The 127248-nt window shown below is 47.1% G+C and overlaps 2 protein-coding genes across 3 annotated transcripts; both read left to right on the top strand.

The window, feature by feature from the left end:
* Positions 1–20191: 20191 nt before the first annotated feature.
* LOC122486661 (zinc finger protein 555-like) lies at positions 20192–56576 on the top strand. 2 transcript variants are annotated; one of them, XM_043586088.1, is made up of 7 exons: positions 20192–20290; positions 28493–28565; positions 30860–30986; positions 33069–33260; positions 34285–35373; positions 46788–46792; positions 55206–56576. In XM_043586088.1, the coding sequence occupies exons 2-7, from the start codon at positions 28533–28535 to the stop codon at positions 56412–56414; spliced, it is 2655 nt and encodes an 884-aa protein (XP_043442023.1). In that variant the 5' UTR covers positions 20192–20290; positions 28493–28532; the 3' UTR covers positions 56415–56576. The 2 variants fall into 2 exon arrangements, with proteins under 2 accessions (XP_043442023.1, XP_043442022.1); XM_043586087.1 differs by lacking the exons at positions 20192–20290; positions 28493–28565; positions 30860–30986; ... (1 more) ...; positions 34285–35373; positions 46788–46792 and adding exons at positions 43495–43662; positions 53277–53403; positions 53837–54020 and having other exon boundaries at positions 54869–56576.
* Positions 56577–75225: 18649 nt separating this feature from the next.
* On the top strand, positions 75226–93314 carry ZNF556 (zinc finger protein 556). The gene is made up of 5 exons (XM_043586089.1): positions 75226–75898; positions 89919–90045; positions 90837–91020; positions 91453–92883; positions 93118–93314. The coding sequence occupies exons 1-4, from the start codon at positions 75464–75466 to the stop codon at positions 92369–92371; spliced, it is 1665 nt and encodes a 554-aa protein (XP_043442024.1). The 5' UTR covers positions 75226–75463; the 3' UTR covers positions 92372–92883; positions 93118–93314.
* Positions 93315–127248: the final 33934 nt, after the last annotated feature.

Genomic DNA, 127248 nt, shown 5'->3' on the forward strand with positions numbered 1-127248 from the left:
TGCGGGGACAGGCCTGCGGAGGAGACCCGCGGCACGGGTGTGGCCATACCGCCCTCCAGGCTGCTGCCGGCTGCCCCCTTTCCTGTGCAGCCCACGTAGGAGCAGGCTCAGCCCTTCCTCGAAGCCGCAAGGCCAAGACCGCCCGCCCGCCTGTGCCCATGCAGGGGGGTGGCTGGAGCATGCAGCGATCCGCGGCCCGCCCTCCGGCCCCTGAGCCAGCCTACTGGGCAGAGCTCCTGTCCCCACCCCTTGGACACACTCAGGGATTTGTGATGTGACGGTTTCTGATTAGCGGGCACAGTTGCTGGAAGCCAGGCTGTGACCTTCTGGTCCCTGTGACCTTGAGTAAGGCATATGTGTGGCCCTCTTGGCCCAGCCCCGTCTGGCTGGTGGCAACGCAGCCAAGTCTCGGTAATGGTGGGGGGCCTTCCTGGGGCCTCTGGTAATTTTTCAGGACGCCTTAGGTCATGCTTTCTGGTGGCAGTGGGAATTCGGAAGGGGTTCTTGAGCAGGACGGGTACGTATCCCGCCTTCACTTGGTCTGGGCCATCCCGTGTTTGCTTCCCTGGTCTCTGAGCTCCGTGGGAGCCCTGCCGCTTGCTCCTGAATGGTCCCCACCAGTTCTTTGCCCCTTGCAGAGGGAACGGTCAGGGGAGTGGGGAACCAGGCGGCTGTGTCTGTGGGGCCCCCTTGCCCGCCCATCCTCAGCAGGCCCGGGCTGGGCGGCTGTGGCCTGGACTGTGGCATCCGCCCTTATGCACACCCAGCTCGCTTCCTGCTCCCACCTCTGTGCGGGGACGAGGGCCCGAAGCTCGTGTGCCCCTGGCATGTGAGGGCTTTACTAGGAGGGAGGGGGTGAGACCCATGTGAGGCTGCTGCTGCTTACTCTTAAACCATCTGGGGCCCAAGGAGGCGCAAAGACACCAACACAGATGAGCAGGGCTTGCTTGAGGGGCCTCTGGCCAGTGGTAGTCACGTTGGGGGCTGTGGCTCTCTTTCCTGCACAGAGACCTGGTCCCTGTGCAAAGTCCAGGTGGGGCGCCGGCACCCCAGCGGCGTGCTGGGCAGTCGGGGGCCGGGGAGGGAGGATGCCCAGGCCTCGGGGGTCCCCGGGTGGGCAGATGAAGGGTTGGCACACGAGGCCCGCTCGGTGCTGCCTGCCGCCCGCTGGCTGAGGGCCGCTGGCTTTGTGCGCCCGCACCTGCTCTCGAGGTCCGTTCGGGACGCTGGGGAGAGAGAGCCGTTGGATCCTTCTGGTTGGTGGGCTGGAGCAGCCACCTTGACTCGCCCTCCCCTGGGGGCTGTTGCAGGTGGGGCGTCTCAGGACCGGGGTCGGGGTCCACACCTTCCTGGGCATCCCCATCCAGCAGCACCAGCCGGAGCCAGCAGCCCGGCGAGAGATGGCCCGGTGCGGCCTCGCTGGTGAGCACGGCTTGCTTGTCTGGGAACCCACAGGTGGATCCCGGGCTGGATCTCGGGGCTGCACTGTTGCATGAGTGGGGCCCCAGGTGCACTTGGGGCACAGGCTGGGCCAGGTGGGAGCCCGTGTGACCTGGGAAAGCAAGCTGACCTTGGCTGCTCACACACTCCGAACTTCCCGTGAGCTTTCCTGCCGGCCCCGCAGCATGTGAGACGGGGTGGGGCTCTGCTTATTCCCAGAGGGGCCCACGGGCGCCAGGTTAGGGTAAGGCACTGCCCAGCCCTCGGGCCAGAGTGCAGTTCACCGTGACAAATAGCATCACTGGGCCGGTGCTGGCGCCCTCCTGACTTCTGTTGAAACCGGGAGGAGAAATTCTGTGTCCCCCGCCCCAGACTTGAGACTGGGGTCACAGGCTGTGGGCCGCATGGAGCCGCTGGACGAGTGAGGCCGGGAGGCCCCGGGGGAGACCACAGCCTGCTCCACACGCTGCCTGGGTGCCTGCTCCAGCTTCGCGCTGAGCCAGTGAGTTCCCTTTCCTGCGTCAGCCAGTTTGAGCAGCCCTCTGTCACCCGTAACCCAGAGTTCTGCCCTTGACCCCGTCCCCGCCGACCCTGCCCTTCCCTCGCCCCAGGTATGTGGCCGCTGAAGCAGGGCTGGCCAGAACAGACCGGCCTCTCAGCCTCCGAGGACTGTCCAGGGGCCCCCCTCTGACTTGGGGTGTTGCGGTAATCCGGGCGGGCGGGTGCGGGGCGGGTGGCTATTTGGAGGGGCGTCCATGCGTTGTGTTCCCTTCTGTGGGTGCGTCCGCGTGTTCATCTGGTTTGCTCTGGGGTTGGCCCCAGCTTGGGGCTGTTCATAAAACTGCCGAGGACATTTGTGTGCCGCCTTCACGTGGACGTCTGGTTGCGGGTTTACTTTGCTCTTTCTTGCCTCCTGATGAGCGAGTGGCTCTCCACACGTGTGTCTGCCATCTCCCTGGTGAGGCGTCCGGGTCTCTTACCTGTCTCTGTCTACTGGCGGTTAAGTAGTTGGGACCAGAAATAGTCGCATGTTTGAAAGATGGTTATTGATAATAGCGTCGAAAACATTACGCACCTGGGAAAAAGCCGGACAAAGACGTACGGCTGCGCTACAAAGAACCGGCGAGGGAGGGACACGTAGCGCGTTCACGGAGCGGAGAGGCTGGGAAGGCGCCGCTTCTTCCCCCGGCTGATCGACAGATGCGATGCATTCCCAGCTAAAATTCCAGCAGCCTTTTTTTTTTTTTTTTTTTTTCGGTAGAAACTGACTTGAGGGGCGCCTGGGTGGCTCAGTCGGTTGAGCGTCCGACTTGAGCTCAGGTCACGATCTCACGGTCTGTGAGTTCGAGCCCCGCGTCGGGCTCTGGGCTGATGGCTCAGAGCCTGGAGCCTGCTTCCGATTCTGTGTCTCCCTCTCTCTCTGCCCCTCCCCCGTTCATGCTCTGTCTTTCTCTGTCTCAAAAATAAAATAAACGTTAAAAAAAAAAAAAAAAAAAGAAACTGACTTGATGATTCTAGAATTTATATGACAACGCAAAGAAGCTAGGACAGCCGAGGCAGCCTTGAGCAGAAATGTGGGGGACAAGCAGTTAGTCGCCAAGACTTAGAAAGCTGCAGTCATGAAGCAAGGGTGGCTTGGGCACAGGGATGGACAAATTCACTGGTGGGGCAAAAGACACAGAAGTCCGGAAACAGACCCACACACAGGAGACACCTGCATTCGCACCCCAGATGTCACTACGCGTCACTGGGGGAAGGACTCCCCTTTTCAGCCAGTGGACCTGCAGGTAGAAAACCCCGGACCTTGATCCCCCCGCTTATGCCCCGCACAAAAACAGAACTAAATGGATCGTAAAGCTGGATGCCGAAGGGCAGCAAATATTTCAGATCTCTTCTCCCACCCCATGTATGGCCTTACGTGGTGCTGCACAGCGTCAACCCATCGGAGTGGTGGGTATTTGCAGAATTAATGAACCCGGCAGGCGGGCTGCAGTATGGGCTGTGTCCACAGGGTGGCAGGGCCGTGCCCCATGCAGCCATTCAAGGCTCACACCTCAGAGAACGCTCTAGAAGGTCCCTGGATGGAAGTCTTTCTAAGGTGGAGGACAGGTGTCTCGATCTCCCAGACAAGTCCAAAAAAAAAACAAAAAAACCCAACAGTATTTAAATCTAGTAGTCAAACAAACAGAACAGGCGAAGTTAATATTTTACTTAATGCAACGTATCCAAAATACCATTTCAATGTGTTATTGATAGAAAACGCTGTCAGAGAAACATTTCTGGAGGGAACAGAACCTTCAGAATCCAGCATCTTGTTTCATAACACGGCTCATCTCAGCACGGACTGGCCAGGTTTCAAGGCTCAGTAGCCACCCAGGGCTGATGCCTCTTGATGGTACGGTGCGTGACCTGGCCAGAAGACACCAGACGGGACCCTGCGTGGGAAGGCTGTCACTCCCGTTGACGCCCTCTGTGCCCTGCTCCTCCTGTAACGTGTGTTTCCTGATCACGCCTGTGCCTCCAACCCGGCGTCAGAGAGGACCTTCCACACTTGGCCCGTGTTGTGGGCCTCCCACGTGTGACCTCAGCAAGCCACCGAGGTGGAAGACGGACGTGATGAGCTTGCCTCGCAGAGGAGGCTGACGAGTGCTTGATACAGCTGACCCTGGGACTAGGACTTCTTCCCTATTTTCTGTGAAAACAGAACTTCCTCTTTACAAGGCTAGTTTGAATTGCATATTCTGTTACTTGTAGCTGCAAACGAAAATCAAACAATACTGAATATTTTATCGATGACCTAAAGGAATTGGCCTGGAATGATGCATCCAGAGACACTTAGAAGAAATCAGCGTCCTGGGGTGCCTGGGTGGCTCCGTTGGTTAAGCGTCTGACTCTTAATTTCAGCTCAGGTCATGATCCCAGGGTCGTGGGATCGAGCCCCGTGTTGGGCTCCATGCTGAGTGTGGAGCCTGCTTGAGATCCTCTCCCTCTCTCTCTCTGTCTCTCTCTCTCTCTCTCTGTCTCTCTCTGTCTCTCTCTCTCTTTCCCCACCCCCCACCTGTCTCTCCCCACCCCCTGCCTCTCTCCCCCATTTGCATGCTCTCTCTCTCTCAAAAGTGAAAAGAAACCAGGGCTCCCCCCCCGCCTTTTTAATTAATGTTTATTCTTGAGAGAGAAAGAGAGCGTGCATAAGGAGGGGGAGGGGCAGAGTGAGAGAGAGAGACAGAATCCGAAGCAGGCTCCGGGCTCTGAGCTGTCAGCACAGCGCCCGATGCGGGGCTCAAACCCAAAAGCTGTGAGATCATGACCTGACCCAAAGTTGAATGCTTAAACCAACTGAGCCACCCAGGCGCCCCGAATAAACACTCTTGGTATTAATTACAACATTTTAGAACTCTAAGACCAGTTTTCTTAAGTGGGCCCAACCAGATAGGGCCCAAGGATTGTGCTGTTGAACACCTGCGTCACTCCCATCCATACAGATTTAGGATCCCTCCTTTTGAGCGTCAGTTACCAGTAGATTGTGGGGAAGCTGTCCCAGGGTTATGGGTGGTAGTGTCCAGTGGAGATTAAGGAAGAAAACTCTTTTAACAGCCCCAGGAGATTCTGTTGTTTGGCCACAAAGTAGGTCTTTCAGATTTCCAACATGTAAAGTCTTGCAGTAAGTCTTGTTGAAAGTGACAGAAATGTATGTGTGAACCCCCTTGCAAACGATGAGAGCTTATGCAAATAATGTATCTCCGTCTTGTTGGTACTGACTGGGAAAGCCAGACCGGGGAAGATCAGGGTCCCTCTGCTTGAGAGTTCCAGTCCCTGGGGTGGCGTTCTAGAGTCCCAGGACTAGAGAGGTTTCCTGCGCAGGGGAGGCAGGGACGTGGAATACCCAAAGGGTATTCTGTGCAAGTATGTGGGGCAAGACCAGGAATAGTTTCTGCCGCAATGTGTTTTAGAACCGGAGGCTGGTGACGGTGTCTGTTGTCCATCAACCCCTGTGAAGGAGAGCAGAGTCTGGAACCTTCCAGAAAAACCACCTGGCCTGGTGAAGGCAGTTAGCTCATATCAGCCGCATGGAGCTCTGAGACCTCTCCATCAGCTGCGGCTGGGGTCTGTCTGTCTGGGTGGTCTGCCCTGGAGCTTATGTTGTGACCTAATTGCTAGGGAACTTGAATGCCAAATGCAATAAATACCCAGGCCTGGTGGGGCAGCAGTGAGTGGTGGCAGAAAAGATTTGCGCAAAGACCTTGAAGCCTGGGATGGTGCGCATCCCACATGAACAGCAGGGAGACCGGAGTTGGGTGGTCCTGAGAAACACACGGACGAATGGGCACTGGCCTCAGCTTCCCTCATCCAGTCAAAGTGGAGCAGGATAAGGTCCCCAAATCCGGAGTGTCTGGGGTCAGACGTGGAAGGCGGCCAGTTGAGTGGCCGTAGAGCCTACATACAGCAGGGCAGAGCCACCGTGTCATTGTGAGTGAGCAGGCCCTGGAATGCTTGGGCCCGGGAGAAGAGCCTGTGCTTTGGAAAGCATTGCGGCTCGGGTGGCACCAGGGAAAGCCTCCGTGGTCCCTGGAAGTCTGGGGTGGGGAGAGGACTACGTCTTGTACCTGGCCATGAGCATGTCTGCAAGGAGAACAGACTCTTCGTGTCCTGGAGTAGGTCGAGGGAGGAATGGTCAACCTTGGTCGTTCTCTAGAGGATGCCCTTGGATCCTGGCTGGGCTAAGAGACAGGATTGGGCTCCCTCGAAGGCTGGAGAAGCATCACCTCTCCCCTCGTGATGCCCCGCCCTGTACCCCATTCTCCCATCCCAGTGAAGGGCCCCTCGAGGAGCTGATGGGAATAGCGATAGGAATGACAAGGGGGGCGCGGGGGGCAAAGGCCGTGGACCTCCATCCTTGGTCCACCCCAGGGGCCACGGCGTGATGCTTCCACTCTTCCTATAAGTGAAGCTGACTTAGGGTTGGTGGGGACCAGCGACATCCACTCTTTGGTTAAAACGCCACAAATACCTCAGGAAGCATTGAGATAAGATTTCAGTGCTGACACTTTCAAGATGAAGACATTCGAGGGTTCAGGGACACAGGGTGTAAGAGGCAGGAGGAGTGACGATTGCGTTAGGAGGACAAACGTCGCCTTGGCTAACGACGTGCATCCATCCCAGCAAGACCACAACCGACCCAGCGGAGAGAGAGCGTTCTGAGCTTGAGTCCGCTCTGGCTTGAGGGGTTTTAAGTAGGGAATGCCCCCACCCTGTCCTTTCTGCCGCAGGTATCTGGGACGCTGGCTTTCCAGGTCTTTGGTGAAACACCTTTATCCTGTTGCTTGAGTTGGCTGTTGATGCATAACCTTATCCCCCAGCCGAAACAACAGTAAATACTATCTTACGCTTTCTTTGGGTCAGGAACTTAGAAGCCACTCAGCTGGGGCTTCTGGCTTGGGGTCTCTCATGAGGTTAACATCATCCGAACACCATCCCGGGGCTGCAGGATCTGAGGGTGGGGAGCTTTGAGGGGTGGCGAGCGTCCGCACGATATGGTGGCTGCCTTTTCCCAGTTGAGTCACCCAACAGTGAGCAAGGCAGAGCCTCAGTGTCTCGCGACCTGGCCTCGGAAGTCACACTCTGTCACGTTCCCAACGCCCTGCCGGTTACCAGTCTCCAGGAGGTGCAGGTGGGAGCCACACGGGGCGTGAATAACAGGTGCGGGTCACTGGAGGCCTGTCTCCCGACGTTCTCCATGCTCACAACACATTCTCTTTGTTCTTTCTAAAAGGAAAACATACAAAAGAAGACAGAGTAACAGTTTGCAGCGGCCATTTGGTTCCTAGGCTAGAGAGGTGATTGGAAACACGGATGGAGAATGAGAACAGGGGCTCCTGGGTGGCTCGGTCGGTTAAGCGGGTGACTTCGGCTCGGGTCATGATCTCACGGTCTGTGGGTCCGAGCCCCACGTCAGGCTCTGTGCTAACAGCTCGGAGCCCGGAGCCTGCTTTGGATTCTGTGTCTCCCCTCTCTGCCCATCTGCTGTTCGCGCTCTGTCTCCCTCTCTCTCTCTCTCTCGAAAATAAACATTAAAAAAAAATTTTTAAATTTTTTTAATGTTTATTTTCGAGAGAAAGAGTGAGACAGAGTGTGGAGAGGGCCAGAGAGAGGGAGACACAGAGTCGGAAGCAGGCTCCAGGCTCCGAGCCGTCAGCACAGAGCCTGACACGGGGCTCGGACCCACAGACCGCGAGATCATGACCCGAGCCGAAGTCGGACACTTAACCCACTGAGCCGCCCAGGTGCCCCTAAAAAATTTTTTTTTTTTTTAAAGAAAATGAGAACAGTGAGTCATGGCATACATAATGAGGGGTGGCAGTGAGCCACCAGAATTCAAAAGTAGATTCAAGGGAACAGTTTCCCTTAACATTCAGGCAGTCACTTTTTAATTGGGTAAGTACATTTCATGTTTTGCTCAACAAAACTTTTTTTCCGAAGTTTATTTTGAGAGAGAGAGAGAGCAAGCACGCATGTGCGCTAGGGTCAGAGAGACCAGGAGAGAGGAAGAGAGAATCTCAAGCAAGCCCTGCACTGTCAGCACGGAGCCTGATGCAGGGCTTGAACCCATGAACTGTGAGATCACAACCTAAACCGAAATCAAGAGTCGGCTGCTTAACAGACTGAGCCCCCCAGGGACCCTGCTTGATAAGACTTTGTGAAAAAGTATGATTTGTTGGTTAAGTGTTAGCCTTTTATCTTGCAGGCTAATTGTCCCCCAAACCTTATTCCATAACCCCTCTTGGGGTGTTCTGGCCAGGCCGCAGGGAGGATAACGTAGCCCCTGGGGGCAAAGACGCAGCCTTGAAGCCCCTCGCCGGAGGCGGGATGGAGACATCTCCCCGGCCTCCATGACCTTGCCCTTGGTCGGGGAGGAGGGTGTCCTGGATGCCACAGAATGCCAGGATGTCAGGAACTTGGCTTTGCTGGAGGTGTCAGGAAAGCCACCGTGAAGCTGCCCGGGGCCCGGGAGCCGAGGCATTTCAGGACACAGAAGAGGGCAGTGACCGAGCTGGGGGCCCAAAGCCGAGGCATCCCAGGACACAGCAGAGGGCAGTGACAGAGCCCTTGCTGCACAGGAGGAGGACATACCCAGGCTCGGGCTGTGTCTGTGTCAGGGAACGGGATGAGGTTCCCAGCCGGAGCCCACAGGGAGCTGGGGCTCAGGGAGCCGCCCTCTCTTCCCTGGTGCAGTGACCCTGAAGACCAAGGCCACAGTGATGGTTTGGGCCGTAACAGTGGAAACAGCCACAATAAAAACCGCTCCAAATGCGGTTTGCTGGAGCATGTGGGTGGCTGTGTAGGGACGGCCGATGAACTGTAAGGTGGGGGAGTTGAGCAGGACGTAGCCGAGGGCCCTGTTACTGGCTTTGAGTGGGAGAGTGCCTCGGTGCTTCCTGAAGACCCCAGGACCACAGCCCGGAGGACAGGGAGGCGCATAGTCGTGCAGGCCTGAGCCGCTCCCGGGGGGGTCTTTACAAGCTAGGAAGCACGCCCCCTTCCGGACACGGCCATCCGTGCGGACCGGCGGGCTGCACCCTTCACACATTTCTCTACATCCGATGAACGAAGCAGAAACCATCCCTTCCGTTCAGCATTTCTTACCGATTCCCGTGATAAAAATAGACACACTGTCTACCCAGTGGGGCCATGTCTACACTGCCCCCTGGCATGTGGTTTTATGGACAAAATATTTCCTCTAGCGTTTCACTGTGGAAGGTAGCCATTTCATTGTCCCTCGTTTGGAAATAATTTTGAAATTATAATAGACTCTTAGACCTTACATATTACCTCTCTAGGTCACATACCATATATACAGCCTTACCTGACCGGGATTGTTATTTTTTTCCCCGTAAGAACACAGGAAACTAGATCCAGAAAAAGACACCATACTTGTGGTGATACCATGGGCTGGGGAGGGGGGAGGGGAAACGGCGGAAGAAGTAGGTGGGGCCGGTCAAGTGCCCCTTTGGAGGCATGATCTACGGCAGGACCAGAGTGGACACCGCTGTGCGGTCCGTGTGGAAGTCGCTAAGGGCGTGGATCCTAAGAGTTCACATCCCTTACGAGACAGTGGATGTTAACTAACTGGGAATCCTCGCACAGTGTATGTGGGTCGTCATGCTGTATACCCTAAACTTACACGCTGCCATATGTCAATTTTAGAGTGGTAAAATTGGAAAAAGAAAATTCTCATCCCCAGAAAAAAATTGTACCTATGTGGGGTGGTGAATATGTTAACTAGTCTTACTGTGGTGATCATTTATATATATGTATTTGGGTATATATTTGTGTATATATATCACTATGGGTATGTACATATCATATACATATATCACTACACATATGTACTCTATGCACATACAGAGTGATGCATATGTAACACACATTTAGTGACACGTATGTGGCGGGATATGTGTATACATCTATACATATAAAATTACTATGTTGTACACCTGAAATTTATACTATGTTCTATGTCAATTGTATCTCAGGCTGGGAAAAAACATACTAATAATCTATTCGACATCAGGGAATTATTGTTAATTTTTTAAAAGATTTTGTAACGTTTATTTCTGAGAGAGAGAGATGGATTGTGAGAAGGGGAGGGGCAGAGAGAGAGCCCCAAGCAGGCTCCATGCACAGCACAGAGCCCGACGTGGGGTTCGATCCCACGAACTGCAAGATCATGACCTGAGTCAAAATTAAGAGTCAGACGCTTGACTGACGGAGCCACTCAGGTGCCCCAAATTATTGTTAATGTCTAAGGGTGATCATGATATTAAAACGGCATTGCCATTTAATGATGGTGATATCATTAAAACCACTTTTGAGAGTTAGATGCTGAAGCATTTAAAGGTGAGATATTATTAAGTCTATAAACTATTTTAAAATGCATCAGAGGGGCGCCTAGGTGGCTTGGTCGGTTAAGCATCCGACTTTGGCTCAGGCCATGATCTCACGGTCTGTGAGTTCGAGCCCCGTGTCGGGCTTTGTGTTGACAGCTCGGAGCCTGGAGCCTGTTTCCGATTCTGTGTCTCCCTCTCTCTCTGCTCCTCCCCTGTTCCTGCTCTGTCTCTCTCTGTCTCAAAAATAAATAAACGTTAAAAAAATTTTTAAGTGCATCAGAAATACAAAAATAAAATAGGTATGGAAAAGTGTTGAGAGTTACTGGCCTGGTTCAGAGGAGTAATATCCGTCAAGAGTTATTAAAATCAGTAAGAATATAACAATACTGTAATAAAAACAGGCTATGAAGAGGTAGTTTGGGGAATATAGATAGCGAAGACATCTAGGAAAAGGTCTTCACCCTTAAGGAAAATCTAGGGATGTGCAGTAAAATGATGTTTACAATTGCAAAATCCAGTTTTTAAACAAATTTTTTAATGTTTATTTTTGAGAGAGAGAGAGAGAGACAGAGGGTGAGCGGGAGAGGGGCAGAGAGAAAGGGAGACACAGAATCCAAAGCAGGCTCCAGGCTCCGAGCTGTCAGCAAAGAGCCTGACGCGGGGCTCGAGCTCACAGACCGCGAGATCGTGACCTGAGCCGAAGTCGGACGCTCAACCGACTGGGCCACCCAGGTGGCCTGCAAAATCTAGTTTTAAAGGGATAAAGGGATGAGGTTTTTGGTAGATAGGTACAAGAATTTGAAAGAGCAGTGTGGTCAAATGTGCCAAAGAGGCTTAAGGTCACAAGCATATGTGCATACGGACAGGTCAGTACCACACCTCCAGGCATCCGTCCTACAGAAACCCCAGCCACTTGTGCAAAAACACACAAGGATATTCACTGTGCCACTTCCTTTTGCTTGCAGTGGATTTCCAGGTGGTACCCACCTCCGGGTCTAATCCCCTCCGACAAGAGCACCACTAATGAAGTGACTGCTTAAGCATGTAAATCTGATCATGAGTCTGTTTAAAACTGATCACGTGTGCTCTGGGTGAAGTCTACACTCGTTAGCCTAGCAGGAAAGGCACTCTTATAACTTGAAATTCCACAGGTGCCCCAAGGCCTTTCACTTCTCTGTGCCCTTGCACATATTCTCTGACCTGAAGATCCCTCTCTGTTGGTAAAGGTGTTGTAGAAAGTGGGTGGCACCCTCTAGGGGATGATGGAAGAAAAGTTGAATGAGAAGAGTGTCTGTGAACGTGCGGGTATGTTTGAAGAGAGCCAACAGAGACCCTGCAGCATTCTGCAAGAGTGGGAGCTGTTACCACCTCTGATCCGAAGGGAAAGGCAGAAGAACTGATCCCAGAACCCAGCACAAAGGGACCATACCTTTCACTAGGCAATCAGCCATGGACAAACCATGACCCAGCATGGACGGAGCCAGCAAGACTGCTCCAGCTTGGCCAAACCCAAATAGAAGGCAGAAGGCGGAGCTCCGTTGATATAATCCATAGAAGTCCGTTTCCCAGCACAGAGGGCGGGACAGAAACAGGTGTATGGGGGGTCAGGAGGGACAAAAACTCAGCTCAAGCATCATTTCCTTTGGCAACCATTCCCAGATCTTTCAAGACTGTCGTGTTCATTCCCTGTGTCCTGGTCCAGCTCCCAATACAAGCTGCTCATACAGCCTTTCACAAAATGGTGAAGGACTCCGTTGATTTGCAACCCTTCACTCACTGGACTGTGACACTCCAGGGTGGTTACTGAAAGAGAAGACAATTCCGAATCCATAGGTTCAGAGTCAAATCTTGGCCCTGCGGCTTACAAAGGCGTTTACTTTTCCACACGTTTTCAATTCTTTTAGTAAAATCATGGTCATGATAATACCCTATGGGGTTGCCGTGTGGGTTGAAAGCAAAAGTTTCCTCAAAATAACTCCCGCAAGAGAAGAGACTCGGCGTGTGATTGTGTACTAGATGTGTTCTCTTGATGGCTGGGCTTGATTTCGGGATTAACCTTCCTACGTGTGGAGAAAGTTACATCTCATGAATACTCTACCTCCGAGGTAGGACTCAGAGCCCACATTAGAGCTCTCCGCTGCAGCAAGGGTGCAGGCACCTGACCTTGGTCCCCTGGACCAGAGTACTCACCTGAAGGCTTCTCTTTGGAACCGAGCACTTGGAGGCGTCACGTGGTTCTTCCTTCCTGGCGTAAGTGGAGGCAACAGTGATTTCCTTTAGAATTTCTTGGGGTGGCGACAGTGGCAACGGCTTTTCTTTTCGTGTCTGCTCTGCAGTGTGTCTGGCTTAGATCGCTAACGGTTTTCTGATCTATGCTGTGTCCATTTAGAGCACAGGTACAGTTTATTGCAACGTAAGACGATTCTTAATTGGCGCCTGTCTCACTCCGTATCTTGTTTCAGCACCTGGACAGCTCACCTCCGGCCAGTTGCTGAACTCTTCCTTTTCCTGAAGCTTGAGCGTTTGGCTTCTTAAACGTAGCTGCTGAGTTGCATTAGGGCTCAATGACCTTTCAAGGGTAGAGAGTTTCTGATTAGGCCCTAGGTAGGATTCTAGGCAGTGGCGAGGGCATTCCAAACGAGTGAAAGTGTCCTAACAGTTATTATGACGGGTTGACAGAATGTACTTCCTGAACGAGTGGTGTAAGAATAAAGGCACGAGACACGGCCAGTCCAGTGGGCTGAGAAGGAAGGCTTGGGGGGTGTTCAGAGAAGATGCTTCTGCGGGTGCCCACCTGTCTGACTGCAACCCTCCCCATGTGGACAAGGGCGTTGCGAGCAGTAGGCAGGCATCCTCTCCTGAGGGTTTTTCGTAAACCCGGGACCACAGCCCTCGCCGCGCACAGAGAAGGGAGTCTGAAAACGAGTTCTGCCAACAGACACGTGTCTTACTAGCAGCAGGGGGAGTGCCAGTGGTTCACAAAGATAATGATAGTGTTTTCACATGGACAAAAATTGCTGTGTTGCAGACCCGACAATGACCATACATATGATCAGGGAAATAACAGGTAAGTGAAAATAGGTCCATGGTTTTAGGGGTGGGGGGGCTGGCGCCTGGGTGGCGCAGTCGGTTAAGCGTCCGACTTCAGCCAGGTCACCATCTCGCGGTCCGGGAGTTCGAGCCCCGCGTCGGGCTCTGGGCTGATGGCTCGGAGCCTGGAGCCTGTTTCCGATTCTGTGTCTCCCTCTCTCTCTGCCCCTCCCCCATTCATGCTCTGTCTCTCTCTGTCCCAAAAATAAATAAAAAAAAAAAACATGGAAAAAAAAATTTTAGGGGTGGGGGGGAGAAGGTATACCAATCCATATTGCAAAGCTGAATGGAAGCCATATGGGCCAAATAACAATTAAATTCGCACTTCCAAAACACAGGAGATGTGGGTAGCACTAAAATATCTAATTAGATCACGCAATAAGGCACCCAGCAGATTGGAAGCATTTTTAAAAATGTGATAATATCAGGATTGGGATAAGGAATGAACTGACAAAGCCTTACGGGGGGTAATTTGATATTATCTATTAAAATTTAAGATGTAAATACACTCCACCCCAACATCCCATATCTAGGGGTCTGATGAAGTACACACACATTTGGTCAAGCTGTACGTAAAATGTTCATTGTAGCATTATTTGTAATAACGGAAAGTTCAAAACAACTCAAATGCCACCAATAAAGAAACAGTTAAATCAGAACAAAATATGTAGTTTATTTTTTTTAAATTTTTTTTCAACATTTATTTATTTTTTGGGGGGACAGAGAGAGACAGAGCATGAACAGGGGAGGGGCAGAGAGAGAGGGAGACACAGAATCGGAAGCAGCCTCCAGGCTCTGAGCCATCAGTCCAGAGCCCGACGCGGGGCTCGAACTCGCGGACTGTGAGATCGTGACCTGAGCTGAAGTCGGACGCTTAACCGACTGAGCCACCCAGGCGCCCCTGTTGTCATCTTTCAAAGAAAGAGACACAGACACAGAATCCAAAGCAGGCTCCAGCCTCTGAGGGGTCAGCACAGAGCCTGACGCGGGGCTCGAACCCACAAGCCATGAGATCATGACTTGAGCAGAAGTCGGACACCCAACCGACTGAGCCACCCAGGCGCCCCGCATCTGGTAACTTTTTTGTGTTTATTTATTTTTGAGAGAGACAGAGAGAGAGAGAGTGCGCGCGAATCGGGGGGGGGGGGGGGGACACAGAATCTGAAACAGGCTCTGGGCTCTGAGAGGTCAGCACGGAGCCCGACTCGGGGCTCCAACCCACTAACCGTGAGATCACGACCTGAGCCGAAGTTAGACGCTTAACCGACTGAGGTGCTCCATCTATGCATCTGATAGGGATTCAGAAAATTCTGGGTTCAAATCCAGACTACTCTAGGACCTGGGAGCTGGTGTGTTAACCTTGCCTTTTATTTCTGGTGCTCTGATCTCTGAGACCTCCCTGATCCCGGAGGGGACAGCCCCTCCCGGGGCTAATTCCAAAGATCGGTAACAACTCAACCTGCAGTGTCCCTTTCATATGCAAACCCATCAATTCCAGGTCGACGCCCCATCACCTCCTACGTGGGGCTCTCACAATCTGGGTCACTCTCCCCCTGCCCTAACCATTCCAGGGCCAGTTTCCAGACGACTAGGGACAACACATACGCTCCCCAGCCCGCTGAGATTCTTCACATCAGTGAATCCTAAACCTGCTGTGTCTGATCGCCTCACTTGTTTCTTCCCACGGAAACCACAATGAAGGTCCCCGCCCGTGTTCCCCACACCCCTGCCTCCTGATGGATCCTGGTGCTTCCTGGAGTGCTCCCCACCAGTGGCATGCTCCCTCCATTTGGGAAGTGTCAGCAACGAACTGTCTTTTCCACGGCAGCTCTCTCCTGATCTGTTGGCCCCGCCATACCTAGATAATAAAACCTACATTTTAGGGGCACCTGGTGGGCTCAGTTGGCTAAGCGTCCGACTCTTGACTTCGGCTCAGGTCATGATCACTCAGTTCGTGGGTTCAGGACCCACATCAGGCTCTCCATTGACGATGCAGAGCCTGCTTGGAATTCTCTCTCTCTCTTCCTCTCTCTCTGCCCCTCTCCCGCTCTCTCTCTCAGTCTCTCAAAATAAATGAGTAAACTTAAAAAAAAAAAAAAACTTACATTTTAAAGCTCCTGGGTAGTTGACCCTTTAAGAACCAATGTCTTCATTTGTAAAAAAGGAGAGAGCAAAAGCTTTCCCTTAAAGTGCTCATGGAATTAAATTAAAAAATGGATAAACTCTTCTTCAGAGCAGTTGCACGAAGGGGGCCTTGGTTCGTTTCTCACCATCCTTACAAGACATCATGGCTGGGAAATCCATCCCACTGACCAAAGCAGATCTGACTGGTTATGAAGATTCTCCGGGCAGCAAAGGATAGATACTGAGTTCTGCTTTATGAAATCTCCTGCACCCAGAGGCACACCGTCTACTTCAGGGCCATTTCCAGCTCAGGCGCTCTTTGTCCTTGCCTAGAAAATGCAACCACAGATATCCCCACAACTCTTGAGGAAAACACCAGTTCATTAAAACCGAGCCCCTTTGGCCTTCTGAGGGCATATTGTCGCCGGCAGGCATTCTCGATGGACTGCGGTTTCTGAGGCTCCAAACGCAGCGGTGGCAGTGGTCACACTTGGGGCACCGTCGGACCCTTCGAGTTGCCCCCGGACCCCGTTTCTGGACGGGCGAAGAGCGTCTCGTGGAGGGCATGGGAGCCACACGGGACTCTGTCAAAGAAGTGCGGGCGCGTGTCCTCCAAAGACGCATCCTGTGGGCATCGCTCCAAAACGTTGCAGGCGGATCCTGGCGATGACCACCTGAAATAAAATCGCCAGCGTTCCCTAGGGATGACGTCTTGTGGGTATTCAGGAGGGTTAACCACCTGTATCAAACGTGAGAAACCAGGAATTTCAGGACTCTGGTGTGAAAAGGCAAGAGTCCTGTGGAAAGCGTCAAGCGTGGAGTCTCTCCCACCGGCGGTGAAGTCCCGCGGGGTGGCCTGGCCCACGCCTTCTGTGTGGTGACGGTGCTCATCCCACCTACGCGGAAGCTGATCGGAGAACTGGTGTCCCCACAAACGATAGTCACGTTGGCTGTTCAATCGTTGACTCTGGGAATCCAGTCTGAGAGAGGTTGGAATCGCCCTGTGGCGGGAATCCCCTCCGTACAAGGCTGTGCAAGATACCTTTCCTGACCGGTTCCTCTTCAAATCCCAGAGGAACTGCTCCCCTTTCTATCATTCGAGACACACGGCCCCACCCAGGTCCGGCCACCATGCGGCAACACATCCCCCACGTCTGGGACCAGAACGGCATCCCTGGAGGCCATCTGATGCACAGCTGGAAACTGAGCTTTGCCATTCAAGGGCAGATCCAAAGGCCCTTCAGGGATCTGAAGGGGAAGAGAAGAGTGGGGTCCAGTTTTCCCTCACTGGAAGCAGCGTGAGGGAGCCCAGTACTGTGTTAACACACATTAGCCAATCACACTTATTCTGTAGGACTTGAATCCTTTTGAATGTATCGAAGACAATTTGACGGCCTCGAATATAATCTGTCTTTGCATCCGTTTTGTGCACTTTCGGGAAGGATGTGTGTTTGGCTCTTGTTGGCTAGAGTGTCTCATACATGGCAGTCCCGTCAAGTTTGTCGATAATTGTTTGGTCAAACATCGGTCTAGATGTTGCTGCGGAGGTCGAATCTTTAGATGTGATTAAATTTATTTGTTTTTAATGGCTTTTTTTTTTTAATTTTTTGAGAGAGAGAGCAAGAGTAAAAGTGGGAGAGGGGCAAAGAGAAGAGGGAGGGGCAGAGAATCGGAATCGGGCCCTGCGCTGACAGCAGTGAGCCCGAATTGGGACTTGAACTCACGAACTGTGAGATCATGACTCGAGCCAAAGTTGGGTGCTCAACGGACTGAGCCACCTGGGAGCCCCAGGTGTGAGTACCATTTAAATCAGCCCGCTTTGAGTGAAGCGATTACCCTCCGTCATGTCAGGGGGCCTCATCCGATCAGTTGGAAGCCTCAAGGAGGAAAGGCTGGGGTCCAGCGAGGAAGAAGGAATCCCGCCACAGGACGACGACGGCCTTTGGTCTTGGGCTACAACGGCTACTCTTCCCTGGTCTCCAGCCTGCCCTGTGGATGTTGTACTTGTCAGCCCCCGTAATCACATAACGCAGTTCCTAAAAGTTAACCGCCCTGTTTGCCTCCAGGAACTCTGATTGATATGAGGAATATTGAAATCATCTCCAACGGTAAGTGTGCCCTTACCCATTTCTCCTTGCATTTCTGCTTTGTGTATTTTGTTTGTATTTATTTACTTAAAAATTCTAAAAAGTCTTTATTTTTGAGGGAGAGAGACAGAGCACGAGCAAGGGAGGGGCAGAGAGAGAGGGAGACACAGAATCTGAAACAGACTCCAGGCTCCGAGCTGTCAGCACAGAGCCCGGCGCGGGGCTCGAACCCACGAACCGTGAGATGGTGACCTGAGCCGAAGTCGGACGCCCAACCGACTGAGCCCCCCGGGTGCCCCGCTTTGTGTATTTTGAAACTCTGTTAATAGACGCATAAATATCTTGGATCGTTATGTCCTTTTGATTTATTTTCTTACCATTTTATATGACAATCTATGACTTTTAATTTAGGTATTTAAACCAGTAACAATTAAAGTGACTTTTTAAGAGGAGATAGAAGTTTATTGAATAGACCACAAAGGAGTGGTCAGTAGAGGAGTAGGCTGTCTGCAAAGGGATCTTTTTTTTTTTTTTTGAGAGAGACAGAGAATTGGTGCAGGAGGGAGAGGGAGAGAGAGAGAAGGGGCTCACCCGATGTGGGGCTTAAACTCACACTTAAACTCACTCCCTCACCCGATGTGGGGCTTAAACTTCAGATCATGGCCTGAGCTGAAACATCAAGAGTCAGACGCTGAACCGACTGAGCCACCCCGGGGAACCACTGCTATTACTTTTTATTAATCAAGGCTGAAAGCCCAGGACTGCCAGCAGCAGTGTGGAGGGGCACGAGGAGGAACAGGTCCTCCAGTCCTAAACAGGCAGTCTGGACAGCGTATCTTCTGCATCACGGGCTAAGACTGGAAACACCGACTGAAAAAGTGGGGTTGGGAAATTATTCAACACCTTGAGTCTGTTCAGGCTGGTATAATAAAGGGTCCTGGCCCAGGTAGGGGAGAACCCCCTTCCAGGCTGCAGAGAGCCGACCTCTTCCTTGTGTCCTCACATGGCAGAAGGGACGAGGGAGCTCTCTTGGGTCTCTTCCATAAGGGCACTGATCCCATCCGTGATGACTCCACCTCTCAAAGGCCCCCACCTCCTAATATCATCACACTGGCCACCAGGTGTCAACCTAAGAATCTGGGGGTGGGTTGGGGTGGGGAACACATTCAGGTATAACACACATAACGTGCATTGTTGCGTTGGCTTGGGCCATCTGTTACACAAATTCATCCAACCCTTGGGACCTTCACCTGATGTTTATCCTACTTAAATCAAAGCCACTCGAAGACTAGATTCCCAGTCTAGGCTTGAAACAAGTAAGATGCAACTCTGGAGAAAAGATCCTAATCTGTTCTGCCCCAGTGCCTGTAGATCGGATGACAAAGTCACAAGCATGATGTTTATAATTATGTGTCACGTGACACACCATCTCGGGTGCCAGTAAAGCATCAGTTGTAATGGAGGAAACACTGCCAACTTCTCTCCACTTCAGGGGACCCCATTTCTTCTCTAAGGAAAACACGCAGCTCAGGGCTTGGGCATTGCATAGAGAGAAAGAGTGAGAAGGGCAATAGGGGTGCCTGGGTGGCTCTGTTGGTTGGTTGAGCGTCCGAGTTCGGTTCAGGTCATGGTCTCGAGGTTCGTGAGTTCAAGCCCCACGTCGGGCTCTGTGCCGACAGCTAGGAGCCTGGAGCCTGCTTCGGATCCTGTGTCTCCCTCTCTCTGCCCCTCCCCGGCTTGTGCAGTCTCTCTCTCTCTCTCTCTCAACAATAAACATTAAAAAAAGAGAAATAATATTCAGAAATACATATAATACATATCACGATTTGGGCCAATAATAAGAATTCTTTAAATGTAGAATTTATCACATATTTATGTAATTTATTACCGTCTTATTACTAGATGGTTACATTTTTTTAAATATTTATTTTTCAGAGACAGAGCCAGTGGGGAGGGGCAGAGAGGGAAGAGAAAGAGAGAATCTCAAGAAGGCTTCCCGCTGCCGGCGCAGAGCCCCTGGCGGGGCTCAGACCCAATCAGTGATATCGTGACCTGAGCTGAAACCAAGAGTGGACAGAGCCACCCAGACGCCCCTAGAAGGTTGGTTACATTTACTGTACTATACAGAATATTATAGTTAATTACAACATTAGATATTACTAAACTCCAATACATTAATACGTTAATTATGGTAGTTTTATTGTTGCAACATATTATTGATAACACAAATCAACATATTGGTATTAGTAAGAAATAGTATCATTAAAACAATTTTACCAAGCAAAAAACGGATTATACGTTTCCATGATTTGTTAACCAATAGGCAAATCTGTATGTCTCTGGCACCGCGCCAAATGGAAGGCTGGCAATTTGCCCCTCATTTAAGGCCTGGCGGAGCCCGCCGCGCACCTGCCCGACGGCGCGGGCGCGCGTTTGCGGCCGGCGGCTGTGCGCAGCTGCAGGAAGCTTCTCAGTCCTGCGGAGACACCTCCCGCCCGCAGATGGCGCTGTGACTCGACTCGTTGCCCCAGAGGGACGAGGGCCGCCCAGCTCCACCCCCGAGCCTCCTGGGACTTGTAGTTCGCGGCTTCGTGGTGCGCAGGCGCACTGCGGAGACCGTCCTGGTTGCGCTCGTCGGGGAGGCGGCGGCAGCGGCGGCGCGGCGTGAGTTAACGGGGCGCAGGGAGGGGGCGGGGGCGCGGGCTCCGGGGGGCGGAGGGAGGTGGCGTCCGGGACTGGCCGCGGCGGGTCCGGGCGGGAGCCGGTGGCGCCCGAGCGTTGCGCCCCGGTTGGCACCTGCGCCCACCCCGGGGTCACCGCGCCTGAAGACGGGTGTTCGGGGCCCTGGGCGGGGGTCCGGCGGGAGGGGCGGCCGAGGCGTTCCCGTGGGCGTTTGCCCTGTCTGTCACTCGAGGCGACGGAGGCCGCCCAGCGCCCAGAATGGCACATCTGACCCTTGCCCGGCGGGGGGACCCCAGCGTGAGACCCAGGGGGCGCGCTCTGCTGTGAGGGAGGGGCCGCACTTGAAAGGGAAATGGAATAAACCTATTTGCTCTTAAAGGCCGACAGGGGTCGGAACGTTCAGACCTGGGAATGTGAATTCACTAGGGCTCCTTGGCTGACCCGGGGTCTCCCCCAGACTATTCTGCCTGCCCCATCCCCCAGGAGACACTTGGCAGTGCTTGGGGTCGTTGGTGGTTGTCATGACGGGGCGGGGGGGGGGGGGCGGCAGTGCATCGAGTGGGTGGGGCTCAGGGATGCTGCTCAGCCCCCTGCAGTGCCCAGGACGGCCCCACCCCAGAGAATGGTCCGGCCCCAGTGTCCACAGGGTTGAGGCGGAGACACCCTATGTTAATTATCTGGAAAACCAGTTGAGTCCGATCCCTGCTCACTAGAAACCAGAATAAATCCCCAAAGGGTCAGACAGTAGGAACCAGAGTGACCCCCCCCCCCGGTGTGTATTTAATTGTGTGCAGCCTCCTGGGACCTCCGTAGAGCGGATAATGATGGCACACAAAGTGTCTTGGGGGTGGGTAGACTCCCCTAAGCCAGGGAGATCTCACCGGGGAGTGCCTCTGTCCCTAAGGGACTGTGGTGGTATCTAGGAACATCTGAGGTTGTCACCCTGCTGAGCCCTGGGGTGGAGTAGGTGAGGCCAGGGACGCTGCTCAACTCCTCCCAGTGCCCAGAAGAGCACCCCCCGCCCCGCCCGGCGAGAACGACCCGAACCGCCGTTCACAATGCTGAGGGGGGAGATCCCGACTTACACTTTATCCTTAGAGGAGTTCCTCATTGGCCTCATCAGGCCCTTCCTGGGGAGAAATGATGAGTTTCTGTGGTTTGAACGTTGAAAGGGAAGGTCCCAAGCCATGTGGCACAGGTCTAGGTGAAGGAGGGGGCTGAAGGGACCGCGGGCATCTGCCACGAGGTAGGAGGGTCTTCGAACCATCAGACGATGGGAGGGAATTGTTCTGCAAGACCTAGGAAGGGGCTGGGGGACCTGGACCCATTGCCCTGAGCTGCGGCTTCAAGTCCCAAGAGCCGGGGCGCCTGGGGGGCTCAGTGGGTTAAGCCTCTGACCTCCGCTCAGGTCATGATCTCACAGTTCGTGAGTGTGAGCCCCACGTCGGGCTCTGTGCTGACGGCTCGGAGCCTGGAGCCTGTTTCGGATTCTGTCTCCCTCGCTCTCTGCCCCTCCCCCGGCTCATGCTCTGTCTGGTTCTGTCTCTCAGACATTAACAAAAATATTTATAAAGTCCCAAGAGCAAAGACGGAAGTTCACGCGGCGTGGGAGGCAGTGGTAGATGCCTTCAGGTGCTCGCACAGAATCCCCTGCGTGAGGTTCCCTGGCAGCAAGGCTAGGGGGTTGGGGGGGCGGCAAGGAACGCTGCCCCTCTGTTTGCCTTCGGTGTTTGTGAGCGTCCCGGGGCAGACTGGGTGGCTGAAACGCCAGAAGCTTCCTCTTGCACACTCTGGAGGCCAGAAGTCTGAAATCCAGGGTCAGCAGGCCTCCAGGGGAGGACCCTTCCTGCCTCTTCCAGCTCCCTGTGGTGCCTCTCTACGCTTGGGGTCCCTCGGCTTACAGCCGTGTCACTCCAGCCTCTACGTCCATTGTCACATGGCCTTCTTCCTGTGTGTCTGCGTCTCTTTTGAGGACACCAGCCCGTCAGGGTGAAGCATGCGTGTCCTTGTAAAGACACGTCTGATGCCCTGGGGGCATGGCCGGGCACAGCCTGCTCCCCTTTGTAGCTGAAGCTACAGGCGCAGAGCAAGGCGGGGCCGGCTCTCCGCGAGGACTCTGCATCACTCCGGCTCATCTTCTAGATTTTCAGACTTTTGTTCTACTTTATCTGTTTCATTTCATGAGTGGTTTGTAAAAGAAGTTGCCCTTACAGATCACGTCTTCCTTGGTAATTTATTTTTTTTTATTAAAAAAAAATTTTAATGTTTATTTTTGAGAGCGAGAGAGGGAGAGAGAGAGAGAGAGAGAGAGAGAGTATGCGTGAGCCAGCGGGGGAGGGGCAGAGAGAGAGAGAGAGAGAGAGAGAGAGAGAGATACAGAATCCGAAGCAGGCTCCAGGCTCCAGCACAGAGCCCGACACGGGGCTCGAACCCACGAGCTGTGAGATCATGACCTGAGCCAAAGTCGGACACTTAACCGACTGAGCCACCCAGGCGCCCCTTCCTTGATAATTTAAACAGTTACGGGGCGCCTGGGTGGCTCAGTCGGTTAAGTGTCTTACTTTGGCTCAGGTCATGATCTCAGGGTTTGTGAGTTCAAGCCCCAGATCAGATTCTGTGCTGACGGCTCGAAGCCTGGAGCCTGCTTTGGATTCTGTGTCTCCCTCTCTCTTTGCCCCTCCCCCGCTCATGCTCTGTCTCTCTCTCTCTCTCTTAAAAAAGTAAACATTAAAAAAAAATTTTTTTTAAACAGTTACATGTCCAAAAAAGAAAAAAAAAAAAAAAACCAGTTACACATGCTTACTGGAGTTAGCCATGGTATTTTTTTCCAGGTTTGTTAGGTTTATTTTTGGCTAACAGCTTTATTTAGATATAGTCCACAAACCAATTCATTCATTTCAGGTATGCAGTTCAGTGATTTCTCGTGTATTCACACAGTTTTGCAGGCATCATGTCTGTCTAGTTCTGGAACATTCCATCACCCCAGAAGAAACCCTGTCTCCATCAGCAGTCACCCTCTTTCCCCTAGTCCCCACGAGCCCCCTGCCTGTCCCTGGATGATCCCGTTCTGGACGTTTCACACGCCCCGTGTGGCCTCTCGTGTCTTGTTCCCTCCCTGAGCGTCATGTGTTCAGGTCTGACCGCGGGGCAGCGGGTGTGGGCGCCTCGCTCCTCTCGTGGCTGAGTGATATTCCACTTTACGGCCGGACCACCTTGTGCTTACTCGTTCATCCGTTGATGGGCACTGGGGTTGTTTCCACTCTTCGGCCACCGCGAGTCGTGCCGCCACGAACATTCGTGGACAGGTTTTGGTGTGGACGTGTGTTTTCGTGTCTCTCAGGCAGACGGTAGGAGAGGCATCCCTGGTCCAGTGGAAACTGTGTTTAACCATTTGAGGAACCGCCAGACCGTCTTCCAGGACAGCGACCCACCTCCCACCCCCGCCGGCCTTGCTCCAGGGTGGCCATTCCCCCCCCCATCCTCACCGACACCTGTTCCTGTCCTGTGGCCTCCAGTTATCCTGCTGGGCGGGAGGGGCCTCCTCACTGTGGGTCTGATTTCCGTGATGACTCATGAGATCGATCATCCTTTCCATGCGGCTTGGTCGTTCGCGTGTCGCCTTTGGACAAGTGCCTGTTCTTTACGGGAGCTCTTTGTTAGGAAGTGAGTCGCCGTCGCTGGGAGAGGCGTGCGCGGGGGCCCTGAGTGCCTCGCCACCGCTCCTCGTGCGTGCTCTCCGCCGGCTTCCTCCTTCAGCCTCACCCCAAGGAACCTTGTTCCCTGATCCCCCCTTCCTGGTGGGGAGGCGGCTGTTTTCTTAAACGTTCAGCTTTGACTTAATTATAGACTCATACAATGTCGCAAAAACGGGGTGGAGTCCCACCCACCCATCACCCAGCTCGCCCCCTTGGCCTGTCTCCTGACAATAGCGGGAGGATCAAAGCCGCACGTGGGTATTGACCCCCCCCCCCGCCATGAAAAAATTTTAATGTTTGTTTTTTTGAGAGAGAGCGCGTGTGAACAGGGGAAGGGCAGAGAGATTGAGAGAACCCAAGTAGACCACGCTGTCAGCGCAGAGCTCAAGAGTCGGCGGCTTAACCAACTGAGCCACCCGGGTGCCCCGCCCCCGCCATGGAAATTTCCTAGCAGAGATGCGTCTGGGTGCTGGGGCTGCACGGCTCCCACAACAGACTTGTCTTCTCCACGTGTCTGTGTCCTAATCCTCTCTTCTTGTAAGGACACTGGTTTTACTGGATCCGGGCGCATTCCTAACGACCTCATTTTGACTTCATACCTCTTTAAAGGCCCTATCTTGAAATACAGTTACCGGCTGAGGTCCTGGGGTTGGGACTGGAAGGTATGAATTTGGAGGGGACACAGATTAACCTGTGACAACAGATATATGTGTACAGACATACGTTGGAGATATTGCGGGTTCGGTTCCGGACGACCGCAGCGAAACAAGTCAAATGAATTGTTTGGTTTCCCAGTGCACGTAAAAGTTATGTTTTCACCGTGCTTGTGCAATAGCACTGTATCTAAAAGAACAATGTAGGGGCGCCTGGGTGGCTCAGTCGGTTAAGCCTCCGACTTTGGCTCAGGTCATGATCTCGCGGTTCGTGGGTTCGAGCCCCACATCAGGCTCCGTGGTAACAGCTCAGAACCTGGAGCCTGTTTCCAATTCTGTGTCTCCCTCTTTCTCTGCCCCTCTCCCACTCTCTCTCTCTCTCTCTCTCTCTCTCTCAAATAAACGTTAAAAAAATCTCCACTACTTTTTCAAAAATATAAATAAAAGAACAATGTAAATATCTTAATTGGAAAGTACTTTAACTGCTACAAGATGCTAATCATCATGTGAACTGTCAGCCAGTCATATCACTGGTCACAGATCACCGTAACAACTATAAGAATAATGAATGCAGACCCGCCTGGTGGGCTCGGTCAGCGAAGCATCCGACTCTTGGTTTTGGCTCAGGTCGTGATCTCGCAGTTTGTGAGATCAAGCCCCACGCCGGGCTCTGTACTGACAGCATGGAGTCTGCTTGGGATTCTCTGTCTCCCTCTCTCTCTCTGCCCCTTTTCCTGCACGTGTGCTCTCTCTCTCTCTCTCTCTCTCTCTCTCAAAATAAATAAAGTTAAAAAAAGATAATGAGTTCGTGAGAATCACCAACGCATGACCCAGGAACACGCAGTGAGCAAATGCTGTTGGAAAAATGGCGCCAACGGGGTGACGCAGGGTTGTCACAGACCTTCAGTCTTAACGCGGTGGCCGTGAAGCGCAATGAAATGAGACATGCCCGTATCTGCCTCTGTTCTGCATGCGTGTAAAAGAATACTTTCAACATTCTCCCCTCCCTGTCCCAAGAACCGATTTGTGCTACCTCAGGGTTAACATCGCCGTAGTGGGAACGCTTCGCCTGATGTTGACGTCTCACTGTGGGACATTTATCACAGCCAAGACGTGACCCCCGAGTGGTGCCGCCAGGGGCCGAGGGAGGGGGCTGGGCAACATTAAGTCTCAGTTACGGAAGATGAGCACGTGCAAGAGGGCCACCGGACGATGTCGTACCTACGGTCAGCAACGGCGCCTTCTACGCTTAAAATTTGTTAAGATGAATCTCATGTTAAGCGTTCTTACCACAGACCGTTTTTAAAAACATCAACCCACTGGGGCTCCTGAGCGGATCAGTCGGTTAAGCGTCCGACTCTTGATTTCAGCTCAGGTCGTGATCTCGCACTTTGTGAGGTCGAGCCCCATGTCGGGCTCTGTACTGACAGCGTGGAGTCCGCTTGGGATTCTCTCTCTCCCTCTCTCTCTGCCCCTCCCCTGCTCGCTCGCTCTCACTCTCTCTCTCTCAAAATAAATAAACTTAAAAAAAGCCACATCAACCCACTAAGACATCAACCTTGGTTCAGAATACTAACCAGACTGCAAACTTCATTTAGATTTCACCAGGTTTTCCACTAGCCCAGGACCTTCATTCTGGCCCAGGACCGCATCCGGGGTCCCACATGACATCTCGCCATCTCGCCTTGTTTTCTGGGGCTCCTCCAGTGTGACCTTTCCTCAAACTTTCCTGGTTTTGCGTGGCCTCGACGCTTTTGAAGAGCAGTGGCCAGGTGCTTTGTAGAAGGTCCCTTGGACTGAGTTCTTCTGATGTTTTCTCATGATTACACTGAGGTTACCTTACACTGAAGGTGGCCCAGAGGTGTCCTGTCACATCAGGGGACATCACAGCAGGCGTCCTGTCCTCATCACAGTGACACTGATCTTCATCACTTGGCTAGGGCGGGGTCCGCCAGGTTTCTCCAGGAATAAAGTTCCCCTTCTTCACTCTATCCGCACTATTTGCTGGAAGCAAGTCACTGAGTGAACTCACGTGGATGGCGCGGGGGAGGGGAGGCTCCGTGTCCTGGAGGGAGGACCATGGAAGAATTTACAGATGCGTTAACACCATGGCGGTAATTAACAAGTATTTTGGAGGTGTGACTTTTCCGCTACCCGATGTCCCGCCTCTCCTTGGAGTGTCCCCGATAATGACGTGTGCATCCGTGGGCCTTGTCTGCGGGGATGATCACCGGGGTGTTCCCATGAAAATCCCATGGTGATTTTCTATTAACGGGGCTGGGTGGTGATTTTTGAAGTTTTCATCCAGGAATCCAGATCACGCCCGTCGTAAGTATCCAGTAACTGGCCTCTATTCATTCCTCATGAGTCTGCATGAGAATTTGCGTTTACAAGAGACTTCACGCCTACGACATCACCCAGAGCAGGCCGGTGGCTCACGTGTAGGGAGTGGGGACAGAGCAGGACTGCTCCAGGATGTTGTTAACAGAGGGCCACAGCCAGACAGTCCTTGGAGCACGAGAACCCGTTCAGGACCTGTTGCAGTGGGGAAAGACCTCTGGTGCACCTGGGCCCCATCCCCGATGCAGTGTGGACAAGTGGGGGTTTATAACAAGGGAGTAGGTGGGGGTCAGCAGACGGGCACTTGCCGTGAGGACGCATCACAGGGGATTCTGGCTGAACAGACCTGATAGGATTGCTGCTGCAGGCATTCTGGGTGATCCCCACCCCCCTCAACCCCCCGCCACCTGGGTGGGGCAGGAAGAAATTGGCCGGATATCCAGGGTGATCAGACACGGGGCGGGGGCTTCAAGCTGAAGTGACTTAGCAGGGCTCTGGCTAAAACAGAGCATCTGAGCTGAACTCAGAAGCCCAGAGGTCAAGGCCTAGTTGGACGGAGGGCTCAGAGAGGCGAGAGAGGGTCCTTGGTGCCACCAGGCAGCACCAGAATCAGCCTGGAAGGGAAGGGAGCCTCCCGGGAGTGTGCAGGGCTCACAGTCCGGCCTGTGCCTTCCGGGTGGGACAGGTGCATCTGGATCCTTCCTGCTGCAGAGCTGGGGTGGTCTGGTAGGAGAGTCCAGGACAAAGGAGGGGGCCCGGGAGAGGGGCCCCAGGGAGCCGGCTGGGCTGTGAGAAGGCAGAGATGAGTCTGGGAGGCGCCAAGGGTGGGGGCCTGTGGGCTTCGAGGCTGGGAGGTCCTGCTGGGTTGAATGGGGTTCCCCACAAAATTCGTGTCCACCCAGAACCTTGGAATGTGCGCTTATCTGGAAATGGGGTCTTTGCAGATGTAATTAGTTAAGATGAGGTCATATGGGAATGGGTGAGTCTAATCCAACGACTGGCGTCCTTATAAGAAGAGAGACACAGAGTCAGAAGACAGTCACGTGACCACCGAGGCAGAAGCTGGAGGGATGTGACCACAAGCCCAGGGGAAGCTGGAGTCCCCGAACCTGGAAGAGGCAGGAAGGACCCTGTTCTGGGGCTTTGGCCCTGAGACCTTGATCCAACTTCTGGCCTCCTGAACGTGAGAGAATAAATCTCTGCTGTCTTAAGCCCCCAGCGTGTGGTCGTTTATTTCAGTGGCCCCAGGACACTTGCACAGACTCCTCCGTGATAGAATTGGTATACTTTGTAAGCTTCTAAGACCTTCAGTATTTTGGTCCATGCATGGGTTAAGGGGCCATTCAGGCCTGTGGCCTCTGTCCTGGCTTCTGTTGACCACACTGTGTGTGTGGGGGGGGGGCGCACCTGGATTGTGCCAGAGGTGTCCAGGTCCAGGATTTGGGGATCAGGGACAAGCCTGGGCCTGGGCTTCACGGTCCCTTCTCCTCCCGCAGCTCTGCCTGCCCCGGATCCTGCTTTTCCCAAGAGAAGAGGATGGCTGCTGGGTACGTGTCCCCCGGGCCCCAGGTGAGTGGGACCTGAGTACGTGTCCCCCGGGCCCCAGGTGAGCGGGACCTTCCTCTTCCCCTGAAAGTGTCCAGTGTGCCCAGAGGATGCACTCCTACAAGAAGTGCATTCCCAGATAGGGAAGGGAACCCCATTGCTGTGTGGGAGCTCAGGGAGCCTTCCCCGTGAGCGTCTGGGTCCGAGAACCTCTGCTTGTAAGCAGAAGCAGAGGTGTGCCGTTCAGTCTGTCTTTCCCCGCAAGACAGCTGAGCTTCTGTCCTCGGCAGGGAGCACTTCCCCCACCGCGGCGGGGGCCGCCTGGGAAGCACCGTCTCGTTACTTCGGTTGTGGTAAAAGATTCACCATCGTAACCTTCTCTAAGCACACAGCTCAGCGGCACCAAGCGCACTCACGGTGTCGTGCAGCCGCCCCCATCATCCGTCTCCAGAACTTGGCATCTCCCCAGACTGAGACCCTGTCCCCATGAAGCACCAACGCCCCACCCCCTGCCCCACCCCTGGCTCCCACCATCCGCTCTCTTGTCTCTGTGGATGGAACTCCTCTGGGGAGCCCCTGTGAGTGGGGTCACGCGGGACGTGTCCGTCTGTGTCTGGCTCCTGTCACTGTGCACAGTGGCCTCCGGGTCCGTCCACGTGGTGGCAGGCGGCAGGACGTCCTTCTTTCCCGAGGCTGGGTCAGTCTTTGTAAGCCTGGAAGAGCTGTGTTTAACGTGAAGCTGCCTTACAGGCCATGAGCATCAGGACAGCAGAGGCCACCATCCACTGGGACAACACATCTGTGGGGACTGGTAGATGGGGTCCCTGTCCCTTAGCTCTCGGCTTCGGATGGCAGCCACAAGTCTGAGAAAGTGATCAGTGTCTGCGCCAGAAATACAGGGCCGACTGAGAGCTCAGGTTCAGGTGGTCCCTGGGAGAACAGGCCCTTTCCTGTGGACATTTGCAGGCGATCCCAAGGGTCCAGTCAGTGTCCTGGATGTTGTCCTTGTTGGGGCCCCCTGGAGAGGGGTACTTGATCTGCTCTGGCCCCTGCATGGAAGTCCTGGTCATCGCAGGCACACCCACTTTCAGGCCAGCCTGGTGCTCGCTGAGGCTGGCACAGCTCCCGGGGACACTGTCAGGTTTCAGCTTGGAGCCCACCCGCCCCCGGGACCTGTGGGGTCAGGGTTCCAAACAAACCTGTGGCTTGTCCCTCGGCAGCGGGAGAGCTGAGATGCCACGAGTCCAGGCAGGGTCCCTTCTTATCTGTCTTCGTGTTAAGTAAACGGAGCCACCCAGACCTAGGCGGTCAGGCCGGAGGGTCATCGCCTGTCCAGGCCATGCAGGATTTCACGGGAGCCCCTTAGCAACCCAGGCCTGCATCTTTATTTATTTATTTATTAAAAATTTTTTTTTTTTTTAATGTTTGCTTATTTTTGAGAGAGAGAAATACAGAGCATGAGCAGGGGAGGGGCGGAGAGAGAGGGAGACACAGAATCCAAAGCAGGCTCCAGGCTCCGAGCTGTCAGCACAGAGCCCAATGTTGGGCTCGAACCCACGAACTATGAGATCATGACCTGAGCTGAAGTTGGACGCTCAACCGACTGAGCCACCCGGGCGCCTCAGGACTGTGCTTTTTAAAAACGAAACCAAAAACCACCTTAACTTCAGCCAGAATGGCCCAAACCAGCCAGCGGGTCCAGCAGGCCTGCTCGCCTGGGGTGGGAGCCATCGCTTTCAAAGTCCATAGGTAACTTTTCCCCTCACGACAGACAGCAGCCCAGCTGCTGGTTCCAGCCAGGACGGCTGCAGTAGCCAGCCAGGCGCCGCACGTTCGCCATCCCCCCTCCACGTGCCCTTCCTTTGCCCATCAGCGCTCGTGCGGATCGGCAGGTGTGGCTTCTGGGTTCTCTGACCGTGTCGCTAGCAGATGCCCCGACCGGCGTGAACTACTCAGCCTCACTGCACCCCGTGAAGCGGAAAGAGTTTCTTCCATCTTCCTTCCGTTGCGCAGATGAGGAGGCCACGTCCTGGAAAGTCAGTAATACACGTCCGATCCCACAAGCTGCCTCTTTCTGGAATAAGCAGGGGGAGGTTCTCAAGTGGGAATGTTGTGCTCACAGATCCAAAAGCGGGACTCACCAGTTCAGTAGGAAACGGGCCATGTGTTCCCGCGAGATCTGCGCGCTGGCAGAATCTGACCTCCGGGCTTCGCTCCCTGCTCCCCGCGGATCTCCTGTTGGCCACGGCCTTCGGCCCTCTTGTAAAAAGGTGGGGCGGGGGGTGGCTTTCTTGAGCAGAATCGATGTGATATTTTAGGAGTTAGTGACCTTCGAGGATGTGGCCGTGGCCTTCTCCCGGGAGGAGTGGGCCTTGCTGGACCCTGCTCAGAAGCGGCTGTACAGAGAGGTGATGCTGGAGACCTACAGGAACCTGGCCGCACTGGGTAAGACCAGCGCCGCGCACGCACCTGCCCATCGGTTCACACGCACGTAGCCTCCGCGGTGTGTCCAGAGCCGTGTTAGGAAGTGGGGGGTTGTTGGTGAGAAAGGCAGCTGTGTGGCCCCTGCCCTTGTGGGGTGCGTGGTCCACTGGTTTCTTCAACACTGCAAGTGACCCGATTTCTCCCAGAGCTGCTGCCGAGCCGCACATCTCACCTGAGGCTTAGATAACGTCCCCGAGTCCCCTCGGGTACAGAGTCATCATGAAACATGTTTTTGTATGTGTGGTAAAACATGTATAACATAAAATCTGCCTTTTAAACCATTTTTGGGTATACAATTCAGTGGCAGTAATTACATTCAAAATGTGCAGTCACCCCCACCATCTGTTTCTAGAACTTTCCATCTCCCCAGACTGAGACCCTGCCCCCACGAAGCACTGACACCCCGCCCCCTGCCCCAGCCCTGGCTCCCACAATCTACTCTCTGTCTCTGTGGACGGGACTCCTCTAGGGACCTCCTGTGAGTGGGGTCACGCGGGACGTGTCCTTCTGTGTCTGGCTCCTGTCACTGCACACAGTGTCCTCCGGGTCTGTCCACGTGGTGGCAGGTGGGAGGATGTCCTTCCTGTTTATTTTTTATTTATTTATTTAATTTTTAAAGAATGTTTATTTGAGGGGGGGAAGGGCAGAGAGAGAGAGAGAGAGGGGAACGGAGGATCCGAAGTGAGCTCTCTGCTGACAGCAGACAACCCGACGCAGGGTGGAACTCATGAACCACGAGATCATGATCTGAGCTGAGGTCAGACGTTTAACCAGCTGAGCCACTGAGGCGCCCCTGCCCTTGTTTGTTTGTTTGTTTGTTTGTTTAAATGTTTATTTTTGAGACAATGCAAGAGACAGAGCATGAGCGGCAGAGGGGCAGAGAGAGAGGGAGTCACAGAATCCGAAGCAGGCTCCAGGCTCCGAGCTGTCGGCCCAGAGCCCGACGCGGGGCTCGAACCCACGAACTGTGAGATCACGACCCGAGCCGAAGTCGGATGCTCAACCGACTGAGCCACCCAGGCGCCCCTGCCCTTGGTTTTGAAAGCCGAGTAATATTTCAGTGTGTGGATGGGCCCCATTTTATTTATCTACACATCCATGGGTGGACGCTTTGTGGCTGCTGAGAATCATGCTCCCGTGAACACAGATGTGCAAATAGCACTTTGAGCTCCTGCTTTCTTCTTTCTCGGGTGCACACCTAGGGGCGGACTTGCTAGGTCCTATGGAGACTCTGTGCTTCCCTTTGTGAGAAACCACCAGACTGTGTTTCACCATCTTACTGGCCACACACAAGGATTCCGATTGGCCCACATCCTCTCTAATCCTTATTGTCTGTTTTTGCTTAAAAAAAAAAAAAAAATTACAGGCACCTGGGTGGCTCAGTCGGTTGAGCGTCTGACTTCAGCTCACGTCATGATCTCGCGGCTCATGAGTTCGAGCCCCGCGCCAGCCTTTGTGCTGATAGTGCAGAGCCTGATTGGGATTCTCTGTCTCCCTTTCTCTCTGCCTTTCCCCTCCTCACACGTGTGTGTGTGTGTGTGTGTGTGTGTGTGTGTGTGAAAAATAAATGAACATTAAAAAAATAATAGCTCTCCTAGTAAGTGTGAAATGGTGTTTCACTGTGGTTTTGATTTGCGTTTCCCTGATGCCTAATGATGTTGAGCATCTTTTCGTGTGCTTGTTGGCCATTTGTAGATCTCCTTGGGGAAATGTGAGAGCCACAAGGTTTCTTTAATTAATATTTTTTTAACGTTTGCTTAGTTTTGAGAGAGAGAGAGAGACAGCATGAGCAGGGGAGGGGCAGGGAGAGAGGGTGACACAGAATCCCATGCAGGCTCCAGGCTCCGAGCTGTCAGCCCAGAGCCCGACGCGGGGCTCGATCCCACGAACCGTGAGATCGTGACCTGAGCCGAGATCAAGAGTTGGGTGTTTAACTGACTGAGCCCCCCAGGTGCCCCGAGGTCCTCAAGTTTTTAATTAGGAACGTAAAATCTTCAGCTTGGTCAACACGCCATGTCTCCAGTGTGCTCTTGTCTCTTCCAGAACCCTTGAAGACCCGAAGTGCTGATGCAGGCATTGAGTTCGGTGCACTGTCTGCAACCCAAGCCTCTCAGGCCGCCGGTTCTTCCCCGTGGGTGGGGGGTTCACTCTTTCTACCAGTGGTGCCTTTCCAGCTGGAGCAAGGAGCAGCTGTGTGGTTGGGGGGGGAAGGAACTCCCCGAACCTCCTGTTCAGGTGAGAGCCAGGCAGATACGAGCCACTGAATGGGGGCGGCGTCTTGGGGACTGCAGGTCACGGGTCTCTCCACAGACGCCCTCTCGCATAAGGAGAAGGTTGAGGTCTTTGGTTGCAGTTTCTCAGATACCTTCATTCATTCTCCAGCAGGCTTGTCCTGTGCGCTGACTTCTACCAGCCTTTGGGTGCAGAGGAAATATATCTCATTTCTTTCTTCTTTTTTTAAATTTTTTTAATGTTTATTTGAGGGAGGGAGACAGAGAGAGAGAGCGAACATGAGTGGGGGAGGGGCAGAGAGAGGGGGAGACACAGAATGCGAAACAGGCTCCAGGCTCTGAGCTGTCAGCACAGAGCCCGACGCGGGGCTCAAATCCACGAACTGTGAGATCGTGACCTGAGCCGAAGTCGGACGCTCAACCGACTGAGCCCCCCGGGCGCCCCTCATTTCCAGAAGGAAGCTATTCTACCTGTGTTTCTTGTTACCTATCTTCCCTCTCTGCCTTCTTTTTTTATTTTAAAAAAATTTTTTTTTTCTTTCAACGTTTTTATTTATTTTTGGGACAGAGAGAGACAGAGCATGAACGGGGGAGGGGCAGAGAGAGAGGGAGACACAGACTCGGAAACAGGCTCCAGGCTCCGAGCCATCAGCCCAGAGCCCGACGCGGGGCTCGAACTCACAGACCGCAAGATCGTGACCTGGCTGAAGTCGGACGCTTAACCGACTGCGCCACCCAGGCGCCCCTTCCCTCTCTGCCTTCTTGATAATTCTTTCTCTTTGCCATTCTCATCCCCCCTCCTTTGTAGGGCCATTTCTTCTACATTTACATTCCCCCCTGTTTTCCGTCATCGGCAAACTTCTTACACTGCGTCCTGGCCTCGGGAGCTTTTCCTGTTTTCTCCTGCATTGAGCGCTGCTACTTGAACGCGGATTCACATGCACCTCATGCATGTTGGAAGTACTTTTGTGCCGCCATTATTAAGTTACAAGTTTCTTCTCTCCCCCCCTTTTCTCAATGTATTTCAGATTTGGCTGCTATACTGAAAAGCCAAGAGTCATCTTGTAAGAAGGTGGTTTGGGGGGAAGAACCACCCCGTGGTATGACTATAGTAAAGCTTCCCAAAGGAGACTGGGGCTGTGGTCAACTTGAGGAGAATCGTGAAGCCCTGCACGGGCTTTTGAGGCAGCTGGCGTACCACCAGGCGGAGGTGTTTGCTCAAAGGGAGACCACTGCCTGGCATGAGTTTGGGGAAGCCTGTAGTTTGAGCTCAGACCTTGCTTTACCTCAAGGAGGTTCTATAGAAGAACATTCCCACGACTGTGGTCTAGATATTGAGAGTTTGGTAGCTGATCCATTCTTAAACCATCATCAGATGGCATATACAGATCAGAGACCCTGTGAAGGGAACGAATGTGGAAAAGACGCCAGCCACAATAGTGCCTTCAGTCAGCGCAACAGAGCGGCCGAAAGCGGGGAACCATTTCCTCACGGTATGGCTCTCACAACACACAACACGGTGAATACAGCGGGGAAACCCTACGAATGTCACCACTGCGGGAAAGTGTTTAACCGGAGGCATTCCCTGAGTGAACACCAGAGAATCCACACAGGAGAGAGACCATATGAATGCCAGGAATGTGGGCGAGCCTTTACGCACAGCTCAACCCTCACACGACACTTGAGGACTCATACTGGGGAGAAACCCTATGCGTGCGGCGAATGTGGGAAAGCCTTCAACAGGATTTCGTCTCTCACCCAGCATCAGAGGATTCACACAGGGGAAAAGCCCTACAAATGCAAAGACTGCGGAAAGTCCTTCTGCCAGAGTTCTTACCTGGTCTTGCACAAGAGAACGCATACGGGCGAGAAGCCCTATGAATGTAACGAGTGTGGAAAGGCCTTCAGTGATCGTTCCTCGCTCAACCAACACGAGCGGACTCACACCGGTGAGAACCCCTATGAATGTAATCAGTGTGGAAGAGCCTTCAGTCAGAGGTCTTCCCTCGTGAGGCACGAGCGGACTCACACCGGAGAGAAACCGTACGGCTGTAGCGAATGTGGGAAAGCGTTCAGCCAGAGCTCGTCCCTTATCACACATCAGAAGACTCACACCAGTCAGAAAACCTATAAAATAATTGATTGTGGGAAAGCTTTCTATCAGAGCAGCAACCTCATTGGGTTTTAGAGACCACTTGCTGCCTGTAAGGTACCTTTTAGCTCTCTGCTACAGAAGTATGGTTAGATTTTGCCCTTCTGATGGGACTGTTTGAAAAGAAGTAGGCTTCTGCACGTTCTTTTTTAAAAAAAATTTTAACGTTTATTTATTTTTGAGACAGAGAGAGACAGAGCGTGAGCAGGGGAGGGGCAGAGAGAGAGGGAGACACAGAATCGGAAACAGGCTCCAGGCTCGGAGCGGTCAGCACAGAGCCTGACGCGGGGCTCGAACTCACAGACCGTGAGATCACGACCTGAGCTGAAGTCGGACGCTTGACCGACTGAGCCACCCAGGTGCCCCGTGCACGTTCTTGAACAAAAGCTCCGAGGTCTAGATCTGAGAAGGGACCTTTTAGTGGGGGAAATTGCCATTGAGCTATGCCGAGTGGGGCGTGTCCTTTTGGAAAAGACTGATAAATGTGAACAGCAATGTGGAAAGGGATTTTGCTGAGAATTGTCATACTAATTTAGTTGTTGAAACAGAATACCTTTTGTTTCAAAATTCAGTATTAAAAAATGTTTATTATGGGAAGAGATTATGCTAGCAAGAGAGGGGCAGAGAAAGATGGGGAGAGAGAGAGAGACAGAGACAGAGACAGAGAATGAGAATCCCAAGCAGGCTCCGTGCTGTCATTGCAGAGCCTGACATGGGACTCGATTCCACAAACCCTGAGATCATGACCTGAGCTGAAATCAAGAGTCAGATATTCAACCAACAAAGCCACCCAGGTGCCCCATCAAAATTCAGTATTTTTTTAATGTTTATTTTTGAAAGAGAGAGAGAGAGAGACAGAGCATGAGTGGGGGGAGGGGCAGAGAGAGAGGGAGACAGAGTCAGAAGCAGGCTCCAGGCTCCAGGCTCTGAGCCATCAGCACAGAGCCCGACGCAGGGCTCGAGCCCACCAACCACGAGATCACGACCTGAGCCGAAGTTGGACGCTTAACTGACTAAGCCCCCCAGGTGCCCCCAAATTCAGTACTTTTGTTTCAATAGTCTGTTTCAGTATTTTACTTAGTCATCCTGCCCCTGTCGGTCCCTTAGCTAGGTGCTAACTTGTTTCGTGCCCGGCTGTGTCAACACAGAACGTGTGCTCACACGGAAAGAGCTTTGGGTGCACAGTGAAAAATAAAGCGTGCAAAATGGTATGTGTGACTCCGTCCAGTGCATTCTGAATATGTACATAAACGGACAAAGGCTGGGCAGAGATGTGGAGGAACTGGACAGAGTTTGTTTGTCAGAGTTATCCGATGATGTGTGGTTTCCTGCCTTTTGTCATTTTGTCTGGCGTTGCTATAATCGTTTTGACGGTAGGTAGAAATCAAACGACCCCAAGGAATATCAGGTTTCTTTGATCAGGATTGCCGATGCCATGGTGGGGAGGGTAGAGTGCAGTCGGTCTCAGGACAGGGGGGAGTGGAGCAGCCTTTGACAGCTTGGGAGAAATCCCACCCGCGAGGCGGACTTGCCTGAGTGGAGACCGAGAGCTCTGATGTGTACCGTCACCAGCACAAGCGTCACCTGTTGGTTGCTTGCTCTGTTTCCAGCACTTCTGTGTGGCTCATCATTGACTCTCACCAAGCCCAAGAGATAGTAGCTGTTCACCTGCCGACACTACAAAAGGGCAAACAGAAATAAGGGAGCTTGTCCAGAGTCAGATGACTAGACGGTGCTGGACCCAGGATTTGAACCTGAACGACCTGTACAAGGGCCCATGCCACATTTGGATGCAGGGGGACTGTGCTTTCTAAATTCTCCCTTGGAAGTCATTTGACCTTTGTCTAGATCTTCCCCTTTCTCTGTGGCTGATGAGGAAGGTTGCCTGTCGGGTCTCCTGTCACCTAAGTGGTACCTGATCACGTCGTTTGTTGCTGCCTTTCTCTCAAGTAGGGATCCCTCATCTGGGGTCTGTGTAGACCCTACTGGGCTGACGGATACGTTTCTTTAAGGGCTCCACGAACAGTCTTGTGCTCGATGCAGGATGTATGTTGGGGCATAGCGTGTCATCTGGGGAAGCATCTGTAGCTTTCATCCAGTTCTGAGGGCTGGCTGACGTCGGGGTGTCACAAGCGCACTGTTTTCCGGTCTCTATCCCTTGCTCCCTCCAACAGTTGTGGGGAACTCCTTGTGCTAGGTGGCTGTGCGTAAGGTGGATGAGGTGTCTGCCCTCCCTGCACATATATTCGAGGAGTGGGGAAGCAGGACGGCCTCATCAGTTGTGATGTGTGCAGTCACCCAAGTGTGTCTCACAAAGGTCCTGTGATTGGTTAAATACTCTAGTGTATCCATATTGATATTCTTTTTTTTTTTATGTTTATTTTTGAGAGAGACAGAGCATGAGCTGAGCAGGGGCAGAGAGAGATGGAGACACAGAATCCAAAGCAGGCTCCAGGCTCTGAGCTGTCAGCACAGAGCTTGATGCAGGGCTCGAACCCACGAACCATGAGATCATGACCTGAGCCGAAGTCTGGTGCTTAACCGACTGAGCCACCCAGGTGCCCATTAAAATATATATATATTTTAATGTTTATTTTTGAGAGACAGAGCACAAGCAGGATACAGGCAGAGAGAGGGAGAGAGAATCCCAGGCAGGCTCTGTGCCATCAGCATAGAGCCCGACAAACAGGGCTTGATCCCACAAATCATGAGATCATGACCTGAGCCAAAATCAAGAGTTGGACGATTAACCGACTGAGCCACCCAGGTGCCCCCCATCTTGATATTCAGAGGATCCCCCTGCTATGTTTTCATTTTGCAGTGAACTCTGCTCATTGTATAGCCAGATCCATGATGGAGTGAGGGGCAGGGACAGATGTGAAATAGCTAACCAAATACTTTAATTAAATAATTGCAGATTTTGGTAGTGCTCTTGGGGACGTAAACAGGATGATGTCGTGATAGATAAAAAGAGAGTGACTAACCTCAGGGCCTTTCTGACAACCTGATATTTAATTTGAAATGTGAGTCACTGGAGCTTCCAAGGTGAGGACTTTAACCAGAGGAAAGCTTTCATTTAGCTTTGTTTTCACATATTTCAAAACTATTTAGAGGGGCACCTGGCTGGCTCAGTTAGTAGAGTGTGTGACTCTTGATCTCAAGGTTGTGAGATTATGGACACGGAGCCCATTAAGAAAAATATTTACAACTTTTTTTTTTATTTATCTCAAAGTATTTTGAGAGAGAATGTATATATATATATATATATATATATATATATATATATATATATATTTTTTTTTTTTTTTTCAATTTCTTGGTGTTTAAATGCCCATCTCCCTCTCTTTAAAAACAAATTCTTTTTCTTGTCTGATTGCAATGGCTCAATCCTTTAGTACAATATTGAACAGGAGTGTTGAGAACACACCTCCTAGCTTTATTCCAGATCTTAAGGAAAAGCATTCAGTCCTTCACCATGGAGTATGATGTTTTCTGTGGGCTTTCTGTAGTTTCCCATTATCTTTATTATCTTGTTAAGTTTCTGCTTTATTGTGCTGTGGTCTGCGAATGTGTCTACTGTCCTGAATCTTTGAAATGTGTTGAGTTTCATTGTGTGGTGTACCCTGTGATCAAGTTTTAAAACGTTCTCTAGATCTTGGGGAGAAGCTGTGTTCTTTGTTTTTATGCTTTGGAATCTGGCTTGCCTGCTGCATCAACCTTTTTAATCATTGGCTGTCAAATTTCACGTCAGGATGTTCAGATTTAACAAGTAAGAGTTGGTGCCCAGTAATGTGCATTAAAAATTTTTTAAAAAATGTTTATTTATTTTTGAGAGAAAGACAGAGTGCTAACAGCAGATGGGCAGAGAGAGGGGGAGACACAGAATCCGAAGCAGGCTCCAGGCTCTGAGCTGTCAGCACAGAGCCCGACGTGGGGCTTGAACCCACGAACCGTGAGATCATGACCCGAGCCCAAGTAGGATGCTTAACCGACTGAGCCACCCAGGCACCCCACCTCTGCTTTTTAAACAAAACTAGCCTTTAATTTTGGAATAATTTTTCACCTCCTGTGAATTTCAACCTTTAAAATTCCTTGCATCTCTCATTTTTAGTACATAATTGAATTTTGCTTTAGGATTCAAAGCAGAAAATCCATTTGTTTTTAAAGGACACATTTATGCCAATTATTGCTTTGATAAATGTTGTTGGCTTTAATTCTGATGTATTTTATGTCGTTTTTCTTATTTTTGAAGCTTTTATTTTCTGTCTTCTACTGTTGTTTGTATTGGTGGAGTGTATTTCTTTGCTGGTGTTTTTGGAAGGTGTATTTCCTGCTTCGGTTTCTTTTGGCATTTTGTTACATTAAACCCTATAATGAAACCTGTAGTGATCATCAATATTAAGCAGCTTTTGTAGGGTAAAAAGGTCGAGTCACAGAGTGTGTATAGTATATAAGGGCACTTTAAAATTGAAAGTCGAGGGGCGCCTGGGTGGCGCAGTCGGTTAAGCGTCCGACTTCAGCCAGGTCACGATCTCGCGGTCAGTGAGTTCGAGCCCCGCGTCGGGCTCTGGGCTGATGGCTCAGAGCCTGGAGCCTGTTTCCGATTCTGTGTCTCCCTCTCTCTCTGCCCCTCCCCCGTTCATGCTCTGTCTCTCTCTGTCCCAAAAATAAAAATTAAAAAAAAAAAAAACGTTGAAAAAAAAAATTTTTTCAGGGGCACCTGGGTGGCGCAGTCGGTTAAGCGTCCGACTTCAGCCAGGTCACGATCTCGCGGTCCGTGAGTTCGAGCCCCGCGTCGGGCTCTGGGCTGATGGCTCAGAGCCTGGAGCCTGTTTCCGATTCTGTGTCTCCCTCTCTCTCTGCCCCTCCCCCGTTCATGCTCTGTCTCTCTCTGTCCCAAAAATAAATAAAAAACGTTGAAAAAAAAATTAAAAAAAAAAAAAAAAAAAGAAAGTCGGGAAAATGTTATATGTAGTTTGTGGATCCAAATGTATGTCATGGCAATAATACGCACTAAATTTGTGATTATGGTTTCCTCTGGGAGGACGTGGAAGGGATCTTGGGATTCTGGAGGGGATACACAGGGCGTTTCAACTCTATCTGTGATGTTTTCTTTCTATTTTATCTTATTTATTTTTTATGTTTATTTATTTTTAAGAAAGAGAGAGAGAGAGAGAGAGAGACAGTGTGAGCGGGCAAGGGGCAGAGAGAGAGGGAGACACAGAATCTGAAGCAGGCTCTAGGCTTCGAGCGGTCAGCACAGAGCCTGACACGGGGCTCGAACCCATGAACTGTGAGATCATGACCCGAGCCGAAGTCGGATGCTCAACCCACTGAGCCACCCAGGCGCCCCTGTAAAGTATCAGATTTCTTTCAAGAAATCTGATAGAGGATGGTAAGCCGATAGGATTTCATACATCTTGGCAGTAGATACATGAGTATTGAAAATGTTGCGGCATGTTCTGTATGGTTGAAATGTGGGGGGACGGGTTGAAAGTGCTCCCCTTCTCCCCTTGTTGTGGTTATCATTAGGAGATACTTCTTTGAGGAATGCAAAAACCAGCCCTCCCAACGCCTTACGAATGGATGCTTACGGTTTGGATAAAATCTCTAGTCAGAATATCATCTATCTGAAAAGTGCTACCTTTCAAACACAAAGATGCAAAGACATTGTTCTCTAAAAAACGGTCAGATCACCCCAAGATGCGCCGCTGTGGGAGCAGAGTCATGTTGAAGGAGCCCGTGGGAAGTTCAAAGTCGTCCCACAGAAAATCAGGCTGGGAAGAGGCGTTCTTTGTGCCCCATACCGAGGCATTTTCCTCTGCTTCACAGCCATCTTGTGAACTTCCTGTCACTGCTGTAACGAATTCCTGCATACTTAGTGACTTAACCAATTTCTTACAACAGTTCTGGAGGTCAGAAGTCTAAAATCAAGGTGTTGGCAAGGCCGTCTTTTTTTTTTTGACGTTTATTTATTTTTGAGACAGAGAGAGACAGAGCATGAACGGGGGAGGGGCAGAGAGAGAGAGGGAGACACAGAATCGGAAACAGGCTCCAGGCTCCGAGCCATCAGCCCAGAGCCCGATGCGGGGCTCGAACTCACGGACTGTGAGATCGTGACCTGAGCTGAAGTCGGACGCTTAAGCGACTGAGCCACCCAGGCGCCCCCTAAAATCAAGGTGTTGGCAAGGCCGTCTTCTTTTTGGAAACCCTAAGAGAGAATCTCTTCCCTCACCTTTATCTGGCTTCTAGAAGCCACCCAAACTCCTTGGCCTGAGATCCCTCCGACATCCTCACAGCCAGCAGCTGGGGGTCTGACCATCTCTCTGACTCCTACCCCCTGCCTTTGTCTCCTGAGGACCTCCTGAGGACGCTGGGCTGGCTGCCTGGGAACCCAGGGTCACCCCCGCCTCAGGGCCCTTAATCCCTTCTGCAAAGTCCCTCTTGCCATGTCCGGGGCCATGTTCACAGGTTCTGGTCATCACCACGTGTGCACCTTTATTCTGCCGGCCACATCTTTCATACTTGGCTTTATGATGTGGGGTTGGAGTGGGCTGAACATGCAGGAAACCACATTTCTACTTCGCCAGCGGCTCCCCGAATACTAGAACCTTCTAACCGCAGGGTGGATGGAGGGCGCAGGAGGGAGAAGGGGTCTGCGCCTTCCTGTCCTGTCACTCTGTGCGTTTGAGAATGCCTTTGTTACCTCCACACATGAATCACATCTCAGATAACTTGACTCGCACTTCTTTCCCCTCAGGCTGCTACAGTTTTACTTTGTTCTCTGTGCAATGAATGTTTTGGGAAGAATCCCGAGATCAGCCTCATTTTTCACCTTAATGAATGAAATGACATGTCCTTTATGAGTGATGCTTACAGGGTAGTTATCTGAACACACTATGGCAGGCAGACGGTGCTGGAGGTTCGTGCCCGAACCCAGTCTTAAGGCAGACTTCTAAATCTCATGCTGATTTATTGAAATTTGGCTTTCATTATTAATCCATATTAAGCGAAAACGTATATAATCATACTTTAAATAGCTTATGAATCCAACAAGTCATTTATTTTTAACTCAAAGCTTTTTATGTATTAATTTTCTAAACACTCATTCTTATGACAGCGTATAAAACCTTTTTGCAAACTCCCCCGAATTTTTTTTTTTTTTTAATTCTGTTTGTAAATCAAGTAAGTGGTACCAAGCGTTTGGACGTCCAGACCCAGCCTAGGCACAGTTTTCTTAAGCGGGTAGGCCTTATTAGATACCTTGGGTGTTAAGCCCCCGTTATTAAGTGTTTTCAGGTCCGTCCCAAAGCCTTACAGAAGCTTTCCTGTTGTTTCAAATCAGTTAAGACAGGAACTCCATTGCCTCGGGGACATCACGCTGTCTGCAGAATTCCCTGGGGACACAACAGAACCCTGATTCGAAATACATCTCTCTGCGGCGTAAAACGCACACCTGCGGGTTTCAAAAGCTGCCCGCACTGGGGCGGGGCGCCAGGTCCCGATCCCCCGCGATCAGCGGACCTCCAGGACCGGGACGGGGCCGGAGCCTCAGATGTCAAAAGTCACTCCTGAACCCCGAGCCCGACCCGGCCTTCCGTGCGGTGACGTCACTGCGTAGGGTCTTTGTTCTTGAACAAAGATTACTCGTCCACGGTCACCTCGCCTCCGGGCCTTGCGGCCCTGTCTTCTCGGTCCCGGCTCCGGGCAGAGGACGCTCCGCGGGGAAACCGAGTCAGGAGGTCAGGTCCTGCCACGCCGCGCCACCAGGAGGCTCAACTCCCGGCGCACATCCGGAGCGAGCGGGTCAGCCACGTGTGTCGGGACGGCCTGTCGCTCAGGTGCAGGGGTGTGGTCACGGAGAACCGTCCAATCAGGACGACAAGGGCGTTTCCCGAAACACAATCAGAGGCCCCGGGGCGGTGCTTGGAGAACTAGCCAATCAGGAGCTTGGGTGAGGAGCACTGTCCAATCAAGGGCACCAGAGGTGGGTCTCGGAAAAGTATCCAATCAGGAGCCCTGGGAGAGGGAGGACCCCGAGCACCATCCAATCAGGGCGCGGGGGCCTGAAACACCGTCCAATCAGGCGCGGGGGCGGGCGCGCTTGCGGCCGCGTGGACGTGGCTCCGGGCAGGTCCCGGGGGCTCCTGCGCACCTGCCCGCGCGGACCCAGGTGTCCTCCTCTCACCTGCCCGGCCCTCGGGCCCGGGGGAAGACGTCTTCCCCGGAGAGCTCGGAGCCGAGCCCCGACATGGTGAGTGCGCGCGGCCCGGGCCGAGACCGGGAGTAGCTGGTTCCATCCGGCCGGAACCCGCTCCCTGCGGCCGCGGCCCGGGTGTCCCCGTCCCCGGGGCTCCAGACCCGAGTCTCCGCCTTCGGGCGAGGGAGGGGGGGGATGTTGGGGACTCGCAGTCCCGGGTTGCCCCCCACCTCGGGGGGCGGGCGAGGAGTGTGGGGGCACCTGTCTGGGGCCCTGGGCTCGGGGTGGGGGGACCCCCTGACAGATCATTGGCCCCAGGTAACCGCTTCTGGAAGGGACGTGGCAGACAGCCGACTGGATCTGGGGCTGAGGGGAGAGGCGGTTCCGGCGCCTGGGTTCCCCTGCGGGGGGCTGGTGCGGCCTCCTGCGAAGCGTCATGCCCTCCCCTCAACACCTGCAGCGGGCCCGGGGTCGGCGCCCTTTGTTCGGGGGTGCAGTGCGGGGGCCCTGCACCGCGCCTGCCTGGTTCATCCCCCCCCCCCCCCCCCCAGCAGATGTATTCACTTACCGGAACCTCGGTGTTTTAGCAGATGTCAAACCGGTTTAGTTAATAGCGCGAAGGCGAGCATGAAATGTTTTCAAAGGAGTGGATTTCAGAAAAATAAGAAAATGTCTTACGTTCCATTTGTCAAACGTTCTCTGGAAGTCCGTCCCCGTGTGTAGTAAGTTTCTCAGGTCTGTGCCTTTGGGTGATGACAGGTGGAATCCCGGGCCTCCCCGGGAAAGCCTTTCTGGGGAAAAGAGTGTCCGAGGAATAGAGAACATCTCCCTTCCCGCGGGCTGCGGGGGAACGAATACCCTTCCGCAAAGCGTGGTAGGTCAGTTGGTAAATTAGAAGGATAAACCAGTCTGTGAGATTGGTTGGCCAATCTCGTTGAGTTGGCCGCGTGGAGCGTTTGTGACGGTACCGTTTCCTTTCATTGCTGATGCACTTTGCTGTAATGTGCAACCAATTCGTGTCCATGGAAGGGGTAGGATTGCAAGCATCTTTGTTATTTAGAAGTCAGTCTGTCACTGTCTCATGAATTAAAGTGTTCATCATTTCTGCCTCCGCTCTTCAGGGGCTGTCCCGCCGTGAATCGAGTTTCCCCGTAGGCCTGGACCCGTTTCCCATTGATCCGGCCGTCTTCCAGCATGTCGGAGTGCTGTTGCCTTAAAATCCCGAGTGTCGGCAGGCCCTGCCTTGTTCTTTAGAACACTTTGCCTGCCCTTGGACGTTTGTTCTTCTTGTTAGATTTGCAGAATTACCCTTTGTCTAGTCCCCCCCCAAAAAACCACACTTGGGCTTGTGGGTTTTAATAGAATATTACGAAGACTGTAGGTCTGTCTTGGGAGGGTTGGTATCTTAGTAACAGTGAGATCTTGTCTCTGTGCTTTCTTTCCATTTATTTCTTTTTGGGCATTAACCCTTAATGGTTTCAGATTTTTCCATTTGGCTCTTTCTATAGCTTTCATTTTACTTTTTTATTTTTTTATTTTTTTTTTCAACGTTTATTTATTTTTGGGACAGAGAGAGACAGAGCATGAGCGGGGGAGGGGCAGAGAGAGAGGGAGACACAGAATCGGAAACAGGCTCCAGGCTCCGAGCCATCCGCCCAGAGCCCGACGCGGGGCTCGAACCCACGGACCGCGAGATCGTGACCTGGCTGAAGTCGGACGCTTCACCGACTGCGCCACCCAGGCGCCCCTGTGTCATCTTTTTTAAATGAATTTTTGACTTGCTGTTAATGAAATTTGGTTTCATGTTGAATTTTTATCCTGGAATCTTGTTAAAAATCTTATTTTGTGACTGTCATTTTTGTTACGTCGGTGTCCCGTATATAGTTTAAAAAAAAAATTTTTTTTAACGTTTATTTATTTTTGAGACAGAGAGAGACAGAGCATGAACGGGGGAGGGTCAGAGAGAGGGAGACACAGAATCGGAAACAGGCTCCAGGCTCTGAGCTGCCAGCACAGAGCCCGACGCGGGGCTCAAACTCACGGCCCGTGAGATCATGACCTGAGCTGAAGTCGGACGCTTAACCAACCGAGCCACCCAGGCGCCCCCCGTATATACAGTTTTTAAGCTTAGGCACGAAGACCAGTGTTTGTTTTCTAGTATTGACCTGTGTTTATTTTCTGGTGGTACCGGATCAGATCTCTAGTATAATGTTGATTAAATCGAGAGGGAGGTGCCAGGCATACCTGATTTGTACCCAATTGTTTTGGAGGAAACAGTGAGCTTCATACTGTTTTATATGGTCTTTGTTCTGTTTAGAACCTTCTTTCATTGGTTCTCCTTGACCAGGTTGGGCATGTTACCATCGTTTCCCAGTGGTAAGATTTTTTACGTATGGTTGCTGAATATTATAAAATGGCTTTTGACGTCTCTTGGGAGCATTACACGTAAATCACACGAATTGGTTTTAGCATACTCTGTTGTGTAATATAGCACTAATGCAGGAAAATGCATTTGACAGATGCATTTATCATTGACAGATGACAATGCAGGAAAATGCATTGACAGACGCATTGTTCAGTTGACAGATACCTTAGAAAAGAACCCTCCGTGCAGTGAAATTCAGCCGTAAATGTACAACAAGGCTTCACACGAGAAGCCCCACTCGAAGTGAACCCCGGGCAGGCCCTCTCCCTCTCCAGGGGTAACGAATCCGTAGAAGTATATGAAGACTTGTATGTGTATATTTGTGGTTCTGCCCATAGAGTTCCGTACATGCGTATCGTTACATGTGTGTATGTAACATGTACACGTGTGTATGTTTTTTAGCGATTTAGGTATCCATCTGCAGTATAATCTGAAATGATTAATTTTCCTGCTCTCCTCTCCTCTGCCCTGCAGCCAGTCATTCATATGTATCTATGTCAATAGCCACACAGAGATCAATGACACACAAACACACACGTCAACATATATACGTTCTTCCGAACCCGCTTGTGTGGCACATTTCCCGTAGTACGGCAACTTGATTTTCTCATTTATCGTTTTCCTCCCAAGAGAATTTAAAAGCCACGTGGTTCAGAATTCTTGTTTTGTTCAGTGCTGCAGCCCCGGTGCCCGCAGGTTCTAGGACCCAAGTAACCGCGACCTGAATACAGTTCGCTCCGCGAAAGAGCCAGAGGTGAGGTCCTCAGCCAGAGCGGTCCTGCGGGGACACAGGGCTCTGCCACGAGCAGGAGCGTGAGGGCATGAGGGCAATAGGAGAGGTTCCTGTTGCCTACTCGCCTTAGTGCCCGGCAGAAGTCAGTGCATTCTTCTCACCACACTGGGAAACAGCAGTCACAACAGAGAAACCACCACACGGTGTGTACGGGTGCAGGCGTTGGAGGAGTTTCGGGGAGGTTACCGACCGTCCTGCGTTTCCTCCGCCGTGAGCCAGTTTTAGTAATACCTGCTCTGCGGAGTTTTTAAGAATATCCGAGCTGATGCATACGAGGCTTTGGCAGAATCTTTTGCATATACTGGGTTCTGCATGGCGCTTAAAAAATTAACTTCATAAAGGTGGTGGATTTGAGCCAGGTGTGTTGGGAGTCCCTGTCTCCATCTGCTGGGGCTGCTGTAACAAAAGTGCCATAGACCAGGGGCGCCCGGGTGGCTCAGTCGGTTGAACGTCCAACTTCGGCTCAGGTCATGATCTCACGGTTTGTGAGTCCGAGCCCCGCATCGGGCTCCGTGCTGAGAGCTCAGGGCCTGGAGCCTGCTTCCGATTCTGTGTCTCCCTCTCTCTCTGCCCCTCCCCCACTCATGGTGTCTTTCTTTCTAAAAAATAAATAAACATTAAAATATGCCACAGACCAGGCGCTTATAAACAATACACATTTGTCTCTCACAGTTCTGGAGACCGAGAAGTCCAAGGTCAAGGTGTCTTGATGTCAGATTTGGCAGATTTCTGGCAGCATTCGTGTCTGGTGAGGACCTTCTTCCTGGCTCACAGACAGTGGTCTCCTCACTGTGTGCTCACATGGAGGGACGAGGGAGCTCTCTCGGGCCTCTTATAAGGGCACTCACCCCACCTATGAGGGCTGAAGCCTCCTGGCCTAATCCCCTCCCCAGGGCCCCACCTCTCAGTACCCTCACACTAAAGTTAGGATTGAACCTGAATTTTGGAGGGCACAAAAACATTTCAGTCCGTAGCAGTCCCCAAGACCACCCTTAAGTTCAGAGGTCCATTAGGAGGACTCCCAGGACTCAGCACGTAGTTCCGCTCACGGCCCTGATTTATTACAGTGCGAGAGAATATAGCACCAGGTCAGCAGAGGGGAGATGTGCCTGGGGCCAAGTCCCGAGGACACCAGCCACAGGGTTCCAGGTGTCCCCTCCGGGGACATCATGCAGGATATGCTCAGTCCCTCCAGCAGCCCGGAGTGAGGACACATGTAAATGGTGTCTACCAGGGAAGCTAACGAGAGACTCTGGTACCGGGTCATGGAGACACCCTATGCCTAGCACGTACCAACATTCTAGACTCCCAGAAGGAAAGCTGGTCTTCAGCACAAGACATTACTAGCATAACAAGACATAAGGAGCCTCTCCTAACAGGGTGGTGGGAAGCCTTCCCAAATCCAAGTTCCTGTGAACCAGCCAAGGGCCAACCTTGGGAGCAGGACTCAGGCCTATTAAGTTAACACTTCTGAACAGCCCATTCCGGGGCACCTTGGGTGGCTCAGTCGGTTGGGTGTCCGACTTCAGCTCAGGCCGTGATCTCACAGCTCGTGGGTTCGAGCCCCGCGTTGGGCTCTGTGCCGACAACTCGGGAGCCTGGAGCCTGCTTCGGATTCTGTGTCTCCCTCTCTCTCCGCCCCTCCCCTGCTCATGCTCTGTCTCTCTCTGTCTCAAAAATAAATAAAAACATCAAAAACAAATTTTTTTGAACAGTCCGTTCCTTTGGCCCTTGGACAAGACATCTTTACAGCAAAATTATTATCAGTGGTACCCTGTGTAGCCGAGTGAGACCAGTCTGCAGTATTGGTTTTGGTTATGCCCTTTATGGGTCCTGACTTGTCCAGTTCAAGCAAATCCCGTTGCTCATAAAGGTAAAGGTCTTAGAACATTAGGAGGCTTCATCCTCAAAATTTCTGTATTGTTTTATTTTCACCTGGCCTCAGGTGTCCATTCTGGCATGGCACAACTCTGGCTGACTCAAGTGTCTTTCAGGGATAAGATAGTGCCCTGATGGGATATGCATTAGGCAGCCAGGCCAGCGGGTCCCCACTGTGGACTCTGGGGTGGGGGGGCTTGCCCTGGAGTTTTCAGTGCAGCCTATTTATTATTGTTTTAAAAAATATTTTTATTTATTTTTGAGAGAGAGGGAGACAGGGTGTGAGTGAGGGAGGGGCAAAGAGGGAGGGAGCTAGAATATGAAGAGGCTCCAGGCTCTGAGCTGTCAGTACAGAGCCCGGTGTGGGGCTGGAACTCACCAACCGCGAGATCATGACCGCATCCGACTTTGGCTCAGGTCATGAGTCCGACGCTTAACCGACTGAGCCACCCAGGCGCCCCAGCCTATTTTTTTAACTTTATTTATTTTGAGAGGCCGAGAGAGAAGGGGCGGGGGGGGAGGTGAATGGGGGAGGGGCAGGGGGAGACAGAATCCCAAGCAGTCCCCACGCGGTCAGCACAAAGCCCAACGTGGCGCTCGAACTGACGAATCACGAGATCATGACCTGAGCCGAAGTCGGACGCTTAGCCGACTGAGCCCCCCGGGCGCCCTCAGTGCAGCCTATTTGAAGTAACGCAGTCTGGTCCTTGTTAGCAGGGATGCCTGCGGTGGTCACCTTCAGACACTTTTGTGACCCACAACACTAGTTCGTCCACCTCACCGGTGGGGACGGCACCTGGGGGTGGTCTGTGCGGAAAGTAACGGAAACGAACAGCTTGATTTCAGATTGTCTCATTGGAGAACAAGGCCTTCATCACCGGCAACCGCGAGTGACCCAGATGGACCACCTGCAGGTTTTCGTGGGTTAGGACCTCAGACAAGTGTCCTAAGTTTGCAGGGTTCCCGGTCAGAGTCCTGTTCCTGGAGCTTGCACCTGCTTTCAGAGCAGCCCAGCGTGCAGTGAGGCTGAAACAGCCATCGCGGACACCGCGGGCCGTTAGCTTGCAGTCAAGTTCAGGCGGTTCACAATTCCCCAAATCACCAGGGGCCTTTTAGCAGCAGCAGAGCTGAGACGCTGCAGGGTCAGAACTGTGTGTTCCAAGCTGCACGTGTGGTCCCTGCTCTCATCGGAGTCCACGTGACACACTGCCGGACCGTCGTCTGCGTCTAGCGGCCATCAGAAATGGGTTTTGGTGGGGCGCCTCGGTGGTGGTTCAGTCAGTTGAGCATTTGACTTCAGTTCAGGTCATGATCTTGCAGTTTGTGGGTTCGAGCCCCACGTGGGGGTCTGTGCTGACAGCTCAAAGCCTGGAGCTGCTTTGGATTCTGTATCCCTCTCTGCCCGTCCCCTGCTCACGCCCTGTCTCTCACCCTCTCAAAAATAATAAACTTTAAAAAAAAAAAAAAAAAAGAAAGAAAAAGAAGTAGGTTTTTGTAAGAGCTCTTCGGCAAGCTGAAAACTTGTACTTAAAATTCCCAAAGCATCTCTCCATTTAGAGATTGCCTGCTTCACTGTTTCCCTCTGGTTGTGAACCTCCGGTAGGTAAAAACTCAGTAAAAAACCTAAACTTGTTCTACCACTTAGGAGTTTAAATTCCACCCCACGCACCAGTGGCAACAAGCAAGGGGGTCGTGTCCTGTCCACACTGTTTCCCTGCACTGATTGGGATGATTCCTTTAGCATTTATTACATTACAGGCATGTGGGTCCATTTTTATCTTACTTGCAGATGCAGTAGCCACAAAACAAAACCGATTTAAGTAAAAAAACCCACAAAACAACCTTTTCCCTTTTTCCTCATCACAAACTTATTTGAAGCCGTTTGAGTTCTGTAGTGTTGCCGTAACAAGTGACCATAAACTGGGTGGCTCCAGAACTTACTCTCTCAGATTCTGGAGGCTGGAAGCCCAAGATCAAGATGGCGGAGGGTTGTGCTTCTGTGTCATCCTGGTGTCTTACGGCCTCGGGCAGCCCCGGGTGTTCTTTTGTTGGTGACAGCATAATTCCAATCTCTGCACCCCATCTTCACGTGGCTGCCGTCCCTGCGTGTCCTTGACTTTGCATTGGCATTCCCCCTTCAGGATGCCACCAGCCAGATTGGATTCGGGCCCATCCTACCGACCTTGTCTTAACTGGGTTACATTTGCAAAGATCTTATTTCCAGGGAAGGTCACATTCATAGATACCAAGGGTTAGGATTTCAGCGTACCTTTTTGGGAGACAGCGTAACCCACGACGAGGCCCTCGTAGTGAGTCCGGCATTTACTGGGTAACACCACAGCTGCCAGGGACGATCCCGGCTGCCGTGTGAGGGGTGGGCCGGGAGGCTGCGGCAGCCCAGCAGCAACCAGGCAGAAGGATGGGGAGAGGGTCCCTGCCCCTGTTCCCTTGGTTTATCTGAAGTTCTGCTCCAGTCCTGGAAACTGATTTAACTAATTTTTTTCTCCCAGCGCAATGCAAACTTTTCATATATTTTGCCCATCCATAGTTTACCCTTGGGAACCTGGGGGCCCTTTCTCCTCCTGCCTGGAAGAGAGAACAAAAATCCGAGACCTCACCAAAGCTGTGTTTTGTTGAAGTCTTCTCGCTCAGATAGCATGGCCCAAAGTGGCGGTATACCCAGCACGCCAGCCCCCCTGGGGATGGACCTCTGTCACCTTTACCTCTGTCAACTCTTGATTCATGACAGACTGCAGCTCAGCTGTCTCTCCACACCTTCTCTCCATACACATACATGGCTTCTGCTATGTTTCAGTGAGCCAGGGGTGTTCTAGCAGATTCCACTTCCGATGCCAACTCTGTCTGGTGTCCCCCAAGACCATCCTTGTGTCCTGCGAGTAGGACCCTCGTGACTTAGCATATAGTTTTACTCATGACTGTGATCTGTTACAACAAATGGAGACACAGCAGAGCTAGCACAGGGAACAGGCACGTGGGGAAAAGTGTTCTTTCCCGGTGGAGTCACACGGAGTGCGCCCAGCAGTGAGTCTTGACGACTCGGGAGGTACTGTCACGCAGGGAGTCTTGGTAGAGACCCAGCGCCCGGCATTTTGACTCCAGACTCCCAGAAGGAAGGCAGGTGTTGCGTATTAATGTGTCTCGTGCACAGCAGTTTAGACACTGTGGGTGAGATCAGTCAGGCTGGTGTGAAACCTGAAACCCAGGTTCCCAGACACCAGCCTTGCCAGGAGTTGTGTCTACGAATAAAGTTAAGGCCCCTGATGGCACGTTTCCTGCACACTAGGAGTGGAGATTCACTGGAAGAAGCACTACAGATAACTAAGAACAGTGCAGCTGACTCAGGGACCGGTTGTTCCCTGTGCCCATCACGGGGATTTTCCCATTCAGCTGCTACCCTGTTGAATAGGTAAATTCTGGCAGCAGAACTGCCGACTGAGAGTATTTTCTCCTGCTCATAGATGTCAGTGGGCCGATGAACTTTTTAAAAGACCAGGGTTCAAGGGAGGCATGCAGCTCAGTGGGTCCTGTGCTCTCAGGGCTTGGCCTGACATGCTCACGTGCCCAGCAGGGGAGGGACAGGGGGAGGAGAGAAATTGAGAGCATGGCCTCTGGGATGATGTATGGAGGGGGGAGCTTTTACCTGCAACTTGATAGGTGGGAGGGTTTCCTTTGTAGGAAGGCACTGCCTAACCCGATCTGTTTTCATCATCAAGGGCAAATTCACTGATGGGTGTTTTTGACTTCAGTTAACCCCCTGGTGGGATGGGACTCAACCTTATCCTCAGTACTTTTCCATGTTTCTGGTGGAAAGAGCTGCTTGTCACCAGATAACATTTGTCTGGTGGGGGTCCGGCGGGCAGTCGCACTGAGACTCGGGAGTGTGGGGAGTGAATGGATGCAGGTCTGAGTTCTCATGCCTGTTTCCTCTTCCCTGAGCTCTGACTTCTCAACAACTTTCTATCCTATTCCTGTATGACACAAATACATAAACAGTACTTCCTCAAGAGAATTTTGTCATTTAGCCAGTAGGACCTGTCTACTTAGGGCCTGGAGTTAAGATGTTGTGGTCAGTTGGCCCCTGCTGCAAGTTGGATTCCACCAAGTCTCTCAGGAAGGAAGAGTCCCCAATCCTTGAGTGTGTTCTTATTTCATAAAACCTCACCCACGTTTGACCTGGGGCTTGACATGGTGCGCAACAGGGAAGGAGCGAAAGTAGTTTGTATCACAAAGGACCGATGGGTCTTAAAATGCAGATATTTGATTCATTTGGAGACCTGTTCTGTGAATTCTCCATTGTGGTCCGAACCCTTTGGTTAAAGGAGAATGAGATTTGATGCGGTTGCAATAAGAGTGTAAAGATAAGTTCAGTAGGGTGAGTGGTACTGTTAAACTTGTGAGGAGGATGCAAGTGTGGACAGAGTGAGAGGTCTGATGATTGAGTCATAGAGTGGATGCTGGGTGACCACAGGGTCTTGTCTGAATGTCCCGTGAATTGAACTGACTTGCTCTAGAGTCTCAACTTTCCTTCGGCACATATGTTGGGTGTTTTAGGACTCAGTGGTCTTTGAGGATGTGGCTGTGGACTTTACCCTGGAGGAGTGGGCTTTGCTGGATTCTGCTCAGAGGAAGCTCTACAGAGATGTGATGCTGGAAAACTTGAAAAACCTGGCCGCAGTGGGTAAGAATGACCTCATTCCTTCACGTGGTTGTTTGGAGAACAAGCATTTCTTACACATCAAGCCTGTTTCAAGATTTTAAGTGTGGAAAGGGAATGCTTATTAATTAGTAAGCCAGGGTCACAACCATCGGAGAGCTAGAATCTTATAATGTCTGCATGAGAATGAGAATCTTTGTATTAAACTGATTTTTTTTTCTTTCTATAAAGCAAGCTCCCTTTGTGTCATCAGAAAATACCGATTTCATGGGTCATTAAGGAGCCCAATGAAGTTTATGTAATCGTATGAGAATTCAACTGCCTTCGTTCAATTGCTTACCGTTTTGAGCCCTCGTACTTGTATCGGTGAAGTCCCGATACAGCTAAAGTCCTCAGTGTCATTTCAACTAACAGGTACCTTCTTCCTTTAAAACTTTTGTTCCGTTTTTGCTTTCAGATGATGAGACTCAATTGAAGGCCAGTGGGTCTGTTTCTCAGCAGGATGCTTATGGGAATAAAATATCCAAGGGAAACAAATTGGCAAAGTTCACCAGAAATGAATCCTGGGCCTCTGTTTTAGGGAAAATTTGGGAAGAACTCAGCACGGAAGATCAGCCCACAAACCAGGGGAGACATCTGAGGTGAGCTGCACTCACAAGAGAAAGCAGTATTCCAGGAGAGAATCCTAGTATGTCACGAAATTTAAAAACCAAAGAAAACAAGTCACCCACAGGAGCCTAGATCGAATTTGTTTACTCAGTGAGAAATTTTACAAAAAAAATTTCCTTAAATATGATGTTGATGTTGAGTGTTAGAAACATAATTCAGTTGGAAACAATTAGGAGGAAAAGCCCATGTTTAAGAAATTGTTTTCAGGGAGCCTGGGGGCTCAGTCTGTTGAGCACCCGCCTTTGGCTCAGGTCATGATCTCATGGTTTGTGGGTTCAAGCCCCGTTTTGGGCTGTGTGCTGACATCTCAGAGCCTGCTTCAGATTCTGTGTCTCCCTCTCTGCCCCTCCCTCCCTCACGCTCTGTTTGTGTGTCTCTCTCTCAGAAATAAGTAAACATTAAAAAAAAAAAAAAAAAGAAACTGTTTTCATCATGCCTATGGTTCAATCTCCTCATGATATTGTTTACTCTGCTTTATCAGATAGCCTACACATTCACTGAAATTGATGAAAATGTAATCCTTTTTTTTTTTAACGTTTATTTATTTTTGAGAGACAGAGAGAGACAGAGCATGAGCAGGGGAGGAGTAGAGAGAGAGAGGGAGACACAGAATCCAAAGCAGGATCCAGGCTCTGAGCTGTCAGCACAGAGCCCAACACGGGGCTTGAACTCACAAACCATGAGATCATGACCTGAGCCAAAGTTGGACGCCTAACCGACTGAGCCATCCACGCGCCCCTAAGAATGTAATGCTGATACTTATTAGTAAATATTAAATCATTAGTCAAACTGTTGATAACATGCTTCTTCTTCTTAACAGAAATCCTGTGGTGGAGAGACTCTCTGAAAGTAATGGTCAGTTCAGGGAAGGCTCCAGTCAGATTCCAAATCTTAATCTGTATGAGAAAACTCTTTGCGGAGTTAAAGAGGATGAATGCAGTGAGTATGAGAAAGTCTTCGGGCGTCACATCGCCATGCACGCTGGACACAAAGCGTATCAGTGTCAGGAGTGTGGGCGGGCCTATTCCTGTCGTGCACACCTAAGAATGCATGTGAGAACCCACAACAGAGAGAGAACCCACACGTGTAAATTATGTGGAAAAACCTTTCCTCGTACCTCTTCCCTCAACCGGCACGTAAGGATTCACACTGCTGAGAAAACCTATGAGTGTCAGCAATGTGGGAAAGCCTTCATTGATTTCTCAAGTCTTACTAGTCATGTCAGAACTCACACTGGAGAGAAGCCATATAAGTGCAAGGAATGTGGGAAAGCCTTCAGTTATTCCTCAACTTTCCGGAGACACATGATAACGCACACTGGAGAGAAGCCCTACAAATGTAAGGAATGTGGGGAAGCCTTCAGTTATTCCTCAACTTTTCGGAGGCATATGATCTCACACACTGGGGAGACACCACATAAATGTAAGGAATGTGGAGAAGCCTTCAGCTACTCCTCAGCTTTTCGGAGGCACATGATCTCACACACTGGAGAGAAGCCCTATGAATGTAAACAGTGTGGGAAAACCTTCATTTACCTGCAGTCCTTCCGGAGACACGAAAGGATTCACACTGGAGAGAAACCCTATGAATGCAAACAGTGTGGGAAAACCTTCATTTATCCCCAGTCCTTTCGAAGACACGAAAGGACTCATGGTGGACAGAAGCCCTATGAGTGCAGCCAGTGTGGGAAAGCCTTCAGCCATCCCTCGTCCTTTCGAGGGCATATGAGAGTGCACACTGGGGAGAAACCTTATGAATGCAGTCAGTGTGGCAAAACTTTCAACTGGCCCATCTCCTTACGAAGACATATGCGGACACACACCAGAGAGAAACCCTACGAGTGCAAACAGTGTGGGAAAGCCTTCAATTTGTCTGCTTGCTTTCGAGAACATGTGTGGATGCATCCAGGAGACAAGTCCTATCAATGCAAGCTATGCGGGAAAGCGTTCTATTGCCACATATCCTTACAGAAACACATGAGAAGGCACACCGCAGAGAAACTCTATGAATGCAAGCAGTGCGGGAAAGCTTTCAGTTGGCCTGAACTCCTGCAGCAGCACGTGAGAACACATACCGCGGAGAAACCCTATGAATGTAAGGAATGCGGGAAGGTCTTCAAATGGCCGTCATCCTTGCCGATACATATGAGAGTGCACACTGGAGAGAAACCCTATGAATGTAAGGAGTGTGGGAAGGCCTTTAGTTGTTCCTCATCCTTAAGAAGACATGTAAGGATACACACTACCGAGAGACACTACTTATGCACTGCGGGAAATTCTGCAGATGAATTCATGCCCCACGCTTCAGAAAATCCACACCAGGAGAGAAATCTGATAAAAGTTGTAAATATGGTACTGCCTTTGTGAGAACCCCATCAAAGCGGACCCATGGGGTGTGCATTTCCAGTTCTTTTACAGATAAAAACTTGGGTGCAGAATAGCTCTCCAAGTACTCTTAGCTTTCATACGAAAGTTTGCAAATACTATGTTTTCCCCTACATTTCAGTAAATAAACCTATCTTTACAGTTTGTTGGACTCCTGGTGATTTGAAGTGTGTTTTTAATATGTAAGTAGTTTTAGTTTTTTAGTTCTTTAAATTCTTTAAGGGGTTTTTGGAACAATGACACTTTGGCATTTCTTGGGATTTTCTTACTAGCTTGGTGTGGCAGATCCTGGGTATCACCTGTTACGTATTTTCTGCCATACCGAGAATCTATTTATTTAATTTGCCCAGAGGAGCCTTACTGCATTTGCTTTACAAATAGTTTGCAGAAATTGATAATTATGCAGAGTTCTTCAAACCATAGTCTCATGTGAATTGTCACTTTCAACTTTTTCCCTTTGCTCCTTGCCCTTGAGTGTGATTGGAAATTGGACAGTAGGCTTTTACTTGAGAGATACTTTGCAACCATGAGATATAAGATACAGAGTTGGAGGTGGTTCTTCCAGATTGTATTATGTCAACGTGGGCAGTGTTGGGAACTACATTTCCCAGAAACCCTTCCCTTTACGTTCAGATTTACCAATAGCCTAACTTGGCACGAGATTTGGAAGATGGAAGTGAAGAAGCCATTTCTGTTTGGAGCCATGTTAAAGTGTGATAGATGCAAAGGAGGTTTTTCCCCTGATTTTGGCCCTGCCAATCAAGAGTATCATGCAAAAGAAATGCCATGTGCTTGTGGGGGCGCCTGGGTGGCGCAGTCGGTTAAGCGTCTGACTTCAGCCAGGTCACGATCTCACGGTCCGTGAGTTCGAGCCCTGCGTCAGGCTCTGGGCTGATGGCTCAGAGCCTGGAGCCTGTTTCCGATTCTGTGTCTCCCTCTCTCTCTGCCCCTCCCCCGTTCATGCTCTGTCTCTTTCTGTCCCAAAAATAAATAAACGTTGAAAAAAAAAATTCTTAAAAAAAAAAAAAAAAAGAAATGCCATGTGCTTGATTCCCATTTTTCTCAGAGTTGCAGGCTTCCATGAATATCTTCCTGAGCTACGTATAAAGGATCCATTTGTGTGGTCTTGCACTCACAGTTTGGATATTCTTACAAACTCTGATGTGTCCTCTAGACCACTGTTTCAGACTCATGGTTAGTGATCTTTTCTGATACTATGATTTCACTCTTCTCTAGATCTTCACATATGTGTATAAGGTCTAATTTGTATAGTGAACACCTTATTTTCAATACTTCTAGTGACTCCGTGATCCTGATTCTGCCACAAAAGCTACAGTGTTGCTACAAAGCAAAATAACACATGGGACTTAGTTAACCTATCACATCTTATGGTGTGCTGAGTCAATCCTTCAACGTGAGAAAAAAACACCTCCGTATACTAGATTTTGGGAGAGCCAAGTGCTGTTTCTTGCTAAGGGTTTAACTGTTACGTTTGATTATGTGTCATTAAAAACAGTATGTATTTTGTCAAGGGAAATCTTTTGTAGATATTTCCTAGAAATACACAACTTACAGTGTTTTTATATCATCTGTGCACTTACTGCATTACTTTTCTGGGGCTGCTGTAACAAAGTACCACAGTCGGGTGGCTTAGGACAACAAAAATTTTGGTCTGATGGTTCTGAAGGTAGAAGTCTAAGTTCAAAGTATTGGCCAGACCATGCTTCCTCTGAAGGTGCTAAGGAAGGGTCTGCTCCAGCCCTCTCCTAGCTTTTAGTAGTTCATTGGCTTGTGGCGATATAACTGATCTTTACTCTGCATTCTGCCCACATGCGTGTTTATCTCTTCATCTGGCGTTCTTTTTATAAGGACCACACATATCAAGTTAGGGCTCATCCTATTCCAGTATCACCTCCTCTAATTATATTGGTGGGAACTCTGTTTCTAAATAAGATCACATTCTGAGGTGCTGGGGATAGGACTTTGGTGGACAATTCAACCCGTAATTCTACCAAATGCTATACTCTTTTTCATTTCCTGAGAGAACACATTAAAATATCCCATGGCAATTATGCATTCCAGATCAACCGTAATTTTGGTAAGCATTATACATTCTAAGTCAGTATTTCCAGGTGCATACAACTTAAGACATTTTTGTCGTGTAACTTTTTTTATTGTTGCGTAAGAATTTCCTATTAAACTGATTTCTTACTCATTGCTAATAAAACCTTAAATAATTGTTTTGTCAAAGCTTTCTAACTCAAACCACTGGGAATACACTGGTAGTCAATGAAAATTGGGTGCATTGAATTCAAGCAATTTGAGTGAACACATGGACAGTGGGATGTATCAGCCAGAGGGTGTTTGAAAGGATGTATTTTCAGATTTTGGCTTGTGTTTGGTGATTGTAGAAGGCAGAAATAACTGAATTTAGCTAACTAAAATTGGTAGAGCAGTCATTGAGAAGAAGGGTTGTTTTTTTAAAAAAAAATTTTAATTTTAATTCCAGTTAACATAGTGCTATGTTAGTTTCAGGTCTACAATATAGTGATTCAACATTTCATACAGCACATGGTGCTCGTCACAAGTACATTATCCCCATCACCTATTCAACTCATCCCCCTACTCCGTCCCTTCTGGGAACCAGCAGTTCTCCATAATTTAGAATCTATTTCTTGATTTGTCTCTTTTTTCCCCACTTTTGCTGGTTTTGTTTCTTAAATTCCACATATGGGTGAAACCATATGGTATTTGTCTTTCTCTGACTGATTTCACTTAGCATAATACTCCAGCTCCATCCTTGTTGCAAATGGCAAGATTCCTTCTTTTTTATGGCTGAATGATCCATTGTGTGTGCATCTTCACATCTTTATCCATTGATCTATCAGTGGACACTTGGGCTGCTTCCATATCTGGGTTATTGTAAATAATGCTTCTGTAAACATCGGGCTGCACGTATCCCTTTGAATTAGTGTGCTTACATTCTTCAGGTAAATACCCAGTAATGCGACTGCTGGATCATAAGGTAGTTCTATTTTGAAGTTTTTGAGAAACTTCTATATTGTTTTCCACAGTGGCTGCACCAGCTTGTATTCCCAGTAACCATGCACGAGTGTTCCTTTTTCTCCACATGCTTGCCAACACTTGTTTTTTCTTGTGTTATTGATTGTAGCAATTCTGACAGGTGTGAGATGATACCTCATTGTGATTTTGATTTGCACTTCCCTGATGATGAGTGATGATGAGCATCTTTTCATATGTCTGTTGGCCATCTGTAGGTCTTCTTTGGAGAAATGTCTGTTCATGTCTTCTGCCCATTTTTTAATTGGATTTTTTGTTTTTTGGGTGTTTGAGTTTTATATATTCTTTATATATTTTAGATACTAATCCTTTATTGAATATGTTGCCTTTTAGTTCTTAAAAAGTTTTTTTTTCTGTTTATTTTTTAGAGAGAGAGAGACAGAGTATGAGCCAGCAAGAGGTAGAGAGAGCAAGAATACACCATCACTCTCGAACAGAGGTGCCCATTTGTTTTCAAATCCCCCAAACCTAGTCAGTGATCTTAGTTCCCTGTCTTTGTCATGTCTCACAAAAGGAATGCCTGTATATAGTCTTAGAAGTCTGTAAAACTTGATGCCATTAGGACGTCACGGCAGCCCCACCGGGCTGAGAGCACGTGCCCCATGGCCACAGCAGCCCCTATTCCCGCAGGAGCCCCTGCTCATCGCTCCCCACCTTGGCCGTGTGAACAGTCTCAAACCCTCAGTGAAGTCACTAATGGATGTTTGGTCAGGGCCCTCAGGTAGGTGCATGCACACTCAACACCTGTTGTCCCTCATTCACCTGCCCAGCGTTCTGGAATCTTCTGGCCTGAGGACTGAGGCTGCGGCACAAGCCCTGTCGGCGCCGGGACTCCTCACCACAGCTCATACCTACCCGCCGCCCATCCGGGACTACAACGCCACCTCACCAGTGCACATGCGCATTTCTACCAACGCCCGTGCTCTGCGTTCCGGTTCCGCGTAGTCTCAGCCCTGCTGCCTGTGAGAAGTGGAGGTCTCGGGCAGAGACTCCACAGAGGCCCAGAGCTCCACCCTTCAGACTCCTCCCAGCATGCCGTGCGCGCCGTGAGGAAGTACTCCTCAGAGCCACCTGGGATTGAGGCCCACGCGGAAGTACGCAAGCGCGTGTGGGCGGGGCAGACGCGGACGCGCACGCGCGGAAGACACTACACCAGCGAAGAGGGAAGTGGAGTCCCCGCCCCTGGGCTTCAGTTCCCGTCGCTGCCTGGCTTCTGCTATGGGTGGCTCAGTGGCTGGGAGACGTGTGTGGGACGAGCACCTGAGTGCCCAAGGTGTCCACCCGCGGAGTCTTGGGAGGCGGTTGGGGCCGCCCAGGGTGGGTGGAGCAAGGTGTGTGGGCACATGAGACCAGGAGAGGGGAGGACTGCCAGGAAGACCGCAGTGTAGGAGACGGTGGCTGCCGGTCCACGAGATGGGCACCGTTATTGCCTTCACCGAGCTTCCAGTTGGAAAGCAGTGACAAGAGGTCAAAGTAGTGATGAGTGCATTTCTCAAAGAATCCTAAAAGCAGCGTGTGGGGCTGAAACACCATAGCCCCAGCCATATAGGGTCCCTTCCACTTCTTCCTCGGATTCCTGTGTAGGGGTTCTTATCGAGAGAGGTTTTTCCCTACTTCACACAGATTCAGAAAGTGTGAAGTCCCCGTTCCAGGAGGAGAGACAGCAGTAAAACATGTAGTGTAGCTACTGCGGATTAGTCTGGAGTAGAGAGCTGTTGGGTGGGTGGTTTTCCGAGGGCCTAGCTGTGTATCCCTGGGAGTGAATTAGTTTTCTCTGGAGACATCATCTTTGCCAATGTGTCTGAGTTTCTGTGACTATCTGGGTATGTCCACATGTGTGTCGGTCCCAGTGACCGTTTTTGTGATTTTGTCGCTGTAGCGTGTGTATATGTCAGAGAGTTCAGGTGTGTGAGTGGTGGTTCCTGTGCTGGCAGGAGTGTCTGTTATCGTCCGCGTATCTTACTGCATGGCTGTAGTGTTTTCCCTGGGTTTTTGCGCAGTTGTGTGTATGGAAACCCAAATACACAGTAAAAACAGATGGTTACAAGTCACTTGTGTTTAACTTTTAAGAGTCAAATATTTGCTGTAATAAATTCTAACGAAATATTTAAAAAGAGAAAGCTTCACAATTATTTTTAGTAGGTTTTCATGAGCTCCAACATTCTACAGAGTGCTTAGTCCTAGATTAACAGCGTAGCACCTGCTGGCAGTAATTTGGACTTCTCTAGAATTTCTCACACCTAAGTTTCTTTCCTTATCTGTTGATTTTTCACTTCAAGTTTCTAACACCAACGGTGGTTCAGATAAACTCTTGAATGATAATTGTCATGTGATGAAGTATTTTAGATTGTGATCATTCTTAAAGTAAATGAACAGGTGACACGGAAATGGATCTCCAAAGGGCAAATAAGGAATATGGTTGACACAATGCCATCTTGTTATTTGGTTTTTCCTGTAGATCACTACATAGAAGAGAAACTTCTATGTGGCAAGAGGATAATAGTTTGCACTTCAGTTTGAACTTAATCTTAGAAAAAATTAAATTCTGTATCATTTCAATAACATTTTGTTTCCAAATATTTAAAATTCATATCATCTGATTCCACAAAATGGGGAAATGCAAGCACTCACTAACCATTCCTGCATGAAGACTTTCTTGGTTCTTTGTCAGTTGTATAAATTTCTTTTCCTTCTCTGACCTTCCAGAGCACATCATTTCTATTTATAAATAGCATATTTTGTCCAACATCTTGCTAATTGTGCAAATCTTGTCATTAATGGCAATTGTGCAAATAACCATTAGTCAGATTTTGCTTATTACATGCTGCAGTAAGCATTTATTTTCATGTTCATAGGTCTGACTTTGGGTGGGTTGTGACAAGTGGTGGGTTTTCAGGAAGCTGTATTGGCTCTGATCTGAGATGTCCATTCTGGGGCTGAAAGTGAATGGATAGCACCAGCTCAGGGAAACTTCTTCAAGATGAGGCACTAGAGGAACAGAGGAAAGCCAAAAGCACATTTTAGGGTTTCTGCCATAACATTTGCTCACATAGCACTGGCTTAAGTGAGTCACATGGTTCAAAATGGAGGAAAAATTACTATTGTGCTATCATGAGGACATTGCTAGATTGTTTCACAGGGGATTGGAAAATCTACCACACAATCTGAATATCCTTTTAAGAAAGGGGTTACATGAGCATAATTATAGAGACCATACCAAAACTTCCTTTTATAAATAGTTTTTCTTTCTTTCCTTCTTCCTTTCTTCCTTCCTTCCTCTTTCTCTTTCTTTCTTTCTTTCTTTCTTTCTTTCTTTCTTTCTTTCTTTCTTTCTTTCTTTCTTTCTTTCTTTCTTTCTTTCTTTCTTTCTTTCTTTCTTTCTTTCTTTCTTTCTTTCTTTCTTTCTTTCTTGTCTATTTATTTTGAGACAAAGCTGAGAGAGTGAGTAGGGGAGAGATCCATAGAGAGAGAGAGGGAGAGAGAGAATCCCAAGCAGGGTTTTGAACTCACAAACCATGAGATCATGACCCAAGCTGAAACCAAATTAACTGAGCCACCCAGGTGCACCTTAATCATTTATTTTATTTTTTTAATGTTTATTTATTTTTGAGAGAGAGAGAGAGAGAGAAAGAGAGAGAGAGGAGGGGCAGAGAGAGAGAGGGAAACACAGAATCCGAAGCAGGCTCCAGGCTCTGAGCTGTCAGCACAGAGCCCGACGTAGGGCTCAAACTCATGACCTGAGCCGAAGTCGGTTAAGCAACTGACTCTTGCTTTTGGCTTGGGTTATGATCTCATGGTTCATGGGTTCGAGTCCCGCATCAGGCTCCGTGATGACAGTGCCAATCCTGCTTGTGATTCTGTCTCATTCCCTTTCTCTCTGCCCCTCCTGCTCACTCGCTCGCTCTCTCTCAGAATGAATAACTTAACAAAATTTTATTTTGTAAAAATTCAAACTCTGTAAATGTAGAGGGAATGGTTTAGGAAAATCTGTTATACCTGTTACCTACCTTCAACAATTTCCATCAGTTTTCTTTACAACACTTGGCTTCCTCTGGATAATTTTGAAGCAGTTCTCAGTATATCATTTCAATCTTAAAATTTTTGGAATGAACAATTATCCTTAATATATTCAAATAAATAGGCAGTGGTCAATTTTCCTAGTTTTTTACATAATTTTAAAATTTTGCTGTTGGATTGTTTGCATTGGGATCTAATGAGACCCATACATTACAACTTAATATCTCCTTTGTATCTAATCTATAGTTCCCTTAGCATGTATTTCTTTGTAATGTAATTGTTGAATAAATCATGTAGAAATTTTCATAGAATGGGTCTTCTAATTATATCTCCATGCTGTTTTTTTTTTTTTAATTAAAAAAAATTTTTTTTTTTTTTAACGTTTATTTATTTTTGGGACAGAGAGAGACAGAGCATGAACGGGGGAGGGGCAGAGAGAGAGGGAGACACAGAATCGGAAACAGGCTCCAGGCTCTGAGCCATCAGCCCAGAGCCCGACGCGGGGCTCGAACTCACGGACCGCGAGATCGTGACCTGGCTGAAGTCGGACGCTTAACCGACTGCGCCACCCAGGCGCCCCTCCATGCTGTTTTTTAACGTCTTCTGTTCTTTATATTTGCAAGTAATTGCAAGTTAGATCTACAGGTGTGACCGTATTCAGGTCTGATATTTTGACGAGTATAATTTAGATATTATTTGAGTATTTCTAGCTGGAGGCACATAGAATCTGGAGGTTCTGTATACATGAGACAAAGATGGCCTCTGTATATTGTCCCTCCGTGGTTTATTTCTTCATTGTAAACCAGTGGTTCAAAAGCCCAGTGGTGCCAAACTCAATTTTTTACTTATCTGTTTTAAACATAGCTCAAATAAGTGCATTTTTAGCTATTTAGAGCCTGCTTGCTTTTCATGCCTACCCCATGAAACTTTGCCCAACAGCTGCTAGCCATAAATAGGGTAATCCCTGTAGCTATGAAAGACCCAGGCTGCTGCTGCCCTTTGGAACTCTCCGATCCAAAGACTTCCATCTGGGCTGCAGAGCGACCTCACCCAACCATGTAAGTCTCTGATACCCTTCTTCCCTGGTAGTTCTCTTGCGCACCTCCCTTTCTGGGTAGTAGCTCCCTTGCCATTGCCTCTGGACGGCCTCACGCTGTGAGGGACTTTCCCTACAGGCAAACCTGACAGAGTATTGCCTGAATAGAGCTCATGTGTGCTACTGCATTCTGGGCTCACATCCTTTTCATGGATCACCCTCAAAATGTCAAAAAGGAAGGGATTTATCTTTTTGTGATGGAAGCCAGCTTTGATGACCATTACCTGGAGCAGTTAAAACTCTTGTGAAGGATTACGTGAAAAAGAAGGCATTCATTTCCAGAATGTAGGGCAGACCATCCAAGCAGGTGGCTTAAATTTATTCTCACAGTTTTGGAGACTAGATGCCTGAAATCATTGTCAGCAGGGCCATGCTTCTTCTGTGACTGTGTATAGAATCATTCCTTGTCACTTCCTAGCCTCTGGTGCAAGCCCTCAATCCTAGACATTCTTTGCCTTGATCTGCGTCACTCCAACCTCTACCTCTGTTATCACATGACATTTTCCCTGTGTGTCTTTCTTTTGTATGTTTTATCCTTGCCTTACGAGGACACAATTCATGTTGGATTAGGACACACTCTAATGACTTCTTAACTTGATTACATCTGAAGACCCTATTTCTAAATAAGGTCACACTTTTCATTGATGTGTTTGTAATTGCTTTGCCAGAATTCATGTGTTCTGGACACATATGTTTTATCAGCGATGTGATTTGAGAATTTTGCTATCTGTGGCTTACTGTTCTCAGTGGTGTCTTTGGGAAAGTAGCTTAATTTGGATAAATTCTAATTCATTAATTTTGTTGAACCTTGTTTTTGGTGTCATCTCTTAAAAATGTTTGCCTAGCTGAGGTCACGGTGAAATTCCTGCTTTTGTTTCATCTAGAAGTTTTATTGTTTGTATCTTGCATTTAGGTCTATTATAAGTTTTGAGTTTTTTTGTAAACAGCATGAGTTTTTTGTTTTGTTTTTTTACATGTGGATATCTGATTGATCCAGCACCATTTGTTGAAAAGACTACACTTTCTTTATTGAATTACTTCAACACTTTTGTAAAAAAAAAAAAATCAGTTGACTTTAAGTATATGTGTTTATTTCCAGACCCTGTATCCTTTTTCATTGATTTACAAAAGTATTGGAGTACAATTAATTTTTGCCTTTTGATCTTGTATCCTGCAACCTTGCTGAAGTTGTTTATCAGTCCTAATTAGTGTACAAGATTTTCTACTGACAAAAATCATGCCATCTGCAAATAGACTTAGCTTTAATTCTTCCTTTCTTATCTGGATGCCCTTTATTTTCTTGCCTGTCTTCTCTGGATAGAGCCTTCATTACAATGGTGAAGAGAGGTGGCAAGAGCAGACATATTTATAATCTTGTTTCTGTTATTAGGGGGAAATCATTTGGTCGTTCAGTATTTATTAGGTATGATGTTAGTTTGGGATTTTTAAAAATCAGGTTAGGAAATTTCCCTTCTCATCTTAGATTACTGAGTTTACTTAGTTCACTGAGTGCTTTTATCATAAAGGGGTATTAGATTTTACCGAAGTGCTTTTCCATGTCTATTGAGATTATCATGTGGTTTTTAACTTTTATGATGTTCATATGGTGTATTATCTTTTCTTAAAAAATTTTTAATGTTTATTTATTTTTGAGAGAGAGAGAGAGAGAGAGAGAGAGAGAGAGAGAGAGAGAGAGAGAATGAGTTGGAGAGGGGCAGAGAGAGAGGGAGACACAGAAGCTGAAGCAGGCTCCAGGCTCTGAGCTGTCAGCACAGAGCTCGACGTGGGGGTTGAACCTATGAACTGTGAGATCATGACCTGAACTGAAGTTGGATGCTTAACTGACTGAGCCATCCAGGTGCCCTAACTTAATTTTCAATGTTAAGCCAATCTTGCATTCCTGGGGTAAATACCATTTGGTAATGGTGTATAATCATTTTAAGATGTTGGTAGATTTATTTTGCTGGCCTTTTTTTTTGGTGAAGATTTTTGTAACTTTGTCAAATTGAACATTATAAATTCTTAGTCAATATTGCCAGATGCATACAAGTTTAGGCATTTTTCTTTCAGATAAACTTTATTTTTATATACTTCAAGTTTTTGTCATTAAGATAACTTCTTATTAATAACAGTGAAACATTAATGGTTTGTTGGTGTCCTCTAGAGAAAGACCACCACGATCACACCTGTGGTAAAAGATGTTGGGTGTACTGAGTTCTAGAAACACACCATTAATGATTATGGGTTAAACCAGTGTTTAAAAAAGACTTATCATAGGACTTCTGCTTGTATTAGTTGATTCGGGTTATGTTCAAGGAAGCTGAGATTTGCTCTCTATTGGATGCTATCAGGAGTTGAATGTAATTTCATCATTGGGAATTTTAAGTTTCAATCCAGAAGGCAAGAAGAATGGAGTGGTGATAACACTAATTGTTAAAGAAGCAGCAGTTTTATTAACAAGAAGAGGGGAGTTTGGGGACTTTTTTTTTTTTTTTTTTTTTTTTTTTTTACTTTTTACAGACTTATTTAGAGTGCATTTGTTTTTGTTTTTGTCTTGATCCAGTTTGGTCACCAAATGGTGTTGTCTAATGATGGTGTTGTGTGAGATTCTTTATTTTGCCAGGCCAACTCTGGGTTGTCTGGGCTGCTTCTGTATACACTGCAATCTGCATCGGATGCTTTTTAGTATTTTTCATTGAGTAACTCATTTTACATATAGAAATTCAGTTACTCCTCAGCAAACTCTGTGAGACAGGGAATATACTATGCCCTTTTATGAGTTAACTGAGAAATACAAGTTTGCATAAATTACCAGAGATCTCAAAGATAGCAGGAGACAGAGACATAATCAGGTTTCAAGCTCTTACTACTCAGAGACCATACTATTTACTTGATGCTAATGTTGAGCATCCATATATGCCATGTGCTGTAGGCTCAGTATTTAAACAGCTATAGTCAAAAGTAACCAATGTACTCTATGTTGTTTTATGTTGAATGGAGAGGCAGGAAACACACACGGTTGTTGCAGTCTTAGTGTTTATCTTTTTATGGAAAAAAAGTAGTGGCTAACAAGTGGTAAAACTTAGGCTCATAAGAAGTTTGGGAAGGAAACAAAGACAAGGGAGCTAATAGAGAATGCAGGGATTCCAGTGTGTAGTTTTTTGTGGGGGATGAGAAACTCATTGAGTGAAGATTTCATCATTAATTTATTTATCTTTCCATCATCTAATAGGTCTTTAATAAGCACTGTTTCAAATATTCACTGTTTGTAAATAGTGGAGAATGATATGGACAGTCGTGCATTCATGTAGTTAACCATAATAATTCTCCATAAAAATAAAGGTATAGGTCTGGTTCAGCTTAATGTTTGTAATGGTTAATGTTTTAAAGAATGTGATATGTTTCCATGAATTTGGACATGGGTATTTGGGGCCAGATTCTTCCCAGTTATGCAGAGTATAGGGTGTGGGTGTTTAATACTCTTATGGGGGAAAAAAGGTAAGTTGTATTATATACTTGAAATATTTTTGCTGCTACTGTAGACTGACTCACACAATTTGTACCCCAGAAAAGCATAGGTTGCACTTAATTTGATTAAGCATTATGGTCAACTGCACAGTTCTACCCCATCATGGTCTTATGAGTATAGTGAATTAACACAAGTCGATTGTAACCTTCTTTCAGAAGCAAGGTAAGTTATGAGTAGGGGGACAGTTATCTATGAAAAACTGAGATGATCTGCAGTTGGTACCATTTTGAATAATACTCCAATTTAGTAAAAAAAGGTATACTTGATATTCTCAAGCAGGGAAAAATTTAATGCTTTTTATAGAAGGTGGAAGGTTTTTGTTTTAATGATCCACAAAGTCCAAAAGCCCCATTCTACTTTTCACAGGTATAAGTTCTATATGGATATATTTCTAGCACATTAGGGAAGAGAAAAAAATGTGACAGCATTTTGCTTGATTAAAGAACAAATAAAATCTAATCTGTCCATTTCTCCATGTTAACTTATATTTTCACAGTGCCGCAGAAACTAATGTGATTTGGGGGTTGGGTATCCAACTCTTGATTGTAGCTTGGGTCATGATCCCAGGGTCATGGGATGGAGCCCTGCATGCTTAGCATGGAGCCTGCTTAAGATTTTCTCTCTCTCTCTCTCTCTCTCTCTCTCTCTCTCTCTCTCTCTCTCCCTCCCTCCCTCCCTCTCCCTCTCCCTCTCCCTCTCCCTCTCCCTCTCTCTCTCCCTCCCTCTGCCTCTCCCCTGCTTGTGTGCACATGCGCACTCTCTCTCTCAAACAAAAACCTCTTAAAATAAGGAATTAGTGTGATTTGATAATCATTAGTATCTCATTTGACCCCCACCCACCTCACATCATCCCTATCTTCATACATATGAAAAAAGTGGAGCAACGGAGCACAGTCTTTTCTGATCTCACATGGTTCATAATAATAATGAAATCTGTCACTTTGAATGTATAATATAGGCCACCACCATGATGGGTATTGTTCAAAAACTTAAAACTCAGAATACCTCTGTAAAGTAAGTATACATAATTTTACAAATATGACATCACAACTTACACATAGGACTGAAAAGGCAACATAGTGTTCCATTTATGTGCCCTTCTTTGGGAAAAGGCAAAGGTATAGAGATTTGGAACAGATGAGGGGTTAAGGGTGGGGGTGCTGACTACAAATGGGCACCATGAGTTTTTTGGGTGGTGATCAAGCGTTCTGTATCTTGATTGTTGCAGTGCAAGTGTACATTTTGGAAAACGGATAGAACTACACTTAAAATAATGAATTTTGATATAGGTGTATTAAAACTGAATTACTAGAAAATGAACAGCCACCAAAGCAAAACAAAACAAACCAAAAAACAAAACTGCTTTCATATGCTTAGAGGAAATTTAAAACTCTCCTCAACCTTGATACATAGGTGTACAACAAGACATTTCCATCACGTTGGTATCTTGGGAAGAACTTCATAATGTGGAAAGGACTTGTCAGGCCCTTTTGGGAAGCCAGACAGTAGTTAGAAAACACTGTCTAGGGCCCTCGCCTCACACACATACCTGGAGGGAAGTAAGACCTCGTCTGGAATCCATCTTTGATCTGACACCAGGCTCTTTGGATCAGACCTTCAGCAACGCTCTGGTTCTGAAACCTGAAGGTGGACCTCTCGGTTGTTCCCCAAGGAGGACCCTACCTGGGGGCGTCCTAACCCTTGGGCACCAGCATCGTGACTCTCCGGGGCCTGTCTTGAATTCTTAGGCATCAGCATCACGCCTCTCCAGCTCTAAACCTGCCATCAAGCGAGTCCCCCGCCTTCTTGCTGGGAAACACCAGTATTCATCCCGACATCCCTTGGGACCACTGCAGCAGCCCCACGTGGCGGCGAGCCGAGAGGGAAAAAGAAGCGGTGGCAGAACACACGCTGTGGGTACAAAACGACTCCCAGCCATTGCAACTCCCGCAGCCCCATACACATCTCATCACCCGCAAGTACAATCACACCTCTCAGGGTCTCAAGACTGCTTGTCACACCCACTCCCCCGCAGTCACCGAAGGGACTTCTCCGCTTGCTCAGGTCTGACACTCTGCGCCCGCAAGACGCCCACCACGCACCACCGCGCGTCCCTCATCCTCAGGCTCCAGGGCAGGTCTTCTGGGCCTCCCAGAAGCCACGGCGCACGCGCACTTCTTCTCGAGTGGCGCCTCCACGGCACAGGACGCAGCCCATTGGCCTGTGGGAAACGTAGTTCCGAAAGGAGGCCCCTCGGATGCTGGGAGTCCAGCCACTCAGGTTTTTCCCAGCATGCAGCGCTGGCCTGCGTGGAAAGCCCTGTGCCCTGGAGACTCCTGGGAGTGCGTCTTCGCCGAACTGCGCAGGCGCACCCACTGGAGGTGGCGACCCGCGAAGGGGGTCAAGGCGGGTGTGGTAACGGAAGCGGTGGGAGTCCCGCCCCCTCTCCCCCAACCCCGGCTTCTGGTGGGCCGGGAGTTAGTGGCGGTTGGCCCGGTGGCCCTAGCTCCTGAGGCCTCCGTCCGCTCGCATCCCCCTGTGCTCGGACGGCGCTGACTGTCGGGGAAGGCCCCTGAAGTCCGACGGAGTCCTCGCGACGGGTGCAGGAGGACGCTGCAGCCGAGCTGATGGCGTCAGAGGTGACGGCCGTGGAGGGCCTGTGGCTGAACGAGGGGACAGACGCGAGCGAAGAAGGGCCTGCTTCTGGAAGGATCGCAGCTCTCTGGGAGGGCCTGGGGCATCGTTGTCGCAGTCGTGTCTGACCACTGAGCCTCAGGGGCTCAGCGTCCCCGTTCGTCAGTTCTTAGGTGGCCAGTGATGGCTCAGGAACGCCCCTCTGCACCAGGCTGGTTGAAGCACCTGCGTTTGGGTGTGGGGGCCTCTGCCGCGCGGGCTGGGCGCGAAAACCAGGTCACTTCCGGAAGTTGCAGTGGGCGGAGCTCGACGACGACGGCGGTGCGCCACCACCTGCGTTCTTGCGTCTGTTGGGCCCGGACAGCCCATGGGTGTTTCTTGATTTTTCCCGTGTAACCGATCGTAGTGTAGGTTCCGTCGTGAACAGCACAGGCAAAATATCACAATCCCCTTGAAGCGGACGTTCTAGGATACAGAAAATACAAAGGATGTGAGTAACCTACGCACTGTGCGGATGGTGGTGATTCCTCAAAAGAAGAAACAAAGCGAGGGGAGGGGTGTGCTGAGGGCCTGAGCTGTGTGTGCCTCTGGGAGAGTCTTACTTCCTCTGGGACCGTTATCTCTGAGGGTGTGCCTAGGGTGTGTGCTTGGGGGTGCCATCGGTATTTCCAGTGATGAAGGCTGGGTGATTCTGTATATTTGTCTGCAGGGCCACATGTGTCTGTCCCATAGGTTCCATGTGTTCCATCATCCTGGTGATGATAGCCCCTGTGTCCAGGCAGGAGTGTCAGTGCCTGTCTCACTGCATGCTGTAGTGGTTTTTTTGTGCCTATGTATGGGCTCCCCAGTCTGTGTGTCATGAAATATAAAGGCCTGTCAGGTGCAGATTTACAAGCGGGTTCTACTTAACTTCTAAGAGGCACATAATTATCGTGTATTAAATTCCTACATGTGAAAAAACTGGAAACCTTTACGATTATTTTTAGTAAGTTTGTGCAAGCTCCATACTGCATGAAATGGAAAGGTTGGGATCAAGCCAACTTTTTAGGTTTATTCAGTAATCAGTGAAATGAAATAAAATTCAGATATATATGTAAGTTTTAAAGTTTCTTTATTTTGAGAGAAGTGTGGGGGCAGGGCAGAGAGAGAATCCCAAGCAGACTCTGCTGTCAGCACAGAGCCTGATGTGGGGCTCGATCTCCTGAATCAGGAGATCATGGACCTGAGCTGAAATCAAGAGTTGGATGCTTAATGACCGAGCCACCCAGGCTCTCCTTATGCATAAATGCTTTGATACATATACGTGTCCATGAAACCACAACTGTGATCATAATAAACTAGAAAACTCAGTTTTGAATGAGGACTGAGTTACAAATGGGATATTGGACAGTATAAATTCTCAATTTATTAGATACCTACCAAAAACTGGAGCTCGTTGCAGGGATAAAAATGTTCCCATGTTATAAAATACAAATATTATCATATTTCACCAAGAAGACGAAGCAGGCATTGCTGCCCAGTGGTAAAAATTATGGACACGTGAACACATGGACAGTAACAAAGGATTATTTAAAAGGGAGTCATCTGTCAACTCCATGTATGATAATCAACTTACTGAAGATTTACGTGAAGGAGGAAGCTAGAACACTCTTAGAAGTTACGGCAAGTTTTTGTGACTTTGGAATATGGGGACTTTTCTTACATAAGAAAAAATAGTAAGCTACAAAGGAAGAGAATGAGAAATTAAACTATTAAAACTAATTACAGACTACTGAAATGTAGAATAAAGGGGGTACAAAGATAAACCACAGTCTGGGAGACAATATTTGCAATACGTACAAATGAAAAAGATTCATATCCAGAGTATATGAAGAAATCAGAAGAAACCAATAAACATACAGATGAATTAAAAGTAAGAAAATGATAAAGATTCCACAGACAAAAGACATACCAAGTGCTCAATATCATTGGTAATTAGTAAAAAGCAAGACACACGAGGCAATCCTGTTTCACATGGACTATATGGGCAAATATTCAACAGTTGCAGTGTGGTCAATCATCTTATGCAAGAATAGTGGGAGTGTTGATTCACACATCCCATTGGCATTTCCTATACATTTGAAATTATCCATAGTCTCCAATTCAGTAGTTTTTCTCCAATGTGTAGAGGATTTGTTATGAACTGTCACTTGGAAATCGAGACAAGAAATGATAGGAGCAGCAATTTCCACGCCAGGAAAACATACACATGAAAGAGCCCCGAAACTATAAGCACTGGAAAGGATGAGTAAATGGGGTCACCCCCAGCCACAGATGCCTGCATGCGTGAAACAGACTGAGGCAAGGAAATCAGTGACGACCATGTTCCAGGTAAGTCTATTCCTATCTTTTCACGAAAAGCTCAAAAAAGGCAGAGACAAAACACTACTTAGTGATGAGTCATAGTAAAGCTCTGAAGAATAACTATAAAATTCCAAATACTGGTCACATCTGGGAGTAGGAGGGACATGAAGGGTGGACACACTGGGGTCTAATATCTGCCCAAAGTCTATCGATGATTGTTCCAAACTACAGAGTTTATATAATATTAATATTTATTGTTTTAATTTTAGAGAGCATGTGTGCAAGTAGGGGAGGAACAAAGGGGGGCGGTGGGGAGAGAGAGAGAGAGAGAGAGAGAGAGAGAGAGAGAGAGAGAGAGAAATCTCAAGCAGGCTCCATGCTCAGTGCAGAGCCCCATGCGGGGCTGGATCCCAGGTCCCTGGGATCACGACCTGAGCCAAAATCAAGAGTTGGGCCATCAACCAACTGAGTCACCCAGGCACCCCTACAATATTAATATTTAAACTTAAGATAACATTGGGGCACCTGTGTGGCTCAGTTGGTTAAGCAACTGACTCTTGATTTCGGTTCAGGTCATGATCTCTTGGTTGTGAGATTGAGCCCCAAGCTGGACTCCATGCTGAGCTTGGGATTCTCTCTCTTCCTCTCTTCTTGCCCCTCCCTCTCCCTCTCTCTCTCCCTCTCTCTCTCTCAAAATAAATAAGTAAACTTAAAAAAACAAACTTAAGATAAAATGTTTTATGCAATGTTTGCAAAGTATGAGACACGCTACACAAATTTAAAGAATTGTTTACATGTGAAAAGTACAATTTAAAGATATTTGTTTTACTGTATTATCTGACCACCTACCTCGTTTTGGTTTCAGTCTGTTTGGAAGGTACTCACAAGTCTTTTAACTGAGCCCATTTAACTTGCCCTTATATTCATTTGAGTAGCAACAGATTAAGTATGAGCCCAGTGTCTAGAGAGAACTGGTTACACGAATTTATACCATTGTATGCACCCTGATATGAAATGAGCTGCAGGAATTTATTTCTAATTGAATAAAGTTGAAGCATATACCAGTGTGTAACCATGTTACCTTAATATATCTAAGAGGAGAAAAAACGTAGCTGAAATTGCTTCTCTTTACATAAAGAAACACTGGTCATATGTACAAAAACTAATAAAATTGGAATTTGGAGGGGGCAAATGGACACGAATCCTGGAGGGTATGCTAGGTGAGAGTTTTAAGGCAGATCTCTAAACCTCGTGCTGATTATTTAAAACTTGGTGTTCATTTATAAACAATAAACGAGTATATTAACCATATCTTATTTTTAATACTTTATAAATCAAATGAGAAATATATTTTTAATGAGAAGCCTCTTCTACATGCTACTTCTCTGAGCTCTAATTTTTATGAAAGCGGACAATACTTTTTGCAAACCATAGTAGAGTGTCCTTCCACTAGCTCTTAAACTGGGAGGTATTTTCAGAAAAGGGAAGCATATTAAATGCACTAGGAATTTTGACTCAATCTGTTCAGCATATTAAACTTCTGGGCCCATTCCAAATTTATATAAGCTTTTGCTATTTTCTTCTGTCAGCTAAATGGCCTGAGGGATAGCATAACCGTTCACATTTCAAAGTTCTCTAGGGATATACTAAAAAATGGACCTGCAAATAATTTCCTTTTAGTGTAGAATGTGAAGCTGAGGATTTTAATGAACATGTTCGGTAACTTGTGGTCCTTCTGAGAAAAGATCTTGAGCCCAGTTTCAGGCTGTGGGGTTCAAATTCCTCGCTAGCACCTGGCACTTGCAGGCTGCAGTTTCCTGATCTAAAGCAGCAGATGAGGGGGGGGTGGGGAAGCATGGGTGAGGCCACGACGGTGTCAAGGGCCAAGTATCAAAATGTATCCAGACCCTGCACTGCACGTGGTGAAGTCACGATCAAATGTATGTGTGTTAAAAAAATTTTTTTTTCTTTATGGTTTTTTTTTTTTTTTTTTTTTTTTTTTTTTTTTAAGAGAGAGACCCAGAATCCGAGGCTCCAGAGAACCCAGGCTCCAGGCTCTGGGCTGTCAGCACAGAGCCTGATGTGGGGCTCGAACTCAAAAGCGGTGAGATCATAACCTGAGGCCAAGTCAGACGCTCAACCGGCTGAGCCACGCAGGTGCCCCCAAATGTCTGTGTTCTTAAAGAGCCCAGACCCAAGGGTGACCTTGCAGTCCCAAGCCAACCTCTGACCCCTGGAGGACACCAGGGCCTCCTGTCCTGCCTTGTCCCAGCCCAGCCGGGATTGGGCACCCCTCCTTCTCTGGACAGAGAGGTATTGTTCGGTGGGGAAATGGGAGTCTGGAAACAGGAGGTGCCACAGACCTGCGGGGAGACGCCGAAGTCCTTGGGGGAACTAGAGCTGGTTCTACTTGTACCCAAGTGTCCCTACTGTGACCAGCCGGAAGGGGCCAGCCACTCGCGTTGCAGTCGTGCTGAATCGTCCCGTCGGGGGCCCTGGGGCGAGGGTGGTGGATTATCTGGTTGGGAGGGCTGGGGCGGGGTCTGCAAGCCCTGTCCAATCAGGGTCCGCGGTCTCGGAGCACCGTCCAATCAGAATCGCGGGCGGGCTCCCAGCCGTGTGGGCTGGGCTCTCAGACCACCAGAGGCGCTAGTGTGCACCTGCCCCGTGCGGCTGCAGGTGTCTGGGTCGGCGTCGCGCTCACCTGCCTGGGCCGTGGAGCCACGGGGAGGACGCCAGGAGAGCCTGCAGCGAGGCCGCGAGATGGTGAGTGCGCGGGGTCGGCCGAGACCGGGAGGGGCTGGTTCAACAGCCGGTACCGTCTGGAGGTGGCCGCGGCCCGGCTTCCTCTCCCCAACCCCTCTCCAGGTTCTGACCCGAGTTTCTGTCCTTGGCCGCGGGGTTGGGTCCCAGCGTCCTGTCCCATCCCCGCGCGGGTCTGGGGTTCTCAGGACTGCCTGGGGTGACCAGATGAGCACAGCTTGCTATCCACCCGGGGGTCGGGGAATCTCAGCCCGGAGTTAGCTCCTCCTACAAGAGAGCCTTAGGGGACGAGTGAGGAGTGTGGGGAGACCTGCTTGGGGTCCTGGGCTCGGAGAGATCCTCTGGTATGTCCTGGATCCCTAGGTGACCCCGACCCCAGTTCTCATTTCCTGGAGGGACATTAGTTGTCAGTTGACCAGATGCTGGTATGGAAGGGAAGAGAGGAATGGTTCCTGCCCCCTGGATTCACACGGTGAAGGATGAAAAACCCGAAGGACAAAGAAAACCCAGTGAGTTGGTGCTGCAACCTGCAAAGCAAAGTGCACTGCAGACCCGCAGTGGGACAGGAGCCAGTGCCCTTTGGGAGGCTGTTCAGCGAGCATTTCAGAGAACAGCTGTTGGGGGGTGGATGTCCCACGTGGTAGGATGGCCGTGCTTGACCCTTGAGTCATCTCAGTGTTCCCGTTCTGCACTGCCCCGCCCTGAGTTTGTCACCTTGCAAAGATTTATTTGGTTATTCGAGCCTGAGATTTGTCAGTAAATGTAAAATACATTTAATTAATAGAAAGATTAGGTACAAATAATTCCAAAGAAACGGGAAGGTTCAAGTTCAGAAATAATAATAAAGAGATCTAGTCTTGCATACCATTTGTTAAAAATTCTTTTGTGCCTTTTTTTTTTTTCCTCTCCTCGAGCATGTGTGGTTAAGTTTCTCACATCTGTTGTTTTCTTTTTGGTGATGACAAATGGAGTTCCAGGGCTTAGCCTCGAGGATGCTCCTGGGGAAAAGAATCTAAGAGAAATAGAGAAAGCTTCTCTCGCATTATGAATGCATTTACACACACACAAAAGCTTGGCCTATTAATTGGTGAGTTACAAAGACTCACCAAAATGTCAGCTATGTTTTGTTTACTGGGTGGGGAATTTATGACTGTGGATAATTTTATTCTGTCTGGTATTACTGGATTTCAGAGATTAATGCTAAATCCTATTTCGTGAAATTTGCACCACGTGTTGAAATGTGATTGTTTATAAAGCATTTTACTCCCATGGAAATAATAAAGTGACATCTTCATTTTCTCTGAAAGGAACAGATACTTGTGGGTTTTCTTCTTGAGTCATTTAAAAAGTCATTAGACCCATTGTGGGTTTTCTTCTTGAGTCTTCTCTCTCCTTTATACATGAACACTGGGTTTGAGTGATGTTGCCGGATTCCTCAAACACTGAGTTTGTGTCATTTAAATCAATAGGGTCCAACAAGAGTGACTACCTCGAGTGGGGATAGGGGCCCTGCCCAGTGACTCCAAGCTAAGTAAGGCCAATCATGAGATATGAGAGAGAGAGAGAGAGAGAGAGAGAGAGAGAGAGAGAGAGAGAATGAAATGGCTTTTTTCTGGAGCTTCTCTTCTGTGCTCATGTCCCAGCCTGTCCACGCCATCCGCAGGAGGAATGTGTGTACCTAGAAATGCTGCAGGGCACTGAAAAATGTGCGTGGTTGGGGGAGAAAGAGTTATGAATTTGGGGGTTCATTTGGGTTAGAACTTTAAACTGGCTCCAGCCAAGAGTTTCCTGGGTAGTGAGAACTGAAGCCTGGAGAGGGAGCATTTCCGCACCACAGGGAGGGGAGTGGAGGGTGTGTGGAGCTCCAGAGTTCATCCCTGTGTCTGCTCAGGTCACCCTATCTCCATCGCTGGGGACTGATCCAGCAGAAGGCTGGTATTTCTGCAGTGAGGTTCTGGACCCCAAGCCTGTGGGTGTGTTTCACCTTCTGAACCTGGTGGGTGTTCTTTGGGAATGGTGGATAAGTCAGTGGCTCTATCTGAGCCCATGGAAATGTTTGATTTTCATCCCTTCTGATTTCTGTACTGAATGTTGCTGCCATATAACTCCAGTCTCCCTAAAACTTTGGCCTTTTTATTTCCCTATTTGAGTGTCGTAAGATTTTTATTTTCTTGGGTGAGTAGAAATGGATTGAGAGATACAATAGAAGAGAATTCTGAAAGCATACAGAATTTTTCTTCCTTTTTTTTTTTTTTTGACAAGAGGACTTCCAGATAGGAGATGGGTGTATTTAAACGCTCAGGTTAATTTTTCACTTTTTCCATAATTTTTTATATCAGTGATTGTCTCAATAGAGTTATGAAGTTTCAAATGTACTATTCCCAAGACAATTCTTATTTTAATTGATACGAGGAAAATTACCTTTGGATGTGCAAATCCTTGAAAATCCTAGTGCATTGAATAGGTTGGATCCAAACCCGTGATGTGCGAAGTGTTCTACTCATTTGTGAAAATAGTTCCTCAACTGAGATGGAGTGGAAGTGCAAATAATGATGGTGTCACCTGTCATTTTAGTTGTAAAGATGTTTGAGATATTTCATTTTCATAAACTTTAACTTTCAGGGGATTCTTAACCTTAAAAATAAGTCAGTTATTTTATCAGCAAAAATGGATTTATTTGGAATATAGAAAATTGCAATTTGGGACCTGCGAGGACAGCAAAACCCTAGGCACACCCAACAAACAAAAGAACAACATTATTTTATGGACAAGGAGGAAGTTGGGAGGGATTGTTTTGGACAAAAGTCCATTGGACAAAGGCAAGAGTTCAGGGTGATGACAGTTTCTCTGTGTTGTTGATGGCAGTTTTTCTTGATGAATTATAGGGGTAGTCAATTTCTTTTCATTTTCTGTAAAGGATCCTCCATTCTTATTTTTTATTTCATTTTTAAGATTTTTGTAAGTAGGCTCTTTGCTCAACGTGAGGCTTAAACTCACAATCCCAAGATCAAGAGTCTCATGCTGGACTGACTGGGCCAGCCAGGTGCCCTAGGGGTAGTCAATTTCTTATAGGAGATGCAATGGACCTCTCTTGGGCCTGTAATTGACAGTTCTTTCCTGTAATTGACGTGGAGTGGTGTGGTTACCCCTTCTGGTCCCCTGACTCCATTTTATCTTTCATTTTGTTTTGTTTTTCTTTTGGGTTTTTCTTTTTTCATTTATTATTATTGTTTTTCTCTCCACTCCATTTCAGTGAGACTTTGCTCTATTAATTTTCACAGGATTAAATCTTAACATAACTTCTTATATGGAAAAGTAGTTCCCAAATAAAAATAAAAACCATTAAAAAGCAAAATATAATTGATATAGATTTCCCTTTCTGTAAAGTAAATAATGGATGCAAAGGTTAAAAAAATCTGTAAAACATTGAAAATCTAACTTAAGACAATCCCCTGCCAGCATATTGTGGTCTGTGCCGGTCCTGCCCCAGCCACCTTCAGGCAACTAGTTTTTAATGATTTCTTGTGCATTTTTGTCAGTGTTTCTTTCTATAAAAACGATTCAAAGTGCAAGAGTTTTTCTTTTGTTATAGGAAAGGTGACATGACGTACACGTGCAGCACACTTTTCTTATTTGTTCTGTTGCTAATTCTGCAGACCTTTTCGTAGCAATGACAGGTGTCTTTGATTTTCAAGTTTATGCAACCAGTTCTAATTAGGCAATCGATCTGCATGTAATATTTTTCTACTTAAGTTCATTAATCAAACTTTTTCATCTTATGTGGTAAGCAAACCTACAAAAAGCATATAATTTTCCAACCTTAATTGATGCTTTAAGTTTTATGGTGAAATTTATCGTATTTAGCACACATACAGAGTTTTATTGGACGTTTTAAAACCAATCATGGTGTAAACATCCATAGACTCACCATCTAGATTCATAAATCGGTCTTGGGTAGAGACTCCTGCCATGACCCTCCCTAAATGACCGTCTTGTCCCATCGGTAACTACTGTTTGTTTCTTTGCTTAATCTTCATGCCTTTACCTTTTATGTTTTTTTTTTACTAAGCAGTGTTCTGCTTACTTTTATCCCTCCGGGACTTTGAATAAATAAATATTAACGGAATTATGCTGAAAAGGCTTCCCCAGGGTTCTTTGCCTCAGTTTGTTTCATACATGCTGCTGTCTGCAACTGCCATCATTCTTCCTTCCATTCCAGTGCTTATGGGATTTGGGTTTTTGAAGTTTGTTGTTGTTTTTTTTTTGTTTGTTTTTTGTTTTTTGCTTTTGTGAAAAATGCCACTCCCATGAGTCTTGTTTCAGTGTACGAGTGCAATGCATGGTACATTTACGACATACTGGAGGAAAATCTCTAGATTGTGGATCATGGCCAAGTTCAGATTTATTAGGAAATTCCAATGGAATGTACCAGTTTATTCTCCAAACATCTGTACATAACTGCTTATTTGTTCCATGTGACCATCCATACCCGACATGATCTAATTTAGTAATTTTTGCCCTTCTTGGTATGAAACAAGATTTTATTCTGTTTGCTCACTGACAACGAGGTTGACTCTTTGCTCATATGTAGCCTTACATCTTTTGTGATACATGTTTTAACCATTTTGTGGTTTCTCATTCATTTGTTTGACCATTCCGTTTTGCTTTACACACACATTTTTATATTTGTATGTGTTGCAAGTATATTTATCTCGAATTGTAGTTTACCTTTTCAGTTTCTTAACTTTAGTAGGGTTGTAATCATCCATTTCTTCCTTTATAGCTTACTCTTTTTTTATTATTTAAGGAAAGTTTTATATGTAAACATTTTATGGTTATAATTTTAATTATAATAATCTTTTATACTTAAAAATTTTATTTAAGAAAAAATCCCCTATTCTTACATCATAAAAACCTTTCCCTTTAACTTCTGAAAGAGTTCTAGTTATGTCTTTTGCATTTAAATCTAGAGTAAATTGATTATTGCCCATGGACTAGATGGCAATACCAAGCATTCTTCCTAGTTGGATGCTAATTTCTCCCTGACCTGTATATTAAAGTATACAGCATTTCTGCCACTGCTTTGCGATGCCTGTTCTGTCATTACTTGAATTTCCACATGCATAGGGTCTCTTCAGAATTCTTTCCCTTTCCATGAATCTATTGGTTTATCCTCTACTAATAACATATTGGCCATATTACTGTGGTTTCAAATTCCTTCATGTATTTGGAAAGCCCCTATCGTGTTCTTAAGAAACTTTTTTCCCCCTTTTTTTGGACATTTGTTCTCTGGAGAACTTTAAACTTTCGAGACGTTGTTTTTGTGAAGTTCTGGAAAATCAGGTCTGAGGATTTAATGGAACTTTATAAAGACTACTACGGGTTTCTTTTGGGGGAGCTGACATCCTCATGGCATTGAGTTCTTTCAAAGAACATGTGCCGCTTTTCCATGCATTTTACTTTGATATTATCCAATAGAGTTGAAGGTTTTTGTCCATTAGAATCTTTTTATACCCTTCATTAGAAGTCTTTATTATGCGCTGGCTTAAAATGACCTTTACCGAGATGTAATTTACATACTATACATACCATAAAATTCACCAACTTAAAGTGTACAATTCTGGTCTGTTTATTCATAGTTCTCACCAGAGTCAACTTTAGTTCATTTTCATCATCTCAAAAGAAACCTCAGACCATTTATCTATCACCTTCCTTCTTACTCCCAGCCATAAATAACCACTAAGGTACTTTTTGCTTCTTGAGAATTTCTTATTCTGGACGTTTCATGTGAATGGAATAACATACTTTGTAGTTCTTTCTCTCACAAGTTCAAATCTATGGTTGAGGGTCTCCAATGACTTTTTTCAGTTATTGTGCCTTTTCTTTCTTTCTTTCTTTCTTTCTTTCTTTCTTTCTTTCTTTCTTTCTTTCTCTCTCTCTCTCTCTCTCTCTCTCTCTCTCTCTCTCTCTCTCTCTCTCTTTTTCAAGTTGTAATTTAAATCCTGTGTAGTTAACATATATAGTAACATATAGCTGCAGACTTTAGTGATTCGTCCCTTACATATAACACCCAGTGCTCATCACAACTACCCTCCTTAATGCCCATCACCCATTTAGACCACCACCGTGCACTTCCATCCACCAACCCTCGGTTTCTTCTCTGTAGTTAAGAGTCTCTTATGGTTTGCTTCCCTCTCTTTTTTTCCCCTTTCTTCCCCTGTGTTCATCTGTTTTGTTTTCCACATATGAGTGAAATCATATGGTATTTGTCTCTCTGACTGACTTATTTTGCTTAGCATAATACACTCTAGCTCCATCCAGGTCATTGCAGACGGCAAGATTTCATTCTTTTTGATGGCTGAGTAATATTCCATTGAACGTATATACCACATCTTCTTTATCCGTTCATCAGTTGATTGACATGTGGGCTGTTTCCATAGTTTTGCTGTTGTTGATAATGCTACTATAAACTTTGGGGTACATGTGCCCCTTTGAATCAGTACTTTTGTATCCTCTGGGTAAAAATCTAGTGGTGCAATTGCTGGGTCATAGGGTAGTTCTATTAAAAATTGTTTTTAATGTTTTATTGATTTTTGAGAGACAGAGAGTGAGTGGGGAGGAACAGAGAGAGAGGAGGGCAGAAGATCCGAAGTGGGTTATGCGCTGAGAACAGCAAGCCTGATGCGGGGCTCAAACTCATGAACTGTGAGATCATGACCTGAGCCCAAGTTGGACACTCAATCAACTGAGCCACCCAGGTATCCCAGTTAGTTCTATTTTTAACTTAAAAAAATTTTTTTAATGTTTTATTTATTTTTGACAGAGAGAGAGAGACAGAGCATGAGTGGGGGAGGGTCAGAGAGAGAGGGAGACACAGAATCCGAAGCAGGCTTCAGGCTCTGAGCCAGCAGCACAGAGCCTGATGCAGGGCTCGAACTCACAGACTGTGAGATCATGACCTGAGCCGAAGTCGGACGCTCAACCGACTGAACCACCCAGGCGCCCCTAACTTTTTGAGGAACCTCCATACTATTACCAGAGTGCCTGCACCAGTTTGCATTCCCACCAACAGTGTGAGAAGGTTCCCCTTTCTCCACGTCCTTGCCAACATCTGTTGTTTTCTGAGCTGTTAATTTTAGCCATTCTGACAGATGTGAGGTGGTATCTTGTCATGGTTTTGATTTGTATTTCCCTGGTGATGAGTGATGTTGAGCATCTTTCTAAGTGTCTGTTAGCCATCTGTATGTCTTCTTTGGAAAAATGTCTGTTCGTGTCTTGTGCCCATTTCTTAACTGGATTATTCATTTTTTGGGTGTTGAATTTGATAAGTTCTTTATAGATTTTGGATACTAACCCTTTATGAGATCTTTATCTGATACTAACCCTTTATCATTTGCAAATATCTTCTCCTGTTCTGTAGGCTGCCTTTTAGTTTCGTTGATTTAACATAGTACTGAAAGTACAATCAGACAACCAAAAGAAATAAAAAGCACCCAAATCAGCAAGGAAGAATTCAAACTTTCACTTTTTGCAGATGACATGATACTCTGTACAAAACCTAAAAGACTCCACCAAAAATTTGCTAGAACTGATACATTAATTGAGCAAAGTTGCACGATATGAAATCGATAGAAATCTGTTGCATTTCCTTTTTTTTTAAATTTTTTTAACGTTTATTTATTTTTGAGACAGAGAGACAGAGCACAAACGGGGGAGGGTCAGAGAGAGGGAGACACAGAATCTGAAACAGGCTCCAGGCTCCGAGCTCTCAGCACAGAGCCCGACGCGGGGCTCGAACTCACGGACCGCGAGACCATGACCTGAGCCAAAGTCGGACGCTTAACCGACTGAGCCACCCGGGCGCCCCTGCATTTCCTTTTTAATTATTATTTTTTATTTTTAGAGACAGCATGAGCAGCGGGGAGGGGCAGAGGGCAAAAGAGAGAATACTGAGCAGGCTCCACGCTCAGCACAAAAGACCCCAACCAGCCAAAGCAATCCTGAAAAAAAAATAAAACTGCAGGCATGACAATTCCAGACTTCAAGCTATGTTACAAAGCTGTAGTCATCAAGACAGTATGATGCTGGCACAAGAACAGATACATAGATCAATGGAAGAGAATAGGAAACCCAGAAATGGACCCACAACTGTATGAAGACCAGTTAAGCTTCAACAAAACAGGAAAGAATAGCCAATGGAAAAAAGTCACTTCAACAAATGGTGTTGGGAAAACTGGACAGCAACATGCAGAAGAATGAAACTGGACCACTTTCTTTACAGCATACACAAAAATAAATTCAAAATGGATGAAAAGCTTACATTTGAGACAAAACCATCAAAATCATAAAGGAAAACATAGGCAGCAACCTGTTTGACCTCAGCCATAGCAGTTTCTTACTGGACATGTCTCCAGAGGCAAGGGATACAAAAGTTATTGTGCTTTTCAACCCCAGATTTTTCATTTGGTTCATTTAGAATAATTTCGATCTCTTTTTGACATTATTTGGTGCATCATTGTTATCATATATTCCTTTACATCTTTAATCATTGTTTCCTTTAGTTCTTTGAACATATTTATAAGTTACTTTGAACCCTTCTGTAAACCAACATCTGTTTGCTATTTCTGTTTCCTGCTTATTTTTTCTTTTTTAAAACAATTTTTAAAAAATATTTTTATTTATTTTTGAGAGAGACAGAGCACCAGCAGGGAAGGGGCAGAGAAAGAGGGAGACAGAGAGTCCAAAGCAGGCGCCAGGCTCTGAGCTGTCAGCGCAGAGCCTGATGCGGGGCTTGAACTTGGGAACCGTGAGATCATGACCTGAGCTGGAGTCGGGCGCTTAACCAACTGAGCCACCCAGGTGCCCCCCGACCCCTGCTTATTTTTCTGCTGTAAGGGTCACAGTGTCCTTTTTCTTTGCATTCCTTGTAATTTTTTGTTGGAAACCGGACACTATAGATAATATATTGTAGCAACTTTGGGTACTGGCCCCTGTCTTCTGGGCTTCCTGACTGTTGTTTATTTGTGTTTGCTTGGGGACTGGCTGGATTATTTTAGTCAAGTCTATTTCACTCTCCTCCCAACCCCTTCAGTAGTAGGCCTCTGATGTTTCTCCTCAGTCACCCTGGGATGGCAGTAGTGTTGGCAGGGTTTTCTTCATTTCTTTCTCGACCAACCGCTGTTAGCTGTTAATCTCCACTAGTTGTAGGCTGACTGTTTTATTGTTTTGAACATGCCATGGTGTGTACATTGCTCTATCAACTAATTCAGTCAAATTTGGACTCCTTTGAAGGAATGGCTGCACAGGTTAGTGTTTGTTGATCGTTCAGACCCCCGAGGGGCTCCTCCCAGCTTCCTCTTTCCCTATTTGTCCCCTGAAAACAAGGGGACCACAGTTTTGCCTGTATCTTAAATCTCTTCCCTGTTGCCTTTCACTACAACTTCCACTGTTTTTGAGAGCAACCTCAGGCTTGGGAATCTCCATGTTCTGTTGTAAATGAAGTCAGTTCTTTGGGGGGAAAGACTAGGAGCTATCTGTTTTACAGCCTGCGTTTCCTCCTCATCAAGAATCTCTGAGCCAGAGGGCTGCGTTGAAGTGGGGACAATGGCACACCTCCCCCTGAGTGACAAGTCCACTTTAAGAGCTGAGCATTGGGGCGCCTGGGTGGCTCAGTCAGTTAGGCGTCGGACTTCGGCTCAGGTCATGATCTCGCGGTCTGTGAGTTCAAGCCTCGCGTCGGGCTCTGTGCTGATGGCTCAGAGCCTGGAGCCTGCTTCCGATTCTGTGTCTCCTCCTCTCTCTGCCCCTCCCCCGCTCATGCTCTGTCTCTCAAAAATAAATACGTGTTAAAAAAAAAAAAAGAGCTGAGCATTAAGTGGAGGAAGAGCATTTGCTTGATGTCTTCTCAGCTTGCCTCTCCTGAGTGCGGAACCTCCGCCTTAGGCAAAACAAGAACAATCAGGTCCCCGTATTCTCAGCATCCCCCGCACCCACTGTAGAGCCTCCATTCTACAAGCGGGGGCTGGCGGAAGTAGAGAGGCCCTCCTGTCGACTGCACTTGCTTGGAGCTTAAACTCAGCAGCAGCTAACTGGGGCAGGATGAGAAATGCTGACGGCCCCCTTTTCTGGCTGGGAGCTGTGTGGACAGGGGTCCTGTGTTCTTGGCTGCAGTCAGAAAAGGAAGTCTAGGGAGAGAGGGAGTGGTCTTGGTTCAAATACCAAACTGTTAATTTCTGGTACTGAATTCGCATAGTTTCTTGAATACCCGTTTCTTCAGCTGTATGTCCTTAGTAAGGATTGTTTCCAGAGGCTTGAAATGATGGCTTTCGTGTTCACTTTTTGACATGAATTTTCCAACTTCATGTTGTTATGAAATGGAAAGGTGATGAGTTTCATTTTCGTCCTGTGTATCTATTCTAGAATCGTGCTAAAAATCTTATTTTGTGGTTCTTCTTGTTCTGTTGGGGTCCTGTGCAGAGGCTTCTTAGTGCTAAGGATAACAGTGATCTTTTTTTTTTTTTTAAATTTTTTTTTTCAACGTTTATTTTTATTTTGGGGACAGAGAGAGCCAGAGCATGAACGGGGGAGGGGCAGAGAGAGAGGGAGACACAGAATTGGAAACAGGCTCCAGGCTCCGAGCCATCAGCCCAGAGCCCGACGCGGGGCTCGAACTCACGGACCGCGAGATCGTGACCTGGCTGAAGTTGGACGCTTAACCGACTGCGCCACCCAGGCACCCCATCAGTGATCTTTTTTATTCTTTTGTAATTCTGCACATTTGTTTATTTTCTTGTGGCACTAGATTGGCTTTTTCATGTAATGTTGACCAGGAGTGAGGCAAGAGGAACTTAGTTTTGTACACTTTTTTTGGTAGAAAAACTTCACACCATTTATACATTCCTTCTTTAAAAGTTTATTTGTTTTGAGAGAGAGCATGTGGATGCACACGCATGCAAGCAGGAGAGGGGCAGAGAGCGGGAGAGAGAGAATCCCAAGCAGGCTCCCCACTGCCAGTGCAGAGAGCCCAACGCAGGGCTCAGACTCACAAACTGTGAGGTCATGACCTGAGCTGAGATCAAGACTCAGATGCTTAACCGACTGAGCCACCCAGGGGCCCCTATATATTCCTTTTTTTAAAAATTTTTTTCAACGTTTATTTATTTTTGGGACAGAGAGAGACAGAGCATGAACGGGGGAGGGGCAGAGAGAGAGGGAGACACAGAATCAGAAACAGGCTCCAGGCTCTGAGCCATCAGCCCAGAGCCTGATGTGGGGCTCGAACTCACGGACTGCGAGATCGTGACCTGGCTGAAGTCGGACGCTTAACCGACTGCGCCACCCAGGCGCCCCTATTCCTTTTTGAATAATCTTCCCACCCCCCACCACTATGCTCTTTATTGGGCTATGCGTCTTACCATTGGTTCCCCTGCAGTATGAGTTTTTTTTCCATGTGTTTCTGTTGAACAGTATAAAGTCATTTTCTATAATTCTTAAGATGATGTCAGGTAAGTTGTGTTAATTGATTACCATGTTTCATTGCAAAGTATAACATACATGCAGAAACGTACATAAGACATATTGGACAGTCTATAGCAATAATAAAAAATAAACACCTGTGAAGTAAAATCCAGCCCTAGAGCTAAAACAGTGCTTGACATCAGACACCCCACTGGAAATGATTCCCAGTGACCCTCCTCACTCTCTAGATGTAACCAATATCTTGAATGGTGTGAAGGCAGTGTCCATTCTTCCTGCACCTGTGTATGCAGCATTAAATAAAGATACTCTAATTTTGCATATCCCACGTTGCATGTAAATGGAATCGCAGTGTAGATTTTAGGTAAGATTCCTTTTGTTTAAAGTTATTTTACGGTCTTCTGTGTGGTAATAATAGTTAATTAACCTTTAATTGCTCTCTTGTATTCACTTGCAAGGATATACCACCATTATTTATTAACTCTGTTACTAGTGGCTACTTGGGTGTTTTCAAATTTTTACCATTCTGACCGGTGCTCCTGAAGACATTATTAATGCATGTGTCCACTCGGATGTCTTATTGTTATTCCCATGTTGGTATTGCCTGTTAGGAACTTCTCATCCTCTACCCAAGACCTTAGTCTACATATGGCCTTCTACATCTCAGTTCATGGAAACTCCATCTTTCCGGGGTTTTGGGTTTTTTTTTTAATTTTTTTCAACGTTTTTTATTTATTTTTTGGGACAGAGAGAGACAGAGCATGAACGGGGGAGGGGCAGAGAGAGAGGGAGACACAGAATCGGAAACAGGCTCCAGGCTCCGAGCCATCAGCCCAGAGCCCGACGTGGGGCTCGAACTCACGGACCGCGAGATGGTGACCTGGCTGAAGTCGGACGCTTAACCGACTGCGCCACCCAGGTGCCCCAGGGTTTTGGGGTTTTTTTTTTGAGATTTTTTACATGTTTTATTTGTATTCTTGAGAGAGCACAAGTGGGGGAGGGGCAGAGAGGGGGGGACAGAAGATCTGAAGCAGGCTCCATGTGGAAGAAGTGAGCCCAATGTGGGCTTGAACTTAGGAACCATGAGATCATGACCTGAGCTGAAGGGAGACACTTAACTGACTGAGCCACCCAGCCGCCCCCATTATTTCAGTTTTTATTGTGAGACATAATCAGCGTCATCAACTCCTCTCATTCTGTCTTGCCCCAACTTCAGTCCATCAGGAATCTGTAGCCCTTCCCAATATTTCCCCTGTACATTCCACTGTGACCACCCTGGCTGACCCACCTTCCTCTCACCCGGTTATGGCTTTATTTTCTTAACAGGTGTTCTGGTCTCTACATCCATTCCCCATAGTCTAGTCTCAACACAAGTGATGGATCATGAAAGCTAGAGAGGAGACCACTCCTCTGTGCAAAAGCCTGAAGTAGCTCCACAGTTCTCACAGAATCGAATCTGACTAGTTCCCCACAAGATGATGGCCCCAACCTCCCAGCACTCCCCACCATTCTTGACTTACTTCCCATCTCACTTTGCTCCAGTCTCTGGCTATGTGTCTTTGTCCCATTCAGGCTGCTATAACAAAACACCAAAGAGTGGCTTAGAAATGATAGAAATGTATTTCTCGCATTGGAGAAATGGGAAGCCTCACGTATGGAGGCTGGGAAGTCCAAGATCAAGGCACCAGCAATCTTGGGTGGAAAGAGCTATTTTGGCATCTTAGAACCTCAGTGTGCACGTGCGTGTGCGTGTACTCAAAATTAATGCATACCGACACCAAGGTTTATGAATGTGGGTATTATGGAAAGGTCTAAGTTCTCATGCCTTCTTCCCTCCTTCTGAGTTATCTTGTCTTCCTCTTTCCTCCTCTTTCTCAATACCTCTTCTGTCTCAAGGGCACACAAAGGAAGAAAGAGTAGCAACTGATTCTGTGATAAATGATATACATAAATAATACACATATAAGTTAATATTAGCATTTCTCCAGGAAAAATGTCTTCATGCTCCCAGTTGGACATATCTACTTTGAATTGCCTAGAGTACATCCAGACACAGGATCGGCTGGCCCACGTTGCAATTTGGGTTTCCACCTTGGGCCTCTCGTTGGTGAGGGGAAATGAAGGAAAAACTTCAGTGCGTTTTTGTTTATTAGAGTCCCGTTTCAATTTGAACTTGGGACCTATGCAGTGCTGACCAATGTGGTGGGCAATAAGGAGACAGATGAAATAGTTTTTGTCACGAGGAATTGGTGGTCATAAAATGGAAATATTTGTTTCATTTGTATAGCATTTCTCTAATTTTTCCAATGTGTTTTGGACTATTCTAGACTCTGTGAAAAGGCAGGGATCACACAGGAAGGGTCACAGTAAAAATGGAGAGAGGGACAAGTTCAATGTATTAGTGGTGTGTTAAGACCATGATACAGAAAGTGAGTGTGGATGTAGATTAGATGTGGGGAGACCATAGAATCTTGTTGGAACTTCCTGTGAATTTGAGTCCACTTCCCCTGTATTACCCATTCTCCTACACATCTGTGGTTTGTTTTAGGACTCAGTGGTCTTTGAGGATGTGGTTGTGGACTTCACCCAGGAGGAGTGGGCCCTGATGAAACCTGCTCAGAAAAAGCTCTACAAAGATGTGATGCTAGAAACCTTCAGGAACCTGGTCACAGTAGGTAAGGGTGGCATCAATCCTTCACTTAGTTATTTCGATAACAACTATTTCTCATTCATTAAGCCCATTTCAAAATCTGGAATGAGGAAGGAAGACGCATTGGAAAATAAGACAGGCGTGATCACAGCCGTCACAGACCTAGAATCTAACAGTTTCTCAGTGATGGTAAAAATCTATATATTGACCTGTGTTTTTCTTCCTTTCTGGTTTAAAAGACAGCATTCTTAACTGTCCTCAGTATGTGTATATACCCGTGGGTCACTTTGTGGGCATGGAGAAGCTTGTTGTTTGAAACCTTGTGTTTTTTTCTGTGCATATTAAATTGCCTACTATTTTGACTTCTTGTGCCTCTTTGTTTTAATTTTATTTATTTATTTTAAGAGAGAGAGAGAGCATGCATGAGCAGGGAGGGGCAGTGAGAGAGGGGGAGAGAGAGAGAGAGAGAGAGGGAGGGAGAGGGAGGGAGGGAGGGAGGGACGGAGAGAGAGAGAGAGAGAGAGAGAGAGAGAGAGAGAGAGAGAGAGAATGAATGAATGAATGAATCCCAAGCAGGCTCCACACTAACAGTGTTCTCTGTCACTGACAATGTGGAGGCCAGTGTGGGGGTTGAACCCAAGAAATGTGAGAGCATGACCTGAGCTGAAATCAAGAATCAGATAATTGACCAACTGAGCCACCCAGGAACCCCTCTTGTGTCTCTTAATAATTAAGTTTTGAAACACTGAACTCCTGAATGTATTTCTTTTCTCACAGTTGCCTTTTTCATAAGATTTATTCACTGTTTTGTTTTAGATGATGAGAATCAACTTAGAACCAATGGGTCCACTTCTCAGCAGGTTATTTTTGGAGAAAAATTATCCAATGAGCAGAAAATAGCAAGGTTCACAAAAAATGATTCCTGGACGTCCCTTTTTGGAGAAAATTGGGAAGACCAGTGCATTGAAGATAAGCACAACAACCAGGGGAGACATTTGAGGTGAGTTGCATTTAGGAGAAAATGCAATATCCCAGTAGAGAATCTTACTATTTCATGAAATTAAAAAACAAAAACAAAAACAAGAGACCCATAAACCTAGCTCCAGATTTGTTTATTCACAAATCATTCCCTCCCTTTTTTTCCTTCATGTGACTCAGACATTAAGCGTTTGAAAAATAATTTGGTGGAAAACAATGACCAGGGAGCCCTACATATGAGAAATGCTGTTGTAGTCATGGGCTGTGCCTCAGCCCATTCTCAGAGCATTTAGTTTATTCCACCTTGAACTAATTCCAACAGGACAGAAAACCTATATTTAGACAGAAAAATGGTAGAAATGTAATCCTCGAGCTCATCAACAAATATTAATAAATAATTAATACACAAACCATTAATAATGTGCCCCCTCCATTTTTTTTTTTTTTTTAGCAGAAATCATATGGTGGAGAGACTCTGTGACAGTAGCAAAGGTAATACATGTGGAGAAACCATCAACCATATTCCAAGTCTTAAGCTGTACAAGAAAACGCCTACTGGAGTAAAACTGTATGAGTGCATTCAGTGTGGAAAAGTCTTCAGGCATCGCTCATCCCTTAAGAGGCACAAAAGAAGTCATACTGGACGCAAACTATATCAGTGTGAGGAATGTGGGAAAGCGTTCAGTTGTTCTTCCTACCTAAGGAATCATGTGAAAACTCACAGTGGAGAGAAACCCTATGCCTGTAAACTTTGTGGGAAAACATTTATTCGTTCCCACTCCCTCACTGGACATATAAGGAGTCACACTGGAGAGAAACCCTATGAATGTAAGGAATGTGGGAAAGCCTTCAGTTGCCCCAAATCCTTCCGCGTACATGTGATGATGCACAATGGTGGGAAGCCCTATGAATGTAAGCAGTGTGGGAAAGGCTTTAGCTGTCCCAAATCCTTTCGAGTACATATGATAATGCACACTGGAGAGAAACCCTATGAATGTAAGCAGTGTGGGAAAGCCTACTGTTGGCTCACATCCTTTCAGAGACATGTGAGAATTCACAATGGAGAGAAACCCTATAAATGTGAAAAATGTGGGAAAGCGTTTGGTTGGCCCTCATCCCTACACAAACATGTCCGAATGCACACTGGAGAGAAACGTGTAAACATAAGCAACGTGGGAAGGCCTTCAGTTGGCCCTCATCCTTCCAAAAATGTAAGAACGCACACTGAAGAGAAACGCTATGAGTGTGAAAAGTGTGGGAAAGCATTTGGTTGGTCCTCATCCTTACACAAACATGACAGAAAGCACACTGGTGAGAAACCCATAAATGCAAGCAATGTGGGAAAGCTTTTGGTCATCCTTCCAAAAATGTAAGAATGCAGACTAGAGAAGAACCCTGTAAGTGTGAAAAATGTGGGAAAGCCTTCAGTTGGTCCCAATCCTTCTAAAACCATAAGGATAAAGACTAGAGAGAAACCTCAGACGTGTGAAAAATGTGGGAAAACTTTCAGTTGTCTCAAAGTGTTTCGTAGTCATGTGAGAACTCACAGTCAAAAGAACGTTTCTAAATATAAGAAAACCTAATGCATATTAATTCATGTAAAACAGTTTGGAAAATCCACACCAGAAGAGAAATATTATAAAAGTTACACAGTATTGCTCAGTATCTCATCCTTAATGTGGACCTCTGGCAAGTGAATTTCCATGTCTCGTTCAACTAAACATTGAGATGAAAATTCTCAAGTATTCTGAGTACATCTACACAGTACATGAATTTTGATATATTGTAGGTTTTCTCCCCCTTCATGAATTCAGCTAATATTTCTGCATCCATTTTGAAGTGTGATTCACCCACGGGTGGTTGATGTGTTTTAAATATGCATTAGGTTTGGGGCGCCTGGGTGGCGCAGTCGGTTAAGCGTCCGACTTCGGCCAGGTCACGGTCTCGCGGTTCGTGAGTTCGAGCCCCGCGTCGGGCTCTGGGCTGATGGCTCGGAGCCTGGAGCCTGTTTCTGATTCTGTGTCTCCCTCTCTCTCTGCCCCTCCCCTGTTCATGCTCTGTCTCTGTCCCAAAAATAAATAAACGTTGAAAAAAAAATTAAAAAATAAATATGCATTAGGTTTAATTTTATATAGTTTTTAAATTGTTCTGTAAGTATGGGGCCTTTAGAGTAATGTGACATTGGTATTCGTTTGGATTTTCTTACTGGCCAAGTATGTTCCAAGCTGGGTATCACTTTCCCATTACATACATATATTCCATTTTACTGTCTTCCTGAGAGAACTTACAACTTGACACTTAAAGTTGACACTTCTTTACTTACATCATAAGGTATATGTTCTCGACTCTCGACACCTTTTTTTTTTTTTTTTTTTGGCCAGAGGATCGTTATTCCATTATTCCATTTTGCTGGCTTGCAAATTTGTGAATATGTAATTGGCTAGAAATTTGTAGGTATGCAGAGATCTTGCAAGAGTATAGTTTCGTATGAATTGTTATTTCCATCTGTTGCTGTATGCTCTTTGTCCTAGCTTCTGGTTAGGAAGTAGACAATACATTTGAATGAAGAAGACAGTGAAATCTAGAGGTGGATATGGTTCTCTTGGAACGTGTCCTCGCAACATAGGAAGGGCTAGGAACTACCACTTCCCAGGATACTTTCTCTATATGGTTCCATGATAGAATTCTGTAATAGCCCAGCTTGCATGAGATTTGAAAGAAGCGCCTTTCAGTGTATTGAACCACCACTCTATAGGGAGATAGACAGATGCGTAGGGACTCCGTGGGTACCGTCTCCAGCTTATTTTCCTGATTGCCGGCCTTGCCAATCAAAAGCACCTTCAAAACAAATACCAACTGCGTGACTTCTACTTCGTCAGAGGTGTAGGCTTTTACAGACACCCTACCAGCTTTTCCAGCATGGATGCACATCCACGGTCAGATGTCCACAGCTTGCATTTTCCTGAAAGCCCTAGACTGTCCACCAGGCCACTGATTAGGATGTCATGGCCATTGATCTCATCTAATGCTCTGACCCCTTTTCCCTAGATCTTAACATATTCACATAAAGTCTGATTTGTATAGTGAACATCTTACTCTCTTAATACTTCTCATGCTTCTGTGTGTCTGCTTCCAGTACAAGAGATGCAGTGGTGCATCCATAAGAACATATGGGACTGTGTTTCCCTACAGCATGATTGAGCAGCTGTCCTGACCCAGTATTTCTATAAAATAAATCAGCATTACTGATATATTGGGTAGACGGTGTGGGTTTTCTGTTACTCAGCACTAAATCCAATCCCTCAGGATATGTTCCATTATTAAGATTGATTATGTGTGATTAGACACAATGTGAATTTTTTTTTGGTTGAACAAATTCAGTGTTTATGAGAAATATTCAATTAACTGTTTCCATATGAGTTGTGCATTATATAAATGTATAAAATGTTTGAGAAATATTCTGTTAGTTGTTTTAAAATGTATACTAATAAATGTCAATGTCTTTAATTTACTTAAAAGATATTAAAACATTGCATCTATGAGTTGTCGAAACTTTGTAACTTTGTGAATTTAAGAATTGTAAATTTTGAGTCAATATTACCAGGTGCGTACAAATGTAGGCAGTTTTCATCCTAACAAATCTTACTTTGTATATTGTTACAATGTTATCAATATAACTTCTTATTCACAATAGTAAAAACTTAAATAATGGTTTTACCAATTTAATTAAGTAATAAGTAAGTCTAGCAAATGATATAAAAAGATTCTCATGAGAAAATATCTTAAACTTTATTGGATAATATAAAAGCAAAGTGAAGTAAAATATAAACCATGACTAGATAATAGGCACACAGATTGAAGAAGAGAGGCCTCAGTGAATGAAGGCACCATTGATTCATGTATACTTACACCACTTAGTATGCCTTAGATACTTTCTGGAACTGCTCAGAAGTGTTGGTAAATAGTGGGTGATGATACAGAAACAATCCTCCACTTGTGGAGTTAACACTAATCATTTCCCATAAAATTACAGATATAGTTCACCCTCATTTTCACAATGGTGAAAAATTTCAGGATGTGTTATATATGTTGATGAGACTGGGCACTGGTATTTGGTACCAGACAGTTCATATTGATTTGAAGCATGCTGTATGGGTGTTTGTATTTAACATCCTCATGAAAGAATTTGAAATTGCCTTATACAACTTTTAGAACAATCTGAGGGTTGATGGGGGGTGGGAGTGAGGGGAGGGTGGGTGATGGGTATTGAGGAGGACACCTGTTGGGATGAGCACTGGGTGTTATATGGAAACCAATTTGACAATAAATTTCATATTAAAAAAAAGAAATTGCCTCATATGTTTGTTACTATCATTTTGGGACTCCAGCATGTGGACTGAGATTTGTTCTGAAGAAAATCAGCGTTTCTCATAGTTTAAGGAAGCTTCACATTATATTCATACTTCTAACCCCTCAAGTCTTCTGTGAGCAGAGCAATAGCTATGCAAGTCCACTCTGATTTCCTAATAGAAGCAAGGAGAGGTAGCGATGGTAATCAGTAAATCAGTGAATCACCAGGAATCAGTGAAGTGAGCTGCAGACTGGGGGTATCATATGAGCGATATCCCAATTTATTAGACATCCTCAAACAAGGAAAACTTTAATGACCACTTATAGGAGGAGAATGTGTAAGCTTTTGTTTTAATAATCCATAAAAGTCCCAAATGCCCACTTTGCTTTTTACAGGTATTGTTTCCACATGCTTAGACTTCCAACACATATTAGGAAAGAAAAACATAACAGTACTGTGCTTAATTAAAAGGCAAATGAAATCCGGTCTTCGTCCCTTTCTCCATGCTAACGCTTGTTTTCATAGCACAGCAGAGATTAGTGTCATTTCATAATCCTTATTACCACATTCAATGACTTCTCCCAGCATCCTTCCAATTGTACAAGTGACACAAGTTAAGCAATGGAAGCAGGGTCCTGCTTAAGCTTATGCACCTGAAAAGGATAATGGAATCTCTCTATTTTGAAGGCCTAATGTGTGCCACGAGGTGTACTGGGTACTGTTGAAAATTTGAAATCTCAGAACTCCGGAGGACAAGTACAATTAGTAAAATTTCAAAATGTAACATTACATTTTAAACACAGTATTCAAAAGCCTACATCTAGGGCGCCTGGGTGGCGCAGTCGGTTAAGCGTCCGACTTCAGCCAGGTCACGATCTCGCGGTCCGTAAGTTCAAGCCCCGCGTCAGGCTCTGGGCTGATGGCTCAGAGCCTGGAGCCTGTTTCCGATTCTGTGTCTCCCTCTCTCTCTGCCCCTCCCCCATTCATGCTCTGTCTCTCTCTGTCCCAAAAATAAATAAACGTTGAAAAAAAATTTTTAAAAAGCCTACATCTATATGCCATTCTGGAAAAAATAAGGTACAGGGAACTAGAACAGATGAGAGGGTTAAGAATGGGGGGAAGTTTGTCAACAAATGAGCACTAGGACGGTGTTTTCTCGGAGGAGAGAGATGGAGTGTTTTGTATTTTAACTACGGTGGTACAAAGTGTGAATTTACGAAAACCCATAGAACTACACTTACAATGGCTAATTCTAGTCTTTCAAATAAATTATTAGAAAACAAAGATACGAAACTATCTTATGAACTAAAGGGAAGTTTAAACTCACTCACACCCTGATTTTTAGATGTGTAAGGACAGTGCTTTCCACCTCCTAAAGACTTGCGACCCATCAGGCCTTTCTTGGAACCTCAACTGAAGTTCGAAAACACTCCAGGGTCACACCTGTCCTCACCTCCATCACCTTACCTGAGGGAAGAGAGGGAAAGCCAGCAATAGGTCTCTAGGTTTACATCAGGTTTCCTGGGCCAGAACTCTGGGAACGCTGTGGCTTGAAATTTAAAAGGAATTCCACCGCGTTCTCAAGGGAATCCTCCGGGGAGGGGGGAGTCGGCCTGGTGGTGTTTCCTACTCCTTGGGCATAAGCATAGGGTCCTGTCCCGAGGCCACCTGCAACTCCGTTCAGACTACCTGACATCTCAGGGACAAACCCAACTGTGCCCTTCACCGCTGCAAACTCCGCTATTGACGCACACTGGAGGGCGCTCCACTAGTCATTCCTGCGCAGAAATTCCATGTGGGTGCCCGGAGAGTCCAGAGGAAGCACTGTAAACCAGCGGCCCACATTCTTCCTCCAGAGCCGCGGCTCCCCCATGAACTCACAACCTGCTGCCGGCCAAACTCTCCTTCGAATGGGTCACAGCCTCAACACCTACCACGTGGGCGACACACCAGGGAGGACGCGATACTCAGGGCCATGCGCGTGCGCACTCACGCCCGCACTTCCGCAGTCTCTCGCCTCTGCCTGGCCAAACGTGCGAAGCAGCGCCGCGCATGCGCTGTCAACACCCGGGGGGGGGGGGGGGCGGGTCCTCAGCGCCGCGCAAGCGCTGTCAACACCCCGGGTTGCCTCAGTTCCAAACTCCCTGACGGCTCCAGGTGGAATCTGTGGAACCCTTTCCGCTGCACACCCGTGGTCACTTGGGGAAATGTAGCTTAGAGTAAGAGCCTCCTCAGACATTATCATGTCCCCCCCCCGCACCCCCCCTCCAGTGCTCCCAACATGCAACGCGGATGCAGTCACATGGGTGCCGCGGAGTCACCTGGGAGTTCTGAATTGGCTGGCCTGCGCAGCCGCAGTCGCAGGCTCCTGCCGCGGAGAGTCCCTCCTATGGCGGAACTGAGACCACAGGTGTTCTGGAAGCCGGAGAACGCGCAGTCTATATCTGAGTGGGGCTGGGGTGCTGAGGGGCCCGCCCCCATGCCCATCTACAAACTTCCGGGTGTCTCCTCCTTCCCAGGAGTCGTTGCCCGTCGCCCGGAAACGGGATGTCTGAGCTCGAGAGACGTTGGCTGTCCCCTGGCAGGATGCAGTGGGTGCGCTGGACTGCGACCGTGGACAGGAAAGGCCGCAGGCCCGGAGGCGGGAGCCGAGCCCGGGAGGACAGGACGGCGATGGGAACATCCAGGAGAGCGCCGCCGTGGCCAGCTGGGTTGTCAGGGGGCGAGGAGGCCCCTGCCGGCAGAAACCTGCAACAGCGAGGCGCTGGAGCCGGCGGCCCTTGACTCTCTGGGGTCGCAGGCTCTGGGTGTCAGGTTATGAAGACACGGGGCTAGAGTGGGGGCAGGCAGGCTTTGTGCACAATGAGGGTTCCGTAGCGTGACATCCCTTTTCCAGCAGGGCCCTTTGGGGGCCAGCGGAACCCTGTAGTATTTGGCACGGGGAACATAACCTTTGGATGTGAACCCAAGAGCGTGTTTGGATAAATGGGAACCCCACCCCCACCCCAGGGGAAGGTGTGTGTGTCTGTATGAACCTGGCCTTTCAATAAGCATTTAGACTTTGTACTGGGCGCTGTTGACTTACCAGTGACCGGGTGGGAAGGATCGTCTCTTTCCACTTGGAACTGAAATTCTATGGGGGGAAATGAAGGACATATAAAGAAATTATAAGGTGTATTGCAGGGTGGTTAAGTCGTAAAGGGAAAAAGCAAATAAGGGAAGGGTGCAGAGGTTCTTGGGTGTGTACGTGTTGCTTGGAGGTCTGTCAGTGTGCATTATTTTTGCGAGTGTGTGTATCTTTATCTCAGGTTGTGTCTGTCTCAGGGGCCACGTAGGACAGGGCTGGGATTGTCCCTGTGGCAGAGTTATGTTCAGCCAAGAGTGTCTGTGAGTCTCCTACGTTACAGTGGTGTTGCTTTGTCTCTGTGTATGTTTCCCATCCTGTGTATAATAACCTAATGTTGGCTGATGTGAAATGTTGGGGTTTGGGAACAAATGGTCAAGAAAGAATTCTTGAGACGTCTTTGGTACAAAACGGGTGGTTTTATTCAAGCACGGGGACAGAGCTGCCCTGGGATTGTGGGGAGTGGGTGATTATATACTTTCAGCTTGGGAGGGGCTTAGGGATAGCGTAAGTGTCTAAGGAGTTTGGAAGCAAGGTTTCCAGGACCTTGAGGGACTAGCTATTGTTAGGAAAAGGTCGTTTACTATTGTCTAGTAAAACCTCAGTCATGAGACCCTTCAGATGTATATCTGTGGGCCATAAGCTTGGAGGATGATTGCTAACGTGTATCTTGGTGGGCGAGGCATAGAGAGAAAGGAAGTTTCCAAGGGGATTTTTTTATATGTTAAGGTAGACTTACAGGGTCATGGAGGGCAGGCTAATGTCAAGCTAAGGTTGCCATTTGCCCTTAGGGAAGTATTAACATTGAGGCAGTTGAGTTCCTGAAGGAAGGTCACTCTGCCTGTCTCAAGGACTTGTCAGTGGGCTGTAAGTTGTAAGGAAGTTTAATGGTTTTTATTTTGCCTTTGTTCTCCACATCATTGGCAATTTGGATATCTTCTTTGGAAAAAGTCTATTCAATTCTTCTCCCCGTTGTTAAATTGGATTGTTTGGTGTTTTGTTTTTGGTTTTGTTTTTGTTTTGCTATTGAGTTGTGTGAGTTCTTTATCAGATACACGACTTGCAATTATTTTCTCCTATTCTGTTGGTTGCCTTTTCATTTTGACGATGGATAAAAGTTTAAGGTAATTTAAATTACGTTTGTCTCTGGGCACTGGGGTGGCTCAGTCGGTTAGGTGTCTGACCCTTGATACTGGCTCAGGTCATGGTCTCACAGTTGATGGGATCAAGCCCTGCATCAGGCTCTGTGCTGAGCATGGAGCCCTCTGTGTGGGATTCTCTCTCTCTCTCCTTTCACTGCACCTCCCTTTCTTGCATGCGCGCGCGCGCTCTCTCTCTCTCAAAAATTTTTTTAAAATAAATAAATAAATAAATAAATAAATAAATAAATAAATAAATAAATACAACTGCCTCAACCACCTAACACTCATTAGGGTGGTACTGTAAAAAGGAGCCCCAGAAATTAACAAGCGAAGATGTGGAGAAATGGGAACCCTTGTGTACTGTGTGTGGGAATGTAAGGTGCAGCTACTATGGAAACTAGTGTGGCAGTTCCCCAAAATATGAAAAATAGAAGTACCATATGATCCAGCAGCTGCACGTCTGAGTGTACACCCCGAAAAATTGAAATCAGGGGTTAAAAGAGATATTTGTGCATCCATGCTCATAACAGCGTTATTGATAATAGCTAATTGGTGGAAGCAACTCAGGTGTCCATCCATGGATGGGTGGATTAAATGAAATGTGGGGCATATTTATGATGGATATATGCACCGTATCCTGTCCTTAAGGAAGGAAAGTCTAATACATGCTACAAAATGGATAAACTTTGAAAACATTATGTGAAGTGAAATAAGGCAGTCATGAAAAACCATCACATGGTGGCTGCCAGTGGTGGGGTGGTGATGGGGGGCCGTGGGAGTTATTGTTTCATGGGCATAGAGTCTTAGTTTTGCGAGATAGAAAGAGATCTGTAGGTGGATGGTGGTGATAGTTGCACAACAATGTGAATGTATTTGATGACCCTGAATTGTACTCTTAAAAATGGTTAAGATAGTGAATTTTATGTTGTGTATTTTGCCACAATTTAAAAAATGGATATAAGTATCTCAATTTAAGAACCAAATCCAGGGGCGCCTGGGTGGCGCAGTCGGTTAAGCGTCCGACTTCAGCCAGGTCACGATCTTGCGGTCCGTGAGTTCAAGCCCCGCGTCAGGCTCTGGGCTGATGGCTCAGAGCCTGGAGCCTGCTTCCGATTCTGTGTCTCCCTCTCTCTCTCTGCCCCTCCCCTGTTCATGCTCTGTCTCCCTCTGTCCCCCCAAAAAAAAATAAAATAAAAAACGTTGAAAAAAAAAGAACCAAATCCATGCTGGGGTGCCTAGGTGCCTCAGTCGGTTAAGCATCCATCTTGGGCTCAGGTCATGATCCCGTGATTTGTGAGTTTGAGCCCCGTATCGGGCTCTATGCTGACAGCTCAGAGCCTGGAGCCTGCTTTGGATTATGTGTCTCCCTCTCTCCCTCTCTGCCCCTCCCCTGCTTGCACACGCTCTCTCTCAAAAATAAACATTTAAAACATTTTAAAAAGAACCAAATTCCTGCTTCATACAATAATAGTCTCCTCTGGAATGGAGGAAAGGGCACATCGTCTTACATCAGAGTATTTGTTATCTGTTGCTGCATGATACCACTTCCAAACCTACAGATTGAAACATTTATTTTGCTAACAAATCTACTATCTGGACAGGACTGGGTATTGACATCTCCGCTGCACTCTGTCACCACACAAAAGCCATTTGGAGTGTACTTTTGGCCAATTAGTTTTTACAGGGCCTACCATATCTTTTTATCCTGGAGGTCATAGAGAGCTTTCCAGCAAATAACAGTGTTAACACATAAAACAATATAGTGTCTTTTTTTTTTATATCCCTTTTAGCAAAAGTACCCTTTTAGTTCAGCATCAGCAAATCTGGCCTTTATCCAGTCTGAATGAAAATCAAAACCAAGTCATATAAAGACAAGGCTATTATCTCGGGTTGGACTCTGAAAACCACTGTTCGTTGTCTCTTCCTATCTTGTAAAACAGCGTTTCTTTAGTTTCATTTGCTGGGTTTTGGGGAATATGCATTATCAGTGGTCCTTACTAGATGATAGCAAAGAGCATCAGTCAGATTTCAATAGAGGGTTAGACCAACTCAAGCATCGTCAGGCAGTGTATGGTTTTGAAGACTTTAGGATGCTGCTCAGGCCAAGGCTGAAGCTGAGGCACCTCCCCCTTGCACACATAAGGGGCTCGTGTGCCCTCTACAAAATGCCTTACCTATGACCCTTGGGTTCTGCCAAATGGCTGCCAGTGTACCTAATGCTTCTTTGAACAACAGGCTACCATCTAGTGCCATCTGGCTTTGTGATCACAGCAATTTTCCCAATTTTGCGTCCCTCTCTGTATGTGGACCTGAGTCAAGCCAATTTGGTGGCTTCACTCCCTTTCTCTGAGAGCATTCCTAGGCATAAACATGGGTCTTCCAGGTCATGTGTTTACCTCTGTCTTTGAGTCAGGAGTTTTATGGAAATGAAATGTATGTAAATCTCCACATCATGCCCTACATAAACTTCTTTCCAAAACAAACTAAAGATAAATGTGAGAACTTAAACAATTTAAGAAGAAACTACAAGAGACTTTTTAAAAAAGGACAACATTAGTAGAATAAAAGAGCAGCCCATAGAATGGAAGGGGAAAATTTCGATCTATGTATCTGGCAAAGGGCTTGTGCATAGAATATATCCCATGCCCCTACAAGTTAATAAGAAAAGTGCGGGCAATGCAAGAGAAAATGAAATCATTCACAAAGGAAGATATTCAAATAGCTAATATAGATTTAAATTAGATATAATTATAGATGTATAACTAGAATGGAGGTATTCAACTTGATTAGTAATCAGAAAAATGAAAATTAAAAGCACAATGAGATACCTGTACATTCCTACCAGAGTTGGTAAAATGAATATATATAAAACATGCAGGAAATTGCCAGTTTGGGTGAAGATGTACAACAACTGGAATTCTCCCACACTTGTTTTGGAGAGTAAGTTGGTATAACCACGTTGGAAAAGTGATTCCAGTATCTATGAATGGTGAGAATATGCATTCCCTACAGCCCATGCGTGTGTATAGATATATGCCTCAAATAGAAACGCATATATACTTTTCCCAAAAAGGTACTTACTAGAATGGCCAATACATCATTATTTATAATAGCCCGAAACTGGGAACTACTCAAATGTCCATCAAAAAGAGAAAGGGTGTTGTGGGGGTAATAGAAAATGACAATGCAACAACAACAACAACAACCACCAGAGACTGACAGTGTTGATTGGAACCCCAGATACACAAAAATACATGCTACGCAATTCTAATTAAATAAAATACAAAATAGGGGAATCTCTATTTTTTTATGTTTGAAAAAAGTTTTTTTTTTTTAATTTAACTCCATGGTAGTTAATATATAGTGTGATAATGGTTTCAGGAGTAGAATTTAGTCATTCATCACTTACTTATAACACCCGGTGCTCATCCCAAGTGCTTGCCTTAAGGCCCATCACTCATTTAGTCCATCCCCTCCCCTGCCTCCCTCCAGCAACCCTCAGTTTGTTCTCTGTATTAAGAGTCTCTTGTGGGTTGCCTGGGTGGCTCCGTTGGGTGTCCGACTTCAGCTCAGGTCATGGACTCATGACTCGTGAGTTTGAGCCATATTGGGCTCTGTGCTGACAGCTCAGAGCCTGGAGCCTGCTTCGGATTCTGTGTCTCTCTCTACGCCCCTCCCCTGCTCTTGCTCTGTCTCTCCAAAATAAATAAACATTAAATTTTTTTTAAAGTCTCTTACAGTTTGGTTCCCTCCATGTTTTTATCTTATTTTCCCTTACCTTTCTCTATATTCATCTATTTTTCTTAAATTCCACATATGAGTGAAATCATATGATATTTATGTTTCTCTGGTTGGCTTATTTTGCTTAGCATAATACATTCTAGTTCCATCCACGTTATTTCAAATGGCAAGATTTCATTCTTTTTGACTGTCGAGTAATATTCTCTCTCTCTCTCTCTCTCTCTCTCTCTCTCTCTCTCTCTCTCTCTCACACACACACACACACACACACACACACACACACACCCTACATCTTCTTTATCCATTATCAGTCGATGGATATTTGGGCTCTTTCCATAATTTGGCTATTGTTGATGGCGCTGCTATAAAAATTGGGGTGCAGGTGCCCCTTCAAATCAGCATTTTTATATCCTTTGGGTAAATACCTAGTAGTGCAATTGCTGGGTCATAGGGTAGCTCTATTTTTAATATTTTTTTAGTGTTTATTATTAATTTTTGAGAGAGAGAGAGACAGAGGGAGACACAGAATCCAAAGCAGGCTCCAGGCTCTGAGCTGTCAGCACAGAGACTATGTGGAGCTATTTTTAATTTTTTGAGGAACCTCCGTACTCTTCTCCAGAGTGGCTGCACCGGTTTGCATTCCCACCAACAGTGCAAGAGTGTTCCCCTTTCTCCATATCCTCATCAACATCTGTTGTTTCCTGTATTGTTAATTTTAGCCATTCTAACAAGTGTGAGGTGGTATCTCATTGTGGTTTTGATTTGTATTTCCCTGATGGTGAGTGATGTTGAGCATCTTTTCATGTGTTTGTTAGCCATTGGATATCTTCTTTGGAAAAGTGTCTATTCATGTCTTTTGCCCATTTCTTCACTGGATTATTTGTTTTTGGGGTGTTGAGCTTGATAAGTTCTTTATAGATTTTGGATATTAACCCTTTATCAGATACATCATTTGCAATATCTTCTCCCATTCCATCAGTTAGTTGCCTTTTAGTTTTGCTAATTGTTTCCTACTCTGTGCAGAAGCTTTTTATCTTGATGAGGTCCCAGTGCTCATTTTTGCTTTTATTTCCCTTGCCTTCAGAGACATGTCTAGAAAGAAGTTGCTGTGGCCAAGGTCAAAGAGGCTGTTGCTTATTTTCTCCTCTAGGATTTTGATGGTTTCCTGTCTTATATTTAGGCCTTTCATCCATTTTGAGTTTATTTTTGTGGATGGTGTAAGAAAGTGGTCCAGGTTAATTCTATCGTATGTCACTGTCCAGTTTTCCCAACACCGTTTGCTGAAGAGACTGTCTTGTTTTTTTTTTCATTTGATATTCTTCCTTGCTTTGTCAAAGATGAGTTGGCCACACATTTGTGTGCCCATTTCTGGACTCTCTATTCTGTTCCATTGACCTGTGTGTCTGCTTCTGTGCTAGTACCATTCTGTCTTGATGATTACAGTTTTGTAATACAGCTTGAAGTCCAGAGTTGTGATGCCTCTGGACTTGGTTTTCTTTTTCAACATTACTTTGGCTATTTGGGGTCTTTTCTGATTCCTCATAAATTTTAGGATTGTTTGTTCAAGCTCTGTGAAGAATGCTGCTATTATTTTGATAGGTATTGCATTGAATATGTAGATTTCTTTGGGTAGTATAGGCATTTTAAACAATATTTGTTCTTTCAATCCATAAGTATAGAATGTTTTTCCATTTCTGTGTCTTCAGTTTCTTTCATAAGCTTTCTCTAGTTTTCAGCATACAAATCTTTTACCTCTTTGGTTAGGTTTATTCTTGGGTATCTTATGGTACTTGGTGCAATTGTAAATGGGATCAATTCCTTGATTTCTTTTTCTGTTCCTTCGTTATTGGCGTATAAAACTGCAACTGATTTCTGTATATTGATTTTATATCCTGTGACTTTGCTGAATTAATCTATTAGTTCTAGAGTTTTTTGGTGGAATCTTTTGGATCTGCCATATAGAGTACTATGTAGTCTGTGAAGAGTGAGAGTTTGACTTCTTCCTTGCCGATTTGGATGCCTTTTATTTCTTTTTGTTGTCTGATTGCTGAGGCTAGGACTTCCAGTACTGAGTTGAATAACAGTGGTGAGAGTGGACATCCCTGTCATGTTCCTGACCTCAGGAGGAAAAAATATGTGAATCTCATTCATGCTCTTATCTTTAGGGGATGATGCCTGGAAGGGAGCACAAATTGAGCTTCAGGTGCTGGCAATGTTCAGTTTCTTGATCTGGTGCTGATTGTATGGGTGTGTTAACTTTATAAAAATTCAGTGAGCTGTTTTATAATATGTTCACTTTTCTGTATTCCTGTTGCATTTATATAAAAACTTAAAAAGGAACAAATGGAAAACATGACTGTGAATAGGTCAGCAAAATTAAGAACTTCAAGGATGAAGTACCAACAATTTACAGTTGAAGAAAGACTTAGTGCAAAGTAAGATAACATAGAAGAAAATATCCCTGATGAAGCCCACAGAGGCAAAGCTGTGGTAAGTACAGAGGAGAGAATATGAAACATGATATTCAAAATTATAGATCTTATAATGTGGCAAAAGGGGGTAAAATTATACTTAACAGCAGAACTCTGTTCTAGTACCTATGTAAAATATAACTTAAATGTTAGATCTGTATCCAAGCTCAGTAAACCCAACAGCTCACTCTACCCTCTCCCCGTGGAAGACAAAATCTTGCCTGTGAGAAGCCTGGGGTACAAACTGTCTTACTTTCAATAAAAAATTCAGTCCAGTAGGAAAATTCTAACAGGTCAGAATTCATGCTTTTCCATATGCATTTTTTTCTTCTAAGGAAGCCAGGTCACCACTGCTGTTATTAAAATAGTTCTTCCTCAGAGGAGGTAGGGAAGCATCATTTGTATTGGAAAATGAACTCAGGAAAGAAAAGCATTTAAGACTGAGGCATAGCTCTTGCTCTCTCTCTCAAAATAAAATAAACTTAAAAAAATAAAATATATTAACTTTATACCAAATTGTCAAACTCTATTTTTTCTAATAATTATCTGTAGAATTTTTTGTGTGTTTTCAATGTAAACCATCATATCACCTGCAAATAATACTTTTAATTTCTTCTTTTAAAGAACTTATGCCTGGGGGGTGCCTGGGTGGCTCAGTTGGTTGAGCGCCTGACTCTTGATTTCAGCTCAGGTCACAATCCCAGGGTCGTGGGATCGAGCCCTGAGTCAGGCTCCATCGTGAGCATGGACCCTGCTTAAAATCCTCTTTCTCCCTCAGCCCTTCTTTCCCCATGCACGCATGCTCTCTCTTGGAGATAAAATTAAAAATTAAAAAAGAAGAGCTGTTCCTGTAATTTATTTTTCTTATTACATTATCCAGGACTTTCAATGCCCCATTAGATAGAAGTAATTATAGCGAACATCATGGTATTATTCTTTATTTTATTTTATTGAAATATAATTGGCATGTAACATTGTATGTCTCGAGTGGACGACATAATGATTTTATATATGTAGATATTGCGAAATCACTACAATAAGTCTAGTTAACATCCATCCCCATACTTAGAGTGGAGATTACTTTAAGTTTCTTCCAGCGAAGCACCCCTCACTATCTCACAGGGGAGTGTGTGCTGTCCCTTTGTTTGGGGCTGCGAACGGTACAGACTGTGGAATCTTTCACCTCTTCAGCCATCATGTCCACCACCAGGTTCCTCCAAGTCCAGCCACTTCACTGTCGTTCCCTTCGCACCTGGCAGACTTTCAGCTGCTTCCCTCAGCAGCCAGCGGGAGAAAGGAAGAAGGTTGAGGCCCAGGAAACCACCTGCAGCTCCTCCTGGGCACCCGCCGGAAGCGGCTGTGAGGCCCAGGGGGCGGGGACTTCTGCCATTTCCGGCCGGCCCGCGCGTCTCTTCCCGGAAGTCGGCGGGCTCCACTTCCACGACAGGAGGGAGGTTTGGCCTGCACTGGGACACTCGGCAAAGGTCGGAACTGTCAGCTGCCTCTGGGAACAGCTGGTCTGCAGGGGGTGCTGTGCGTGTTGGGGGAAACCCGAGGGGCAGATCAAGGCCTTGGAGGGCCGTCTTTCTTCGAGCTGAGTTTCCTGCGGGTGTGCCCCAGAAAGTGAGTGACCGGGCGCACGGAGGGGCGGACCCCGCAGACCTGGCCTGGAGCCTGGGGATGATTTGGGAGCCAAAGAGCCTGTGGTTCCGGGTGTGGACTGCGCATGTGCGGCCCTGAGTCTAGTAGCGCTGTGACTGCGCATGTGCATGTCTGTGATGGAGGGTTGAAGGGGCGAGAAGGTGGAGTGCGCCTGGCCACGTGCTGCTGAGCTGCCGGTGCTGCAGAGCCGGCTTCTCCCGCGAGGGGTGTGGGCCACCGTCTCGGCTTTCACTGCCCGTTTTCTACTCCCTCTCACCTCGCTGCAACGTGGTGCTGCTCCAGGGAAATATTTACAGGATGGAGACAGATGCGGATCCCTTAGGGAACTCTTTCAGCCAAAAGTACAGAACTGGGTTTGGGGTGGGGTTTTGAAAGCAGGGGATTCCTGCCCTCGAGGGCCCCGCTTGACAAAACTAGGTCCGCCCTTGTTTCGAACCAATAGTTCTTTCAGAGCTCAGATTCCCAGGACCCTGTAGAGCAAATGCCCTGTCCCTTCTGATGTGGGGCCGTGGAGTGGACAGTTAAGAAATAATTCTCGAGGGGGGCGCCTGGGTGGCGCAGTTGGTTAAGCGTCCGACTTCAGCCAGGTCACGATCTTGCGGTCCGTGAGTTCGAGCCCCGCGTCGGGCTCTGTGCTGACTGCTCAGAGCCTGGAGCCTGTTTCCGATTCTGTGTCTCCCTCTCTCTCTACCCCTCCCCCGTTCATGCTCTGTCTCTCTCTGTCCCCAAAAAAAACAAAAAACAAAAAACAAAAAAACAAAAAAACAAAAAAAAAACGTTGAAAAAAAGAGAAATAATTCTCAAGACCTTTTTGGTGCAAAAAGGTGCTTTTATTATGGCACAGGGACCCGTGGGCAGGAAGAGCTCCGCTGGGATTGTGAGGAGTGACTGATGATATACTTTTTAGTTAGTGGAGGTTAGGGATGGCCTAAGTGCCTGAGGAATTCGGAAGCAAGCCTTCCAGGACCTTGAGGGGCTAGCTGCTGTTGAGGTTATCTACCGTCGTCTCATAAAACATCAGTCGTGAGATACTTCCGATGTATCAGTGAGCCATATGTTTGAATGATGATTGTTAACGCATATCTGGGGGGCAGCTTATGATTATCAGAGTGACGTCACACTAACCAGAGCAAAGCTGTAGTGGCAAAACATTAAAAGGATTCCTTGAGGGAGCTGCAGGAGTGTGACAATCGGTATGCCTCATGAATCCTGCCTGGAGACAACTAGCTGAACAGCAGCAAAATCCGGCCGTTGCTCCTTTTTCTCCCATCCCCTTCCCTCTGGCATCCGGGAGCTAAGGGCAGGCATGTGCCAGGAGGGTGTCACCTAATTTCTGAGTGGATTCCAGAAAGGCGTGATGGCTCAAGACTCCCTCTTATCTGTATCTGCCATTCTCTGTAACATCATTGAGGAGGTGGAGAGAGTTGTTTTGCTTAGCTAAAAATCAAGGTGCTGGTATGGGTTTCTGTTGTTGGCTCAGGCATATGCGAAACAGTAAAATGCAGTCTTTTGCGTGTAGTTCTGTGAGTTTTCAGCAATGTATACAGTGGCACCAATATCATAATACAGACTAATATCTCACTCCCAAATAATCACTAGCGCTGCCCATTTGTAGTCAAGCCCTTCCCCATCCTTACACTCTGATCTGTTCTACATTCTAAAACCATACCTTTTGGGGCGCCTGGGTGGCTCAGTCGGTTGAGCGTCCGACTTTCGGCTCAGGTCATGATCTCACGGTTCGTGGGTTCGAGCCCCGCATCAGACTCTGTGCTGACCTCTTGCTCAGAGCCTGGAGCCTGCTTCAGATTCTGTGTCTCCCTCTCTCTGTGCCCCTCCCCTGCTCACGCTTTGTCTCACTCTGTTTCTCAGAAATAAATAAAATGTAAAAACAAATTAAAAAAATAATAAAACCATACCTTTTTTTAACGTTTATTTATTTATTTATTTATTTATTTATTTATTTATTTATTTATTTTAATGTTTATTTATTTTTGAGACAGAGACAGAGCATGAACGGGGGAGGGTCAGAGAGAGAGGGAGACACAGAATCGGAAACAGGCTCCAGGCTCCGAGCCATCAGCCCAGAGCCTGACGCGGGGCTCGAACTCACGGATCGCGAGATCGTGACCTGGTTGATGTCGGACGCTTAACCGACTGCGCCACCCAGGCGCCCCAACGTTTATTTATTTTTGAGACAGAGAGAGACAGAGCATGAATGGGAGAGGGGCAGAGAGAGAGGGAGACACAGAATCTGAAACAGGCTCCAGGCTCTGAGCGGTCAGCACAGAGCCCGACGCGGGGCTTGAACTCACAGACCGCGAGATCATGACCTGAGCCGAAGTCGGCTGCTTAACCGACTGAGCCACCCAGGCGCCCCAACCATACCTTTATTGAAAAAGCCATGTAATGAACTCAGACATTGTAGCATTTTGAGTCAGATGTATTTGATGTCATATTTGTAAAACTGAGCAATTATACTTGCCTTTCAGTGGTGGTCTGAGTTTTGGATTTCTACAGTGCCTAGTATATAGGTCATGGAACACATAAAATCTTCAAAACTGAGATTTCATTGATTATAAGTTACATGAGCCGATGTCAAACCATGCTGCCTGTGCTCAACTTTCTTCTTTGGAGTTTGGTTGAGAGGGGGGAGGGGGATCAAATAAGGTAACGATGGTCAAATTACGTTGAAATATCTGCACTATTACAAAATATCGATGTTGGGAAAAGTAGACACAGATGTTACTTCATTTGCTGTTTAATTAAGCAAAGAGGTACTGCATTTTTTCTTTGCCCTAACATACTGGAGGACTAATATATGGAAGTATCTGTGAAAAACTTTATGCGACATTAAAACAAAATTTTCCACCTCTTTCTTTTTTTAATGTTTATTTATTAGCGTTTATTCATTTTTTTTGAAATTTATTGTCAAATTGGTTTCCATACAAACGTTTATTCGTTTTTGAGAGACAGAGAGAGACAGAGTGTGATCAGGGGAGGGGCAGAGAGAGAGGGAGACAAGGAATCTGACGCGGGCTCCAGGCTCCAAGCTGTCAGCACAGAACCCAACGTGGGACTCGAACTCATGAACTGCAAGATCATGACCTGAGCCAAAGTTGGAGGCTTAACTGACTGAGTCACTCAGGTGCCCCTTAATGTTTATTTATTTAGAGAGAGAGTGTGATCAGGGGAAGGGCGGGGTGGGGGAGAGAGAATCCCAACCAGGCTCTGTGCTGTCAGTGCAGAGCCCGATGCGGAGCTTGATCCCACTGAGCAGATCCGGGACTCCATCCCATGAACCTTGAGATCGGGCCTGAACTGAAACCAAGAGTCAGATACTTAACTGACTGAGCCACCCAGGCAACCCTCTATTTCTTTCCGTACAAGGGCATTAAAATTTTCCATGTTTGAGAATGCTAAATATATATTCTTTCATACTAAGTTGGAAAATACTCAAAAAGACACACTATGTTTGCAGCTCACCTTCATTTTTCCTACAAAAAATCCCCTCACCATCCACACTTCTTCTTGTTGCACCTACCGGATCACCAAAGCTTGCATAGATATCATAAGAAAGGGCATATGCTGGGGTAAGACTGTGCAGGTGATCTTACCCCTTTTCCAACTAGGGATGACTCTATGATTTCCAGGATACGAGTTCTGTTATGTAGACTGTAATCGCTTCAAAAGGATTATGATTCTTTACAGTTCTTTCAGGAGGATTATCAATAGCCACATTCTGTAGCCCAGATACATGTGGACTCTGGTGACAGAAAGTCTTTCCAACTTATAAATATATCACATGACCTAAACCTAAATGGTTTTAACCATTGCAAAAATAAAGCTGAACTATGAGTCGGGTTTTATGTTTATAGAGAATCATTACTCTGGCAACTCCATGAATGCAGGACTGTGTATCACACACACTATTTACAAACACCCTGGAGCAGTTCCTTTAATAGTGTCTACATAAGACACACTAGAAGATGGAAATACACATTAATGAACAACATCCTCACTCACTGATACCCTTGCTCTCAATAGAAAAAATAGACTACACCCTTTTGCTTTCCCTGGTATCTCCCTTGTCCTGGATTGTTCTTTCCGCCAAGACCCACATTTCCACCTTTTATGCCAATTGCTTCTTTGTACATAAAATTCTTTACCTGCAAGGCAAAACAAGAGTGTTCTGTAGCCATGGCGTTACACAGGATAATAATAGAATTGTGCAAATCACAAAAGTAAGGAAATATCCCTAGTCTGGCTAATAAAACTGACTTCTCCTTCTTTACAAGGTAATTTTAGCCCTATTCTCTTTTTTCTGCCTTCTAGATAAGACTACTGGAATTCTAAATCGTACAATTACACTCATTTCCTGTATCGAAATTCCCCAAGAGCATTCTCAGACTTGATGATTCACTTGAAGGACCAAACATGTTGCAGAACCTCGCCGATATCGACGATCTCAGTTTCTTCATGCTACGATCATCCATTACATGGATGGCATCCTATTAGCTTTACTCGAACGACACGATTCACACGCACTCTTTTTAGCAGCTCAAGCAACCCGCTTAGAGTATGGCCTCGTTCTGGCTCGAGCATGAGGACCTTCACTTAACTGACCTTTGTTTGCAGACTCATCTTTTTGCGACTCCGGCCATACTCCCTGCAACACAAACAGCATTCGGAAGAACCATTATACCATGGTTTATGGCAAAAAGGATAGACTGAAATCAGCAAAGGGAAATAGCACATAGGGTGAAGTCTGGGAGAAATCAATGCGGATCTCCAGTTGACCTCCCTCACCAGTCACATACACGGCACTCCCAGCAGTGATGTGTGACACCACGTGTGAAGTGTTGACAGTTAGGGCTCACCTAAGCCTTCATCTCCAGGGGGCAGTCATGGAGCCATGCAACATCCACATAACTGAGCTTAGCTACCCAGCCTCCAGCTCCCTTCCTCAGAGGTCAAACTTGTAACAGCCTCGTCTGTGGCCTTATGCACACAAAAGCAAGCACTCACCATAAGTCACACTGTTAGCATAAACTACCCAGTGAAACTGATACGGTGTGGTCCAAGGACGCAGACATACAGAACACTTATTGGTCAGAATATTTCAAGGACTCAAAATTTATCTCCCAGGAGCTGGTCAAGGACCAGTGCTTTCTTCAAGAAGTGCAGAATTTGAGGGGCGCCTGGGTGGCGCAGTCGGTTAAGCGTCCGACTTCAGCCAGGTCACGATCTCGCAGTCCGTGAGTTCGAGCCCCGCGTCGGGCTCTGGGCTGATGGCTGAGAGCCTGGAGCCTGTTTCCGATTCTGTGTCTCCCTCTCTCTCTGCCCCTCCCCCATTCATGCTCTGCCTCTCTCTGTCCCAAAAATAAATAGACGTTGAAAAAAAAAATTAAAAAAAAAAAAAAGAAGTGCAGAATTTGAGCAACCGAAGCCTACTGAATTAACATCCTACTGTACTCTTCTTGACCATATCCAACCCAGTAAAAAACCGGCTCCTTTGATGCCTCCCCCAGATCACCCGAAATAAATCCAGTTCCTGTAGGTCCTTTCTATGCAGTTTCTGAGATGTTCCAGTCTTCCTCATGCTGAGCAGTCACCCCATCGTAGGAAGTCCACAAATCTAATTTTGTTCAACTGCATGTGTATTTCTCACGTGTTCTGCCTGGCGGGTATTGACTTGGCCAGTGTATAAGTGTTTATCCTTACAAGTGGATAAGCAGTTAAAAAAATTTTTTTTAAATGTTTGTTTATTTCTGAGACAGAGAGAGACAGAGCATGCGTGGGGGAGGGGCAGAGAGAGAGAGGGAGACACAGAACCTGAAGCAGGTTCCAGGCTCCGCGCTGTCAGCACAGAGCCTGATGTGGGGCTCGAACTCACAAACTGTGAGATCATGACCTGAGGCGAAGTTGGTCCCTCAACCGACGGAGCCACCCAGGCGCCCCTGGATAAGCAGTTTTATTTTTTTATTTTATTTATTTTTTTTTTCAACGTTTATTTATTTGTGGGACAGAGAGAGACAGAGCATGAACGGGGGAGGGGCAGAGAGAGAGGGAGACACAGAATTGGAAACAGGCTCCAGGCTCTGAGCCATCAGCCCGGAGCCTGACGAGGGGCTCAAACTCACGGACCGTGAGATCGTGACCTGGCTGAAGTCGGACACTTAACCGACTGCGCCACCCAGGCGCCCCTGGATAAGCAGTTTTAAAGGGGAAACTGCTGGGGCGCCTGGGTGGCTCCGTCGGTTGAGCATCCGATTTGGGCTCAGGTCATGATCTTGTGGTCAGTGAGTTCAAGCCCCCCGTCAGGCTCTGCGCTAACAGCTCAGAGCCTGTTTCAGATTCTGTGTCTCTATGTCTCCCTCTGTCTCTCTGTCTCTCTCCCTCTCTGTCAAAAATAAATAAATATAAAAAATTAAAAAAAAATAATAAAGGGGAAACTGCTTAACATTATAAGAATAAGAAAATTCACATTAAATTCTGAGGCCAAAACATATGTTCAAAAAGACAAAATTACAGTATTGTTTTGATAATCCATAATCGCATTGGAATATTTTATTTTATTTAAAAAGTTTTTATTTTATTATTTTTGAGAGAGAGAGAGACTGAGAGCAGGCAGGGAAGGGGCAGAGAGAGAGGGAGACACAGAATCAGAAGCAGGCTCCAGGCTTTGAGCTTTCAGGACAGAGCCCGACACGGGGCTTGAACTCACAGACTATGAGATCATGACCTGAGCTGTAGTCGGCCGCCCAACCGACTGAGCCACCCAGGCGCCCCTGTATTGGAATATTTTAACATATCCTTTCAGTACATGAAAAATAAAGTTAAGTTTTAAGTATACAGAAAATATGAAACCAGTTTTGCTAGGATTTCCCCAAAAATTATGTACCAAAAAATTGTTTGACAAAACACAAATTCAGGAGAGGGCGGGGATGGGGAAAAACAGGAAAAAAAAAAGCACAAATTAGTTTGCAAACATAAAAATTGTAATAATTGAACACATATTAAGTTTATCATTTAGAGATTGCATTCATCTCTAACAGAAAACTCCCACAATCTGCTTCATGTATTTACAAGGTACCTATTTCTCATGTAGAATTGTCCAGAAACAAAAAGTACGGGGTAAATGCAACAACTCAATAGAGCAACTGGGAAAAAAAAAAAAAAGTCCTGTGTGTTTTCTGACCTAATTGTAAATTTCAGAAGTTCCTGTGGAGTCAGGTACACAGGGCCACTGGACATATTATAGGAAGATGTTTAGTACACAAATTCAACCTAACATAAATATGGTAAAATCAGAGAAATGAGGGAGTGTCAGAAAAGATCACCAACTAAAAGAGTACAAATCAGTGGCCTGGGTGGATGTGTGGGAGCTCACAGGAAAATCTAAATGGTGGATATGTGAGAAAGGAAGTCGATCCATCATGGGAGAGCTATGGGAGATGCCTGAATGGCACCAACTCTGATGGAATGAAGCCAAATAACTGATGTTTGGTTTACAGACACTCTTGATCAATGGGCCCAGAAGGCAGGGGACTCTGTTGGGACTTGGTGTCCGCTGGGGCGTCTGGGTGGCTCAGTCAGTTAAGTGACTTCAGCTCAGGTCATGATCTCACGTTTTGTGGGTTTGAGCCCCACGTCGGGCTCTGTGCTGACAGCTCGGAGCCTGGAGCCTGCTTCGGATTCTGTGTCTCCCTCTTTCTCTGCCTCTCCCCTGCTCGTGCTCTGTCTCTCTGTCTCTCTCTCTCTCAAAAATAAATAAACCTGAAAGAAATTAAGAAAGAAAGAAAGAAAGAAAGAAAGAAAAAGAAAGAAAGAAGAAAAGATATCTATGACTTACAGAAATGTGATAAATATTCCTTTGTGAACAATGTGAAGCATTTAACTTTTCTCTCTACCTGAACCCTCCGGAATTCAGAAAAATCTCAGTGAGTATTCCTTCTTTGTGGAAATTATGATTGTTTGCATAAGTTCAATGAGAATCTGTTCTCCTTGTAACAAGACACCATTGGACACATTGGTTATTTCACCAAAGATTTGACAGGAATGTCGGATTTGGGACAGACCTGCAAAGACCCAGAACTAACCAGACAGCTTGAAGGAATTAAGGTGGACTTTGTGGAGCCAATCAACCCCCCTGGAAATACTGGCCCGATGCCTGGCTGACAGAGTTCCCAGCAGCCTTCCCAGGTGAGTAAAGGATATCGCTTCCTGGCAGGTGCAGGAACCTCAGGATATTTGGGGGACCTCAAGAAGAGGGATACACCCAAATCTACAGGTATTTGGCTTGGCTTCTGGCCTAGAGAGGCTTCTAAAAGTTCAATCTAGGTTCCTTATAAAAAGTTCCAGCAAAGTATATTTTAAAAGATGTGTATGATCAATCGCTACTCTTGCTGAGCTTATGTAAATAATTAAAGCAAATTGATTAAAGTTGGACGTGTTTTTCAAATGCATTAGTCTTGATTTGGCTACCTTTGATAAAAACGAGGGTGATTATATGGGGCGCCTGGGTGGCTCAGTCGGTTAGACTTCCGACTTCAGCTCAGGTCATGATCTCACGGCTTGTGAGTTCGAGCCCTGCATCGGGCTCTGTGCTGACATCTCAGAGCCTGGAGCTGGCTTCGGATTCTGTGTCTCCTCTCTCTGCGCCTCCCCTGCTCATGTTCTCTCTCTCTCTCTCTCTCTGCTAAAAATGAATAAATGTTTACATTTTTTTTAACATTTATTTATTTTTGAGACAGAGAGAGACAGAGCACGAGCAGGGGAGGGGCAGAGAGAGAGGGAGACACAGAATGTGAAGCAGGTTCCAGGCTCCCAGCTGTCAGCACAGAGCGCGACGCGGGGCTCGAACTCACAGACCACGAGATCATGACCTGAGCCGAAGTCGGATGCTCAACCGACTGAGCCACCCAAGCGCCCCATGAATAAATGTTTTAAAAAAATGAGGGTGATTATAGAGGAAATGTGTTTCCATAACATGTCTTTGTAAGTATTAGACTTTAAGCATTGAGACTCAAGAAAATTGAATTACTATTTTGCCAAAAGTGTTTCTCAGAATGAGAATTGCCCCAAAACAATAGGGTTAAGCCTCTTTGAGTTACTATGCGGAAAGGCTTTTCTCACTGTGACTCGATCAGTAGAGGAAAACTATTATGCTCTGTGAAGTTATTCACTTCAGGTTAATTCATAACTTTGTAAATGAACAAGCAGGCCATCTCCTCCCTAAACCTGATCTGACAGTTACCAGCAACCTACCCCATATAAATGCAGGAGACATGCTTTATTTAAAGTATTGGAAGTCCCTTTTTTTTTCTTAATGTTTTTTTTATTTTTTATTTTTTATTTTTATTTTTTTATTTTTGAGACAGAGACAGAGCATGAGCAGGGAAGGGGCAGAGAGAGAGGGAGACACAGAAATGGAAGCAGGCTCCAGGCTCTGAGCCATCAGCACAGAGCCCGATGCGGGGCTCGAACTCACAGACCGTGAGGTCATGACCTGAGCTGCAGTCGGACGCTCAACCGACTGAGCCACCCAGGTGCCCCTTGGAAGTCCTTTAAATGGGAAGTCCTGCCTGGGGGGCTCAGTTGTTGAGGGTCCTGATGAGGGAAACCAAGCCAAGAAAAATGTAGTTTAAATGAAATTCCCATCGGTAGATGTCAGAGGCCTGCAGGGTGTAACGCTCCCCAACACGTTGATAGCTGCCCTAATGCCTCAGTGTTTATACTTCCTTAAAAACTAAAAGCAACCTTATCTTGACAATAGCTAAATCTTCAGGGTCCTGTGAGACCCTGCTTTCAGCATCCAGAAATTCCTTGGTGACTTACAACCCCCGCCCTCCACAAATTTGAAAGTATATAATCAGTCACCCCTCACAACCCCAGCGCAGCTCTTTCTGCCCACGGGTCCTAGTCCCTGTGCTTTACTAAAACCACCCTTAGCACCAAAGACATCTCAAGAATTCTTTCTGGGTCGTTTGTTCATGAACCCCACTCCAGATTTCATCAGTAGATTTTATCTACTAAGCTCACTCCCGTCTTTCAGCTCAGGTCATGCTCCCAGGGTCGTGGGACCAAGCCCTGTGTAGGGCTCTGTGCTGAGTCTGGAGCCTGCTTGGGATTCTCTCTCTCCCTCTGCCCCTCTCCCCAGCTCTCTTTCTCTCTCTCTAAAATATAAGTCAATAAAACGTAGCTTCTTTCGCTGTGCAAAAGCTTAAAAAAAAAAAAAAAAAGATTGGGAGTCTAATACAGCAGGAGATTTACTTCCAAAATGGAAGGGCCCCTCCTGGGTCACATCATGTGCTGTGACATTCCTCATGGGCTCATATATCAAGAATTAGACCAGTACGTCCCTCACAGGCATCCAGTGTGCCTGCTAACATGCCTTTTTATTCCTGTGAACTTGTGGAAGATCCATGGCACCAAGATGCCTTCACTGCCGTAAGTTCAAGCTGACAGATGGTCCTGTCTGCGGAAGGAGACTCCCATATGTTATCAACTCTAGCCACAGCTGCCCCTGCCTTTGGTAAGTCCTACACGTACGTGCCCACCTGACCAACGTTGACCCATAGGTAGGGACCTCGCTGCCCCCCTATTTAGCCGAGAAGTTACCGAAGGCCTTCCGCTTTTAGCAACCTTATAGATTGAAGGGTCAACACTGTTTAGAGGGGAGTGGTGAGGAAAGCAAAGGCAAGAGAAATGTAGATAAAATTAAGTGTCCTTACAACGTGCAGCCCATTGACAGATACTTGAGACAGGCAGAATAGGACATTCCTCCGGGAACTGACAGCTGCCTTATGGTTAATGCTTTGCTAGAGGCAAAAGGCAGCCTTAGCTTGACGTGAGCCAGACCTCCAGGATCCTGTCAGTCTTCTTTAACATGTGAAAACGCCTTCGGAAACTTCCTTTATCTCTACCCTCCCCTCCACCAAGATATGTGGTGGCAACCATCCTTGAAACATAGGCCCCCGGATGCACATCTGAAGGGTCTCGGGATTAATGTTTTACTAGACAGTAGTCAGTAATCTTCTCTTACAAGCAGCTAGCCCCTCAAGGTCCTGGAAGCCTTGCTTCCAAATTCCTTTGAGACTTCTGCTATTCCTAACCCCAACTAACCAAAAAGTATGTAACCAGTCGCTGCTCACAATCCCAGCGCAGCTCTTTTTGACCACGGGCCCTGCCCCCTGTGCTTCAGTAAAAACACCTTTTTGCGGTGAAAATGTCTCAAGAATTCTTTCCTGACTTTTTGCTCTCAGACCCCACATCACATCAGTTTAATACTTACGGCTCTTTTCATAAGATTTCTCTGGTGTTTTTGATTCAGTTCAATATTAACTGGGGTGAGATGTACAGAGAGTCATGAGTCCCTCTGCGAAAGTAGCCACCAGGGCGTATTTGATCCTTATCAGAACAAGGCAGACTATAGGTCGGCCTTCTGGTGAACATTTTTCTGATTCTGTCCTTCATCATTTCCTCCCTGGCCAATCTTCGGTCCTTAAATCTTTAAGGTTGTTGAAAGGTGAAGTGCTCACCTTCTGTAACTTCTTCAAACTGACAGGTGGCGAGAGGAAGAGGAAGGAGGGAGGAGGGGAGGGAAAGGGGGGGGAGGGGAGGGAGTGGGTGGGGGGAGGTGTTCCCACCTGTGGACTGAAATTGGTCACTATGTGTCCCAACAAGTCACTATTACAGAAAGCCATTGCTGTAGAGTCCAGAGTAGACACAGTAATAAGGATCAAGGAGTCAGGAACTGTGATCGTGAATCTCGACCACAGGAGAAAACACAGAGAAAGAGACAACATATTAGGATTGACATTATGATAAAAATAGGAAGTGTGATAAGAAGATGCTTTGGTGGGGGACTATAATCCACCCCGCCCAGGAATGTAACCAATGGTTAACAGACTATGTAGGGTCCTTAAGAGCACCCATTGAATTGTTTATGTCACTATCCTGTTACATTTTTGTTATAATCTGGAGTGCAAATGCAACGTTCTGCTGAAAAATGCCCCATCTTCCTCCTTGTGTTCTGTTAAGACATCTACTGTCTTTCTATTTTATAGAATTGCTTTACGCGTTCGGGTGACGTTAGTGTTTAATAGGGTTGTGCTATTTTGAGGGTCATTTAAGGCCTTAATGGTGTATTTATAAAGGGCCCCCGTGAGCCATACGACCCCTTCCAGACCTCCTGATGAAAGAAACATTGGTGTCAGATGGTCATACCTTTGGAACAGGGAGCTTGTCCGTCGTTGTTATGAGCCCATCTGTGGCTTGGCATATTCAGTTAAAATTCTGATAGTTTGATGATGATAAGACAAAGGCCTCTTAGGACCTGCAGAGTCCCAAGTAACATTTACCACGGGCCAGAAAGAAACATTCTTTTCAGGGATAGAAATATTCCTCTATGTGCTGGTGTTGGGGTGATGTATTATACTGGCTATGTATTGATACAAATAATGCTAATCTGTACCCTGTAATGGAGAAACCCACCAGGCTCAGCATCACGTTGTGCACATTGTAAAAAAAAAAGAGTTGGCATCTAGGTACCGTGTGTACATCTGCTAAAACTTTGGATACTTTAGCAGAGTCATCTGGGATAAATACACAACATTTAGTCTCAACGTTAGCATGATAGCTTTTTTCTTTGACTCGCAGCCAGGATTAGGTTTTGGAGGGCCACTTTTTGAATCTGTGGGCGACTGCAGGTTGGGCCTGGTTAAAGGTGGCCACCGTATGCTTGGCTAAAGCTTCTACTTGTAATGTTACATCACAGAGGCAGCTCCCAGAACAAATAGGGCTAAAACAATTAAGAAGCCCCCTCTGCCCGATGTCTGGTCTTAACAATATCCTAATTACAAGGAATCATTGGCAAGTGGGAGATGAGTTGTCCCAGGAGATAAGGGCGTCCCCAAGTGTATTGTCCAATCCAGTCATAAGGAGAGTGGGGCCATCCATTAACTCCATAAGTCCATAGTTAATCCCCATGGAGTGGTTTACGCTCTGACTTTTAAGGAGCAGTTTTGACATCCCAGCCGCATAGAATTGATCGAGGTGAGAGCTGAGTTATATAGTTGTTGGGGAGTTCATCCCATTGTCCAGTTGGTTAAATAATCATATGCCTTTGGGTCCTTTTATTATCCCCACAGAGTAACAAGCAGGAAGATTGCGTCCATATGAACAAGTATGGCAGTCCCTCTGAAGTTCGCCTCAAGTTGTGTAGCTTAGGCAAATGTTTAAAGACAATTGAAAACTAGAATCTAACATCCAGAAGGATGTGTTGTTGCAAAATAATTTTTCTGTCACAATTCACCCTTATTCCCAGGGATAGCCAAATCAAAACGAATTCGTTTATGAAACAAGTCCAGTTTTAACAAACTTGACCTAATTACTTACAAAAGCTCAGCAAGAATAGTGATTGTTCATATAGATCCTTTATTTTTTGCCTTGTTTTTTTAAATGTTTATCTATTTTTTTAAATTTAAATTCAAGTTAGTTAACCTGCAGTGTAGACTTGGCTTCAGGAGTAGGACCCAGTGATTCAGCTCTTACGTATGACGCCCAGTGCTCATCCCAAATGAACCCTCCTTAATGCCCCTTACCCATTTAGCCCATCCCCCACACTCCTCCCTCCAGCAACCTCAGTTTGTTCTCTGTGTTTAAGAGTCTCTTATGGTTTTCCTCTCTCCCTGTTTTTATCTTATTTTTCCTTCCCTTCCCCTCTGTTCAGCTGTTGTGTTTCTCAAATTCCACATATGAGTGAAATCATATGATCTCTGTCTTTCTCTGATTTATTTTGCTTAGCCTAATGCCGTTCAGTTCCATCCACGTTGTTGCAAATGGCAAGATTTCATTCTTCTTCATCGCTGAGTAGTATTCCATTGTGTGTGTGTGTGTGTGTGTGTGTGTGTGTGTGCGCACACACACCACGTCTTCTTTGTCCATTTATCAGTCAATGGATGTTTGGGCTGTTTCCATAGTTTGGCTACTGTTGATATCTATTTTTGAGAGAGAGAGAGAGAGAGAGAGAGAGAGAGAGAGAGCACAGCAGGGGAGGGGCAGAGAGAGAGACAGAGGATCCAAAGCAGTCTCTTTGCTGACCGCAGAGAGCCAGACGTGGGGCTCAAACTCACAAACTCACAAACTGAGAACAGATTCTTACTGAACTTATGCAAGTAATTATAATTGCCATGAAAGCAAAAATACTCGCTGAGTTTCTGAATTCTGGATGGTTCCGGGAGGGAGAAAAGCGAAATGATTCAGTATGTTCAAAAAGGGATATTTTATCATTTCCCTCATTTTATTGGGTCCTATGTCATTAGTTTTTGTTCTGTTTGAATGCAGCTTTTTCTGTTAATTCTGGAAGTTCTTATTCAGCTTGGTTTTATGATTTTAAAGATAGCAAAACCTATGTTTGTCAAAAGTCCTTTTTATGAATATCATTGACGATGAAACACGTTTTGTGAGGATTTCAGAACAAGAACTAACATGATTTACCAAAGAAAAGAAAACGGGGCAAAACAACCCACCAACTCAGAAATGGCCATGGTCAAAGATCTGATAGGAGAGCTCATTATAATGCCAATGTCAAGGAAAATCTGGTTATTTCCATGACACACGATATCTCAATAATTCAAGTAATGAGTTTCCACCAGGACATAGTAAAACTTGAGGAATTTCATAAGTTTTCTAGAATAGTTACAGCATCTGCCCATTCAGTACGACGTAAGGCTTATCATCACTGGCTTGACAGGGCTTTCCAATTAGCATACAAAATAGACAAGACTAATTAACTTTCCCATTTAAATCTTGGAAAGTTTGTTAGAAACCTCAGGAAATTTTATTTTCTAATTTTTTAAATGTTCTTTTATTTTTGAAGGAAAGAGACACAGAGTGTGAGGGAGGGAGGGGCAGACGGAGAGGGAGACACAGAATCCGAGGCAGGCTCCAGGCTCTGAGCTGTCAGCAGAGAGCCCCAGGCAGGGCTGGAACCCACGAACCACGAGATCACGACCTGAGCTGAAGTCAGACGCTTAACCGACGGAGCCACTCAGCCGCCCCAGAAACCTCAGAAAATTTTAAGGCACAAGCCTGAAATAGGGTTCCATATCATAATAAATTTAATATTTCTGTTTAACCAAGGTGGCAGTAGGGTTCTGCAGGAAGCCATATAATTGTTGGCAAAACTTAGCTGCTTTAACATTGAGAAGTTTTTAACTTTGTTAAGTAATCAAACACCTGATAAAGACAAAACTTAGAAGCTTTCGTTTTCTGGGCAGATAGAAGAGAAAAAAAAAATAACAACCTTTGTTTGTACTTTCTTATCAAGAGTGGACCAACAATCCAAGAAAACTTTGTCGTTTTAACAGAGAGAAAAGCTGAATTTCAATTTTATACCAGTATACTTTTTTTTTTTTAATTAAAAATTTTTTGGGGGGGGGCCACCTGGCTGGCTCAGTCGGTTAACTGTCCATCTTTGGCTCAGGTCATGATCTCACGGTCCATGGGTTCGAGCCCCGCATCGGGCTCTGTGCTGACAGCTTGGAGCCTGTTTCGGATTCTGTGTCTCCCTCTCTCTCTCTGCCCCTCACTCATGCTCTGTCTCTCTCTGCCTCTTAAAAATAAATAAACATTATTTTTAATGTGAGTGTGAGGAGACGAGAGGCAGAGAGAGAGGGGAGACACAGAATCCGAAACAGGCTCCAGGCTCTGAGCTGTCAGCACAGAGCGCGACCTGGGGCTCAAACCCACAAACTAGGAGATCATGACTTGACCAAAGTCAGCCGCTTAACTGACTGAGCCGCCCAGGCGCCCCTAACTCTCTGGTTTTTCTAGGTCACGGTGCCTTCCGTTCTCAGGAAGTAGGCCCCAAGTCATGTTCTTGTCTAGCCTGACCACAATCCACATCCTGGATGAGCTCGGGACAGAGCCCCTTGAAAACCTGTCACCTCCTGCTCTACCCTGCCCAGGATCCACCCCTTCCCCCACCCTCCACGGTGGACACAGCTACAACCTTCTCATGCCCTAAAAAACCCTTAAAAGGCCCAGCCTGCCAGGAACCAGGGCCGACATTTCTCTAGATGTCTGGTCCCTCTCCTCCCTTGGAGACAGAATCAGCTCCATCCTGCTTGTGGCTCTGCTCTCTCTGCACATCCTCACTGCCTGTGTCACCGGCCAACCACACACGGCTAGCATGGCCTTCTATGTTTCAAAGTCCTTTAGGACCACGTTCAGACAGTGATCTCAAATAAATTTCTTTCCAGTGTGAAATGTCCACTTGAAATTTTTTTTTTAATGTTTATTTTTGAGAGAGAGAGAGAGACAGCAAGGGAGGGTCAGAGAGAGAGGGAGACACAGAATCCGAAGCAGGCTCCAGGCTCTGAGCTGTCAGCACAGAGCCCGACATGGGGCTCGAACCCATGAAACGGTGAGATCATGACCTGAGCCGAAGTCGGACGCTCAACTGACTGAGCCACCTAGGTACCCTGTAAAAATTTTTAAGTACATGTCACATCTGTGGTTGTTTGAAGAGTTCCGGCTTCTGGGCCTGGGTTCTGTTAAAAATAAGACCACAAGTCCAAAATGGAATCACTTGCTAAGCTCCTTGTCACCAGACCAAGAGTTAACTTAATTGCAGTTTCGGCCTCTCCCAGAAATGGAATCTTAAACCAGTCAATCAGGAACGACCTGGTCAGCACTAGTGAGGTCGTGGGGCTGCTAGACCCCTGCCCTCCCGGAAGGAAAGGTGACCTCCCACCATCCGTCCACTTTTTGTCTAATAGAACTTCCTGTCCCCACTCCTCCTGCCTGTGAGCCTTTCATTTTGTGCAGCTCCTCCGAGCTCCCTTGTACCCGCGAGATGGCATGCTGCCCGATTCATGAATCATTGAATAAAGCCAACAAAGATCTTAAAAATGAATTCAGTTGAGTTTTGCTTTTTAAACAGTTCCAACTTGCCGTGAGCACCAAGCTCTCAGGAAGCTGTGGGTTTCCTGATTTAAAGTGCATGTATGTCCAAAAAAACAAAAAACAGAAAACAAAAACTTGGATGTGTCATAAGGACGAACTTGACTTAAGTAGGAACAAAATGAGCCCAGAAGTCTGCAAAGGTCTCGAATCAGACAGAAAGGGGCTTTTCTTTTCCAGGTAGGAAGGGGAAAGTGCACTGATGAGGACAGACCGGAGGACAGCAGGACCAGCGGGGTGGGGACAGGGCAGGGCGCCCTGTAGTCAACTTGTTCTCAGGAGAAACAGACCAGGAGCTGGTTCTCAGTCCCGGTGTTTGCTCAGTCCTGGGGGTGGCCCAAACTTTGGGGCCTGAATGGAGAGAACCTGACAACCAAGGGGCAAGAAATGAGATGTGGGGAACCCTTGGTCAAACCCCAGACGCTGCGGAGGGCAGGGCTGGGCCTCAGGGTGTCCAAGGTCACATGTCAAAACAGCTGGGTCACTGTTGAATGTCTTTGTTCCTAGAGGAAAGACACAGAGCCACCAGGACCTCGTCCCCAGGCTGACCCCTGACCCCTGAAGTCTCCAGACCCTCCTGTCCCGTCCAGGCCTGTCCCCTCTTGTCCCAGCTCTGGACAAGGGGGCGCTCCACAGGGACACTGAGTCAGGACTTCTGGTCCAGGAGGGGGATGTAAGTGGTTTCTGCCTCTGCGTCCTCGGCAGCAGGGTCCCGTTGCAGGAAGGCGGCCGGGCAGGGGAGGCTGGGGCCAGAACCCGAGTTCACGCGGGCTCAGCCATGTGCCTATCACGCAGGACCCACGAAGCACTCTCCAGTCAAGTTGGCCAGGCATGGAGAGCCAGGAGCCCTGACCAAACCCAGTGCCAGTGCTGGGGCGCTGCCCAGTGGGCGGATGTGGGGGCAACTTCCGAAGCTCTGTTGGGTCCCAGGTTCTGGGAGGGGAGTGCAGATCGTTCAGGGTGCGGGGAGCTACAGCATCATCCAAGGGGGAGGTCTCCTAGCCTCGTGGACGTGGCTCTGTGCACCTGTCCTTGGGGCCCCAGGTGTCGCCACCATGTTACCCTCACCTGGTAGGACCAGGGAGACTGGGAGGGGCTGGTTCCCACTTAAGCGGGCTGGACGTGGCCGCAGCCTGGGTCTCCCAGGACTGTAGGGGTCCCCACCACAGTTTATGCCCCTGGCCGTGGGCTGGGGTCCCGATATCCCGTCCATCCCCTCTTTCCACAGGGGTCTGCACTCCAGTCCTTGGCCGGGTGGCATCTGAGGGAGGACCAAGGGCAGCAGGCACTGCCGGGAGAGGCTTGGGGGAGCAGTGGAAAGACCTGCCATAACTGAGGCTGGAGGGAAGGGAGGGAGACTCAGGAGACAGACCAATGTAAAGCCCTTTTGGTCTGAGGCTGACCCTTAACCGAAAAGTCATCAGGTCATAAGAAGAGTCACATGATCTGACTCATGAGAAACCACAAGACCCTGCTCCCTCCAGCAGTAAAAGCCACAAAGGCTGGACATGCTGAAAATTGCCCGCTGTGGGTAGTTCCACAACCTTAAGACAAAGGAAAAACTCACCTCAATGATGAACCCAGAGTTAACGAGTAAGTCCTTTTCTGTACGGTTAGCTAATTAAAATAAAATGAAATAAAACAAACTTATAAAACCTTTGGTTAGAGGCAAGGGAGGGTTGTCTTCTGGGTCATCTGGGAGGAGAGGCCATCATTGTGTGAAGGATCTCCTTTCTTACTTCTATCCTTAGTGAATCTTTGTCCCTTTCCTTAAATGGCTTGCCCTTGAATTTCTTGTGCATAAGCCAAGATCCCTCTCAGGGCCTTGCTGCTCTGCCATCATAACTGAACCCACGACCTTTTCGCCACTGGCAGCGAAGCTGATCACGGAGTCTTGGAGCATGCAGCCAGGACGCCTGTTTTTAAGAGCCAAGCCGCCCGATAGGAAGCTGGCTCAAGTCTGTCTCCCACAACTGACAGTAGAGTCAATCTTTGTGCATCAAAGGACACTATCAAGGGAGTGAAAAGACACCCGCAAAAATGGGAGAACATTTTTACATCACTTATGCGATAAGACTTTATTAACTGGAATACACAGACGGCCCTTATATCTGCAACACAGAGCGTGAAAAAACCTGGTTAAAAGTGAGCAAAACCTTGAACAGCAATTTCTCTCAAGATGACGCACAAATGTCTAATAGACACATGAAACGATCCTCCCATCAGGACGATGCGAGTCAGAACCACGATGAGATGCCACTTCCCACTCACGAGGACGGCTAGGAGCCAGAATCCAGAAAGAAGCGGCGGCCAGGATGTGGATGGAGAAAGGGGAACCCTGTGCTTGGCTGGTGGGAGTGTCAGGGCAGCTGACGTGGAAAACGTTTGGTGGTTCCTCAAGAAGTGAAACACAGAACGGCAGTGTGACCCAAGTGTTCCAGGCCTACGTAAACGGAAACAGACACTCAGATGTGTGCACACGAATGCCAGGTGCAAAACTGTGCGTTCCCCCAAAAGAGGGAAACGTCCCAAGTGTCCCCGGTGTGTGGATGGATGAACCGGGTGCGGCATAGACACAGGACGGACGGTGATTCAGCCCCAGAGAGGAATGAAGGACAGACACATCATGCACGTGAACGTATGGTGACAGTGTTATACCACGTGGAAGACACCAGCCACACCAGGCCACATGGTGTGAGTCACTTACATTAAATAGGCAGAGTGGGCAAATCCGCAGAGACGCGAAGTATTTCAACAGTGCCCAGGCTGGCTATTCCTGGCTATTGTGGCC

This window comes from Prionailurus bengalensis, chromosome A2, assembly GCF_016509475.1.
Source record: "Prionailurus bengalensis isolate Pbe53 chromosome A2, Fcat_Pben_1.1_paternal_pri, whole genome shotgun sequence".
Classification (NCBI taxonomy): domain Eukaryota; kingdom Metazoa; phylum Chordata; class Mammalia; order Carnivora; family Felidae; genus Prionailurus; species Prionailurus bengalensis.

Coding starts and splice junctions, on each gene's coding strand:
- LOC122486661 (XM_043586088.1), top strand. CDS start 28,533: ATGGCTGCTGGGTACGTGTCCCCCGGGCCCCAG. Junction 28,566..30,859: donor ACGTGTCCCCCGGGCCCCAG/GTGAGTGGGACC, acceptor GTGATATTTTAG/GAGTTAGTGACCTTCGAGGA. Junction 30,987..33,068: donor CAGGAACCTGGCCGCACTGG/GTAAGACCAGCG, acceptor TGTCTCTTCCAG/AACCCTTGAAGACCCGAAGT.
- ZNF556 (XM_043586089.1), top strand. CDS start 75,464: ATGGGAGTCTGGAAACAGGAGGTGCCACAGACCTGCGGGGAGACGCCG. Junction 75,899..89,918: donor TGCAGCGAGGCCGCGAGATG/GTGAGTGCGCGG, acceptor GGTTTGTTTTAG/GACTCAGTGGTCTTTGAGGA. Junction 90,046..90,836: donor CAGGAACCTGGTCACAGTAG/GTAAGGGTGGCA, acceptor GTTTTGTTTTAG/ATGATGAGAATCAACTTAGA.